The sequence below is a fragment of the Callithrix jacchus genome, chromosome 14, assembly GCF_049354715.1.
Source record: "Callithrix jacchus isolate 240 chromosome 14, calJac240_pri, whole genome shotgun sequence".
In the NCBI taxonomy this organism is placed as follows: domain Eukaryota; kingdom Metazoa; phylum Chordata; class Mammalia; order Primates; family Cebidae; genus Callithrix; species Callithrix jacchus.
The window spans coordinates 14,477,678-14,621,856 of NC_133515.1; the positions used below are offsets into that span (position 1 = coordinate 14,477,678).

At 39.1% G+C, this 144,179-nt stretch overlaps 1 long non-coding RNA gene and 1 other non-coding gene across 2 annotated transcripts; both read left to right on the forward strand.

Annotated features, from left to right (window-relative positions):
- Positions 1-14,481: 14,481 nt before the first annotated feature.
- Positions 14,482-98,888, forward strand: LOC103787791 (uncharacterized). The gene is made up of 2 exons (XR_001906987.4): positions 14,482-14,645; positions 94,822-98,888. It is a non-coding gene; the product is annotated as an uncharacterized LOC103787791 (long non-coding RNA).
- Positions 98,889-118,761: 19,873 nt separating this feature from the next.
- On the forward strand, positions 118,762-118,971 carry LOC118147658 (small nucleolar RNA U3). The gene has a single exon (XR_004734094.1). It is a non-coding gene; the product is annotated as a small nucleolar RNA U3 (small nucleolar RNA).
- The last annotated feature ends 25,208 nt before the right edge of the window (positions 118,972-144,179 follow it).

Sequence of the window (144,179 nt, forward strand, 5' to 3'; positions counted from 1 at the left end):
AACAGATGGGCTGGGCAGCCGGAGGACTGACTTTTTAAGGAAGGAGTCAGAGCAGCTCTGGTGGCCTTGGTGGCAATGCTAATCCAAGAGCCCAATTCTGATGTAGTTTGAGGCCTTGTTGGGTGCACCATAGACTACCTTTCAGATGTTGTTCAACTTTGACACAGGCTGTGGACGTCTATCTTTCTTCAATGAGTACAAGGAGGTCTTAGGAAAGGGAAAGCCAAGGCCACACAGGGGCCCTGACTATCACTCACCTGTGTGTGAACTAGAACCTGTGACCTCTGGCATCTCGGTTTCCTCCTCTGTAACATGAGGAGAATGCTGTCTTATCTGTAAGGATCCTTTCATGTCTTACATGATCCAATCCATCATAAATCAATTAAATATAGGCAAGAACTTGTTTAATCTAAAATTTCTCTTCCCCCAGCTCAATGCACAGAAGTCTCCCCAGGGTGTAGCTGGAGCATGATCCTCGATTCCCTGTGCGCTGGGCTCTGCCTTAGCTCTTCAGATCCCCCAGGAACCATTTAGGAACTTGCCACCGTGAGCATCAAGGTGTTTTGTTGGCTTAGAATACCAAGAAACCCAAGGTTTTGGTCCAAATTCCACAGAAAACTTGGAAAGAATCACATGTAGCATTTGTTGTACTCTCTGAGATTATGTTCCTGGAAGTAGGATAAAATGAGAGCAACACAGTAAAAGAAGTTCTGTTGTACTTTATTTTATTTTGCTTTTTTCCCCCTCTTCTGGCCTAATCTCTCATCCTTCAGGTGGAAAATTCCTCTTCCAAATGACCCCCTGTTCCACTCCTCTCCTCACAGCTCACAGGCACCATCAGGCCCCATCTCAGGTGCATGAGGCGATGGATCTGGCTTCCTTCATTAGCCCTGATATACCTTTGACCACTATCACCTAGAGCATTTTACTGCCTTCTAGCCACACCTTTTAAGAAAAATCCGACCTGCTGGGCATGGTGGCTCATGCCTGTAATCCCAGCACTTTGGGAGGCCAAGAAGGACGGATCACGAGATCAGGAGTTCAAGACCAGCCTGGCCAACATGGTGAAACCCTGTCTCTACTAAAAATACAAAATAAAGCCAAGTGTGGTGGCATGCACCTATAATCCCAGCTACTCGGGAGGCTGAGGCAGAAGAATTGCTTTAATTCTAAAGGTGGAGGTTGCAGAAAGCCAAGATCACGCCACTGCAGCAGTCCAGCCTGGTGGCAGAGCAAGACCCTGTGTTAAAAAAAAAAAAAAAAAAAAAACAAAACTGACCTATGTCTTTATCCAGGGAATATGATTGATATGTCCAGTTAAACTTTCAAAATAATTATGGCTGCTCACCAATAAAGCATGGAATTTTATAGTGTACAATCCCATCCACCCTTTTTTTGGTCCAAATCTGGTAGGAAAACTTGACACCAAACCATTGTACCCATCTGAGATGCTGTTCTTTATGTTACCATCAAGTAAAGGTAATAATCCCAATTAACTTTTCCAGATTCTGAGGGTGAGGTATGATAATGTGTGGATACTTCTAAATATTCTGAAATATACTACATTGATATACTACTAGTAAGAGTGCTATTAATCTATTGAGGAATATGATGATAAACAGGATGGTTTTCAAGCATTTTTGGCCATGACCCACAGGAAGAAGTGCATTTCATATAGTATGCCAAGGCACATAGGTGTAATCACAGCCCACAGAAAAGTTTCAAACAACAATACACCTTTACTATCTATGAAGCATTCTGATATTTTTCTATCCTGTAGACAGATAAACATTTTCACACCTCCATGTGTCCTAAACTGCAGTTTGAAAAGCGTGGTTGTGAAATGCCACGCTAGTCTGGCAGAGACCACCATGAGCCTATATGGAGCTCATGGTGTGAATTAGGGAAGGGCCTATAGACTTTCATCCTCAGCCAGAGCCTACAGCTTACGGAGTGGAGTAGGGCAGGATGTCAACTCCTCCCTGCCCCCTGAAGTGAAAACTTTTATAGAGCCTTCCACCCACACAGCACTGCATGGAAAACCAGTCACTACTGAAGGCTGGGGGAAGGGAGTGAGCTGAGGTTTCTAAAGGCATTATGTGAGACTCTGAAATACATGTTGGTGCAGCGCGAATTGTGTAGGATGTTTCCATATCTGCCTGTAAACAGGACAGATACAGCCCACAATGCTAGGATGGTCTGGAAAAAAAAGAGAGCAAAGATTAGCATAATTTTGGTTAATTTTAAAGCATTGTGAAAAAATAAATGAAAAACAAAAAAGAAAGCAATGGAATAGGATTTACCAAAAACCTGCTTTCATGTCCATTGCATAGTTCTGTGAGTTAACAACAATAACTTGAAGATCATATTTCTCCCCCTGCTGCAAATTCTAAAATCCATTCTGATCTATCCCCAAACAGCCACCTTAGTCATAAGTTGTAATATCTAATAAGCAGGAATGTAAGCTGGGAGAGTATCTGTGGAAATTTTTCTTCTAGGAGCATCCTATCTCAATTGTCATTATTCTTATTATCCACTAAGGTATCATCAGTAAAAGGTGAGGTCAGAGCACTTCTGAGCTCCCCAGAAGATCTCCCTCACTGGGCAATTCATTAGTCAATCCATCGGCCTACAAGGACACAGTACTCTACTAGACGAACAACATTGAAATTAAGCTTATTCTTCTTCAACTTCATACCAAAGTTCCATTCACCAATTGGAACTGCCAAGAAACAAGCAACAAAAAATGATCATTAAAGACAAGCAGGTCCTGTCCTCTGTTCCAACCTCCAGAGTTTCCATCTTTAGTTTATAGGTCCACCTTTTCCATTTAAATGCAATATTCTCCATGCTCTTGACCTTCTAGGTAACATACTGCATTGAATCATCTTCACTAATGTAACATAGGTTAACACAGCAAAATAATGAAGAAGCAAATAAGTCTCCTGTTTTTTCTAATACTTCCTCCTCCCCAACAGACACCACAATGGTGGCCATTTTTAGAATAAAGAGATGATTTTGAACATCCAGAAAAATATTTTATTCCAAAATATTATGTAAGTACATTCATTCAAAAGATCCGTTCATTTCTTTTTCTCCATGTTTTTGTTTCAATCTCTGTTTAAAAAACTTATACTAAATACTGTTCTTTAAGATATAGTAGATATTTTGATATGTCTTATGATTTAAAGAATTGACAAAATAACTGCTGAATCACTTTCTGTGTTCTTCATATGAGGCATGCCTTTCTGATGATACTATTTGGTAAGATTCACAGCTAAGGGTAATTGTCAGTAGGACAAGAGACTTATTACTCATTTGAGACACATGGACAAGGGATTTTGTTCCTTTGTTCCTTTCTGACTTACATGGGAAAACAACAGTCTCAACACCATAAAATTACCTAAAGGAAATGAAGCCATAGGGCCTTGAAGAAATCGCACTTTTTAATCTGCTTTACCTTTTCCCTTTTGTGTTATATTCTTACCTTAAAAGTCGTGACTGTCAAAAATGCCTCTTCCATCCTGTTTCCCAGTCTTTTAACACTCTTAAGACAGCTGGTGGTGTAGGAAGAAAGCAGACATCTCTCTTATGGGGATGAAGCCTGACTGTAGTGCTTGCTCAGTCACTGGATATTGAAGACCTTGATCAACTTCAGCACAGAGCAGCCAGACAGTGTGCTCCATTTGGCCTCATCAGACTTTTACCTGTTTTCCAGACTTTTATCCAGTATAGCATCTTAGGGACCAGCAGTTTTCCACATTGTCACCAGATAGGAGGTAAGGATTGCTGACGTCTTTTCTCACAAACAGCCTCCTCTACGTGACTGTCCCATTTGCCTTTATACTTCTCTTGTCCAATCCCCAAATCTCTTGATTTCGTGGGGTCTTTCTTTCCTGTTTCTTTTATAAACACTTAGGGAGAGGAAAGAAGGCATATTTGTTGGGTCCCAGGTAGATGCAGATCTATCAATAGAGATGATGATGGCTGGGTTTCCATATTTGAATGTGCCTTAAAGAACTTAGGCCTGATTGTGATGGTGGGGTATCTACCCTGAGTGACATAGCCTAGAGTCTCTGGACAATGACGCCATTTGCAGTGAGTGAGGGAGGAAATTGCAGCAGCAAACATTTCAGTTCATGAGGTTATGGTTGTATTGAAGCAAGACTCATTTCAACCAGCACATTCTGGGCTAGATTCCAGCCACCTCCCTTGAAAAGGGGATTGCCATAGGTTAAAAAAAAAAAAGTTCCACCAAATATATGCAAGCAGAGCTTCTCTAAGGAATTGTACATGGTGCTCTGAGAGTGCGTGATAGCACGACTTTCTCCCTCATTTATGAAGCTGCACTCTTCCCATTCACACCTCCACATTCACGGACTAGACTTCATATCCAGATTGTAGCTCCTTGTTGCTTTGACCCTCTTGTGTGAACCGCTTATTTTTTGATTCCCAGAACTTTCACTGGGCCAAACCTTTTGAATGTCAGTTTCTTAAGCAGGATTATGATTTGCAAACAGACATCTGGGACTCTGGATGGCTTTTTTTGCCAACCTCCCCAAGTCCTCCCTGGAGAACCTTTCCTCCTTATGCGTTCTCTGACTTTAACACTCAGGTCTCTCCCCTGGGATGCTCCAAGCTCCTCCTCTTTTCTGTTCTCACAGCCCCATAGGTGCACCTCTGCTTTTACTCTTACTACCTTATGTAGTAATGACTTGCTGAAATTCTGGTCTATCTTACAAACCATGAGCAACCTAAAAATAGGGAAAATTGGAAGTGCCACTTTTAGTTCAGGACATATACAAAAGGCTATCAATTATATGTATTCAATATATGTTTGCTGAGTGAATGAGTGAAAATTCAATTTCCTGATCTATGGACTTTATGTAACTAGTTTCCCTGAAACATTCACATAGCTCCATATCTAATTGACTAAATACCCAAAAATAAAAATTGGCTTAAATGACATCTATCATTTTGGCTAATTTTAGATAATACTCTTTAAAGTGGATATGAGTATGTCAGAGATATTAATTCCAAATTGCGTTTCTTGGCTTGCTACTGATTAGTAAGATAACCTTGGTCATTGTATTCATTTTGAATTTAACTCAATAGCTGTCTGTTAAATGACTGTGCCATATATTTCAATGAACAAATGCATGTGAAAATCCCATTTACTTGTTTACTGCCTACAAGATAGTTTTTTAGAAGAATTAATTGAAAATTAGATAATAAAATTTATATATTTTAAATTTTATATTTTTATATAAATTAGATAATAAAATTTATATATTTTAAATTTTGATATTATAAATACTTCATCTGCATAAGCTTTTTTGTTAGAAATAAAACAAATAGACTCTTTCTGATGAATGGTGTTAACTGAATTCCTAGGGAGGACTTTGAGGAAACTTGTTTTCATGGTTGCAGAAATAACATTGAGATAAAATGTTCTGCCAATTTCATAATTTTTTTTGTTTTTTATAATAGAAAACTTTCCCTATGCCCTATTTATCCCCACTGCTAGACTAATGTGTCCTTGGCCAATGCGGGTGGTATTGTAGTCTTGCAACCAGGCTGCATGTGTGATGAATTCCTTGTCTGGAAGGGTCTCAGTTTCTCACTGGGTGCCCTTCTGCCTAAAGGCAGGTATTACTACAATCATAGCTGTCAGTCATGGCCATGGTCCAAAATTTTCCAGGTGAGGTGGCTGGAAAAGGCTATAGTGTGAAATTAGCATTATTCTTCATTAGCATTGTCCCTCATGCCAAGAACCTTGAAACAGATATTTCTAAGTACTCTTTGCAGATTCTGTGAGAATCCTACCTCTTTAGTGCTTACTCTACTTTCCATATTCTTGGTTTGGGCTGCATTAATATTTTTCCTGTGGCCTTGCTAGAGTTTGTCTTTTCGTGCAATAAAAATAATAATATTCTCACCAATTACATTTTTTTAAAAGTTCCGTAGTTTCATACCTTTTATTATTTTAGGTTTTTGCTTATAATTCACACTTCATATATATTGTTTCTGGATCAGAATTTTCAGGTGGAGGATGAGGTGCCCTGAAGTGGGGGGACCTACCCAAGGGCGACACCAACTGTGTATGTCAGAGCAGAGTCTGTAGGCTTTTGATTCTCAGCCCAGGATTTTCTCCCAAATCTTTTCTAGTTCATGCCCTGTTTTATTTGTTTATTGTTTAATTCTTAGAGGACATGGACAAAGGCTAAGCAGTTCACTTCAGTTCATTTAAAGAAGAAATAAAATCGAGTTATTTTCTTTCTTCCACTTTCCCCCCCAGGTTCTTGTATTCCAAAATAGCTAGCTTTAGCAATATGCACTGTCTTTTTCCCAAGGCGCATTACTCTTTCACAAGTTTAAGTCTTAAAAATAGTTTTGCTAAGAAAGATGGATCAGATATGCCATTTGTAAATGAAGAAACTGAGGCAGAGAGTGACTAAGCAATTCGTTCAGGAACATCAATGACTAAGCACAAGCTCACTTGGACTTTGGAACTTAATTTATTCCAGAGAAGGGCCAAGTTCCAGACTATGCAACTTACACATGAAAAGGCAACCCAAACAAGACTACTTTCCTGAATTTTAAATAGAAATCTTAAATTGCTTGCAAGTAAGCACAAAATTCCAAGTTTTACTGTGCAAAATCCTACAGCATAGGCACACAGATGGACAAATAAAGGGGAAAACAATGAATAGAAGGAAAATTTAAAACTCACCTTTTTGTTTACAGTATTAAAATTACATTGTAGGATGCTTTGCACAAATTGGGAGCTAATAGATATATTTTTTTACTTGTGCACACGTTTCTGCATTACCAATATGTAATCAAGATATAATTAAACATGAATATTCTCTTTTTACATATTTTAAGCTCAATCATAATTTCTTTTAGAAGTCGGGCTCATCCATAATTCTTAGAAAAATGTTACTTAAACAACAGAGATCTGAACTAACCAATCATAACGAGAGTTGACCTTTGTGTCTTACATTAGTGTTTCAAATATGTTGCGGTATGATATATTTGATCAAGATACATACACTGGACTACATTTTACATTCCACAATTTTCCATTGCAAAGCCAAAATACAGGCAACATTCTAACAAGACAAGACACCTGGATGGGACCCCAAGAAGCGGACCCAGAGATTTAAAGCCCAGTGATTGCTAGTAGGCTAAAGCAGGCAAACACCAAGAAGCCAGTGGTAAGAAATAACAAAGGTCCACAAACCACAGGATCGCCACAGGATGAAAGAGGAAGACCCTCAACACAACACAAATCTGACCTTAGGCCAAATACTATTGCCCTGTAGCCTCCTTCTCTACTCTCTGACAGGTAGGGGTCCTGTGATCATGTTGGTGTGTCCTGGCCCAGCAGGTGGACACAGCATTCTAACTACTGCTGCAGGTGAAATCTACCCTAGAGAAGGCAGATTTTAGTAAAGCACTTATGTCCAATAGCCAGAACCAGTCACATACTGGTTTTTCTTCCTGGTTTTCTGTGGCGATGGATCATGTTGTTTCTTGATTTTTATATTTGACTCCACATGCATGTAAGGATGCTTGTTATGTCTTACAAATCCAAAGGAAAACAACTTTGACTGTTGAAGTAAACACTAAGAGGGTGGAAAGTTTCAAGGACTCCTTAAGTTGCAAACATTATCAGAAGAAAATAAATTACTCCCCAAATAACTGTGTTATTTACATGAAAAGTAACCTTTCGAGCTCCATTGCTAACCTTGTTAGGTTTGACTTCACATAATCCTAGGTCCTGAGTTGGTTTATGATTTTTATATAATCACAGAGAAAAGAAAAGATAGTAAAAAATAGAAAATAAGAAGCATGAAAAGACAAATACTCCACAAAGCATTGTATAGAAAGAAACATAACTTAAATCAGGGTGACTATTTAAAATGAATATGAATGAAAATTCTAAGTTTGTATGTTTGTGTGTTCTATTTATACATCTACTTTCCCTCAAAGTAAGGGAAGAAATCAAAGATGTTTTTAACAGCAAGCTCTCTACAAATTCAAATGTCTCAGGGTTTAACAGAACTTCATATTATATTATGTCTTGTGATGAAGTAAATATATTTATAGGTAAATTTCCCAAAACAAATTATTCAAGGCAATATTAGAAATGAAAAGATTCTCTACCACAAATTGTTTTTCCAGAATGATATGAATGAATTAACACCATAAGCTTGAAATGATAATTTTATGTTAATCATCTTCTACATTTCAGAGCACATCAATACTTTTGTGCATTGGGTATGTGCTTTTGTGTGTGTGAGAGTGTGTGTGTGCATTCCTCTGGGGGTGTGTGTGTGTGTGTATATACACATATAGATGTTAATTACGGGTCTGCTTTTCATATACAGACTGGGTTCATCTTAGCATATTCCAATCGAAGAAGTAAATGTCCTTGATATTCCATTTAATAGACAGTGGGTGGCACCATCTTAAGGAGCAGATGATGTAAGGGTGCATTTGGCACTATTTTCTTTATTTAGGCTACAAACTCTATCCAAATTGTGAAGGACTTTCCACATTAGTAATTAATAGGGCCCCATTATGCTAACTATCATCCAACTTAGGACATCTTAGAGGAAAGATAAGAGATGAATAATTTGAAGTAATTTTCTTGTAATCATGCCAATCACTTGAGCAAAGTAGTTATTAAAGGAAACAGTATTATGATGAATTATAGGACATCTAACACTGAATACCTTTTCTTATCAGCTGCTTATAGTTTCTGATTCTTTAAAAAAAGGCAAACAAGTAGAAGTCTATTCCGAATAACACTCTTCTTACTGTAAATAATAGTTTGTTTAGCAAACCCTGAATTTTAATGAGGCTTGAAAGACAGACTTTACCTTATTTCTGTTCATCTCCTTGAAAAGAGCTGAAGTTTGTCAGCTTTACTTTCCCTTAGAAGGTAGATGTAACAAGCATGAGTCACCTTTGATGACAAGGGATTCTTCCAGATCAGATTTGCTGAAGTGATTAGACATTATTTATCTAATTAAATGTTCAAAACACATCATTATTGAAAGGAATAAATTTAGTACATTTGTTGAGCAGTGTTAACTGAATTGTAACTGCACATCATTTGACTTTTTAACATTTTATTATATCTATTAAGTCTTTCTGTGCTTAATTAAATCAACTTATTTTTTACAGTTAATTTAACGTGATTTCATTTTCCTTACAGATTCTGAATCAGATGTTATAGAGAAAGCCAACTGTATACACAAATTGAGCTTTGACTCCTCAGGTGCTCTCGTGCATTTCATTCAAGTCTGGCATCTTCTGGGGATTACCATGGTTTGAAATGGATGTTATTTTTCACATAGTAGAAAGCTTACTCTTCATCTTTACTATTACTTTTTCCAAAATGCAACCATTTTTAAGGCTACAGCGTCATCCGATTTGCACTATTTGGATCCTAGATCACAGCCAGTATTTGGAAGAAACTGTGTTTTTAATGCTTGGAGAAAAAGTAAGTAAGAATGTGAAAGCAGGAGCATTCGTTGCTCTGCCCGGGAGCTGTAATTTATTAATTATCCCTATAGGAACAATGGTGTTGAAATAATAATGCTACAGTTCCCGAGAAGGAGCAAAGTATTTGAGTAGCAATAACCACAGGGTGGGCTCCACCGAAGAAGTTATTTCATTATGATTATTATATTCAAATGAATGTGTCTCAGTGATCAAGAGTTAGCAGTATTCTTTTCTTCACAAGAACCCCAAACTATAAAATGGGGCTGGGGGAGGAGCAGGGTTGAAGCCACAAATGTTTGGTGCCAATCAATTACAATGAATTGTGAGATGCCAGGATGAAGGCAGCGATTTGTACATTCAAATCTACACTGAAAAGTGTTAAAATGGAGAGCGTGGTTGGAAACAAATGGGAAAGGAAGATTCAAAGGTTGCAAGTGGTGGTGGTGGAAAATTCTAATTAGACATTTACGTCAGCTTGCAAAGCTCCTTATTTTCCCCAAATGTTGGAGTGTTTCATGTTCTGTCAGCCTTCCATTGAAAGTACTAAAAGGGAAGGTTTCTGAAAGTGTCCTCGAACTATCAGGATGGTGTTAAAAAGGTGGTGACAAAGGCATTTGCTCAAGCTTCCCATACCACACCACAGAATAAAATGAAACAAAAAAGACATAAAAAAGAAAAAGAACATGAATTTATGTGTGCCTATGCATCTCCTCCCCGCTCCTTCAGGGGCCTGTGAGGTTGATCAGAAATGCCTCCCTACTTTCATTCCAGGTGCCCATTTCTGGCTACTCTGTGGCCACTTGCACTGCCTTTGATTCCCTGGGGTAAGTGTTCATGATCGCAAATTTGGCCAAAAGATTTTTTCATTACCCTCCAACATTTCCTTTCACCTCCAACCTCCAGGCAGAGCCCTGGCTTTCCCTTTGGAGCTGGGAATATAAAGACGTGGGGCCATCGGGCTGACCCCGAGGGCCTTCTGTCAATCATGGCCTCGCCATCTCTGCTCCCTTTCACACCAGGCAGCTGGACCCATCGCTGTCAACCAGGTAACAACCCCCAGACAATAGCGGCCTGAAAGCCTGGTCTAGACACTCTTTTAGCCACTTATTTGCTGCTCTTGGCAGCTGTTGAAGCATAAATAAGCAGTTTGTAATCAGAAAGCTGACATCATCGCAGCTCGGCTGAGAGGGGAGATTGTTCCTGAGCACTGAGCGGGTTTTTTGTGTGTGTGTGTGTGACAACAGATTCTGGGGTGGGGATGCAGATTTGTGCCATGCTAAGCTGGTCTTTCTTTGATTTACAGAAGACAATTGGATCAGGTCCCCGGCTCCAAGGCGCACCAGAATTATTTTTCTCATGTTCGATTCCTGATGGGCAGTAAAATCGAATAATAAATTGGATGGGAATGTGTTGTGGGCTGTGCCTGGGTGGGAGGACAGAAGTCTGGGTGGGAAGTTTGGACGTGGAGCATTTTCCAGGCCATGGGATGCACATCTCATCAGACCCTTGAAAGTGGTTCTGTCTGTCGTGTGGTTTGGGTGGAAGACACTGAGGAAAGGTTTGGTATTGGATGTATAGGTCTGCATGCTTTGAAAAATGAATAGTTTCACAAAAGGCAGCAGAGAAGCGGGTATGTTTATTCCTGCTTTCCAATTGTGTGCATGTGTATGTGTGTCATGATCAAGTTTCCCATTCAAAATGATTGGCAGTTATCATCATGAAAGGCAGTAGACATGAGCCATTTGCCAGAAACATTGACTCCATCACCTCTACAGCTAACCAGAACCTCTCATAGGTGTTTTCTTCCCCAAGACTGACTTTGTTATTGGAAGGAGCAGAGATGGCAGACATTGTTTATTTATCATAATCGATTTCTTATGATTGTTTTGGGGATATTCCCCAAGGAGAGAGAGCTTCTCTGGTTCCCTTTAACAGTGTGGTGGTTCTGATTGCCCTGATGTCTGCCCACGACATCTGACTCAACATCTACTGGTACCTAGCAATTGTATATACGCCAGGATGCCACAGAGCTTGCTACCTGAAAAGCCCATTCATGTGGTTTTGCCCATCTCCAATTTCACTTCGAAAAAAAAAAAAGTCCAGTTCCACAAAAATATTGACTTCCTATCTCCCTGAGGGTTTCTGGTATTAGTTTGCTCTAAGTAGCTCATGATTTAGAGTACAAAGGCATTTCCAGAGTGCATGTTTAACAAAATGACATAGCAGATAATTGAAATTTATTTGCAATTTTCAAACTACAATAAACACAATTCTCCTTTTCTTTCATTAATAATCGCACGGCTAATGCATAGCAATCCCTCTGCAGCTTTTACAAGCAAACTTGAGCTGCTGTGTTGTAATAGCTGGAAAAGTTAATGTAGCTTGAACAAGGTTTCTAATTGTCCCTGTCTCTGTCATATTTGTCTACTTGAATGGTCCTAAATACCACAGCGATTAATTACTACAGAGCAGGTATTACAAGATGTTATCATCCTTCCCCAACTGTCTGGGTGAATGGAGAGAAGCGGGAGATTGTTACAGTGTTTCATCTTTGCTCTTCCTGTAAGGCACTTTAACCAGAAGATTTAACGTGTCAAAGTTAACTGCGTTCTCTAGCAGATATTCACATTCTAATTAAAGATTAAGAACGTAGTACATTACACTGTGATTTGTCATACATGGCTTGTTAAATAGGAAACCTACCGGGATTCCCTAACATTTTATAAACATTATTCAGGGCTTTTAATGTGGGCAAAGTGAAAGATTATTCAACTGTATTGCTGTATGGAAAGCAGGTTGCCCTCTACTCCCCATCCCCCACTGCCAACCGCCAATAAATAACAAAATAAGACAACTTGGGCAGTTTGGAAACTGTTTCACTGTGGAGATTTTGTTCAAGCCAGGGATCACTTCTGGTTTGTGTTTGGTGGTGGAGGCAAGATCTTAATTATTAACCCTAGGCATTTCTCTTTTTTTCTTTCTTTTCTTTTTTTTTTTTTTTTTTTTTTTTTTTTACTTTTGCTTTTGGCTGTCAGCTAAGTAGAGGAAGGTAAGAGTCTTTGTTTGAATTAGAGTGCCAAAGGATGGAATTAAGATGAAACAGTATTTCAATATGCAGCCTGAGTTTTCAGCTGATTCTCGTAGCCCTGCTTCTCCTACCATATCCAGTACTAGTGGCACAGGACCGGTTCACATTCTATGATTGCCTGAGGAATAAATTAATGAGGTTACTGAGACACTGCACATTTGCATATTCACGGATGCTTATTAGGTAGAAAGTGAATGCCAGGTGCACTGAATTTGAGGGATAGAGAATTTGTTAAGAAGTCACATCTTTCCGTCCTCCAGAAAAGGTGTGTCCTGTCACTAAAAATAATATGTAGGCAAAACTCCTGCTTAATGAATATCTGAACAATTATGCTATAATGGAAAGAGAAGGCAAAAGAGGGTCTTGCTTGAAAGCAACAGAGAAACCAAGGCAGTGCCCTTGTTATGAGGAGACCTGGATGTGGTGGTTCTGGAGCATAAAGGAAGCACACGCTATTTGCTCTCTTTGGATTTTATGCTTTAATTATGCTGGTGGTGTACACAGATGAACATGGTGCCATTATGCCTAACGCAAAATTATCAATTTAAGAAGACCTTTACATTTGTAAACATTATTATTGACAGGTCACACATCCAAATTGAAACAGGCAAAAGCTTTTCTAAGAAAATTGTGTCAAAACCTGAATCACAGAATTAGGCTTGACTGTCTCTCTAAGGGGTGTCGGTACACAGTTCTGCTGTTGGTGATTTCTGCTGGGGCTGGTGTAAGGAAGCACATTGTTTGAGCTATTTGTATCTCATCATCGTGAGAAGTTTTTCCGCTGCTCTGGGTCGTGGCTTGGAGACTGCCTCCTCAGAGCTTAAATGGGCAGATTTCATACTCTTCCCATTCTTGGGAATACTTCATAAAACAGAACGACGACAGTCCATGTTTTTTTTTCAGAGCACCGTGCAGTGGGAGAGCCTGTCTTGCCTTTTTTTTTTTTTTTTTTTTTTTTTTGGCTACCGTTTTATACAGGTATGTTTTTCTTTCTATTTCTTTTTTCTTTTAGGTTTTATTTCCTCTTTAAAGAAAATGATTCCCAGCCCTCAACCTCAAGGAACTGATCTATCAAAACCAAGCTGGGATAAGTATTTCTTTGAGAAATAATATGTATTTACCAACAGGCCCTATTCTGCCCCCTTGTTTCACAGCATCTGGAGTATCACTTCCTTTTCCTGCCCAAAACAGGAGGTAACCCCGTATTAAGACCACAGTAGGTATGCCTGTGTGTGTGTACAATTCACACATACAGCACACATATCTATTTAGAGATTCATGATAGGCATTCTAAATACCTTTTGAAGTCCCTTTTCTTAATTTTAAAAATATAATTTCCAACATCTAAAGAGTGTTTTCAAAGACTTTTGCCCTATTTTTAAAATAGCTTCTAACCATGAATAAGGGTCTTCCCAGAGAAAAGTCAAAGAGGTTCCTAGTGTTAATTTCCATATTGCTTAAAACTTAAGCTTTTAATTTATTTTATCAAGGTTCAGGGAGTATAGCAATTGTTGGAACAAACCCCGCTCCAAAAAAAAAAAAAAAAAAATAGCCAGCACTTGTTTTTAAATTCAATTTGTTTTCTCACACAGATTTTTGATACACTCTTAAAATATACTAGAAATCACAATTGTTTTAATGTGGCAGAGTTGTAACCAGGAAATTGCATATATTTTCATGAACTGGACTGTTATCGATTTATTAATATTTGTTAATAACATTATTTTAAGAAAAATTTGTTAACGTCTTTCAACCCTGAAAGGGCCTGCTTGAGACATACACGGCAGCAAAATCACTGGAGTCCATGGTTTTTGTCACACACACAGAGCACAGATTTTTTTGATTATGTAGATTTCTTTTCCTACTGCAGTTTCATATGCAAAGCATGCATCAGCCACATCCATGCTATCTCCTAAAGCAGTCATTCTGAAACCCAATCTGGGGACAGTGCAGACTAAATAAAATTTCATTTTGATTTGGCCTCCCGCTGCGAATGGGACTGCTTTGTCTCAGCCGACAGAACCAGCAAGCCAGAAAGGTATGTCCTGTTTTGCATGGCTGATGGTGTGTCTTGCGGCTCACAATCAGGCCGCCCTGCTCCCGGCTCCTCCACTTCCTGCTTCTCTTTCTCTTTCCCCTTCCATTTGCTCCCGTGCTGCCTGCCTTCTACCTGCAGGGCACAGCCGTGGCAAACCCGCACCGATTGTTTACTTTGGCATATGCTTAATAGCTCGCGTGGCTGTTTGCATTTTTTTTTTCACTGTCTTTGTTGGTGGTGGCTTTTTTTTTTTTTTTTTTTTTCTGTTTTGGTTTTCGTTTTGCTTAGCTTTCCTCGCCCACATTGGCTTTCCCTGTTTCTCAAGGTGTGGAATACTAAAATACTGACTGAAAGGAAAATCGTATAGACGCTGCTGTGATGCTCCAGAGATTTTACTGGAAGATTTGTCATGCTGATTTTGTTGTAAATTTGAAGATGCATTTAACAGCTTTGAAGGACTTTAGCTTTCATAGCCCTTTTGAGCCGCTTTGGCAGAAAAGCAATCGCCCATTTTAGAGAAGGGGGGGAAATAGAGAATAAACTCTCTCTTCCAATGGGACTGAACGGTTTTGCCATCTTGGTACGCTTTATGAAATGCATTGTGGTGTTTTCCTGAAGAGCTGCAAAATTTGGCTCTCCTTTAAACAATGGCCTTCACTGGGAGTCGTCTCGTGAGAGATTGGGTTGTGTCAAATGCTCTTCTTACACTTGTCCCACCTCTAGGAGAATGTACTAGCAATCAGGGACAACCTGCTGTGATGTTCTCAGAAGAAGCTTTAGATAAGATGGCGAAGCACCAGGGACTGGCAGTGGTGGGAACTCAGTTTTCAAGCCCAAATTTCTCCTTGGAATTGTCATTACTTTTGACCAATTCATAGGATGCTATAAAGTAAATAAGTTTTTTCCCTGGCTCACATATTGGCATATCACTAATCTAAATTAAATTGCAGCAAACTGGTAAAGATGAACATAGAGTAAATGACAAATAAATTGCTTAAGAGAAGAGCAGAGAGAAAAGTTCACTCTGATTCTGGAGTTCTGCCTAAGTAATTCCACATAGGATATAGATTAGCAGATGAAAAATACCAATTAGCTTCATAGGGACCTCACCCAACTCATCCAGGCAAAAACAAAATAAGTCACATCGTGTAACTTTGTAGAGGGTTAAAAATTAACTTTTGTTAATCCGTAATGTTGTAGCCATTCCAGAGTTTTGAGGGGAATGGTCCTCCAGAGGTACTTCCTGATGCCGTTTCTGAAATGTAAGGGCTGAGGTCTTTGCCATTACAATAAATTATTCTTTCACCACAAAATCTCTCAGTTCACTGTTTTGCACCTGTTAGCCAAGCGCTTTGGGAGTGAAGAGTCACTAAGAGCTTTAGTAATTTGTTGATAGGCTCCCTGCATATTACATATACCAGATTGAAGAACAAAATGAAAGTTAGTTAAAGAAGACGTTCAAGAAACAATAGTGTGAAAACAGCATGAAATGTCATTTGGTAAAGATGCCACAGTCTCACATAAGGAAGAGGAAAATGGCAGCGTGGGCCATGACTGGCAGGTCTGGATCCATAGACTATGATTTCCAGGATCACCCAACAGTAAGTCCTTTTGCCATAGCCTTACCATCAGAGCCATTTGTTTGTTCCATAGCTACTGATGATATTGAAAATCCCAATTTGCTTTTTGTCCGTAAGTATAAGTATCTTTTTTTTTTTTTTCTGAGACAGAGTCTTGCTCTGTCACCAGGCTGGAGTGCAGTGGCGCCATCTTGGCTTACTGCAACCTCCACCTCCCAGGTTCAAGCCATTCTCCTGCCTCAGCAGCCCAAGTAGCTGGGAATACAGGTGCCCACCACCAGACCCAGCTAATTTTTGTATTTTTTTTGTTTTTTAATAGAGAAAGCGTTTCACCATGTTGGCCAGGATGGTCTCGATCTCTTGGCCTCATGATCCACCTGCCTTGGCCTCCCTAAGTGCTGAGATTATAGGTGTGAGCCACTGCACGCAGCCATAAGTGCTCTTATAAGATCCATGTGTTGGAATTTTAGGGACTTTTTTAGGTAATTAAGTGAATGTTCTAAGAAGTAAATTCTGCTATGCTGCTATATAGGCTGTCTTTAATATAATTATTTGGCAAGAATAAAGTACTTTTTTTGAAAATTCAAATGCAAACACTAGCTTGGAAAACAAAATGCTCAAAGAGGATTTATTTATCTATAAAAAACACATATATGCTTACAATATGTGTGTGTATATATGTAAATATATACACAGAGACCTAATATATCTGACATATACATATATAGCAACTAAACCAATGATGCTATTAAAAAGAGTCACAAAGCTTATCATGAAGATTAAAATCAATAAATATAATTAGCAGACAAAATTCTAAACTATAGTTTGATTTATCATATATTAATACATGTAATGTTCACCAAAGGTTTATATTAATTGATATAATTTTATTAATTGATGGATTCCTCTTGAATTCCATCTACAGGAGGCAAATTATTATAGTATGATTTAAGCTATCATGTGATTTGGGGAGATGTACCCCTCAATGCCTTAGCGTAGGTCTGTATATCTCTGCTTTCGGTGTCTGTTATGCCTGATGCAGGTCGTCTTCCAAGTTTTAGTCCATATGTTCCAAACACACCATAGCACAATGCGTCTGCAAGCACTACACATGATAATCTGATAGAAATATTGAAGATAAAGCCTGTCATGGTGACCCTTGGCATGTGAGTTTAGTTTCTATACCTTTTGTTTGTTAATATTGTGATGGCCATAATCTGATCTTACATATTTCATTAGCTGGACCCTTCTCCAAGTAAGAGAAAGAACACTAGCTGGAGTTAAATGTAAATTGTGGCGAAAGACAGAGAATCAGTTTTCTGCTCACCCTTCTACCTTCCCCATCTTGGAAACAGTCAGGATGCTCAAGAATGTTCTCTGTGGAGGGAATGAACGAGCGTGTGAATCTTGCTGGTGGAGTGCATAGTAGAAGAGCAGGAGGTGCTTGTATCAGCAGGAGCCTGGCTCCACATCACCTAGCTCTCAGTACTCATGAGGGGAAGAAAGAGATTTGAGAGACACCAGTTCTCACTTTTAGGGCCACAGAAACTCCCCAGGCCTGTAGACCCAGTGAAAATGTATGCACATTTTTCAAAGGAAATAACTTACATGACGTATGCAAACTGGGCTGAATAGATACTCCCCGGATGTTAAGAATTCATGAGTTCTAAGCAGGTCAGATCCAGCCACAGAAGAGTCATGAGTGGCAGAGGAAGTAGAATCATAAAATTCTCTGGAAAGGTCAGTATATTTAAAAAAAAAGGAACTCTATTTACATTTATTTATTTATACATACTCTGTAACTACTTTCTGGTTACAAAGAACACATACCATATGGAGAGATTAAAGAGAAGCAGCATTTTAAAAAGTCAGTTATATGGAAAATGCATTTTTGATTTCTGTGGGCAAGGTAGTTAAAACAGAAAACAATGAAAAGATTGCTAGTCATAATCCAGCTACTGAGTTTGAGTGAGGTATTACTGACAAAACATCTTCGAGTTACTTCTCAAAGCACAATGCTAGACTTGGAATACAACTGCTTGTGTTGTTTTAATACAAATAGTTATATTTGATAAGAAGGTCATTTATTGTACCAGTTTTAGTCAGGAAAAATCTCCCTGCTATTAAGATGTATGTGGTAATAATAAATGACTTCCGAGACCCAGAAACTACATCAAGAACATCAAACACTCAGATTTTCTGTTTAGACTTAGGAAACCTTGGGAAGTCCCCATAGTTCACAGATTAAGGCAGATATTGGGGTGAGATTAGTCATTGGAAATTTTCAAATCTATTTTACTGTTGGAGAGAAGACTTCTACTTGTCCTTTCAGATCACAAGTTGTATCATCTCATCAGAGAATTTCTGTAAAGTGTGTGTTTCCACACGCAGAAACAATCTTAGACCTCAATGTTTCACCTCTTGGATGTGTCCAGCAAATCTTAAATCCTGGAATAAAGAGACCCTGGATATTAAAGGTGATAGCCTAGAGAGTCTTCAGATGTGTTTGTCCTCAAAAAATGTAAGAACTGACCCAACCTTTGTTACAAAGCCCACCTCAAAATGGCCATTGTCCTTGTCACATGTTTAGGTAGAGAGAAGCTCTCTGGCTAAGCTTCATTGGCTACTCTTGGTTAGTTGAGGCATGGGTGCTGCTGTCACAGGTAAGACAGCCTCACAGCAGCCACTGGGGATAGACCACTGGTCAGTGAGCAGGATTGAGCTCATGGCGGGAACTCAGGATTCTACAGAGACCTGACTTGAGACCATGTCCACTGGAGGAGTTGCATGCTATTTCCCTATCATCCTATACAAGCCAAAGTAAAGGACCATGAGCTCACCAGCTCCAGACTGCGACCAGGAATGCAAGCAGGCATCTAGACATCAGATAGGAGGTGGATTCAGCAACGGGAGTGCCAGAAGATAATGCAAAGGCTCCGCATGAATCCGAGAAGTCCTACTTACTCTCATAGCCAGTAGGATCCATTAATTGCACTCACCTTTCCTCACACACCAAGACATCATCTTAGGGGAAGAAGTGGGGGGGAGGTGAATACATGAGAGATTGGGCATTTTATCCAAATGGAAGAATGAACACCAACTGAGAAAGACAGCTTAAATTATCAGGCCTGGCAGCTCCAAACTTGATGGGACATTTAATTAATTTCCCTTCTCTACCTTCATTCACTACTGATTGAGGGCTGGGGAAGAAGCCTAGATAAGCTGCAACAAAAATAAAGAAAATAAAATTTATTTTTATTTTATATACAAGATGTATTGTGACTGAAATTCTGCAACCCAGCTACACTTGAAAGATCCTAGATTTTCACTTAAATGTCCACCATCAGTGACCCAAAGAAATGTTAGAAATTTCATATGCCAGTGTCATTATCAAGTAAGTATTGGTTGCAATAAGTCACATTAATCTTTTTCAGTACCTACCATGCAATGTAATGTTAATTCCAGAGGATAAGATGCCTGCAGTGTATGGATTTCTCGCAGCTATTTCTCCGTTTCTTGAAGGGATATTTGATGCACAGAAGCTGATCCCAGTTGGACTACCAATATCTCAAGTCTGAGCCCCTGGCTATTTCTTGGACCACACTCAACAGGTGCCCACCCAGGGTCAGTTTCTCTTTCTGAGAAATTTAAAATTTGAGGCACAGAAGGCCACTTGCTGGGGCTTGTTGAAACTGAGTGCATGCACATCAGCACAGCAGAAGACATATGCATTTTATTTCTTATTCCAGAAGAATAAGAAATTCTTGGCCAACTCATGTCGAGTTCCTTGAAATGCTGAAGTGTTATCTCAGTCAATTCCCTCCCTTCTGCTTAGGTTTATTAGAGTTCACTTCTGTTGTTTTCATCTTAAGAGTATTCTATACTACCTACAAATAGATGAGAAAAATTCTCATAAATCAGTGTAACATTTGAGAACTTCCATTGTGTAGCCCAAGGAAGGAAGAATAGAGATGGTGAATGCTCATTCAGTCTTGGGCTTGTGTCCACACACTAAAACTCAAGGGTTGTTAAATTTGGTAATGGTTGTAAACTTTCACTACTTCAACCAGACATTTTCTAAAAAGGCACATAAATGTCTTCAGGAATGCCAACAGTTTATAACACAAGGATGCCATCTTACAGAATTAAATGTTCTAGAGCATTGTCCATAAAGTAACTTTCCAAAAGTTATGCAATGTTTCTTCTACTCTCTTGGTATGTTTATTCATGTAAAACATGTATCAGATTGATTGCAAGCAGAAAACTAACTTAGAATTGAAGATAAGACTCGAAAGAAACAAGTAGTATCATAATATTGAAGAATAAAGGCAGAGCCAAGCCACTACCATAGGAATCTAGACACAATCGGGATCTAATTATTTCCTACATAGTGAGCAAGACAGGAGTTTTGGGATACTCAAGGAAAATGAAGAGAGACCTAAATTTTTAAGACATAAATTATTTTGAAGGTTTGCTACCAAAACGTGGTTTTTAGACTGTGCCATTAAATCAGATTTATCTCTTGGGGATTGAGGAGAAGAAAAGCCACCTAGCCTGCCCCACACAGATCAGGCTCTGCTCAAGTGATGAGAAGGCCTTAAAAGTATTTCTACTGCTTTTCATCCTGAACAGCCTTCCAGACACTTCCATGGGAACCCCAATTGGTAATTGAAAGAGAATAGGTAGTGTGATGAATAAGGCATAAAATAAGGTTTGTCCTCACTTAAAAGACCACTTGGTAATGTTTTATGTAATAATAGAGTAACACAAATTATTAGTACTATTATATATACGTGTGTGTGTGTGTGTGTGTGTGTGCAGGTAACTAGATAGGTAAAATGGAAGAATGAATATAGAAATAGACTACTGTGGGGGAAGGCTTCATCTCATTGTTTCAATGGTTTGTTCTGTGTCTGTGTAAAGGGCAAAAGAAGGTGAATGTAGCTGTACCATTATCACCTGCCCACATTAAGGATGCATTTATTTCCCTCTAGTCCATTACAGACTGCTGTGCGTTTCAATTCCAGACTCTTTTTGCTTATTAAAAAAAAAAAAACTTGAATCTTTTAATATTAAAAAAGGTTTTAAAGGGAAACCTTTATATTGCTTAATATATTTTGGAACTGACATATTTTTCCAAGAAGCGGTAACTATTTATGGGCTAGTTAAATGATGACTGTTTTTTCTTACCAGCTATCCATTAGTATTTGGAGAGCGTGAACACTAATGAAGGTGAAGAACTAGGTGGAACAAGGGGATCGAGTTTAGAGTAATGGGATGAAATTAAGAAAAGGGAAATTTAGGTTGATTACCAATTACCAATTGAAAACCTTCTTAATGTTGAGGTCTATTAGACTGTAGGGTAATCTTCCAAGGGAAGTGGTGGGACTCCCATTGTTTAGATGTTTAAAATTAGAGTGGACAGAACACTATCAAGAACACCCTGTGGTGAAAGATCCACCCCGTTGTGTGGAATGAGTGAGTTCACCTTGGGCACCTTTTCAGGCTCCAGCCTCCATGTGACCTGGGGAGAGAGGAGAAGCAAAACCACCCTGACCTGCCCCACACAGATCAGGCTTCGCCAAGCGATGAAGGGGAGGGTTTAAAAATACTTCCTCTGCTTTTCATGCGGAGCAGCCTTCCAGACACTTCAATAGGAATCCCGATGAGCCAGTGCTGTTGGCAACAAACACCTTCCCAAGATACATTTTCCACCCGAAAAACTGACATCTTCTGAGACTTAACAAAAAACAGTATTTCGTGTCATGTTGTCAGATGTCACTCTGACTTTTAGTAAAGTAAAAATGAGAGTGGCTAGCAAGCGACTTTGTAATAACATGTCTATCATGATATCTGTGGGTGTATGCATTTTCTCATTCCTGAAAGACAAAGGTATAGAGGGAGTGGGAGATGAAAAAGAGAGTTTGGAATTGAAAGGGAACAGGTCTGATTAGCAACTGATACGAATCCGGCCATGTTCCGGGGACCTACAAAGGTTAATCTCAGTGATTCCTTCAACACTGGGTGTTTCCCTTTGTTCCCCAGGGAGCCCATCTCAGTACCTGGAAGTCAACTTCAGAAGAGGGTCTTGAATTTAATGGGAACATGTCTGAAAATTATTATGTTAGAGTAGACGCAGTTATACCCTCTGATTTTAACGAAATACTATTTTGTGCTCTTTGATAGACCTTGTGTCAGTTATAGTGAAGTGGGAAAGATTATTAGATCCACATGGTATTAGATGGTGTCTTTTCAGAATACGTTGTTATTCCGGGTTAAATAGAAATATCTAGCTTCAAAAGAAAGCCAGAAGTATGATATGAGCGAATGCTTACCTGTGTATAAATTGTTGATCTCAGGGGATGGTAGGAGCCAGAGACATGAGCTATGAAAATCCGTCACACAGCACCTCTCATAACTGGAGGTGAGGCAAGAGAGTTGAAACATCAAGCTGAGGCTGGAGAGAGCGTGTGCCCTGAAAGTCTCTATTAAGTACAATGGTCTTCTCTGTGAAGCAGAATGCTACAGACCCCTTCTTCCTTCACCTTTACTCTACCTGCCTAGTAGCCAGTGGTTACTGAAGTAATCCTTGGTCTATAAAGAAGATAATTTGGGGCAAGAAGAGATAAACATAATACAGGACTTCCATTTCTCTTCTGACAAGTGTGTGTGCACGCCGTGGGAGGGTTAAGAAAAGAGAATACAATTATACCTTACATGTTCTGTGTGCTGTTCTGGTTTCCCAATTCCACCCCACAATGAATTCTTTCTGTTTTTATGAGTTTAATCTTTTTTCTTGATCATCTCTGCAAGCTAAGTCAGTCAATAAAAATATCTAACTTCTACCAATGAGTTTCACACATGAAATAGATATTTTCCACAAAAAAACTATTATCTTCTTTTCCCTTTGGGGGAAAAACTTCTTCAGAAACATGGTTTTACACAAGGAAATATAAATATATGTTTCAGAGCTCACTTACATGTAACCTATTGCTTTTTTTTTTTTTTTTGAGACGGAGTCTCATGCTTGTTGCCCAGGCTGGAGTGCAGGGTGCGATCTTGGCTCACTGCAGCCTCCGCCTCCGGGGTTCAAGCAATTCTCCTGCCTCAGCCTCCTGAGTACCGGGGATTACAGCTGCATGCCACCATGCCTGGCTAATTTTTGTAATTTTTAGTAGAGATGGGGTTTTGCCATGTTAGTCAGGCTGGTCTTGAACTCCTGATGTCAGGATGATCCACCCACCTCACCCTCCCAAGGTGCTAGGATTGCAGCCATGAGCCACCGTGCTGAGCCATGTGCAACCTATTGCTTAAACATGTTGCTTGAAACAAGCCCCACATGTTGCTTATTTATCAGGAATGATGTATTGAGATCAACTGTTACCTCTGCTCTGAGATCAAAGTACCCAACAGTTGATAACGTGTCCTGACCACTAGGCTGCGGCCAACCTCCGGGAAGCAGCGCTGTGGCTGCACTACCCTCTGAGTGAGCCACGGCTCACAGCAGTTGCTACATCATAAGCCAGAGAGAGACCAAACTGGAGAGGAAGTGCAAAAACAACACATCCATTTCTGTTCTCCATTTTCGGCCAAGCTAACAGAAGAGGTGCCTATCGACAAACTAAATTTTCAAAATAAGAAAGCAAATGTTTGGCTTTCATAAAAGGGATTGATTTTGGTCAAGATTCCAGCCTCCTAAAGAATGAGTGTGTGCTTACCTTCTGAGAAATTCCAAGGTCATTAGTTATAAAATCTTAAAATCAAAATAGGGAATCTAAGAAATGTTATTTCTCTGAAATAAAACCAAAAAGCTTTGCTGCAGAAAAAGCAACGCTCCTGGAAATATTTCAGCGACTCAAATTTACCTGCACAACTGGGTATATCCATTATTAACACTTCCAAGTGCTTACTTCTTATGTTCAATTAAGGGGATAATGTTTTTTCTAGATCTGAGCATTGTAATTTACTTTTAAGATGATAATAGTTTATACGTAAACATTTCAATTTCAAAGCATAAGGATGTTATTTTATCTTTTAAGAAATGTTCAGTTTTTATTAACAAAAATAAGTTAACTTAATTATAGCTTAGTTTTATTTGACTGGTAAAAGAAAAGATGAGTTGAAGCTATGTATCAAAACAGTTCACATTTCATAATAAACTTGTTCATAAAAATATATTTTGGGCCGGGTGCAGTGGCTCACACCGGTAATCCCAGTGCTTTGGGAGGCCGAGGCAGGCGGATCACAAGATCGAGACCATCCTGGGCAACATGGTGAAACCCGTCTCTACTGAAAATACGAAAATTAGCTGGGCATAGTGGCATGCGCCTGTAGTCCCAGCTACTCAGGAGGCAGAGGCAGGAGAATTGCTTGAACCTGGGATGCAGAGGTTGCAATGAGCCAAGATCTCACCACTGCACTCCAGCTTGGTGCCTGGAGACAGAACAAGACTGTCTCTCTCTCTACATATATGTATTATATATATATTATATATTATATTTATATATATTATATATGTGTATTATATATATCTTATATATAGGTATTATATATATTAATCATAATCACTTAACATATTTTTCATCATACTTGCTGGGGACAGAATATTCATTTCCCATAAAAATTTTGATGTCATCCTTGGGACTGGAAATTAGAGATAACCCCATACTGATTGTTTTGTTGACAGGTAGAGTGTTTAGAGTCTATTTTTCAGGTCATCATTTATGTCCCAGCAATCTCTTGGAATTCTGACTTCTCCCTGTGACTCACGTAGGCTCCACCCCCACTTAGATACTCCACAAACAGCCCTGGCTGTAGTTGACATGGGTTGTGCTTTGTCTCTATTGGACCATTTTATCAACATCTGTTAAAGCTTTAAAGGACTCCCTCACAAACCCATGTGTGGGTCTCAGTATCTGTAAAGGTTCTAGTAGCTTTGCTCCTCCTTGAAGTCTTCCAGAAATTTTTTCCATTTGCTTGTGAGGTAATTTGCAGTGTCTGAATAGCTGCTGGCCAAAGAAAGAAAGAAGTAACTAAGGCCTGCATTCACTGTGAGCATCTCCCACTGATAAGAGTTCCAAGGTATGTCTCTGTGGGCTTTGAAATGTGCTGGGATGGAGAGACCCAGCCTCTAGGCTGATCCCTGAGAAACCCTACATCAAAGGTCAGCAAAGCCTCAGCTTACTCCCCATTCCAGTGCTGTCATTCAAATTTAGAGAAGCCCCTCTGTCATAGACAGGCCAGGTGTGGCTATCTGTCCTTTACAGATGAAGAAAGGGAGGCATTCAAGCCAAGTGTCATTTCCAAAGTCACAGAACCAGTAAGTACCATGAATCAGCATTCAAACAAAGTGCTTTGACTCCATGCTGCTTGTTAACTTATCCTCTGATTAACTTAGTCAAAATATGTCCTTTTACTTTTGGTTAACAAGGGAGGATTTGAGTCAGTATCTTAAAAGTGAAGCAAGGAGAAGCTTAACAATACGAAATGTCAGAGACTACAGTTTAGTCAAGTTCTGTATTCCTGCCCCACCCTGGCACCCCAGTGAATGAAGTGCATGAAGGCAGATGCAAGGGAGGGAGCACACAGAAGTGCATAAAATTCACTAGTTAAAAACTGCTTTGCAAATACATGCAAAAAAGATGATGTAATTTTGCTAACAAGATATACATGTGACCAAAAAAATAACATTAGAGCTCCTGAAAGAGCATGAGTGATCTCCCATCTTAAATCATAGGTGGAGTCAGGATCAGCTGCAAAATTTGTGGGCCCAGCACAAAATGAGAATGTAGGGCCCCTTGTTCAATGATAAGCATTAAACCCAGCATGGGACCCTACGTGACTGCACAGGCCCCACACCCATGAAGCCAGTCATGGTCAGCATCACCTTTCCGGCATGTTAGTTCTGCATCAAGGACCAGATTTGAAGCTTAATATAAAGGAAAACTACCTACCAATTAGGATTGTTTACAAATAGAGCAGATTGCTTTGTTAAGCAAGGGTCTGCCCTTCAATGGAAAGTTCAGACAGGATCTGGAAGAACATCTGTCAAGGATGTGGAAGAAGGGATTGATCCCCACATTAGGACAGAGCCAGATTTGACCTCACGGGTCCCTTCGCATGCTAAGATTCTGTGAGTCAGACAGCTTTCATCATCGTCAGATTTTTGAAAAGAGCCACTTTATGTGATTCATTAATACCACTGAAGAAGCCTACCAAATTTCTTGATGCTTTAAAGAGGTACCATAATATCGCAGTGCCGGAAAATCTTGGCATTATGGCCATTCGATAGAGTAACAGTGGCTGTACCCACCTGAGCACTGAGAACATCTCCACAGCTCCACTCTGCATGAAAGGTGCTTGATAATGAACCTGACAGACAGTGAAGGAGGCTTGTGTATTTGATTGCTTGAAAATCGGTGTGTCTGTCGATGCTATGCAAAGCTTAAGGTCCATTTGCAGATAGTCTCACAACTGAAACTTTTTGGTCACTGTGAGTCTGTGGTGTCACTGTAATTGTGGTGCCATTACACAGAGAAGCTAAGAAGCTAGCAGGAAATATCTGAAAGTGTCAGAGCCATAATATTGACATGAAAATTAAGATGAGGGTCCACAGTAAAAAAAAAAATAGCAAATGAAGTATCCCCAATGAAACCAGCCATACATACAGTGCAGTGAAAAAACTAGTCAGTTTCCTAACTCACATTGGATCCTAGGACCAAAGCAATGAGAAAATTATGAAACTACCAACGTCTTACTGTTTTGCCCAAGTAACAGAATCATTAACAATATTAACATCTTATGCTTTTATTGAGTCCCCCCAGGCTGTTCAGTTGTTTAAAATCTACTTAACACTAGTGAAATTCACTCTGACTAGGAGCTAAATTGATGTACTCCTGTTCGCATCCAAAGCCATCATCCAATAGCATTTGCCATTGCCATTTTGTTAATAAAATAAGAATGGCATTGGTTTCTAGCATCCTGGATTTTTGTTGAGCAAAGCAGCACGGTGCATGAAAGGCATGTCAAGAGATGTGACGTAAATGGAAATGGCAGAGTAGCATAATGCAGCACAACAGGTGCACAAAATAGATGTTCAAAATGGTTTCTATTATTTGGCTTTTTTGGAATCAAATCAGAATCAAGAACAATAGTGGCCATTTCAGATAAATTACTTCTGCACATTCTTGCAGATTGAGCAGCTGTAAAGGAGGGGAGGGGGAAGTTGGGGGTGCTTGCTATTTGGAAGGTGGATGCAAATACATTTGTAATGTGTATACAGTATACTCTGTATATTAAATTTTTGCCTTTCATGTGCAATGATAAAAGTAGTTTTCTTTGCAGGATTGCATGTTTCATTAATACTACATTTTAATAATTAAAGAGCACAACTCTAGAGGCAATAGCTAAGATAAAAGTTTGCAGACAATCCATTATTTTTCTCAGACAGTCCTTCTGAAGAACCCGTGGAGATGCAGTTTAATGATTTAAGTTCTAAAATGGGTTGTTTAATAAAATATTGGGTGTTTATGTAGTTTTGTTCTAGCAGGCATTATCTTTTCTTTTGTCAGGTGTGGTGTTATTAATGATAGGAGGGGGTGATGGGCAGGTGCTCCCCTCTGCTCGTCATTACCCACTTCTGCCCACTCTCTGGCTATTACAGTTACTATTTGTAATTTTTAATGTTGGGAAAGAAGAGGTTTGTTGTCTTTTTAATCCTCTTTGTTAGCGTATTCTATTCTATTAAACAGAATTCAGAGGGAGAGAGAGAAAGGGAGGTAGACATTGGTTAAGGGGGATATATAATTGGGTGTAGTGGGATTAAACTATTATTAATGTACACTTCTAATGGATGCCCTGTAAAGAACCCATGGCCAAGGCATTAATGAGTTATGAAGGAAGAGTAGGCAAGCTGGACAGCGTTCCCATTATTACAGTCCTACTGAAACACACACTGTTCAGCAACTCCCTGAAAGGAACACTAGACTCCTGATGTATTAAAGCAGTGTAATTTTCCTTCAGAATTATCTGTTCTTTTTTTTCATCTGTAACTTCCAATTTGCAAGATCTTCCTCATATGCCAATCTCGGTATTCAGTTCTGCTCCCACCTCCAGCCTTGACTATTTTTTTAAACCCTCTAAAACATTCAAATCTAACAGAGAAATATACAAATGTATATGAAAAATGGCCTCTTCTTTGATTAAAAAAGAAAAGAAAAAGCAAGATATGTGAACACTAATGCCCCCAGGTGATGGGAGTAGGAAATGAGTTAAAGAGCACTGTTTTTAGTATTAATATTCAAAAGTTAAAAAAACAAAACAAAACATTTAGATGTGAAAACTATAAGCGCTTTGATGTCAGAGTTTAACAAATAATCAGAGCTACAATGTTTTGCTTTGGTTCTCGATGTTGCAGGTGAAAACTAAAAAAGAAAGTGAAAGTGCATAGATTTTCACAGATATATATTAGATAGCGTGCTTGAGGGTATTTGATGGCTTACTCTTGTTTAAGCATGTATCTGAGAGATTACGCTCCACTTACATTACTTAAATATGTACAATAAGTCTCTTCCACCTTGTATTTTTCCACTCTGCCTCTTCCAATAAAGTGGGGTTCTCCCCTCTTAAAGGAACATGTCACAGACTGATGACAACAGCAGAGAAGTCCTAACACATCAGTTGGATCACTTGGAGTTATGTTTGCGGGATATTTTCAACATATTTTTGATAATACTTTTGTCTAAGATGGAATTACTGCTGCACTTTACTAAAATGTATAATGATGCATGCTTGCATAATGCTTTCTCCCTGAAAGCATCATTCCACAGGATAATGACTTTGAGGCTTATTTTTAAACTTGTGCAAGAATTAGTACTTGAAGTCTTATTCCGTTGTAAAGTTTTGAATCATATTCTTTCTAAATAAATATATTTTAAAAAATTTTTTTAATTCCGTAGCTGGCTGTGTTTTCTGTAAATTCTTTCTACCTTTCTTCTGCGGATGCCTGTCCAGCAACTTGGAATGTGTTTGTAAAATACGAAGGAAGCTAGGATAGTGTTCCAATGGAAACTGAGCTCTCTCCCTAAATGGAATGTTTATGTAAGCAATTTCACACGATAAGGTTTACGGTTAAGGTAGCACACATCCAAGACCCAGGATTTAACCTTCCAAAGATGCAGTTTCATTTTTTGATGTATCTTTTCACTTTTATAAAATGGGTTTCAGGTCTCATACATAAACTACTAGGTAGAGAAATGAAAAGTTCTTTGCATGAAAAATAGTATCCTAAGGTATATGAAAACTTGCTGTTGGAAGTAATTTTCACTTTTTCCATTCGTTTTTATTGCTTTCCAAAGTGAAAACTCCATAGATTCAGAAGCCAAAGGGCCTTTTGAAAAATGCCACTTTCAGATTTCAGCCAACAGCCACAGCTGAATCGACAAGGAAGGGTTCTAACAAGACAGTTGCTTGCTGCCGGCTACAGTTCCCACTTTTGTTTCCTATGGAAACTAACAGGGGGCAAATTGAAAGAGTGATTATTTTAAGCCTCCACTGTCTTTCTGATCCAGTGTCTACAGTATTTTCATAGAAAATGGGAGCAGGAAAAGCAGAGGAGATGTCAGGCCTTGTCAGTTTCAGCTGTGGTTGTTGGCAGAGAGCGGAAAGTTTTAGCTTTTCAAGCAAGCTACAGAAATCTCTGTTCTTTTTACTTTTAAAACAAAAATGTTAGTTGAACATCCGCTTCACCTTTACCTGTCCCTTCCGTGTCTTCCCTTTTCGCATTCTGATTTTCAGGAAGGAAAAATGGCCCAATGGTTCATATGGGCACTTAGGAGGGGAAATTGCAGTGCCAAAACTTTGTTCCAATAAATTAACCCATGAATAATGGATTCTCTCTAACTGCTGGACACTGTATCTGTGAATGCAAGTAACTGGTTTATTCCATTGGTAATTTATTCTAACCCTTGGTTTTCTTGGTTGTTTCCCTCCCTATAAATATTTCTTTATTTAGACATCTCATCTTTTATGAGGTTAGGGAAAAAAGAGGCAGAAGGTACAGTAAATATCAGTTGCCCAGAAAACATGAATTAGTACCAATCAATCATAATGCTAAAACTCCCGTAAATAAAGAATTAGTTTCTGTCTTTGCATGGATAAAACTTCTCCTCCATTGTGAGTCACTTCTCTAGGTAACTTTAACAAAATCACTACATTTAAATTTTAGGAATTCAGTATATTTCCTTATTTTTGATCCTCCAATTCTGGCCAATCCTTTCTTTAATCACACAGTGGTTTAAATGAGTTTATGGTTTAATTACATTCTATTTTAAGATGCCAGGTTCTATCACTAAATAGAGAATCATTTCTTTGAATGTTTCACATAATCCTGCAAAGGGAGTTCTTATGATTATGCTCCTGATAGCATCTATTATTATTGGGTAGTTACTATGCACTGGCACTTAGCATGCATTGTTTCTATTAATTCTCCCAATAATGTTTTGAGGTTACATACTTGTTTTGCAGATGAGAAAACTAAGGGTGGGTTAAATAACTTGTGAATGTCACACACTAAGACACAGAGCAGAATGCAAGCACAGGCCTTTCTGACTCAGAATGCACAGTCTTAACAACTGTGCTTTATCCCATTTTTGACCTCCACTTGCGCACATATGAGGGAGAGAGGGTGGGAAATGACAGAAAACAATTATCTACGTCCTGTTTACACTGTAGGCAGAAAGAACGCCCCACACTGTTAACCTGACACGTTGGACGGGACGGCATATATGCTCATTATAGTGCTGCAAGGTAATTAGGAAGAATGAAAGCTGTTCACAGAAAGAGCTATAAATAGTCAGAGATCTGATTTGCCTTCTTCCTTTGTGGCTCCCCAGTGTCTCCAGCGAGCCTGGGTGTCCGCGGCTTCCCACCCTATCCCTCCCGTCCTATCTGCAGAGGAGAGGTCTTGCTGTGGGAGCATCCTCACCGGGCACTGCTCCTTCCAAGGCTGCCTGGGGACCAGAGCCTGGCCCTGATGCTGACAGGACAGGGGAACACAGGAGATATATGACCTTATAGGTATGGACACCACATCCCTAGCATCCAGGCTTCTTGGGAGAAAAAGAGAGGGATTATGTTTACAGCAGGAGAAGGGATTGGCCCAGATATGTTCTATACCTTCTAAAACATCCTCCCCACTTACACACACACACACACACACACACACACACGAACAAACCATGTTTCAGTCTTGTCTCAGAGTCAAGAGTAGATCTCTATATTTAGGCTTCATCAGCTCAAAATTGCCTAAATTTTTTTGACAATGCATAAAGAAAAAGACATTCATCCTGCAAATCACAGTTAATGCTATTACAAGTCAAATATCTACGAGCTTTAACAATTGATGTAAAGGTTGTATTTAAAGTTTGAACAAAGACCCCAAATTATTTCCCATGTTGCTGAAGATAGGGAGGGAGAGGAAGTCGGGTACCACTAAGACATCTGTGACCTGGAGATGAAGGCCAGATAGCAGACTGGACCCTTGGGATGAGGAGGGAAAGCTGAAAAGCTCCTCTACTCTGTGGCTAATCAGCTATTATGTGTACTGTCTGTATTCCTGAGCATTTTTGTGCACACAAGCTCATTTAGAAAGCTGGGAAGAAAACCCTCAAAAGTATGCTTTCTTCTTTTAATAAAAAAAAAGGGGAATTTTTTTCCCACTAAACTACTAAGGTCAATTGCCAACTTCTCTTTTTTTAGGAAAATAAAATCTGATCTTTTAGACTGAACTCTTACTGATTCTAATTTGATAACAATATTTTTTGAGACAACTGTGTATATGTTTCTTGAGAGGCACATTTTAGCCTGCAAGAGCAAAGCCCCCAAATGACTTCAAAAAACCATTTTGCACATCAAGAATACATAGCATTTTCATAGAGCAAATCTCCAAAACCTTATAATTAAAAAAATTCTAATCTACAAACCTGCACTAATCTTGATAATATATACATAGATACATAGGTTTGTGTATAGGTACACATATGTGCACACACACTCACACCTATTAACTGTGAGTATGTTAGAGGCATGCAATCCGAGGTCCCAGTCAACACTCTGGGTTTGAATTTGAGACCTGGATTTTACTAATTGTATGAACGTGTATAAATTCCTTAGACTCCTTGTGCCTTGGCTTTTCCTCTCTAGGAAACAATAGCGGCACTTAGGGCCCTAGTGCATAGTAAGAATTATGAAAGTGACTGTTAAATGAATAAAATATCATAATGATGACAATTTCCCTCGAAACCATCTGATGAAATGCTATGGTCCGCGTTTTATCTGATAAAGTCATTCAAGCTTAGAAGCTCCATTCTAACACAGTTTGGAGACACAGTTAATGTGGTGTTAAGTCCAAGTCAGCCTGACCTCAAAGCCTGTGTTCTTTCCACTAAATCACATTGTTGCCTTTTCTTAATTTAGACTCATCAATGTATTTTCTTTCATATACCTACTGATTTTTAAGGCTTATATATATATTTTCACTTGAAGATTTTTTAAAGTTATCATGGGTGCAAATTCTTTAATGCTTATACAGCCTTTTGTTTACATTTGTTTTTGAACTCGTATTTTATGTAGTTTTAAAAATGAAGACAAATGAATCAATCATTTCTTGCAGTATCTTTTGCTATCATTTAAGAGTTTATTAAACTCAATGTTAAAAATATTCTTTTTTCCTGAGATATTTAGTTTTGATTTTATATTTAAAATACATCATCTGTAATATATTTTTGCAAATAGTGTGAGGTAGGGATCTAATTCTATCTTTTCAATATAGTTTTCTCCCAGGAGTTCTGGCAACTCTTACTAACAAGTTCATTGTCCCTCTCCTTATCTGGCATCCCAGCTCAGCTGTAGCTGCGCTGTACTGAGCTCCTGTATGTATGGGTGTTGTCTCTGAGCTCCCAGTTCTATTCCAGTGGTCTTCTTGTGTAACCTTCCATGAGTACCACCATGCTTCAGTCACTGCAGTTTTATCATAAGCCTTGATACCTGTTTTGTTCTTTCCATTATTGTACTTTTATGAATGTATTGCTTTTATCTGCATTTAAAATTTTCTTTTGCATATTTCTGCTTTCTTTGGGGTTTAAATTTTTATTCCTGAGGTAACCCTTCTTCAGTGATGCCTGTGAATGATAAACAGTCAGAATCTTGATCTGAAAATGTCTGAATTTCAAACCTAGTATCAAGTGATTATCAATATTTGAAATTCTATGCTGACAATTTATTTTCATTCTACTAGCCTGCTTAATACTCTATTCCACTGTCTTTATTTCTGGCACCTGCTGAGTTTACATTTTAGAACTCATATTTTACATATATAAAAGAGTCTTCATTAAATTACATCTGGGTTTTTGTTATCTGTGCCAGGAGATCATTCGTGCTATCAAATTTACCATAAATCCAGAACCAGAAATCAAAGAATCCTCTATCATTGGATCTTAGCTAGGTGCCATGTTGCAGAAGACATAAGAAAGATAATGGTGGGACCCTCCAAGACTAAGGTAGTCTTCTTCAGCCTACCTTTGAGGCTTATCTCTGTGCTCAGTGATACATTTTAGATGTGTTTTTATTTCCAAGTGTATTATATTTCTCTTAAGAAACACTTCCTGGATATTTGGACATTTGTTTTGGTGGATTGTCCACAGCATTTGAAGTCTAGAGAGTAAAACCTTTTGGGACCAAAAACCCCACTATCCTTTTCAAGTTCTCTGGGCATTGGTGTTATTCTTGTTTCTCAATTGAAATAGATGATTTTACCTTCAGAGAACAAGATTCTGTTTGAGTCCACTTGGTATCCCTAGAATCTACAACAGTTCACTGCACATAGAAAGGATCCTTTGAATGCTTGTTGAATAAAGGAATAATATAGAGGCAGGTGGAACCAACAGGGATCAACAAACACAAATCAAGCAAGAATCCTAAAATGATGCACTTCTCTGTAGTCAACCCTAGGTCTTCACCAGGGGTTACTTTTAAGACAACCCTAACTCCACCGACACTAAAATCCATGAATGTTCACATCCCATAGTGATTTATTTGGAACTCACAGATAGGAAAAGTTGGTCCTCCACATCCATGAGTTCCAACCTTTCAACACTGTATTTCCCCTCTGGGGTTGGTTAAACCCATGGATGCAGAACCCGTGGATGCAGAAGCCTTGGATAGAAAAGGCCAAGTGTATTTATAAAAAGTGATTTCACATGGAGAAACTCAAACTGCTTGATTTTAAACGTAATTTTGTTTTGAAGAAAGATATTGAAACTATGACACTTGTTTTGCTAAGAATGAAAATGCAGAGTTGTCCATAGACAGAAAAATATATTTCTGACTTAAGCAGAGAGGAAAATTTGATTCAGAAGAAAAAAGTAGTTTCAGAAAAAAAGAGCTTGGTAGTTCGGAGAGCATTTCAAGACTGTGGAGGGTAGCAAAACATTTCTACCCAGGAATGCTGATTGTATTCATTTGGCAATTTTAATCTGAGAAATATTATCAGCAGAACAGGTCTGAGGGATGTCTTAAATGTTAGGTATGCAATATGAATACACATAGTGATTTGAGAACCATCCATATTGTTGCAAATATATCAAGAATCCATGATTTTTCATTACTAAATAGATTTCCATTGTATGAATACACTGCATTTCGTTTATCCATGAAATAGGATAGATATTTGGGTTGTTTCCAGATTTGGGCTGTTACAAAGAAACTGGGATGAACATTCATGTACAAGTTTTTAGTTGACTTAAGTCTTCATTGTCATTTTATTTCATAAACACCTAGAAAAGATGGCTGCAGCTCATGGCAAAAATTTGTTTACCTTTATTTTTAAAACCACCAAATATTTAGAATATTTGTATAACTTTACATTTGCAACAGCAGTAAGAGTTCTAGTTCCTCCACATCCTCCTCAACAATTACAAGGATAAGGGCCGGGAGCTGTGACTTAAGCCTGTAATCCCAGCACTTTAAGAGGCTGAGGCGGGTAGATCACAAGTGAAGCAATCTTGACCATCCTAGCCAACATGATGAAACCCTGTCTCTACTAAAAATACAAAAGTTAGCTGGGTGTGGTGGCGTGTGCCTTTAGTCCCAGCTACTGGGGAGGCTGAGGCAGGAGAATCTCTGGAACCCGGGAGGCAGACGTTGCAGTGAGCCGAGATCATCCCACTGCACTCCAGCCTTTGAGCAAGACTCTGTCTCAAAACAAAATAAAACAAAAACAATTATAATGATAAGTCTTGAATTTTAGCCATTCTAATATGTATGTAGTCGTATCTCATTGTGGTTTCGATTGATACGTCCTAATTCTTAGTGACGTTGAGCACCTTTCCACATGCTTATTTGCTGTCTATATACCTCTGTAGTGAAGTGTCTAGTCAAACCTTTTCCCCATTTTTAATTGATTTTTTGGTATCTTATTATTGAATTTTGAGACTTCTTTGTATTCTAGATACTTAGTCTTTTTTCATAAGTATATTTAAATGTATTTTCTCCCAATGTGTGGCTTGTCCTTTTTTTCTACAAAGAGGATCTTGTAGACAGAGAAAGTTTTTAATTGTGATAAACTCCAATTTCTCAGATTTGTTTTTTTTTTCCTCTTCTGGTTAGTGATTTTACTGTTGCATCTAAGAAATTCTTGCCTAAAATAATCACGGGAGTTTCTCTTTTTTTTTTTTTTTTTTTTTTTTTTCTAAAATTTGTATAATTTTACATATTACATTTAGGGCTGTGATACAGTTTGAGCTAATTTTTTCCAATGTTGAAATATATGGATAAAGTTTACTTTTGGAAGGTATAGATGTCTATTTTTTTCCAGTGTGATTTGTGAAATGTCTACACCATTTTAATATACATATATTTTAGAAATTTTTGGTTCAGTTAAATGTACAATCTTTCATTTTCTCCTTTGTTCTAATGCTTAGATAAGCCTCCAAACTAGAGTTTAAGTAAATTACATTTCTACAAAAACTTTTTAACTTCTTTTTCATCTTGTTTTCTCTATTCCGTTTTCTTCCAATTAGAATTTATTATGGTAGATCATGATATACACATAAATCTATTTCTATATCTGTCCATTTTTATATACATACATAGTGTTGGTCAATGTATTACTACAATTAAGAACTCTACAAGACTCCACACACCAAAATGGTTTCAAGTGACTTTAGAAGTCACATGAAAAAACTAAAACTGAAAATATAAGAACACACAAGTTTTAGAGTGGAGTGGAATTGAGACATGACCTATTATCACATAAAAAGATGATACAAAATTATTATTGAATATCAAATGTAACTTCAAACTAATACATTTGGAAATATTGAAGAATCTAAGAAAATATAAAATTACAGAATTGGATGAAAAAAGTTGAAAATTTTAATATAAAAATAAACATGTAAGAAATCAGAACTGTTTTCAAGGAATTACCTCATGAAATGCTATAGGTCCAGATATCATTATGGGTGAGTTTTTCAAAAAAGTGTCAGAGTATATATAAACTGAATCAGAGCACAAAACAGAAAGTTTCCCGGTTATTTTTGCAAAGCTAGTACAACACAAAAACAAAACACAGGTTAATCTCAATTGTGCATATGGATGCAAAAAGTCCTAAACCATATTAGAAGATCAAATCAATCAAATCTAGCAGTACAGAGAAAAACAAATGTGTCATAAGCCACTGGGCTTTATTCTAGAATGTGGTGAGTAGTTCATTATCAGAAATCTAGTAATATAAACCAGTAGAGAAAAACCTTATGATTACCACTAAAATTCTCCAAAGATCTATGTTTTAAACCTTTAAAATTTGAAATAATTTTAGATTCACACACAGTTGTATGATATAATGCAGAATAATTATACAGAAATAATATAACCAGTTTTCCTAACATCTTACATAACTGTAGTACAATATCACAAGCAGAAAATATATATTGATGAAATCTGTATACATTCTTTAGAATGACGGACATTCATTTGTGTTTTTTAGTTCCATGCAATTTTATCATCAGGTGTGGATTCACAAGGCTCCACACAGTCAAAATGCAAAACAGTTCCACAATAAGGATCACTTATGCTACCTTTCATAACCACAGCCACTTCCCATGGCAACCACTAATCTGTTCTCTATTTCTATGATTTTGTCATTTCATTTTCAAGAATCTTATGAACATAGAATCATAAAATATGTAACCTTTCTGAGACTGGCTTTTTTTACTCAGCATAATTCCTTGAGATGTATTCAAGTTGTTATGTGTATCAATAATTTGTTCATTTTTATTACCAAGTGGTATTCCATGCTATGAATGCACCACAACGTTTTTAGCCATTCACGTGTCAAAGGACTTACAGATTATTGCTAGTTTGAAGCTATTATGAATAAAGCTGCTGAATAAATTTATGTACAAATTTTTTTCGTGAACGTAAGTTTTCATTGTTCAGTTGCTAAAACTGAGTGCAATTGCTGGGTAGTATGGCTTTTTAATCAATGTCAATACTAATTTTCATTTTACATTCCCACCACCAATGTATGAGTGTTCCAGTTTCTCTGTATCCTCACTGGCATTTGGTGATATCAGTTAGCCATTCTTCTAGGTGTGTAGCAATATATCCTTGTGATTTTCATTTTCATTTCCCTAATGGCTAATGATGTTGAACTTCCTTTCATGTGCTTTATTTTCCATCTGCATATCCTTTGCAGTGAAATGTCTATTCATATCTTTTGTCCATTTTCTAATTGGATTGTTAGTTTGCAAATATTTTCAGCCAGTCTGTAGCATGTCTTTTCATCTTCTTAACAAGGTTTATTTAGAGCAAAAGTTTTATTCTTGATGAAGTCCAGTTTATCAGTCTCTCTCTTTATGGAATGTGCTTTGGATGTCATGTCTAAGAACTGTTTGTCTAGCCCTAATTCCTAAAATATTTCTTTTGTGCTTTTTAATTAAAGTTTTATATTTTATTACATTTAAACTTGTGATCCATTTTGAGTTAATTTCTGTGGGAAATTTAGGTGGAGGATCATTTTTTAAAATATGGATGCCTGTTTTTTCCAACACAGTTTATTGAAAAGGCTACCCTTTATCTACTGAATTGCTTTTGCACCTTAGTCAAAAATTAGTTGGCTATATTAGTGTAGACTATTTCTGAGTTTTCTATCCTTTTCACTGTTCTGTGTCTATCCTTCTGCCAATATTTCACTGTCTTGAATTACTGTGTAGTGAGCCTTAATATCTTCTTACTTGATTCTTCTTCAGAATTACTTTCAGCTATTTTATGAGCTGTGCTTTTCTACATAATTTAAACTTGTTTATGTCTACAAAAACCATTGCTGAAGTTTTATAGAAATTGCATTAAATTCATAGCTCTATCTATTTGGGGATAATTAACATCTTTATTATAGGACTTCTGATTCATGAACATTGGTGTATTTTCATTGAGTTAGGTCTTCCTTGATTTTATTCCTCAGCAGTTCATAATTTTCAGCATTGAAATCCTATACATATTATGTTAGATTTATAACTATTTTACTTTCTTTGTTGAAATTAAATTATACCTTATATTTTTGATGTTGAGTTTTACTCATGTGTTATTAACTCATAGAAATACAATTAATTTCTTAGCGTTGCTTTTGTATCCTGTAACTTTGCTGAACTCCTCACTTATTAAACCTTTGAGATATTTTTATTATTCCTTGAAATTTTCTATGTACACAACAATGTCAACTACAATTAGGGGCATATTTTTTTTCATGCTTTTAGACATTCCTGTCTTTTATTTCTTACTGCATTAGTAAAACTTCCAGCTTTATGTTGAATAAGACTGAGGGAGGCAAACCTCCTTCCTTGATCCTGATCTTAAGGAGAATAATTTAATTTTTCATTATTAAATATGATGATAGCTATACATTGATTGTAGATGCTGTTTATCAAACTGAAGCAGTTCCCCTCTATTAGTACTTTTCTGAGAGTTTTAATCATAAAGGAAACTGAAATTTGTCAAATGACTTCTCTGTATTAATTGATATGAGTTTTCTTTTTAGTTTGCTGATATGGTATATTACCTTAATTGATTTTTGCATGGTGAACGAGTGTTTTATACCTGAAAGAAATTCCAGTTGGCCATGCTCTATAATTCTTTTTATGTATTTCTGAATTCATTTTACAATATTTTGTTGAAGATTTTTATGACCAAGTTTATAAGAGATATGGGTCTGTAATTTTCATTTTTTGTCCTATTTTTGTCTAGTATTAATATCAGGTATGATTATTTGTCTCATAAAAAGAGTGGGAAGTGTTCCCTCTTATTTTCTGGAAAAAAATGTGTAGAGTTGGTATTAATTCTTTAAATATTTCATAAAATTTTTCAGTGAAACCATGTAGGCTTGACAGGTTTTGTGTGTGTGAGCTTTTTATCTATAAATTTAATTTCTTTAATCATTTATGACAATTCAGCTTGTCTATTTTATCTTAACTGATTTTGGTAGTTTGTGGTTTTGAGGAATTAGTTCATTTCTTCTAAGTGGTTGAAATTATGAACATAAATTATTATCTAGTATTTCCTTACTTTCTTGTGGTGCTGCAGGTTCTGCCACAATATTCCTTATTTTACTCCTGTTATTAATGATGTTTGATGTTTGCCTCCTTTCTGTTTCTGCTCATCTTCTTGAGGTTTATCCCCAAGGAACTCCTTTTCGTTTTATTGCTTTTTATCTATTTTTTTTCTGTTTTAATTTCATTGACTTCTGTTCTCATCTTTATTACTCCCTTCTTTCTCCTTGTTTTCTGTGTATTTTGCCTTTATTGTTCAGTTTTTTTGAAGCAGGAACTTAGCTATTAATTTGAGACCTTTCCTCTCCTCTAAGGTAAGCATTTAATGTTGTGAATTTTCCTCTCGACATTGTTTTGCATATATTCCACATATTTTGATATGTTGTAATTTTCTTCCATTGAGTTATATTTTTAAATTTTCTTTTACATTTTCTCTTTTACACATGGTCTGTTTAGAAGTGTATTGCTTAATTTCCAAGTGTTTTAAGATTTTCTTGTCTCTCTATTATTGATTTCTAGTTTGATTGCATAGTTATCAGCAAACATGCTGTGCATGATTTCATTTTTTTTAATTGTTAGGTTTGTTTTATGGCCCAGAATATGGTCCATCTTCTAAAATAGTCCATGGGTTCTTGATATATATTCTTTTTGTTTTACTGTGTTCTACAGTTCTTCTACATCCTAGATGACTTTCTGTCTAGTAGTTCCATCAAATATTGAGAATTCTATAGTCAAGTATTTAGAAGAAAATAGCGTCCATAGTACAAAACATAAAATTCCTAAAAATAAATTTATAAATGTGTTTATTTTTTAAAAACCTTCAAGACTTTACTGACTTAAAATAAGATCCAAAAAAGCAGTGACACATACCATGATTTTGATTAAAAGATTATTTGCAAAAAATTTAATACTACCATAACAAAATAATACACTTACTAGAATTTCAATGAAATTTTTAACTAGACACAAATTACTCTGCAGTAAGAAATAGGTAAGAAGATTATTTAGAAATAGCAAAATAGCAAATGGCCAAGAATATTTAGAAATAGCAAAACAATGAAAGAGGACTTGACCTACTTTGTACTTAAGTACCGTAAAAAGTTGTAATACTGTCTATCTTCATACTGTAAGCAGTGTGAAGTTGGACCTAGAAAAGCCAGGTTGATTAAAGGTATGGGAGAAAACTTTAAAATTAAATGTAAAACATAGAAATACTTAGTATACTATAAAAAGTTTTATGTCACATCAGTGGGGAGAGCAGACCATTTAATTATAATTTCCAGAACACTTCCCACAGAATGGTACATTATGTTTTCTCCATAATTTTTATTTCCTTTAAATCTGAAAATATTTGTCGTTTCTTTTTTTTTTTCTTGAGACTAGCTAAAGGTTGTAAATAAAATTTTCCTTAAAACACAAAAGCCCTCAGACTTCTTTATTGAATCTGCTTCTACCGTATTAATGCCTTTCTCTTTAACTCTTCATTTGTTTTACTCTTATTTTTCTAACTTTAATATGCATAATTTATGTTATTTTATTCTTTCTTGTTTAATATAGAAAGCATTTTATACTACAAGTGTATGTCTAATGAGAACTGTGGCAGCGTACCATAGATTGTAATATATGTGAGCTTTTATTGTAATTATTTATTAAATATTTCATAACCACCATTCCCCCACCCATTTGGTACACATTATTTGTCTTTTCATTTATTAGATAGATAATGTTTCAAAAATATTTGTTTACACTTTTGTTATTAGCTTCTAGTTTTGTTGCATTGTTATTAAAGAATGTGTGCAATTATTTTGTGAAATATATTGAGGTTTGCTTTGTAACTAATATAATCATATTTAAATTTTGCATAGACATATAAAAATATGTGGTATAGTTACGTTAGTATAATTATGTCTCTATTACATCACAATAGTTTTACAATTTAGACCTTATACACCCATTAATATTTTGCCTGAGATCTGTTAAGAATCCATAAAATTTGTCGAAATTTCTCACTTCTGGTAATTTTTGGTCAGTTGTCCCTGTGTTTCCAAAAACATTTGTTTGTATAAATTGATATGCAATTCTATCCATAAACTTTTATAAACATTGCCTTCTGCGGTTACTATATCTGTAATTTTTTTTTCGTTTTCTCCTCCTGTATTGTATTTTCGGTTTTGGGGTACATGCAGGATTCCTGCATAGATACACACATGGCAATGTGGTTTGCTGCCTCCATCCCCCCATCACCTACATCTGGCATTTCTCCCCATGTTATCCCTCCCTGACCTCCCCTGCACTGTCCCTCCCTTGGCCCCCTTCAACAGGCCCCAGTGTGTGATACTCCCCTCCCTGTGTCCATGAGTTCTCATTATTCATCATCCGCCTATGAGTGAGAACATGCAGTGTTTGATTTTCTGTTCTTGTGTCAGTTTGATGAGAATGATGGTTTCCAGATGCATCCATGTCCCTACAAAGGACACAAACTCATATTTTTTATGGCTGCACCGTATTCCATGGTGTATATGTGCCACATTTTCCATGTCCAGTCTATCATCGATGGGCTTTTGGGTTGGTTTCAGGTCTTTGCTATTGTAAACAGTGCTGCTATGAACATACACGTGCATGTGTCCTTATAACAGAACAATTTATAATCCTTTTGGTATATACCCAGTAGTGGGATTGTTGTGTCAAATAGAATTTCTATTTCTAGGTCCTTGAGGAGGCGCCACACTGTCTTCCACAATGGTTGAACTAGTTTACACTCCCACCAACAGTGTAAAAGTATTCCTATTTCTCCACACCCTCTCCAGCATCCGTTGTCTCCAAATTTTTTAATGATCACCATTCTAACTGGTGTGAGGTGGTATCTCAATGTGGTTTTGATTTGTATTTCTCTAATAATCAGTGATGATTAGCATTTTTTCATGTTTGTTAGCCTCATATATGTTTTCTTTTGAAAAGTGTCTGTTTGTATCCTTTGCCCACTTTTGGATGGGTTTGTTTGTTTTCTTTTTGTCTTGTAAATCTGTTTTAGTTCTTTGTAAATTCTGGATATTAGCCCTTGGTCAGATAAGTAGATTGCAAAATTTTTTTCCATTCTGTTGTTTGCCAGTTGAAGCTAATGATTGTTTCTTTTGCTGTGCAGAAGCTCTGGAGTTTAATTAGGTCCTATTCATCTATTGTGGCATTTGCTGCCAATGCTTTTTGTGTTTTAGTCATGAAGTCCTTATCTATGTCTATGTCCTGAATGGTTTTACCTAGGTTTTCTTCTAGGGTTTTTATGGTGTTAGGTCTTATGTTTAAATCTTTAATCCATCTGGAGTTAATTTTAGTGTAAAGTATCAGGAAGGGGTCCAGTCTCTGCTTTTTGCACACTGCTAGCCAGTTTTCACAACACTATTTATTAAACTTGTTTTTGTCAGGTTTTTCAAAGATCAGATGGTTGTAGATGTGTGACATTGCCTCTGAGGCCTCTGTTCTGTTCCATTGGTCTATATCTCTGTTTTGGTACCAGTACCATGCTGTTTTGATTACTGTAAACTTGTAGTATAGTTTGAAATCAGGTAGCATGATGCCTCTGGCTTTGTTCTTTTTGCTTAGGAATGTCTTGGCTATGTGGGTTCTCTTTTGGTTCCATAGAAAGTTTAAGGTGGTTTTTTTCCAGTTCTGTAAAGAAGGTCATTGGTAGCTTGATGGGGATAGTCTTGAATCTATGGCCATACTTTGGGCAGTATGGGCATTTTCATGATATTGATTCTTCCTAACCATAAGCATGGAATGTTTTTCCATCTGTTTGTGTCCTCTCTTATTTCCTTGAGCAGTGGTTTGCAGTTCTCCTTGAAGAGGTCCTTTACATCCTTTGTTAGTTGTATTCCTAGGTATTTTATTCTCTTTGTAGCAATTGTGAATGGGAGTTTGCTCATGATTTGGCTCTCTGTTAGTCTGTTATTGGTGTATAGAAATACTTCTGATTTCTGCACATTGATTTTGTATTCTGAGACTTTGCTGAAGTTGCCTATCTGTTTAAGGAGATTTTGGGCTGAGATGATAAGGTCTTCTAACTATACAATCATGTCATCTGCAAATAGAGACAATTTGACTTCCTCTTTTCCTAATTGAATACCCTTTATTTTTATTTCTTGCTTAATTGCTCTGGTTAGAACTTCCAATACTCTATTGAATAGGAGTGGTGAGAGAGGGCAACCTTGTCTAGTGCCTGATTTCAAAGGAAATGCTTCTAGTTTTTGCCCATTCAGTATAATATTGGCTGTAGGTTTGTCATAAATAGCTTTTATTGTTTTGAGATATGTTCCTTAGATACCTGGTTTATTGAGAGTTGTTAGCATAAAGGTTGTTGAATATTGTCGAAGGCCTTCTCTGCATCTATTGAAATAATCATGTGGTTTTTGCCTTTGGTTCTGTTTATGCAGTGGATTACGTTTATAGACTTGTGTATGTTGAACCAGCCTTGCATCCCTGGAATGAAGCCTACTTGATTGTAATGATTAAGCTTTTTGATGTGCTGTTGTAATTGGTTTGCCAGTATTTTATTGAGTATTTTTGCATCTATGTTCATCATGGATATTGGCCTGAAGTTTTCTTTTTTTGTTGAGTCTCTGCCAGGTTTTGGTATCAGGATGATGTTGGTCTTATAAAATGATTTGGGAAGGATTTCCTCTTTTTGTATTGTTTGGAATAGTTTCAGAAGGAATAGCAAGCACCAGCTCCTCTTTGTATGTCTGGTAGAATTCACCTGTGAACCCATCTGGACCTGGACTTTTTTTGGTTGGTAGGCTATTAATTGCAGCCTCAACTTCATCCCTTGTTATTCGTCTATTCAAGGTTTCAACTTCTTCCTGGTTTAGGCTTGGGAGGGTGCAAGTGTCCAGGAATTTATCCATTTCTTCTGGGTTTACTGGTTTTTGTGCATAGAGTTGTTTGTAGTAATCTCTGATTATAGTTTGTATTTCTGTGGAATCAGTGGTGATATCCCCTTTATCATTATTTATTGCATCTGTTTGATTCTCCTCCATCTCTTTTTTATTAATCTGGCTAGTGGTCTATTTTGTTGATCTTTTCAGAAACCCAGCTCCTGGATTTATTGATTCTTTGAAGGATTTTTGTGTCTCTGTCTCCTTCAGTTCTGCTCTGATCTTAGTTACTTCTTGTCTTCTGCTAGCTTTTGAGATTTTTGATCTTGCTCCTCTAGCTCTTTCAATTTTGACGATAGAGTGTCGATTTTAAATCTTTCCTTGCTACTCATGTGGGCATTTATTACTATAAATTTCCCTCTAGACACTGCTTTAAATGTGTCCCAGAGATTCTGGTACATTGTGTCTTCGTTCTCGTAGATTTTAAAGAACATCTTTATTTCCGCCTTCATTTCATTGTTTATCCAGCCGACATTCAGGAGCCAGTTGTTCAGTTTCCATGACGCTGTGTGCTTCTGAGTTTGTTTCTTAATTCTGAGTTCTAATTTGATTCCCTTGTGGTCTGAGAGACTTTGTTATGATTTCCGTTCTTCTGCATTTGCTGAAGAGTGATTTACTTCCAATTATGTGGTCAATTTTAGAGTAGGTGTGATGTGGTGCTGAGAAGAAGAATGTGGATTTGGGGTGGAGATTTCTGTAGATGTCTATTAGGTCTGCTTGGTCCAGATCTGAGTTCAAGTCCCAGATATCCTTGTTAATTTTCTGTCTCATTGATCTGTCCAATATTGACAGTGGAACTAAAGTCTCCCACTATTATTGTGTGGGAATCTAAGTCTCTTCATAGGTCTTTAAGAACTTGCTTTATGTACCTGGGTGCTCCTGTATTGGGTGTGTATGTGTTTAGGATCTTTAGCTCTTCTTGATGTGTTCGTCCTTTTATCATTACATAAATGCCTTTCTTTGTCTCTTTTGTTGGTTGGAAGTCCATTTTATCAGAGACTAGGATTGGGACTATTGCTTTTATTTTGCTCTCCATCTACTTGGTAAATCTTCCTCCATCCCTTTATTTTGAGCATGTGTGTCCTTGCATGTGACATGGGTTTCCTGAATACAGCACACCAATGGGTCATGACTTTTTATCCAATTTGCCAATCTTTGTCTTTTGATTGGGGCATTTAGCCCATTTACATTTAAGGTTAATATTATTATGTGTGAATTTGATCCTGCCATTTTGATGCTAGCTGGATGTTTTTCCCATTAGTTGACACGTTTTTTTTCAGTGTTTCAATGATCTTTACCATTTGTTAAGTTTTTGGAGTGGTGGGTACTGGTTGTTCCTTTCCTTGTTTAGTGCTTCTTTCAGGAGCTCTTGTAAGGCAGGCCAGGTGGTGGCGAAATCTCTCAGAAATTGCTTGTCCATAAAGGATTTTCTTTCTCCTTCACTTACGAAGCTTAGTTTGGCTGGATATGAAGTTCTAGATTGAAAGTTCTTTTCTTTAAGGATGTTGAATATTGGCCCCCACTCTCTTCTGGCTTGTAAGGTTTCTGCAGAGAGATCCACTGTGAGTCTGATGATCTTCCATTTGTGGGTAACTTGGCCTTTCTCTATGGCTGCCCTTAGCATTTTTTCCTTCATTTCAACCCTCATGAATCTGATAATTATGTGCCTTGGGTTGCTCTTCTTAAGGAATATCTTTGTGGTGTTCTCTGTATTTCCTGGACTTGAATGGTGGCCTGGCTTGCTAGGTTGGGGAAATTCTCCTGGATAATATCCTGAAGACTGTTTTCCAGCTTGGATTCATTCTCTTCATCACATTCAAGTATACCTATCAAACATAGATTAGGTCTTTTCACATAATCCCATACTTCTTGGAGGCTTGGTGCATTTCTTTTCACTCTGTTTTCTCTATTTTTGCCTTCTCATTTTATTTCAGTGAGTTGATCTTCAATCTCTAATATCCTTTCCTCTGCTTGGTTGATTCAGATATTGAAACTTGTGTATGCTTCGCAAAGTTCTGCTGTGTTTTTCAGCTCCATCAAGTCATTTATATTCCTCTCTAAGCTGTTTATTCTAGTTAGCATCTCATCTAACCTTTTTTCAGGGTTCTTAGTTTCTTTGCATTGGGTAAGCACATGTTCTTTTAGCTCTGAGAAGTTTGTTATTACCTACCTTCTGAAGCCTGTTTCTGTCAGTTCATCAGATTCATTCTCCATCCATCTTTGATCCCTAGCTGGTGAGGAGTTGTGATCCTTTGGAGGAGGAGAGGCGTTGTGGGTTTTGGTGTTTTCATCCTTTTTGCACTGGTTTCTTCCCATCTTAGTGGCTTTATCTACCTGTGGTCTTTGTAGTTGGTGACTTTTGGATGGGGTCTCTGAGTGGACATCCTTTTTGTTGATGATGAAGTTATTTCTTTCTGTTTCTTAGTTTTCCTTCTAACAGTCAGGCCCCTCTGCTGCAGGACTGCTGGAGGTCCATTCCAGACCCTGCTTGCCTGGGAATCACCCATGGGGGCTTCAGAATAGTAAGGGTTGCTACCAGTTTCTTCTTCTGTTATTTGTTCCATAAGGGTACCTGCTAGATATCAGCCTGAGCTCTTCTTTATGAGGTGTCTCTTTGGTTATACAGGGATGAGGAGCTGCTTGAGGAGGCAGTCTGTCCCTTATAGGAGCTCAAGTGCTGTGCTGGGAGCTCTGTTGTTCCATGCAGAGATGCTGGGCAGGTAATTTTAAGTCTGCTGCAGTGGAACTCATAACCACTTCTTTTCCCAGGTGCTCTGTGCTAGGAAGGTCAGCTTTATTATAAGTTCCTGTCATGCTGCTGCCTTTTTTCATAGATGCCCTGTCCCACACAGAGTAGTCTAGTCACAGTCTGTCAGCAGAGATGTTGCTGAGCTGCTACAGGCTCTGCCCAGCTGCTGTGTGAACTACTTCGGTAGTGGTGGTCACCCTTCCCCCTACTGAAGTGGACTATCCTTGGTCCAGCTGTGCTGGCTGCGAAATTCTCAATCCAGAGCATTTCAGATTGCTTGTTTTATGGGGGTGGTACCTGCCTAGCCAGATCACCTGGCTCCCTGCCTCTGCCCTCTCCCTTTCAGTCGAATGTGCTGCTCTGTCTCTCAGGCATTCCAGCCGCCAGTTGAAACAGCCTCCCAGATTTGTATGAGTTTCTGTGTGCCAACTGGGCACTGGCTGAAACCGCCATGCTGAAAACTCATGGCACTTTTCAGCCCAGGAATCTCCTGGTCTGTGGGCAGTGAAAATTTGTTTGGAAATGTGGTGGGCACTCACCCTCTGTGTTGTTCTTGCTGAGAACTGCATTCTAGAGCTGTTCCTATTCAGCCATCTTTGACCTCCCTCTATCTTTGATTTTTAAAAGAAAAAATGGTCCTCTTTTTCATTTTCTGTGTGTTTTGCCTTATATGATATGAATAGAGAACATTAACTCATTTTCTTCTATTATCATAAGTGATGTGCGTGGTCCCTTTTTGCTATTATGGTATTTTGATTTTATTTACTTTTCCCTTTTATTTTCTGTTCTTTTCCTCTTTTGGTAATGTAAACTATATTTTATGTGAGTAACTTTTCCTAATTATTTTGAAGTTACAGATCCTACTTTAACCACACAACCTGATGCCTTTAAGACACCTTTCTGGCTTCAAGGTGCTGCCCCAGGCTCCATCAATCACAAGGAGTGCTTGTCAGTTCTGCTGATTTGCTGCTTGATGCAGTCATGCCTTATCACCCAGCCCAGTGACTTTTAGATGCCGTTATTTCTAAGCTGGAGAAACAGATTTTGAGTGAATGCTCCCCGTCTCATTTGTGACCTGCACTTGCCCCTTCAAATTGAGGCTATTAGGCTACTTCCAGATTCTCTATTTATATTTTGTGGAAATGTACTTCTCCCCATCTGAGAAAAAGTATGAGCTTTCTCTTGGTTTCTTCTTCAAATTCAGCCCAGCTGTACAATATATAACTTGCATTTTTAAAAATTTCTTTAATGCAACCATAATTTCAACATTGATTTTCTCCCCACCCTGCCTCCTGTCTGTATCATCTTTTGCTCATATTAATTGGACTGTGTGGAGGAGGAGTTGATGTTTGTGCTCAAGGTGGCTTTTTATCTAGCTAAGACTGATTCTTGAGGCCATGTGTGGAATATATTATAGAGGAAAGCAAACTATGGAAGAGTTTTAAAAATGCAAATCACATTTTGAGTTTCTAAAAAATTTTAATTTCTCATACTCTGAAAAATATTTTTTGAAATATAGACAATCATGCAATGCTGAACAATGGAGATATGCTCTGAGAAATGCATCGTTAGGTGATTTTGTAGTTGTGCAATCATAGAGGGAACTCACGCAAACCTAGGTGGTATAGCTTACTACACACCTAGGCTGCATGGTATGACCTATTGCTCATAGGCTACAAACCTGTATGTACAGCATGCTACTATACTGAATACTGCAGGTAACTGTAATGCAAAGTAATCATGTATGTATCTAAGCATATCAAAACATAAAAAGGCACAACAAAAATACGGTACGATGCAACTATATCATCATGTATGCGTTTAGTCATTGACCAAAACATCTTGATGCATTGAGATCCATGAGGTACATGACTGTATTTCAGTGTTTATAAAATGAATATAAGAACAACTTTAAGAATACAGGTTTAGTATCCTAAATATGGGTATAATTTGTTCATCTTCATATTTTAAGCCTAAAATTTAAATTCATGGAGAAATTCTTATTTATCTCATAGTCCTCCATGAGAGGATTTTTTGAAAGTAAAATGAAGTACCACAAAAAATGATTAAATCTCTTTTTGAATTTTTCTAAGTGGATTTAGGGACACAAGTACAGTTGTGTTTCTTGGGTATATTATGTAGTGGTGAAACCTGGGCTTTTACTATACGCATCACCCAACTAGTGTACATTGTACCTAGTAAGTGGTATTTCTCCCTTCATCCCGCTTCTGCCCTCCTATCATTTGGAGTCGCCAAAGTCTATTATTTCACTCTGTATGTCTGTGTGTCCTCATTGTTTAGCTCCTACTTATCGGTGAGAATATGGGGGAAATCTCACTCCATTGCCCAGGCTGAAGTACAGAGGCACAATCTTGGCTCTCTGCAACCTCCGCCTCCCAGGTTCTAATGATTTTCCCACCTCAGCCTCCCAAATAGCTGGAATTACAGGCACTTGCCACCACGCCTGGCTAATTTTTCTATTTTTGGCAGATTCAGTGTTTCACCATGTTGGCCCAGCTGGTCTCAAACTCCTGACCTCAGATGACCCACCCACCTCAGCCTCCCAAAGTGCTGGGATTACAGGCGTGAGCCACCGCACCCAGCCAGGAATAATATTCTTAAGTAATCAAAATTAAAATTTAACATATGTAATTTTATATATTCTCTTTTATTTCTCTAGAATCACATAAATGATCAAATCTCATTATTCTATTTGCTATCTATGTTTAGGTTATTTTAAAGGGAATAAATATATCTTAACTTGAGAGCTTCCCTAACTTAGAATCTTTATATTTTACAAAGGCTATGTATTTTATATCTCAAGAAAGACTGCTTTATTTGTTTGCCAATGTAATAATTATTATAAAGAGCTTTATCATTCTGACAATTTCTGTCACGTAGGTCAAAACCATATAGCAGACAACATTTCTTCTGGGCTGCAAATTTTCTTTGGGAATTATTATAATCGTTTAAGTTCCTTTTAAGATAATTCTTACCTCTTCTTACACTGTTGGAGTGCGGTAGCACTTCTCACACTGTTGGAGTGTGGTAGCACAATCTTGGCTCACCGCAACCTCTGCCTCCCGGGTTCCGGCAATTGTCCCATCTCAGCCTTCCGAGTAGCTGGGATCACAGGAGTGTGCCACCATACTCCACCAATTTTTGTATTTTTTATTAGAGACAATGTATCACCATGTTGGCCAGGCTGGTCTCAAACTCCTGACCTCATGTGATCCACCTGCCTCAGCCTCCAAAAGTGCTGGGAACACAGGCATCAGCCACTGCACTTGGTCACCTATGCTGTTTTCAAAACCAAAATAACAAATAGGTCAAAACAACACTGAAACAAAATAGTTCATGTTTCTGCCTTTGTACTTCTAACTGAAGTCTAATTTTAGTGAAATATCTTTGAATTGTAAAGGTTAGAAGTTTGTAACCTTCAGTATAATTGAACGTTTATTTTCCTACGATTAATTCTGCCTAGAATGACATGTGCAAAATAATGCAGTCATAGTAAACTTTGGAAGGAAACTTGGAAATCACTTTGTCAAACCATCTTATTTATAGATGAGAAACTTGGGCCCAGAGAAGTTCTATGATTTGTATAATGAAAGAACCATAATGTTAGCAGCATTTGTGTTTTCCAAGCAAAACAGGACTAGGCAGAAAGTTGAATTGGTTCCCTGAATAATTCAGATCAAAAGAAGCTGAGGTATCTGAATTCAAAAAGCCAGATTGTATGTTTGCCCTCAAGTATCAGGACAAATTTTATTTGGAGTTCCGCATATCCACACCATTTGCATGCTTTCTGATTAAACACTTAGTCAGTGATAACTATTTAAGCATAGGAAATCCAATTCTCATTTTCACTAACATTTATTAACCATTTATTACATGCAGACACTGAGCTGAGCACTAGACATACTTCATGCCATTTAGGTCCCACAATTCCATAAGGGAGGCAATATCATTATTCCCATTTTGCAAAAGTAGAAACTTTGAGCTCTTTTATGAAGAAAATTCCCTACTTTGCTAAAGTTCACACATCTATTAAGAAAATTAGAAGCTCGGCCGGGTGCGGTGGCTCATGTCTATAATCCCAGCACTTTGGAAGGCCGAGGTGGGTGGATCACAAGGTTAAGAGACTGAGACCATCCTGGTCAACATGGGGAAAACCCATCTCTACTAAAAATACCAAAAAATTAGCTGGGCATGGTGGCGCATGCCTGTAGTACCAGCTACTTGGGAGGCTGAGGCAGGAGAATTGCTTGAACCCAGGAGGCAGAGGTTGTGGTGAGCCAAGATCACGCCATTGCACTCCAGCCTGGGTAACAGGAGTGAAACTCTATCTCTAAAGAAAGAAAGAAAGAAAGAAGGAAGGAAGGAAGGAAGGAAGGAAGGAAGGAAGGAAATTAGAAGCTCAAGGAAAAAGAAATAACAACTTGTATATCTGACCCCAAACCGTACTTCTCAGCCTGCATGCAGACCTTGGTTGGTGAAAAGCTTGTTGGAGACACTGGCTCTGCTCAGCCAAGAGTCCCTTGGGTCCCTTTACTGTGCTGTTGGTGTGTCCTCCACCCCTCCCTCTATGGCTCTGCTTCTCTGGCTTGCATCAGGGCAGGGAACTGCGCTTCAGTTCCTGATTCCCCTCACCAAATTCTGGCTGGTGTCAGGTATGAAGACCAGCTCCCACACCCCAAGTCAGTCTGTCTCTCAGGTTTGACTCACAATCCAGAGCTCCCTGGCAGATCAAATAGAGGATGCTTATTTGCCTAGCATGACTCCCTGGCCTGGCTTCCCCTTTTCTGCGGCCTGCTTACCTCATCTTTCACAGTTTCTCCTGGAAGCTCTTCCTTCGTGCGTCAGTTGCCCAGAAATCTTTATGTCACATCTTCTTCTCAAAACCCTAACCTGAGATGCTCTCGCTTTTAAACCCCAGATGATGGGAAGATGTGGACTCTGGTGGAAGACACATGATCAGATCCCTTTGTTTTCATGTTTGCATCTCATTCGTCTGTTGGATTTTAAAGAAGTGTTCCCGAATCATACAGGAATCGTCTGCGAGGAAATTATACTCTTCTTCCAAGTCTACACAAGAAGGTGTTTGAATTTTTTCCAGAAATGATTACATATTTTTCTCTTTCAGTCTTGCACAATAAAACATTCAGTCCTTTGACTCTCCATATTCTCTAAGCAAATTAAAAGTTATGTCCAACTTTACTGAAGATCTTGCAGAAGGCTTCTGAGGATGGGTGCTCTGGAGTATGGTGACCAGGTGGACAGCAGTGTGTGTCTGTGCATACCTGTCCCATGGGCTGCCAAGAGCTGCGTGAACCTGACCATGTCCTCCCTGCTCACCAGCCTTCCACAGCTCCCCAGCCTCCTGAGAAAGTACAAATTTCCTCGGCTTGATGAATGACACCCTTTAGCCCTGTCTCTGCTTGTGTCACTAGCTGTATCCCCTACACTGGCTGCCTTATATTTGATCTTTCCCACTACAAAATCATCCATAATGCCCCAAATGCAACCTGACACCACTTTTGCTTATGGTCAGACATTTTTTTTCCCTGAGAATTCATCCAGACCTCTTATCCAGAATTCTACAGGAAATCCATTTTCCCTACTTACAGAACTGAGGCAGGAGTTGTGGCGTCACATTTGACTGAGCAACATGGCTGAATATTATTTTAAATTGGTCTGTCTGCTTGGTGACAATTCATAAACTTCGTGAATGTTGTCTTTTAAAATAAACATCTTTGGTCAGGGACCTCAGGACCCTGCTACCCTGAAGCCACACTTTTCCTCTGCAAGGAGGAAATGCGCCACCCCAGTAAGAGAACTCTATTTACCCAATTATAATGTATACATGTTTAAAACCCACATAGTTGTACTAAGTAGACATAGGTGGACCTCGAGAGTCAGGAGGGAACATACAAAAACATTATTGGGTCAAGTTCTTTGCTACTGGAAGGTACGGACACGTCCAGTTATATCACCACGTACCTGCTTCCACTCTTACTTTATCTCTTTGCTTGACAGAGACTCAGAGGTGTGAAGAGAACCCCAGGCTCTGTTTTTTCTTTATATAAATTGAATAGAGAAATTGAAAAAATAAACCTATGAAATCAGAGGCAAAGAGGCTGCTGTGGCTTTTCCTCGAGCTCTCCTCGGTGGTCATTCTACACCCTGGGACAGACTAGAGATGTCAGAGGGCTAATGGTCCAATTCTGAGGCAGAGGTCACAATATTTCTCTGCATGGGTTCATGCTTGTGGGTTTCAGTGGAAATTATTTAATCATGTCTCATGTGGAAGCTCAATTTAAATGCCAAGTCTCCTTATTTCACAAAATGGAATAAAGCTACGAGTAAGAGGATTTACACCCAAGACAGCATTGCCGTTGGCACTCAGTCAGGCTTTCCTAAATAAAGTAATGAAGAATTCAAGGCAACCACTCCGAGTATTTGAATCAAAAATTTATAAGTGTATTTTCTTTTCCTCGGAGGAATTTCAGAGCCAGCTGGGGAGAGAAGAGAGCCACATGTGGACAGTGACCCTAAAGTGTAGTTTCTGAGTGGAGCCATGGAGCCAGGTGGGCAGAGGAGAGAGGAACTCATTGTGTCAGGGCATCAGAGGTCTTGCAGAGGTCAACTTTTCACTACATGGGCCAAGTCAGAGATGACATGCAGATTCTAAATCAGGGTTATGCGGCCCTGATCTCTTAATAAATAGTTATAACTATTCAGTGGCAATACTTTTTACTTTGCCTTGATAACAATCTGTTGATACCCAGGAAATGTCTGAAATTCTGAGTCTAGGCAAATATTTGTGGATTCTACAATGATTTAAGACATTTAGTCTCTGCTTGTTTAGAAAGTTCTATGTGGATGCTGTCCTGACGCTGAGACTAACTGGTCAGATCAGACCCATAGGATGCTTTTGGCTCCTGAAATCTGCAGCCTCATGAGGGAGAGAGAGCCATAAACTAGCCCCTGTGTAACCTGTGATTAAGGTCCTATGGGGAGAGCCCGAGCAAAGGTCTCTATTTCAGAGAAGATAAAGAGAAAGCAACCCACCCTGCCCCAGGGAAGGGTGGGGTTTGCTAGAATAGTCATTTTAACCATGCCGTAAGTAGCAGTGGAGAAGGGGCTCAGGCAGGATGTTAGTGCACACAGAGACCCAGACACAGGTAGCGGGAATCAGGAGCCCTGAAGCCCTGGGTGTGTGGCAATAAAACCTGCCTCTTTAGGCTAGGTGTGCATCCACGTGCATGAACAAAATAATTTAGTGTTGTGGGACACGGATTTCTCGTAATTCTCTGCCTTAGTAGATTTAAATATGTTACCCTGCGTTCTGTTCAATTCAATTATACCACCAAATAACGCAAATTGATTTACTAAAGTATAAATTGTAGGTTTCGCATTCTTTAGCTGGTAGACTTCAAGGAAGTCGTTTAAAATGTTAATACTTAGACGTTTTCCCTTTCAACTTGGTAAGGAAATATAAAAAGTATTTTACAATAACAAATAAAAGGAGTCTTATTGGTAGGCACCACTTCAACCTGTCCCAGTCCAACAGAAAGCCATACATAACTTCCCTTCTCAGGCTTGGAACTCACATGTCCTCAGATGAATACAAAAGAGGGACAAAAACCCTTTTGTGTCAAGCTTCCACAAATGTGGAATCAGTTACCAGTCGATTTAAGAACAATTGGAAGCTTTTCCTGTTTTAAGATGGAACTGAAACAATACCTCGTGATGACTAGAAGTTGTCATAATTGTTTTAATTGATGTTATTCTTGTGTTATCTCCATTTATTGTGTATTTATATGCGTTTGCTTATCGCAGGTCATGCTTAGAAATGGGCTTTCAGCTCCATTTACATACACAGTTAACAAAGCAATCACGGCATGTATGTATATTTCTCAGCCCCACTTGTTTATATCAGATGGGCCTGCCATATGTAGTCTCTATACATTTCATGCCCACATGTTTATATCACACAGATAATCCATCTGAGATTGATTTCAACTTCACTTTTAAGTCCAGGGGACTAACAGAGCAAATATGCATCTTGAAATACAGGCTGAAGTTGTTATTTTGTTACAGAAGAACAAAAAGACCTAATGTGTTGGGGTTTTTTAACTCTGTTATGGATCTATTTAAAGTGATGTTCCTGCAGCTTGTTACTAGAAATTGCTGGAGAAGAAAGTTGCCATCAGAACACTGCAGTTCTCCAATTTCGCACTAGGCATGTCTCCTCTCACCCCACCCCCACACCCCTTTACCAGCACTAAAAGCAAAAAGATGGTGTAAACAAAGCCACAGAGACAATCATTTGCAGAGCAATGCATTCTAACATTAAGCATTTATATCACGGCTGATGGAGAAATGGCATGTTCAATTTACACTCTATTTATACATGATAAACATCTGTACACACATTCCTACCTGTCTTTCATATCCCTATATCCAAAACAGGGCAAATAAACCACCAAATACTCAAGGAGAAATGAGGGAGAGAGTGTGCCATTGTTTCATCTATTCCATTTACAAACTTACAAGCCACGAATACACATCAGGGAAATGTGTTTTTCTCAGAGCTTCATCATGTTGATGTGTTAATTCATACATAATCACAGCCATGTGGCCGCTCTAGCTACAGGCAACACCTTTGTTGCGTTCACTGGGGTATGTGCCTGGTAGTGCACAGGACTGGGTGGACAAAAACACACTAAGAGATCTGACGTCTTTGTACCATAAATTATTTCATCATCCAAGTTGGAAAGTAACCTCCTGTATATGTAGCATTTGCACTTTTCTAGGAATAAACACGTGTAAAGAACAAAGTATCTCCTTTAAGGGATGGGCCCTTAGAAGTTGCCTAGCTCTTCTATTTTACTTAATAAATATCCAGATCCAAACTTCAGGCAGGGTAGTAGCATGTAAGCAAATCTTCTGGGGGACAGAGGAGGATTGCAGTGTGCAAAGAGTATGAAAAAACCTGAAAAAGCTATTAGGGTCCATTGTGTCATTCCAGCTGCTACACAGACATACTACTTAGTCCATGTGTCAAAAATGCTTACTAAGTTTTTCTCTTAGAGGAAAATAAGCAGTAAGTACACAATAGCCTTTGTCTCTTTCAAAGCTGGATAATGCAAGGGCTCTGCACATCTGTATTGAAGGTAGCCGTGGTTCTGCACCTAGAGCTCTGACTCCTGCTCCTTGTGGTTTGCTTCAGTATTGCTGGGTGCCACTCACGTAACTGACAGGGGCCATGCAAAGCTCAGTGCTGGGCACACAGGAGGATGCAGGCTGGGCAGACACAGCCTCCGGATTAAGCGCCCTGAGAGTGTTCCTTGCTCCGTTCCACAAGCTTGCACTTTTAGAACTCTCTGGAGTCACATCATATTTTCAAGTTGACAGACATGCAAGACACCAGTGACCTAAAAGTCTCCACGGTGGTTGAAATGTTTAAACCACAGTCGTATGAGCCAATGAGAACGGCTACTTTGCAAATACGTGGGATGAGAATCAAATATGCAGAAAGATGGGAGGTTATCTTAGAAAAAATAACCAGAGTCCAGAGAGGACTACAAAATCCATATAGAAAAGAGAATCATTTAATTGTAAAGATCAAGGAGACCTCAGGGACAGTATGCTTCAAAATGGAACTGGAGGGACAAAGTAATTATTAGTAGAAAATCGCCAGGTTCATGGCCCAGAGACACTGCCAGGGCCCAGGGCTCCTGACTCCCAACAAAGTGATCTTTATGCCAGGCTGTGCCTTCCTTGCCACATACACACACACAATTCCTCTCCAGAAATCTTTTTAATGAGGTTCTAGAAAGAAAACAAACCATATCAATTCAATTACATGATAACATATGTGGAGAACAATTGACTTTATATAAATAAACTCAACAACAAATTTATCAGTGGAAAGACAGTTAATGATTCCTGTGACCTGAGACTTTTTTTCATTTTAAGCTTGGCCTATAATAATATTCTAAGACAGAAACTACCAATGTCCTGGGGGAAAAAAAAGTGTTTGTGAGGATGCTCAAGTGAGCCCCGTCTTTTTTTGTACCTACTGTGATTCAACTCACATCATAATATTTGTCAAGATAAGAGTCTCATGAAATATCAAATGATTCTACTTGTAGGCCTATGATTTGTTAGCAAAATTACGTATTTCTAATCATTCACTAGCAAGAATCCTTTGAAGTTAGAGGATCAACTTTGTGAGTAGAATGTAAGCATAGCATCGCAAATGAGAAAAGCTGCCTTCAACATTTCACTGGTAAGGAAGTGAGTGAGTTTTGGCTGTGACTGGCTATTCGGTGAGTGCATGCAACCACAACCCTTTTGGTGTTTATGACAGATAATCTAATAAAACTTAGTGCAAAACAGAATGCGTGGCTTAGTAAAAATTTAAAGCATATGAGACGGTTTCATTGAATGCCAACTATCTTTAAATATACATCAGTGGCAGAGTTTTAACAAATAGTCATGGTTTTCTTTTAAACAAATGATGCAGTAACTAAATTAGTACTATAAACTCAAACGCTGTTGCAAGAACAAGAGATTGAGTCAGACAGAAGGAAGGGAATTGGCTACAGTGTGTTGCTCCTTCTTATCCAGACTTATGTACTAGATGGGTTTTCTCTGCATGACCCGAGGAGGAACAGCGAGAGGGTTGCCTGAGAGTTGGTTGGACTCTGAAGTGACTTGGAGAAAATTGCATATTTTACTCATTTATCAGAAATCTATTGGTCCCGCTCGATTCAGGCACTATGCTAATTGCCAAGGTTATAAACATGTAAGACAGGCTCGCCTTGACACCATCCTGTGGGGAAGAGTAACAAGTATTTAAGACAAATAAACTACAACACAATATCTTTTGTGTAGGAGTCAGTGGCCATAGAGAGTATTATAAAGATGTCACCCGAATCGTAAAGTATTAAAAGTAGATCTCAAGGTGGCTGGTTGAGAGGAAAGCATTCAGGACAAAAGCTAGTCCAGGGAAAGGTCAGAGGTCCAGAAAATGCAAACGCATCTGGTGAACTTAATGTTGCTTAAGTATGCGATTCTGATTGGTTTTCCCTTTAACCTTTATGCTTTGCCGATTGTCTAAATGCTATGTGATAAACTTTTATCATTTGTAAAATCAAAAATAAAAAGAGCACTGCTCCAAAAATCAAAGAAAGATTGACAAATGAGATCGTGCATTAATTTGGGTTTTTCCCAGTACCCGATGCCAAGAGTCAACAGGGCTTTTAAAAAGACAACTTGGATGGTCAGAGTTGCTATTTAGTATGTGAAGTTGGCATCAGCCAAGATGTAAATGGTGGAAATAATTTCCAGAAGGTATAAGAGATTTGGAATTGACTGGATTTACAAATCAGAAATTCAGAAACATTTTATTTAATCTTTAATGCAAAAAGCAATTTCCATAAGACTACCTATAACATTCTTTAAAAAAAATTCAAGTATCTCCTAATCTGGGTCTCAAAATTTCTAGCCAAATACAGTTAGAATGCTGCATTATTAATCATTAATGTGGAATAAAGATTATCTAGTAAAATCTGATTCAAATTTATTCTTAAGGACTTATTTTTTTAAAGACGTAAAGACTCATCATTCATTAATGTTATTGACAAACATACAAAGCCAGCAAATAAAACAATGCATTGTTTAAGGGGTACCTCGTTCATGTTCATATGCAACATACTTTTCTGCATGATAAACTCCCGCTCAGTGGTAGTGAGATGACCTTGGCCACTGACAGGGCTTGGGTGGTTATTTAGACACGACTTACCAGGAAATGCAATCATGAAATGTGTAGTATAAATAGTTATGAATGAAAGCTTGCCTTTGAACAACCTATTTGGAAATTTAGAATTATTTTGAAATATACTATTTTCACAAAGGCCCCCCGGGTAAGAGTGACATAGCATAGCATTAAAGTACTTTTATTTTTATGAATGACTCAAATTTCCTGGATTTTAATGAACAATTGGCAGTTGAAAGAGTTTGGGATACAGGTAAATATACGAAACCATAGAACCCTTTAAAATCATTTCACTGTTTTTTACAATAAACAAGCTATAGCTTATATTAAAAATCAAGATCATGGGAACTGAAAAGAACATTTTGTAGCACCAGAGATTTCAAGAGAAGTTAAGTTTGTAATGGGAACTAACCGGGGCTGCTGGTTTCTTGAATGGAGTAGGTGAAGTGTTGCAGAAGTAATATGCATCGCTTCCAGTGGAAGGAACTAAATGAGTCATTATGAAGACACTCATTACTGGCTGTTTCACTTAATGGCTCCATGAAAAGATGTATCAAGGGCTACAAACTTTGTGACCAATGAGAGAGTGGAGAAATAATGAGGTAAACTTGCCCAATCTTTAGGCAGATAAAAATTCCAATAAGCCACAGTAGGGGGTGAGTGTTTGGGGTTGTACGTTCCTTGGTTCCAGGTGCCAAGGGTTTTCTAAAGCCTGATTGAAACCAGGAAATGAGAGGGGGGCAGGGGGTGGGCGAGAGGGAGAGAGAGAAAAGAGAGAGAGAGGGAGAGAGAGAGAGAAGTTACTGGTAATACGATTTTTTTCCTTATAGAAAGCATGTTTCAATGTTCTTGTCACATACTTGTTTAGACACTATTGAGTGTTATGTTTCTGTAAAACATTTCAAAGGTTGATGGAAGTTGTACATTTCACGAATTATGAAATAGTACACTGTGCACTCCCTAATAACAGACGTAATAAATGTATTTTGACGCTTATTTAAGAACAGTGTTCCTTCTCTTGACACTATAATGTAAAGATGTAGAATGGAAAACACTCAGACATATATATTTGTTCCCATTTACATAGATCCCCAAATCAATTATTTAAGTGGAGTAAGAGGATTAAACGATACATCAAGCTACATATATCAGAGAGGACTTGATTTAAAAATTCCAAACCCATCCCAATTAATAACGCATTAAATTCAACCTCAGCCATCTCTAGGGATGAAGAGTCCACACAAACCCTCCCTTGTCTTCTCAAACTTCTGATAGTGTTAAAGCTCATCCTGATATTTAACCTAAATCTGCCCTACTGCAGCATAAGCCTATTACATCTTGTTTTGTCCCCATTGACTAATGAGAATAATTGGTCCCCATCCTCTTTATAATATCCTTTTATGTGGGAGTGAAATAGTTATTATGTCTCCCTCAGGTCTTCTTTTCTGTAGATTGAATGTGTCCAGTTCTTTTAACCTTTTCTCATGGGTCACATTTTCTAACCCTTTTATCATTTCTGATGCTCCCTTCAGAACTCCCTCTCATTTGTTCTTTCTGTGAAAGGAGGGATGCCCAAACCAAGCCTCCAAATGGAGCCTGTCCAGTTCAAGTCAAACTGAATAATTGCCTAGCGTCGTTTAAACGTGCGCACCTCTAACATACACTGCGATCGTCCAGCTTTCCTTGGCAGACAGATCTATTTGCTGGCGTTTTATTACACCCTCCATTCCAACAGTCCACCTGGAGAGGGAATTAATTGCCTTTTCTCTGATGACTCCTCAGACTCTTCTCAACAGGGAATATACTTGCTGGAATCTTTTCACTAACTGGGCCCTTGTTTTAATAGCACGTTTCTCCAAAAAAAGCTCTTGTGCTGAGTGCCAAACTTTTGTTTTCCAAATTATATATTAAAGCAAATTCACCTGATGAGCCTTAAAAAAAATAGACTTTATTTTTAGAACAGTTTTAGGCTCACACCAAAATTGAGTGAAAGGTACAGAGATATTCCATATTCCCTCTGTTCCCAAAGACCCACAGCTTCCCCCACTACCAACATCCTGCGCCAGAGCGGTACACTTGTTATAATTGGTGAAACCACATTGATATCACCCAAACACATTGTTATCACCCAAAGTCCAGAGTTGACATGTAGGGTCACTCTTGATCTTGTACATTCTATAGGTTTGCACAAATGTATAATGGCATGCATCCACCATTATATCATACAAAGTATCATAGTTTCATCACTCTAAAAATCCTCTGTGCTCTGCCTCTTCATCCCTCCCTCCCCTCAACCTCTGGTCATCACTCATCTGCTTATTGTCTTCATAGTTTTGCCTTTTCTGGAATATCACATAGTTGGAATCATACCGTATGTAGCCTTTCCAGATGATAACTTTTTTAGGTCTCAAAAAAAAACCCTGTTCTCAACAGTATTCTCAGTCTCTAGAGAGAGGGGCTATTTATATGTGGCCTGGGTGCAAATACAGAAAACTGCAGTTTTCTCTGCAATCCTACCATGGACCATTCCAGCTCTGGGTTCCTAGCTGAGAACTCTGCCTTAGTCTCTTAATGTGTGTATTCTAAAGGAACATCAGTTCATTTTAATGCATGACAATTCTGTTCTATAGTCTCAGAAAAAAATGACAAGGTTGGGTGCAGTGGCTCAGGCCTGTTAATTCCAGCACTTTGGGAGGCCAAGGTGGGTAGATCACAAGGTCAGGAGTTTGAGACCAGCCTGACCAACATGATAAAACCCTGTCTCGACTAAAAATACAAAAATTACCCTGGCATGGTGGCACACGCCTGTAATCCCAGATATTCAGGAGACTGAGGCAGGAGAATCACTTAAACCCAGGAGGTGGAGGTTGCAGTGAGTGGAGATCATGCCACTGCACCCCAGCCCAGACTACAGAGCAAGACCGTGTCTCAAAAAAAAAAATTAAAATTAAAAGAATTAAGTGGCAAATTTTCCATCATCAGTCATGGCTCTTATATTTTAAAATCTTTTGGTAACCACGCTTCTAAATTTGAAAACAAAATAACAAAACTATATCTTATCTTCCTTTTTCATGGAACAAAATGTGAAATTCCTTTTAAAATTACAAGGAATTATGATACTTTGCCAAAAAAGTCTTGAGTCCTCCCAGCTGAGGCCCCAGAATGGAGTAGAGACAAGCACCCCTTGTATCCATTCCGAATTCCTGACCCACAGAATCTGCACGCATCATAAAACGGTTATTTTTAAGGACTGAGCTTTGGAGTAATTTGTGAGAGAGCCAAAGATCACCAGAAAATTTACCTAACAGTTTTGAAGGGTGTCTGTCAGTCTAGGCCAAATGAAGAGATGTTGAAATTAGCGCATTGCAATTTGCTGCCCAGCTGGTACAATTTTCTCTGGTAATAAACACATAGCAGCAGCTCAAAGACCAAGACAGTGCCTATTAGGTGTATGAATGTTTAACTTGCCTAAATATAAGTGAAACTATTTCTTACATCGGAAATGAAGCAAACAAAAAAACCCACGCAAATTGCAGCACCCTACAATATACTTTTCAGTGAAGCTTTTAACAATCAACACTTACTCCAAGATAATTTACATACACATCTCTTTTCTAAAAGCTTTCTTCTATGAGTTTAAACCTTAGCAGTTTTTCACAGCACTTCTGGACTCTTCAAAAATACCTGGACTCGGAGTCTCATGTTAGTATGAAATATCATCATACATTTTTTTCCTAAGAGAAATCGCTTCTGTTGACACAATGCAATTAGCGTGCAAACAAAGAACAGAGTTCACATCTTAGTACAGAGAACACTGACTCTCAGTTGTCACGTTCTGTCTCTGAAAGCTGCCCTTGTTTTAGTTCTTCCTAAAACCTTGTAAGACAGAATGAAAAGTTGGCAAATTGTGTGCAGAGATGTTACTTATTAATGAGTCAACTTTCTGCAGTCTCATCGTCTTTTCTTTCCAGAGGACGCTGTTAAGCGCAGGTAGGCGCTTTCACTCCGTGGAGACTCTGGGAGACAACTCCTGTTTTGCTTTTTCTTCATATCAGATGATTCATCAGAAACTTTCCTTTTCTTTAGAGATGAAAATAGGACACGAAGCAAGGCAAAGTGTACAAAGACTTTTCCTTCTTCTGTTAGGTTTGTGTGTCGTGAGGTTTTCGTTTCTAAGCGATGGAATCCCTTTTCCCCTTTCTTTTTTTTTCTTTTCCTTTTAGACGTTTGTGTTCAGGGCATCGCGGTAACTGAGCTAAATGCCAAGCGAACTCCCCGCTGTGTGTGGTCATCCACATGCCACCCATCCCCTGGCCACAGAGATTCAAGCTATTTAATTTTGGAAATGACATTTCTCCACAGTTCTTCCAAGATAGCAATTCATGTCAATCATCCCGGAACCCCTTCCGCCAATGACAATCTCAATGGACTTGAATTTCCTATTGACTTTGGGGTGAGAGCGCTATCTCTTTGACTCTTCTGAGTGGTACCTTTCACTATCATAGAAAAGTTTACTTCCCAAGGAATTTTCCTTGTGATCTCAAACCTAATCTGACCTTCTCTTTATAGTCTCACAGAAAAGGAGAAACTTTTGCACAGTGTTTTATTGCCAGGAAGCCTGGGTTTAGTTGACTGGCTCAATAATGGACTCTTTCTATGATCTTATTCTAGGAAAACTCAGTTATCATTCACAGAGGAGATAAAAGTGACTGAGGCACCCAGATTTAGGGATGTCAGTGCATTGTTGCCTCCTTAGATATAAAAATAAACCTGCAAAATTTTACATGTGTAAATTCTAAAAAAAACCATTATGTTCTTTCAAATAAAAAGATGCGTCTCTTCTTCAGTATTATTGTGAAGCTTTGAGAAAATATGTATGCATCTTGGAAATGGAGAAGAATTAGATTTAAATTCATGTCTACCCTCCTGAATGCACAGCTGGGGTTCTTCTGTGTGTCACTCAGACAAATCAAACATCTGTATCTGAAGGACACAGGTAAGGTTAACAATAGGTATATCATTAAGAAAAAACAATTTTGACAATATTTATATTATTCCACTTCATTTAAATATATAGGTGATCTGAATATTTGCATTTTACAAATAGTTTGCAAATTCTATTTCGAAGTGTTAAGAACAATTTTCATCATCCAGAAGGAGACAGTGTTCTGGGATAAAGATAAATGAGATGAGGATCAGAAGGGAACTACTTCTGCCTGTGCCTCAATGTCCCCACTTCCCAGTGAGAGGAAAGGACTCCTGGGCCAGCTTCCTATAGCCACCCCTCCCAGGGAGCTGCTCCCAGGAGCAACACAAGGCCTTCTCACTACCCACTTTCCAGTTCCTACCTCGTGAAAGAAGCAGATGCTGGCCAGGCGTGGTGACTCATGCCTGTAATCCCAGCACTTTGGCAGGTGAGGTGGGTGGATCACCGGAGCTCAAGAGTGCAAAACCAGCCTGACCAACACGATGAAACCCTGTATCTACTTAAAATACAAAAATTAGCCAGGTGTGGTGGTGGGCACCTGTACTCCCAGCTACTCAGGAGGCTGAGGCAGGAGAATCACTTGAACCGAGGAGACGGAGGTTACAGTGACCTGAGATGGCGCTACAGCACTCCAGCCTGGGTGACAAGAGAGAAACTCCACCAAAAAAAAGAAAGGAAGAAAAGAAGGAAGGGAAGGAGGGAGCGAGGGAAGGAGGAAGGGAGGGAGGGAGGGAGGAAGGAAGGGAGGGAGGGAGGGAGGGAGGGAAGGAAAAAGGAAAAAGGTGCTGCTTGCTGCTTGTCTACTTACTGCCCTGAATGGAGTTTCCATTTTTCCTCTGCCTGGGCCAGAGCTGAACAAGTCGACTGTCCTGCTCATGGTGTCCTTACTCAGGGCTCACCAGGGCTACAGCAAAGGCCCCTGATCTCTTCTGCACACCAGTCTGTCTTTCTCTCTCAGAAAAGACTACATTTCCTTTCTCTTCCCTCTCCCTCTTCCTATAGCCACTTCTCAGCTTATAGGTCTCTGGATCTAGGAGATGGGAGTTTCAAAACTGTTAGCATCTAACTTTGATTAGCACTTCTGTGGCTGGCAAAAATAAATAGTAAGTTGGTATTTTAACTTGTGTTTGTCCTCCCTCCTCGAGGAAATAAGAGAGAAGGGATGAAGGGTAAGATCCTGTTAACGAAGTCCCATCGCTCCCCAGCATGAACAGTGTGGTATGGGAGGGAAGGATTGCTCCTGTGTGCTGTGCACGAGTGAACTGGAAGCACTCATAGGCAACATTAGGCTGTGTCCACACTCTTCAAATCAATCTCTTTTCCTCTGGCTTTTAAAGAATCTTCTGAGGACCAAATCTTCACAAATCCCATTTGTATAAGGCTGCTTGAGATCAATTATCTCCTTCAGGAGCCTGTGCTCCTTGTCCCCTTGTGGGCTAATTGAATGCATTTCTAATGCAAAGCTGATTGTCTAACGTTTGATTTTCCAGTTAAAATTTTGGTTTGGGGGGTGGAAGATGGCAAATAAAAACATTACTTTCCCCTCCTGCTTTGGTATCTATAAAGAAATCAGGGCCGGGAGCAGTGGTTCACACCTGTAATCCCAGCAGTTTGGGAGGCCGAGGTGGGTGGATCACCCGAGGTCAGAAGTTCAAGACCAGCCTGACCAACATGGTGAAACCTCATCTCTATTAAAAAAATACAAAAATTAGCCAGTCGTGGTGTCATGCACCTGTAATCCGAGCTACTCAGGAGGCTGAGGCAGGAGAATTGCTTGAACCTGGGAGGCAGGAGTTGCAGTGAGCTGAGATCATGCCACTGTACTCCAGCTTGGGTGACAGAGCGAGACTCCTTCTCAAAAAAGAAGAAAAAAAGAAAGAAATCAGACATAGGGGACAGAAATGCAAATAAAAATATCAGCTGTGTTACTACTAAGCTGACTAGAGAGTATGGTTTAGATACGAACCCCCTCCCCAATTGGGTTATCTTACGATCAGGGCCCAATAAGGGTGAAACCAGCTTCTCTAAGCTTGCAAAGAGCCAAGAATAGGCCAAAATGCACCCAGCAGGGGACAGGTGGGTCCAACAGAGACTAGGCTGTGAGGAGCCCCCCAGGCTCTGCTCATTCTTCCTCGTTCACTGCTCACAGAGGTCTCTCCTACCCAACAGGAAGGAGGGAAGAAGGGGCATGGTGAAGCTGGAAATGATTTTCCTTGGTTTTCTCTGCTCAAAAAGTGAAACAAAAATTTCCTTCTTTCTATGGTAACACTAGGATTGCAGAAGTTTCTTGTTTGCAATTGTGTGAATATTTGTGTCCCCAAAATTCCTCTGTTGAAATTCCTCATCCTCAAGGTGATGGTATGAGGAGATGAGATCCTTGAGAGGTGATTGGGTCTTGAGGGAGAAACCCTCATAAATGGGATTAGTGTCCTTATAAAAGAAGTATCAGAGAGCTCCCTCTCCCCTTCCACCATGTGAGGACACGGCCTGAAAGCCCAGACACCAAATCTGCCCGGGCCTTAAACTTGGACTTCCAGGTTCCAGAACTGTGAGAAATCCTGCTGTTTATAAGCCACTTGCTTTCTGGCATTTTGTTATAGCAGCCTAGTTGGCTTAAGGCACTCTTAGCGCCTGATGCCACCTCCAGCATCACTGGGAAATAAAATAAAAATTAGATAGCACTTGTAACAGGCTTATCACAGCATCTGCCACACAGTAAGCTCTCAATTTGTGTGACTTTTGTCATCAGTATCATGACTGTGCCATATGAAGGTCGATAGCACCTTCAGACTCCAAAGTATTCTTTTCTAAATAAAATAAAATAATCTACTTGGTATTTTGAAAATGATACTAAGTTTATTAGAAATGCCGTCTATTCCTTTAACAATAGCTGGTGAGGACAGGTTAATGAGAGGTACAGGCACAGCTTCCTGGGCTTTGAAATCTTTTCTTCTTCTGCCCTCGTCTTCTCCTCCTTGATTCATTGTTTTTATGGGCCATAAGCATAAACCATTTGTGTTTCATTTAGCCACATAACATCACATATAGACAGACCACGAAGACTCCTCTCCTGGCCAATGTACCTGGAAGTGTCCGTTATAGGGGGTTGAGTGCAAGGTATCCACGCTGCAGCCTGCTCCACTTCATCGGGGCCTCTGTGTGCCGGGCTGTCGCAGGGTGAATGTGAAGGAAGCCTGCAGCTTGTCATAGCAACTGAGCAAAGGTGTGATGTGGCCGTGTGGACATGAAGGAATGGCTCTGCCCAGCTGCAATCCAGATGAACATTCCAGGATATCCACGGAATGATGAATAATTTTATTCCTACCAACAACATCCCAAGTGCTGCACTGCTTTGTACTCCGTCTGCCAATAAGCCTTTAGAAATCACAGCTACTTTAGAAGTAAAATACCATTGCCCTTATTGTTTCGATACACAAACTGACTCACCTAGAAGGGAAGTGATTTCTTAGAGATGCAAGAGTAGTAGGTAGCAGAGCTAGCTCAAGCTCATGCCTTTGTAATACAAACCCAGGCTTCATTTTTAATTTTGCACCAAGACTGCCCTCTTTGAGAGACAACAATATGTGGTGTGCTTTTTCAGGGGGTGTGGTTCTGGGGTTTCATTTATCATTATATGTGCATTAGCCTCTGCAATAAACTAGGTGCTGGGAATAAGCCATCTCCCCTGACAACTGCAATATGGTGGCAAACACTAAGGGCTGAGAAAGGGTAAAAATAAGGAAAGCCATGGCCGAGCACTTACGGGAGATTGAGCTGAGTGCAGGGCTACTGGTGTTCAGGAAAGCAACCTTGCTGAGGGAAGAGTGAGCAGCATTCAGCCAGAAGCAGGGTCTGGGAAGTGAGGGGCGGCTGGCACCAGAACAGAGGTTACTAACGCAGAGGGACGAGGGAGGCAGAGAGCAAAAGATCATCTGAGCCATATGGTGAACTGGAAGCAGCTCAGTAGAGCCAGAGTCAGGGAGAACAGCAGGAAAGGGTGCAGTGGTGAGACCCGAGGCTGGGGAGGTAAGCAAGAGTCCAATTTCACTTGCCAACAAATGTTGGTGTTAGCCTACAGGCACTGCTTAAGTTTACATAGGTGGCAATGGTTGTGACCTAGAAGCTGGAAGCCAAGAGAACAGGTAGGACCTGTGCTGGCAGAGACTGTAGTGAGAGTTGATGGTGATGATTGTCTCTTGAATCATTTTAGGACAAAGATGTATATCCAGCTGGAATCGTTTGTCCTTAAACCTGGTTAAGTTGCTATCCTTGCCAAACGAGTATTCATGCCAGAGGTCATGTACAAGTGTGGTCAAAACTTCGAAACTTATAAATTACATATAATTTCTTTGAAATTATTTAACACCTGATAGTACCAAGTAATCAATTCTTTGGACAGTTTCACAACAACAATGCCTATAGAGAGAACTGGGGCAATAAATGGAAGACGTATTTTTGTTGAAAAGTGTTCACTTCATACTGTGGAATAACTTTTATTGATTTAGGAATACCTCATTCCAGCCTTCTGAATCTTATCTGGAAGATGGGCATTGTTTGGATATCACAGTTCTTTAGTAAAGGTGGTTTGGCCAAGCAAAATCCCAGGCAAATTCTGTTCTGAATTCCCTTGGCCTCTACGGAAGCCATCAATTTAAGCTACCTTCTGTCTGGATTTCCCCTGCCAACAATTTGCTGCTTGATCATTGTTTCCAATTGCTAAAGTGACCCTTAACTGCGGCTGCTGGAGAATTCCCTGGTTCCCTCAATTCGATGGAGAAATCCTAGAACAATGGGATGTTTTTTGTTTTTTACTAGCCATGTGCTCCATGCAAATTCTTTGATAGCTGCATTTTCTCATGTGCTAAAGAGGTACCCAGTACTCAAAATGCTGGTGATGTGACCTCAAAAGAGGAGATGGGGCTGTGAAGACAAGATGCCGTTTATAAAGGCCTGTGTACCTGCCAAAGGCTATCTATCTTTTACAGCACCAGGGAGGAGCTTTTTTTTTTAGCTTTTGTCTAATGCCCAAAACATTTCAGGAAAAATCTATACTAGAATGGCCAAAAAGAAATATAACCTATCTGTGTGTACATCAGATGTTCAGATTTTTATCTGAAAAACTAAGCATATTTGTTTATAGAATTATCACCTCTAGTGAAGCACAGCAAAGAAACTTCAACTCCTATACCAAGAATGGAAAAGAATGACTCAGAGGGACTGCTTCATTCCATCACTTTGGCACCCAGGCTGGAATGACTCTGCCCTGTTCTCTCTCCTCCATTCCTCAGGCTCCTTAGCAGCTGAGAAGGGATGCCGCAAGTGATCTCAGAAGTCCTGGACTCTGCTTCAGTGAAAAATGGGAGAGAAGCTGCTTTTTGGTTGTTGTTTGAACTTTTCACGAAGAGCGTTCAGATACAACATACACGCGTGTTAAAAATGTTTGGCAACATTTGCCCGTTCATGAATGCATTCATTCTTTCTATGTCTTTCTGCATCTATTGCACATATTCCCTATAGCAAGAACCATTAAGACTCGGGGCGGGAGGGTCACGAAGTACCTAAATCTTGGCTCTCTGCTCTGGGAGCACTGGCTAGAACAGAGGGACAGACATGCAAGTGTCTAATTGAAATACAAGGAGATCAAGTTTGTAATCGAGTTATAAAGTGACCGCTATGAGAGGACTGCTCAATGAGCCACCAACGCCCTGGGGATCAGGTCATGCCTCAGTGGAGTGTGGTATTTGAGCCTCAGGTCTGCTATGGTTTACATACAGCTCGTCTCCACCAAATCTCATGTTGACGTGTGGTCCCTGTGTGCTGAGGGTGGAAGGTGGGGGCCGGTAGGAGGTGTTTGGGTCATGGGGGATGGTTGCTTCATGAATGGCTTGGTAAGGGTCTCATGGTAGTGAGTTCTGCTTTCCTTAGACTGGATTACTTCTCGTGAAAATAAACTGATTACCCTGAGAGTGGACTATTATAAAATGAGCACCCCCTCGGATTTTGCCCTTTCCCATTCACCTCGTCTTTGTTGACCTTCATCCACGTTATGCCCCAGCGCAAAAGCTCCCACCAGAAACTCAGCAGATGCTGGTACCATGTCTGGTGAGATTCCCACCCTGTGGAACCATGAGCTAAAGAAAGCTCTCTTCTTTACAAATTACTCAGTCTCAGGTATTCTGTTGTAAGATGGGCTTACAAGAGGGACTAAGACAGAGTCAAATGTGTTTCAAACTCTTAGAATCACTTCAGTTGAATAAAAAAAGGTACTGGGAGTGTGTGCATATGTTAGGTTACATTAGCTGAAAAATTAAGCATACTGTTCATTTCAGTTGGCAAATGTATGGATATGTAACTGTGGACAATACAAAATACACTGCAGAACTGTAAGCTACAGGTGGAAACTGTCACAGCAGAAACGAACTTTCTGATTAACTTTTTTATTTAGTACAAAACGATATAGTCTAAATATTTAAAAGGCTTATTTAATTTTTCAAACCAAAGCTAGTTACTTCTTAAGAGCATGAATCATTCTCAAACATAAATTACGGATAAACAGAGATGCCTGTTTATTCAAAATTCAAATTGGGAAGATCAAAAAATAGACATAAAACAGATTTTACAAAATTTCATTCAGTTACCACTTAATGTCCAGAATGTACTAAAAAATGAAAATTCTCATGGTTTGTCACAGGATTAGGTGATACCAGATTAACATGAAAAAGTCATGAAATAGTGAAGGGCCCAAGAAAATATTAAAAGTTAACTTCAGTATGTTCATGCTAAATATGTTTGACTAAGTAGAAATCTCTTGAAAACTTATTACTTCGATATTTTTAAAATAGTAACTGAATAAACAAAATCATTCCCTTCCACCATACCTGTTTCACCTGCATCCTCCCCCATCTTAAGTGAAGGCCACCCAAACCCTCCAGTCATTCAGGTGAAAAATATGCACTCAATTTGGATTTCCTTCCTACTTCCACTCCCCACAGCCAACCCATCAGTAAATTCTACAAGCTTTATCTTCAAAACATGACGAGAGCCTGGGCAGCGTAATGAGACCCCTATCTTTACAAAAAAGTTGCCAAAAAAATTAGGCAGGTATAGGTGTGCACCCCTGTCATCTCAGTTACTTACCTGGGAAACTGAGGTGGGAGCATTGCTTGAGCCCAGAATTTTGAGGCTGCAGAGAACCGTGATTACTCCACTGCTCTCCAGCCTGTACAACATAGTGAGATCCTGTCTCTTAAATATATATATGACCAGAGTCTGACCTGTCCACCACCCATTAAGCTGTCTGATCATGCCATTCCTCCATGCAATTCGCCAATGGCTCCCTCCCACAAGTCCTTACGATGGCTTGCAAGACCTTAACAATCAGGTTCCTTATCATATTTTCACTCAAGCCTCCTAATACTGCTCCTCTGCTCTCCTCACTCACACTGTTCCGGGCATACTGGTTCATTTGCTGTGTTTGATTGTTTGTTTGTTTTTGTCTTCATAGGACCATCAACCCTGGCATGGGGGCAAATTCTGTCTGGTGTGTTCTCTCAGGGACCTGCTAACTCCTTTACTTCCTTCAAGTCTTTGTTCAAATGCCACCTTTGCAATAAAGGTTACCCCAACCATCCTACTTAAAATTGCAATCTGCCCACTTCCCAAGCTCCCTACCTGTTAATCTTTATTCAATATATTTTCCAAAGCAGGAATTACCTTTTAGTACTGTGTAATTTGCACACCTATCATTTTATTGTCTCTCTCCCCTTGTTAGAATGTCATCCTCACAAAGGTTAGGTTTGGGTCTCTTTTCTTCACTGACTTAACTCTAAACCAACTCTTGGAACATAAGAAGCAGTCAGTTAATATTTGTTGAGACTAAATAACATTGTTGTCTTGTTATCTCTACTCCTTTTCCCTTCAATTTCCCCTTGACTCCACTCCAATGACTGCATCACCCTGGGTTCTCCTAGCTTACTGGTCACATCTTCTAGGACTTCTGTGCCAATTCTTTTTCCTCTTTCAGCATAGAAGTGGACCATTGGAATGCCACAGGAACCACTCCTTGATGCCTTCCCATTCTATCCTCCTCCTTTCCTAGGTGACCTCATCCAGTCCAAGGCTAAAATCACCAACACTATGCTATTAGTGTAAGATTTATACCCCTAGCTACATGTTAAAACCTTTCTTCTCACAGCCAGAAGTGTACTGAGCTCCCCACTTGACATTTTCACTTGAATATCTACCAGGCAACTCAATCTTAGTATGCCCCAAGTTGAACCCCTACCTCTCTTTCAAGATAAGCTCCTTTTGTATTCTCCTTCGTCTTAGTTAGTGACAACTCATGAATCCAGATGCCCAGGCCTAAAACCTAAAAGTATCCCCAATTCCTCACTTTTTCTCATGCCTCAAGTTGTATCATCCAAATATGCCCAGCCTCTGACCATCCCCAGCCACGTCACTTTGAATCAAGCCTTCATCTTCTCTAGCCTGAATTATTGCCTTCTAATTGGTTTCGAATGATTCTCCAGCCCGCACCAAGGTGGCCCTCCTGAAACATACATCAGCTTTTCTGGTCTCTCTGCTCAAAATCCTCCAGTGTCTTCCAGTCTCAATCCATGCTACATCCAAAGTGTCTACCATGATCCATGAGGCCCACGTGATTTGGCTCCTCACCATGCCATTCTGTTTTCCCACTGTCACTCCTCTCTTTCCAGCGACATTGGGCTCCTGGTTGTCCCACAGACAAGGGACAGGGCTTTTGCACTCTCTGTTCTCTCTGCCTGGAATGCTTTTCCCCCAGAGATTCCCAGGTCTCACTCTCTTACCTCCTTCAAATCTCTGCTCAAATATTACCTTACCTGAGAAGTCCTCTCTGACAGCTCAGAATAAAAACAGCCTCAGCACTCTCCACCTGTTCACCATTCTGTAGTTTTTATCATTCCTACATCACTTGAATTCATTATATTTATTTATTTATTTATTTACATCTGTCAGTATACAATGTGAACTCCTTGAAAGCTAAGGATTTTTTTATTGTATTCACTGAAAACTGCCTGGTATAAGCAAAACAGTTTTTCATAAATGAACACTATCTTTCTGAAAACACTTTTACTAAAACAAAATGTATTCCCTTCCTGGAGTAATAAATACTTTATCAAAATAGGAACATAATTCCTGCCTCACATCATATGCAGAAATCCACCCAGAACGTATCAATGGCCTAAATGGAAGTGTTAAAATTCTAAAACTCCTAGACTAAAACACAGGAGTAAATCTTTGTGACCTCTGATTTGACCATGATTTCTAAGATATGGTACCAAAAGCACAAACAATCAAAGAAACATAGATCAAATTGACCTGATGAAAATTTAAAACGTTTATGTTTCAAAGGACACTTTCAAGAAAGCAAAGAGACAAGAGAATAAAAGGGAGAAAATATTTGCCTATCATGTATCCGATAAGTGACACATCTAGACTGTAGAGAGAGAGTGAAGAATCCTTACAATTCTACCACAAAAATGTTAGTAACCCAATTTAAAACTAAGCTAAGGATCTGAATAAACATTTCTCCAAAGGAGATACATCAGTGGCCAAAAAGCACATGAAAAGATGCTCAACTTCATGAGTCATTAGGGAAATGCAAGTCAAAACCAGGATGAGACACCATTTCACAACCACTAGAAATAGCTATAATAAAAAAGAAAGATAATAGCAAATGCTGTAGGATGTGGGGAAATTGAAGTATTTATAAACTGCTGGTAGAGATGTAAAATGATGCAGCAACTTTGGAAACTGGTTTGGCAGTTCCTCAACACGTTAAACAAATCACCAAGCAATTCTACTCCTAGGTATCTATTCAAAAGAAATGAAAATGTATGTCCACACAAACACTTGTTGAGGAACATTCACAGCCGCTTTGTTGTTAATAGCAAAAAAGCTGAAACAATGCAAACGCTCATCAATGGATGAATGGATAAATAAAATCCACTTTAGGGATTGTTATTCAGCAATTAAAAGGAAGTAGTGACACATGCTACAGTGCGTATAAATCTTTCAAACATTATGCTGTGTGAAGGAAAGTAGTTTCAAAAGACCACATATTGTATGGTTCCATTTTTACAAAACATCCAATATATGTAAATCTACAGAGACAGAAAATAGACTACTGATTTCCTAGTACTGTTGAGGCAGGGGGATTGGAGATGACAGCTAAAGAGTACAGAGTTTGCTCCCGAGGCTATGAAAATGTTCTGAATTGTGGTGATGGTTGCACAACTCTGAATGTACTAAGTGTCTGTTATTTATGAGTTTCTTGCTTATTGCCTTCCTCAGAATGTGAGCCTTATGAGAATAAGCACTTTATCCACTTCACTGCTGCTTCCACAGAGCTTAGAATAGTGCCTGGCACATAGTAGGCCCTCGATAAATGTATATTATTACATACACCCTAGGTTAACAGCATTGTTATAAAGACTAGAGATCAGCGATGTCAGCAGAGCATATAACTGGCATCTGGAATATGAATTCATAGTAAAAGCAGTATTTGAAAATTTGTTGAACAGAATAAATATCTTAGATTGAATCATTTTGTTCATTGGCAAAAATGGTTTTTATAAAGAGATTTATTTGATAACTGAGAGTTTGCTGCATTATTAAATGTTTTAATGAAGAGTCCTCTCATAGAAATTGTTTTATCTAAACACACTGGAGCCTCATCTTAATTTTAACTTTGCTAATTAAGTTATACAGAAAGATTTGCAGAAGGGATTTCAACAAAGACCAACAGCAGTTCCTGCTTGGTACACAATATACATTTGATTCTTCTTACACTTTTTAATGACTTGTAGATAACCAGCCAAATCATGCTGATTATATAATCCAGTGTTAATAATTATCTTCATGGAATTTATAGTCAATTTTCTAAGGAATCCAACTATCAGAGAAACATCTGTTTGTCCCTCTTCTGTGATTTGTTTCTTGCTTTTAATTTCGCTACTGAAACCAAAACACCATTTAAACTACTTTTTATTCAAAATTCCGCATTGCTCCTGCAATGGGATATTGGGCTGTCTCACCTAATGTAATGCTACAAAGCTATTTATAACTGCTGCAGTATCTGAAAGACATAAAAACGGTTATTCTGGAGTCCGCCTTGAAAAAACAAACAGTAAGATAGCTGGTAAAGTTTGAGGATTGACTACAAGGTCAAAATACAAATATATTTACCACCTGAAGTATCTCACACAATCCTTTATTGAGTTCAGAATTTTTTAAAATGAATTTCTCAGTAATCCCTAAACTCAAGTCATTTGAATCACGTTTCTTTATTTTACAGCAATTATTTGCACTGCTCCATTTTGTTCCAGGAAAAGTAAATTTCTTCCCCTTCCTCTGTAAAAGGGCACTTCAAAACAAAATATGTAGAAATATCACACAAAAGAGAATCAACAGCAAACTCCATCTAATTACTGTTAACCAGATAGATCACTAACAGTTGGAAGTAATGTATGCTTTAAAAACCTATGTTCATATTTAAAATATTTGGCAAGTGTGACCAGGCTTTCTGAAAGGTACCTATTTTTCTATATTAAATATACAGTAATTGAGAGTAACACAATCAAAAACATCTTCACGGCTCAGCAGTAATAAAAAACGGAGTATTTCCAATAAAAAGTCTGTGTTGAAAGCTGTCTGTGTTTTGGTTTTCTGCTCTCTTGCTAGGATTGCCATGCTAAAGGAAATATATTTACCTGGCTTTGGGAAGTAGTGGTCTGGCCGGTGGCCCTGGTGGTGGCTGCAGTTGCATGAATGGTGCTTACACTGTGGTGCCGGTGTCTGCATCACCTCCCGCAGACAAGCTCTACCCCCACTCAGACTCATCAACAATTGCTATGGTTCTTCAGGAAGGATCTGGAAAGGAAAACAGGGAAAAGGAGAAAGCTCAAAACAGAACTGAATATTAATCCACCTCAACAGATTTAAAATATTAATGTAAAAACCAGTGTGGGAATCTAAAGTCCTACTCAGACTTTCACCTATTTAGCTATTTTCCACTTATTCAAGCAACATTCAAACAAGAATCAGAGGCTCCAATTTAAGTCACTTCAGCTTTGTAAATACCAGGAACAGATGGAATAGAATACCTAGAACCCCTACTCTTCCTTCCCAGCTTGGCAAAAGACCACATGCTCCTGTGACCAAAATTATATTCAAAAGTTTGAGCTATTGTGAGGGATTATCCATCTCTTTAAAATATTAAGAATTATAACTTGTCTACTGCACATTTGCTGCGATGCTTTTGATTGAATTTGATGAGACTTAAATTTGAAAGTATTATTAAGTCACAGGCAAGCATCTTTTCCTTAGATTTAATATTCTGCAACCATACTCTGTGTCCTCTGCTTGAAGACCAGAGTCCTCAACACCCAAGAAGGACTTCAGTGCACATCTTTCTTGCAATGTTTGCAAGATTTCTCTGACCCTTTTCTTATTTATTTTTTTTATTTTAGTTTTTGTTGTTGTTGAGATGGAGTTTCGCTCTTGTTACCCAGGCTGGAGTGCAATGGCGCGATCTCGGCACACCACAACCTCCGCCTCATGGGTTCAGGCAATTCTCCTGCCTCAGCCTCCTGAGTAGCTGGGATTACAGGCACGAGCCACCATGCCCAGCTAATTTTTTGTATTTTTAGTAAAGACAGGGTTTCATCATGTTGACCAGGATGGTCTCGATCTCTTGACCTCATGATCCACCCGCCTCGGCCTCCCAAAGTTCTGGGACTACAGGCGTGAGCCACCACTCCCGGCCCTCTGACTCTTTTCTAACAAGATTTGCACCCATATTCCAGCTTTTAAAAAAGGCACTTTTAAACCCATGCTTCATTTTCTTCTCCAGTCTAGTGCCCCACAGCGTTTTAATCTCTAATCCGACTGTCTCAGTACTTCTAGGAGGAGGTAGACTTGGATTGGCCCACGTTCACCCACTGAGGTTCTCCACTGTCCAGTGGAAGCCCCTTACCTCAACAAAGGAAGTTTACTCCCCCAGCCATGACCCCGGCATTTCTGTGCACCGTGTGCCCCACCTAGTTAGTTGCTTTGTATTCTAATGTGAATACTCCTCTCCTCCACCTTAGAAAAAAACGTCCCCATTTTGTTCCATGTTCATTTTCATTGTACATGCTTTTTATCACCTTCTGTACTGCCCACAACAATACAACATAAAATTGAAAAAAGAATTACTTCTTCCTTCCACTCATAGAACTTGAACATCAAAATGGCAGGGATTTCAGGAGAAAAAAAAATTAATCTCATAAAATGCATTGGTGTCAAGGGTGTGCAGGGAAGTGGAGAGGATAGATTCCTCCATCCTCTGATCTTCAGGGTCACAATTATTCCAAATTCTAAAAATAGATATATACTCACCTGAACAGGTTGTGTGTTTAATCACTAAAATTATGCAATGTTCCTCTTTAACTGTAATAATAAATTTTGTCACAATTTTTATTTTGTCTGACAGTAAATGTTGCTGTACCAACATTAGGAAGTAATTAGATCTATTTCTGTTATTTTATTTCCAATATTTCTATGTGGTTTTGTTTCATATAAGCAGAAAACAGCTTTTCTTTAAAAAAAAAAAAAATCACTCTGGCCAGGCGCAGTGGCTCATGCCTATAGTCCCAGCACTTTGGGATCACCAGAGGTTAGGAGTTTGAGCCTGGACAACTTGGCAAAATCTGTCTCTACTAAAAATACAAAAAAAAAAAAATAGCTGGTGTGGCGGAGAGCACTTGTAATCCCAGCTACTTGGGAGGCTGAGGTAGAAGAGTCACTTGAACCCAGGAGGCGGAGGTTGCAGTGAGCTGAGATCATGCCACTGCTTTCCAGTCTAGATGACAGAGCAAGACGCTGTCTCAAAAAAAAAAAAATTATTCTGCTAGTCCCAATCTTGTAATAAATGGGTTTAATCTATAACATTTAGTACTAGTTTTACTGCAATTCTTTTCTTGGTACCTTTTCTCTTTACTTCCAATGCTAATTTATGTTCGTTTGATAAAGCTTTTTGTATTTCTCTCTTAAATTTACCTCAGAATATTAACTACAAGAGTTTCTAATAAGATCAATGGTTATTTGATGTCTCTATTTCTTTTCTGAAACAAGACAGGGGGCTCACATTAACTACACGCTGAACAACAATCTGTTTTACATTAAAGGGTGTTCTGACACGGAAAGTGAGTTTGTTGGTTACATTATCAGTTTTACTATTATTTTTTTCCATCCAACTCCTTTCAATTTTATTTTTCCTCTTGGAGAAGTCATTAGGAATCTTTTTTCAGTGAGGTCTGTAAGTATTAAACCCTATCTTCACACTTCTGAGTTTTTAAAAATATTTCTCTTTTTATTGATTAATAAATTAGCTGGTGATAGCAAGGTTGGTAGCACTGAAGAAATTCAACCATTGTCTTCTGGTATCATTCATTGCCAATGAGAAGCCAGCTGTCAAACTTAGGTTAAACTATCTTTCCTTTCTGGTGATCTCTTCTATGTGATTCTATTTCACTGTGATATATCTACATGAAGATTTATTTTCTCATTTAAAGTTTTTGGGGTTTTGTGGTTGTTTTTTCAAAGGGCATTTTTAATCTAAGGACATATATCTTCAATGAATACTGACAAATTCTTAGCCACCATTTTATCTAATATTACTTAACTATTTTTTCTGTTTTCTTTTTCTGAGAGTCCTGTTAGACCTACTTTAGAGCCTTTTGACCTATCCTCTATAAGTTCATAAATTTACATTTATATATTTTTTCTCCCCAATAAATTAAGAATAGGAATATAGAGAGAATATCTGTCTACCTATCTCTATATGAATGTGTATATACACATGTATGTATGTATAGGTACAGAGAAATAGATGATAGATAGATAGATAGACAGATGATACATAAATAGAAGTAATCTGAATGAAATCCTCAATGCTGTCTCTCAATTTTACATTCCGTGTTTATGTGTCCAATATAGAATTTACTTCAGATTTGTGAATTACTACTTTATTTCCAACTTATTGTAAAAGCACAAGTACATTTTCACTTCTGTCTTTTGCAATTTATCATTCTTGTTATGCATGTTGATCTTTTATTTATTTCATTATGATTCTTAAACATACTAAAATCTTTTCCAGCATCGTCCTACTATTTTGACTTTTATCTATAGTGAATTTATATTCCCATTGTGGCACCGTGGCTCTCTTTCTCAGCACTAGATTCTGTTTTTCGGGGTTGTTTGTTGTTTGAGACAAGGTCTCATTCTGTCACCCAGGCTGGAGTGCAATGATGCAAACACAGCTCACTGCAGTCTTGACCTCCCAGGCTCAAATGATCCTCCCACCTCAGCCTCCTAAGGAGCTGGGACTACAGGTGCATAACACCATGCTGGGCTAAAATTTTATTTCTTGTGGAGATGTGGTCCTGTCTTGTTGCCCAGGCTGATCTTGAACTCCTGAGCTCAAACAATCCTCAGGCCTTTGCTTCCCAAAATGCTGGGATTATAGGCATGAGCCATTGTGTCTGGCCTAGAATCCTTTAACTCAGTTTGAAATTTTGATTTGTAGCATCATCTGTAAAATATTTAATTTTATTGTGTGCAGTTCACCCCCTTTCTTGCTCTTTCTTAGTGTAAAGCATTTTTCTGGCATTTTAAGTGACATCTCTGTAGCCTTGACTCCAGAACCAGTGTTACGGCGGTCACAGGAGCTTCTTGCCTTGCAATGGTATTTGGAATACTCTCTTCAGGGAATGGCTTCTGCTGGTTTTTGAGGATAGAGTGATGCCAATGTCTTCTTTCGTTTTGGGCACACAGCCTCACATGACCATAGTCCCTGAGAGTAGCAGGAACCAGGTTTTTCCCTCTTCTTTCACCAACCTGGGAGGTCCACTCCAGACCCTTTTCAAGCAGTAATCCCAATTTCCCGCCCCTAATTTGCTTGAAGTGTCTTTGGGGCCTGTTACCTACAGTAGCAAAAATGTATTCATTCTTACACACTTTAGAAGCGAAGTCCAATAGGAACCCAATTAGCCTGAGAACTCTGCATTTGTGTTTCTCTGCTGGTCTGCTAGGAGACTTATTTTGTTATTGAGCAATTTTCTCTTTGAGTATTTTTTTTTTGTCATTGATAGACACTTGTTTGTGTGGCTTCAGTGACACAAGAGCTCAGAGCAGCAGCTCTGGAGTTAGGTTGCTTCAGTTCAAATCTCAGCTTACTCGCACACCACCTACATGAACCTGGGAAAATTGATCTCTGTTTATCTCACCTTCCTCAACTATAAAATGGAAAAAATTATTGCTGTAGGATTAAATGAGACGACACATACAAAGCTTTAAAACACAGTAAGTAGACATTGCATGCTAGTTATGATATTGAGAACACATTAGGCCGCAGTCTTCACATGGAAGTTTGATAGCACAGATATTCAGCCATAAAAAAGAAAGATATCCATCATTTGCAGTAACATGGATGAACCTGGAGGACATTATGTTAAATGAAATAAGCCAAGCACAAAAACACAAATACACGATTTCATTCATATGTGGACTCTAAAGAACTTTCTCTCATAGAAGTGGAGAGTAGGAGGTGGTTGCCAGAGGCTGGGAAAGATAAGGTGGAAGAGGGCATGGGGAGACACTGGCCCGTGGTACAAAGTTACAGTTAGAGAGGAAGAATAACTTCTGGGTGTTCTATCATTTCTATTGCACAGTAGGGTAGGGTGACAATAGTTAACAATAATGTATTATATATTTCAAAATAGCTAGAAGAGAGTATTTTGAATGTTCTTACCACAAAAAATAATAAATGTATGAGGTGATAAATAACCTGATTTGAATTTTTACACAATATATATGTATTGAAATATCACACTGCACCCCATAAATATGTATTGTGTCAATTAAAAATAAAAATAAAAGAAGAATTTGTTACAGAAAGCGCAAAAGAAAGCAAGTACCAGAGGAAAAAACAGTTACTTTTCTGATATTAATTTTTCCATTTTTTCCTAATGAATATATCCCCACATAATTTTTTTCTTCTATACTGCCAATGCTAGCAATTTTTTTTTTAGACTAAGTCTCACTCTTGTCTCCCAGGCTGGAGGGCAATGGCGTGATCTCGGCTCCCTGAAACCTCCGCCTCCCGGGTTCAAGCAATTCTCCTGCCTCAGCCTCAGCTGAGATTACAGGTGCCTGCCACCATGCCCAGCTAATTTTTGTATTTTTAGTAGAGACAGGGTTTCACCATGTTATCCAGGCCGATCTCAAACTCCTGACCTCAGGTGATCTTCCTGCCTCAGCCTCCCAAACTGCTGGGATTACAGGCATGAGCCATAGCGCCCAGCCTATGCTAGCAATTTTTATAGACTGGTATATCATTTTTTAGGTACTTTCTATGTAATCTGTTTTTCTTGTTTAGCAATATATTATGAACTTATTCTAAATAGACTAAAATAGTTGTTTTCACTATTATTAATAACACTATTTGAATACTTGGGGACATAGCATCAGGGCATTTGAAGTAGTATTCTTTTTCAAGTGACATAACAGGATATGTTTCAAGACTTATGAAACATACTGACAAAATTATCTTACAAAACATTTTCACTTTTTATTTCTGTATCTAAACTTCAAATTCTCCCATCTCAAAATATCTTGAGATGGGAGCAAATCCTGAGAGCGGTGAAATGAAAATACAAGTAAAAGGAAAAATAAAACCCTGAGGAGTTAGCACTGTTTAAAATCAATAATGCTTTTTCCCATTCCTGCCTATAGTTACCGAAATACAACAGTACTGGAGTAGTCCTTAGCAGCAATAAATCTATTTTTACATGAAGGGGAAAAATAGTTTCATAATTAATTAAGATGTGAAATTCCTCCACTCTTCAAATTAAGAATGTAGTGCAGCTCTGTCCAATAGAACTTTGTGTAATGACGGAACCATTTTACATCTATACTGCCTAGCATGGTAACCACATGTAGCTAGTGAGCATATAAGACATTGTCCAATGCTACTAAATTGTTTATTATATTTAATTTTAAAGACTTAAAATTTAATCAGCCACATGTGTCTAATGCCTACCATCCTGAACAGCTCAGTAGACTTAGAGTGTTAATGAAACAAGCAAGAGATTGACGTCAACAGGTAGAAGTCATTTTTGAATATTAGATCTCTTAATGTATCTTAATAAATCAAATACATAAGTAATACAGTGATTTATGATATAAAGCAATATTTAATCATTCTTTAATGTACCATTTCTCCCCCAAAATACTTTATTTCTTCAAAATACTACACAGCATTTAAACTGCTGCTCTTTCTGACCTATATTTTTAGGAACAAGAAGAAAGAAATGAAAAAGTAAAATGATAAAGTGGATTTATTAAGAGATTACACATTTCATCCTGTAGGTTCTGTAATAATACGACTCCCAAGTCAGGATAAAACTCACTCGTAGTATAGTTGATTTATTATGGCAAACATGTCTATAAAGTAGACTCACAGCTTACTTAGAGGTTAGGACTTTAGCTCAAGTGAAAAACAAGACAGTCTAAAGCACCCTTGAAAAAATGTTCTTTACATCCACTATAAAATAATGTATGGTACTAGCTCAATAAATTTACCACAGACCCTTTTTCCTGCCAGATTGGAATAGATGATCACTTCCGAGGCTCTAGCTGTCTTCTGTTGAAACGCTATGCTGTGGAAATAGCATATCTGGATGGAAACTCACCAGAAACCTACTCAGAGGAGAGGTGCCCATGCTCTGGAGCCACAGAAACGGTGGACATTTGAAGAGCAACTGTCTTAGGCCCTCATTCCACTCAGCCCATGGCAATGCCATCAAGTGGCAGGTGGATGGGGGCTTTGTCCTCTTTTCAGTTCTCTCTCTTTCAATTTCTCTCAGAACTCAGGAATTTGAATTCCAGCAAGTGGTGTGTTCATGCAATACTCCATTATAATGTATTTGGAGAAAAGTAACAGCAATAGAAATGGATAGAAACTAAAGCCCTCGGCCCTAATTATGTACATTTCAGTTACTCAGAAAATCCAAATCTCTTTCTTTAACCATACTGGTAATTAAGGTTTTAGACTATTCTTGAAATCACAAGAAAAATAGAGTATAAAGAATATTAGTTCATCTCTGAGCACAATAACTATCTACAGAAAGACTGACCAATTTGACATGTGTCCTAATTAAGGTGTCAACACAAATTGTCCACCATAGTCAGGTTCCAGAGTCCGTCTGCTGTGATGTATCTCCCTTCTCTTAACTGTGTCTGTTTTGGTCCCTTATAGGGGTTATCTGAATGACATAGTTACTTCTGTGCTATAGCAGAAATAAATAAAAGTACTAACTAGTAAGTAAGCATTAAAGGATCAAGGGTGCAGCATCTTAGAGCACATCCACTAACCGATGCTCTCTTTCCCATACCTCTTTTGAGACAGAGTTTTGCTCTTGTTCCCCAGGCTGAAGTGCAATGGCACGATCTCGGCTCACCGCAACCTCCACCTCCTGGGTTCAGGCAATTCTTCTGCCTCAGCCTCCTGAGTACCTGGGATTACAGGCATGCACCACCATGCCCAGCTAATTTTTGTATTTTTAGTAGAGACGGGGTTTCACCATGTTAACCAGGATGGTCTCGGTCTCTTGACCTCGTGATCCACCTGCCTCGGCCTCCCAAAGTGCTGGGACTACAGGCGTGAGCCATGGCACGCAGCCTCTCTTCCATACCTCTAAGCAATTGAGTTGATAAGGGTTCCAGCATCTTTAGAAGAAAATCAGAAAAGAATCCAAGTTCACAAATAGCATGGCAAGCTAAATGTCCTTAGACCTTAGTATCTGTACCAGAAAAAAGCAACCAAACCTTATACTAATATTATCACTGTTGGTCTTTCTGGGATTACAGCTGACCCAAACAACCTCCTATCTCTGTGACCTCTGGTAATTTACTTAACCTCTCAGAATTATACATCTACTTAGGGGATTCCTGATCTAAAATAAAATAATGCCAAATATATTAAGCAAGAGGGTAGAAAACAAACAAATCTATAATTTTATTATGTTTAACACATTCTAAATAGCACTTTATGTTTTTCTTAACTATCATATAAATATTTTTCTCATTGACCTATTCATCCTTCAATTTTTCATTACGGAACTCAGAATAATATTAATATGATCAAAATGTACTAAGTACTTAACATAACTTACAAGGTCATGATCTTAACCTTCAGAAAAATATCTATAATCTTCATGTATAAGTCCTTTTGAATCCTATGTTGAACACTCTAACAAAAATACTTTTCTACATTGACTAGAACTGGTTGGTTCTGTATTATTTGATAAGAAGACTTGTGTTTTGGTTTGATAATTTTTTCATTCTGAATTATTATTTGATTTTCTTCCTGTACAATTCCATTTTGAACCAACAAATAAGCAAATTGTCTTGTTTATTAATATTACCTAAAGACCAGGGTCCGGACAGGCGTGGTGGCTCACGCCTGTAATCCCAGAATGTTGGGAGGCCGAGGCAGGTGAATCACGAGGTCAAGAGATGGAGACCATCCTGGCCAACATGCTAAAACCCCGTCTCTACTAAACATACAAAAAAAATAGCTGGGCGTGGTGGCATGGGCCTGTGGTCCCAGCTACTCGGGAGGCTGAGGCAGAAGAATGCTTGAACCCAGGAGGTGGAGGTTGCAGTGAGCCAAGATTGCACCACTGCACTCCAGCCTGATGACAGAGCAAGACTCCATCTAAAAAAAAAAAAGGACCAGGGTCCACAGCTTGTGTGTTTCTCCATTCTGCCAATGCTGTTGACTTTGTAATTCTAACTCTTCTTTGTTTCTTCCCATTAGTCTTTATGCTTTTTCATCTCTCTAGTGTGAGATTACCATTGTACCACATTTGACACATGTTGCTTTCATTTCTCCTGTCATCATCCATAGCCTGAGAACAGAGATATTTAGAGAATTACTTGTTACTCTGTGTCTGCCTTCTTCCCACAAGTCTTCTGCAATATGACTTTCTCTTCCCTGCAGTCAGAATACAGTGAGTAGTCACAGAAGATCTTTCTGGAATCAGAACTGTTCCTTTCACTGATACTCTGGAGAGTTTCTGGCTCTGAAGGGAATGCCTGGTTACGATCCCAGTTCGTTCCAACCATCATATGGTCCATGCTTTTGTACACAGACTGGGGCTGCAGATGGGAGGACAAAGCTTCATGTTAACATGGACCCTCTAGTGGTTTTTGAATCATGTTGGACGTGTTTGCAAAGTCAAGTACACCTTTATTTCTATGTCCTTTTTCCTAAGCACTCAGAATGTGTTTTGATATATTATCATCTTTGTCTCCTACGTTGCCTACTTTTCTCCTTGAGGAGAGAGTGAGGTTGATACGTATCTATGAATAACACATACATATTTGCATATCCCACCTTGACCAAAAAACTTGCGATTGTTTCTCTTCCACATCCCTTTTCTGTTGAAGTCATCTAGTAAGATGATTTTGCTCCAGGAGGCCCCCAAAATCTGTTGGTTGATCCAATGAATATACTTTTGAATGCTCTCCATAAACCAGGCCATGGAGATTTTTTTTTTTTTTAATGTGCATGGTTACTACATGAAGTCATTCACAGACATGTCACAGGCTGAGAAGGACACCAGGAATGCTGGAGTCAAAACCCACCGTCTATGCTTTAGCGTCAGCATTAAAAGATCAAGAGTGCAAACCCATAGCCATGTCTTAGAGGGTATCCACTAACCAGTCCTCTCTCTCCCATACCACTAAGCAGTTGAGTTGATAAGGATTCTAGCATCTTTAGAAGAAAATCAATTAGAAAAAATCCAAGTCCACAAATCGCATGGCTAGCTAAGCGAGTCCATCTTCCAAGTTCACAAATAACATGCTAGCTAAGTGTCTTTAGACCTTAGTATCTGTACCAGAAAAAAGCAACCAAATCTTATATTCATATTATCGCTATTGGTCTTTCTGGGAATTACAGCTCAACCAAACAACTTTCTATCTCTGTAACCTCTGGTAATTTACTTAACCTCTCAGAACTGGTTTTCTCATAGATGTTTCAAAAATTAAATGAGACAGTGCTTATGATATGCCCAGAGGAAGAGCTCGATAAATGGGTGTTGGTCCTGCTGATGCTGCTGATAATAGTGATGGTGCTTTGCTATCTTCTACATAAGCAAAGGAACCCAGTGGCAAGGGCCAGAAGTTGAAAAGTAGACAGACAATGGATTTTTTGTGCCTTGTCACCAATAACTCAGAAGTACTTGGTGCTTTGCTTGGCAGTACAGAGAGTCAAAGGTGAAACTGCACCAGGAGCTGGAAGACGCAGGTGGAGGTAGAAGAGGATTAGAAGGCAGATCTGGGCAAAGGAGAGTAATTCCAAGCCAGGTGAGCCGCAACAGCAGACTTCCCTAGTGATGTGAGAGTCTTGGATATCTCTGCTTATATTCTGGTACCCTAGGGCTCCTCACTGAAGCCTGGATCCCAGGCTCAACCTGGGTGATCAGAGGAGTGCAGGGCCCCTCCCTTCACTGCTTGGGCCCAAGAAGAGGGGAGGAGCCTTTATCAAAGCCAAGAAGACTGGCTGTGTCTTCTACCCAGGTGTGAACTTGATAACAAATATGTTGTTTAGATTAAGTGGCTAAATGATTCTAGGTTTCCTTAGCTCCATGTTGAGAATGTGTCAGACCACTCATAGCTGGCAGGTGTCTGTGTAACCATCCTCAAGAAGGAGGAGATATTATTGTGCACATTGAGCATAAAGGGCTGTGAAGGGCAGCTATGTTAAACCATTCGCCTCTGGTCCTGCAATTAGTCCTCCACAGAGCTGGGTCTGGGCTGAGGTCATCGTAAGCCCTTCCTCTGATCTTTCCTGTGGCGACTACTATCCCTTCTTTAATTAAAGCTTGCAATAATTTTTCCTAGGCTAACAAGAAAAACAATCATTCAGGAGCCAATAAAATAAGGACGCCAAGTCAAGAGGATGGTGACTATTTAAATATAAGCCATATTTAGGTATTTTAAACCAAGTAATGTGCTAGGAAAACATTTCCTATGCATGCCTTAATTAAGCAAAGATGCTATAAAATCCTATATCTTGCAGTCCACTTTTACTTGAATAAACAAAAAGCTCTTCTTAGCCAAGTTTCCTTAGTCAAGAAGCAGAAGCGTCATGTCAATGAAGTTAAATGTTAAGAACAAAGTATTTTAACTTCACATTGTCATTCAGAAAAGAATTTTGAGTACTCTTTTTTAAAAAATTGGCAGTTGTCATTTAATATATGATGTGATCTAAAAGCATATTATTTTTTAATGTTACCTAGGAGATTTCATCAGCTTCATGACACTCTTAATCTTTGGTATAATTGTCTAAATTGATAGAACATCTTTTATTAAACTGATGGAGGCACTGCCTGTCCTTTTATAAGTCAAGTAAACAGGTCTCCGAGGTTTTACTTCCTTTGTCTCGCTTGGAAAAAAAAAAAAAACCTTCCTAAAACTCTCTGATAATGATAAAAGTGGCATCATTTTAAAAGATAAGAAACACCAAAATTATTTTCTCTCTGACCTTTGTAATTTCCAGGACAAGCAGCCTCTGTGAGCAAAATAGTTCAAGCTGTTTTTTTACAATGGATACCTGGCATTGTGCCCTAAGAAAAGCATATATTGTTCCTGATAAGGAAAGTTATTAAGTCCTCATCTTTGCTCAGAAAACAATTTAACAAAAATAAAGTTGGGGAGTATTTTGAGATTTCTGAGGAAAAATTTGAAGGAAAGGATGGAAAAAAATCATAGATTACATTATCTGCAGGTACTCACTCATGTAGTTTTATACTCTGTGCCTTATTGAAACAATCTAAGACAGGTTTCAAGGTTAATTCTTGGCAGCCTTTTGATACAAGCAGCACATTTACATAGCTAGTTTAATGTGTTAAAAGTTTTGTAAAAAGAATTATTAGGAGAGTGGAAACTGAAAAATTACACAGTTAAAATTTTATCTATAATGTGTTGATCATGCTTAAACCTCTGAAACCGGCTATTTCTTAAATTGAGGAGCTCAGTTTCCGATACCATCTCATTCTAAACTTAAATGTGTATGTTTTTGGTTAAAAAAAGTTATCAGCAGTTGTTCAAAGAGGCAGTGTACATTCAAAGGCTAATTCACTGGTGATGAATTCCCATCACCATTGTTTTTTTCTGGAGTTTCAAAACAAACAAGCATGCCGGTTGCAAAGTCTGTAACAACGATATGACACTGTTGTCATCAGTTCTTAAGAAAATATGAACTAAATAGCTGTGAAGGCAAAGCAATAATAAAACATCTTCCCTTTAACCAAAAAAGTAGGGATTGCTTTTGCAGCGTTTTTTGCCCCAGCTGGAGATACAGTATATAGCCAGGGAAAAGGCATGAAGTATATTAGAGCCACATAAAAGGAAGCATACATTTATAAATAATAAGATTCATTAAGGAAAATAATAGAACAGGCAGTAATAGTCATTAACTCTAGAATTCATAACTCTTCTGATTTCTCATTCACAACAAGCTTTGTGGTATGCCACAGTTTTTAATAGTCTAGCAGCTTTTTTTATTGTTTTTTTAAAAGATGATTGGCTTTGAATGCTAGAATATGCAAATATACATAAAAGACTGACTTTACTGACCATTTCTTTGTGTTTGGGTATATATTTCTGTATGGCATAATATTTCCACTTGCGCTGGTTTCCTGGCATGAAAATGTTTATTGCGCTCATTAGCTAAGAGGGTATCGGCACCGGTCCAATGAACACAGATCTGCCTTCTGATTTCAGCCATTAAATTGCAATGGGATTCAGAGGCTTAACATTGTGGGTGTGAGAATAATAAAATGGAACTCCATCTTTAGCCCAGTTACCATGGATGCAGTTAAAGGTCATAGTGGCAGCTGCTAACTAGTTGCCTTTTGAGCTGTGTTTCCCCTCCTGCTCTGTGTTTTAGAGCACTTTCTTTTCTATGGGTCAGCTGTGGAATACCTTCACCTACTTTGGTGACACACTAACCTCTTCTTTAAGACAACAGGCTCCCTCTTTTCGAGACAATGGTTGCCATGGACCTTCTCTTGTATTTGTGTGTCATGGATATAATATAGAATCAGAAGGCAAAAGCCTTCATAAAAATACAAATTGTGGTTGCTTCTGCATCCTGAATTACTTTCTCATTTTCTGCACACCGGTCTACATTCCCAACCAAAAAGAAAAAAAAAAAAAAAGAGTATAGTAAATTCCCATCTCCCTTTAAACTGGTAATGGGTTCAGGCACTGATGCATTCACAACGTGAAACATCAACTTCTTCTTCATTCGGCCCAAAGTCCTAGGAGTTAATTCCCTGTACTGCATGAGGTGTCAGGGTAATTACCGCTGATCAGCCCTATTTCTCCGTGCACTGCCCGCTCCCCAGGCCCCCTGTTTACTGATGCACCACCACAGCATCACGGCGCTTTCATTCAGGCAAGCTTCTTAATCGAAACCGTTTGGACAATGTCGGATTTTCAAAGAGAAGTGGGGGAAAAAAAAATTAAAAGTAGCCAAGCAAAATAAAGTGCATGGTAAGAAAACTGAAAGCAGTACAAAATATTTCCTGATGTCAACACTTCGTTTCAATAGATCTTAAAACTCCTATTCATTTCCAATGAAGGTACTGTGAGCTTTGCCATGGGCAACCTAACTGCATGATCATATTTGGAAGTATTGGGGGAAAATATAGCCTTAATACGCCACTTTGGAAAAACGTATTCTTTTTTGTTCTGTTTAGAAATAAGTCCCAACCATGTAGCTATATACGCCAGAATACCAAAAAAAAAAAAAAAGCTTACCAAAAAAATGTACTCCTCTGTTTTAAACATACATTTATATAACTTGTCATTTCATAAAAATGAATTAAGTATTATATGAGCCAAATGTTTCAATTCCACACAAGAGTGGTTTCTGGGACTCTTGGCAGGATGCCACTATATTCATTTTTATTTCAGACACAATGTGAAGTCTTTAATTTTAATATACTTTGTAACTATAATGGTTATAAGGCATATACTGTACTAATTCATCCTCATCCTTTCCTAGTCCTGGGGAGATTTTACTGAGGAACAGGAAGAGTTGTTGATTTCATGTCTCTTTCGAACTTTAAAATGTGGTGTAAGAGTGGCCTGGGGTGAAGGAAAGCAGAAAGGGAGAGAACTGGTCATTGGGCACTCTGGGCTCAGTGCCCTAAATGCCGGCTGTGGAGTTGGCTATCATCCTTCTTCGTCCCTGGTCTCCGAATTCAAGTGATGGCCAAGTAGAAAGGCAAAGAGTGGAAGACTTCGCTGCTGCCTGGGGCTCTTCCCCAGCTCCTGAGTTCCTGCTCTGGCAGCTCTTCAGCTAAAACAAGAAGAGTATTGGCAAGTCAGCTGATGGGAGCCTCTCTGTCACTGCCCCGTGTGATGGCAGCGTGGGCACGGGCCAAATTCTTCTTCACAGCCCCTTTATTCTCTGAAACCCCACTGGCCACGAGTCAGAGAACCAAGCCGGGACAAGAACACTGTAGGAGAAACTGGCCCCATTTAATCCAAGATACCCTGCCAGAAAAAAAGAGAGGCTGATACCTAGTAAGAGGGAACACAGTGGCACCAACAAATACATATGTAAATCTATTAATCCCCAGCGATCGTCCTGAAGTTTCCGGGTGACCTCGGCAGCAGAGTGGTATTTCTTCATTAAAGGGGCTGGGTGGAGGTGGCAAGAGAGAAAAGTAATTTTCATAATCTATATGACTGTATTACTGAGAACACCAGAATAACATGTTTCAAGCGATCATGGAGACTTCAGCTCTGCTCTTCCTCTGCCACTCTCCTAATCAGAGAATTTCTTCCTGTGCCTTGTTTACTGTTGATATTTTCTGGCTGATTGGAGAGGAATGACATTTTGACAATTTACTGTAGCAGTAAGCACTGTACAAACAAAAGGTGCTGATGAAAACTGGAACCCATTATTATGTAAATGATGGCTGAGTAACACAGAATCCATCTCCCAGTCACCATCATTGAGACCAGTTTTACTCAATGATAATAATTTTCATGATTGCAGACTTCAGAGTGATCAGAAATATGCTTTCGCTGTTGCATTTATCTACTGCTGGTACTTGACCCTTAATTAAATTCTGAAACTTTTTTATATAATAAAGTAAAATACAGCTGACACTTCTGTTCAAACAAAGAGGCTCACACACAGATCCACCAAATAAGATAAAGGTATTTCAGACTTACCTCGCTGTATTTATAGTAAACATGGATTGCACCGTGTATTTTGAAAGGGAACTTTAAGTTTAAAATGCAGATGTGTGTTTTCAAGTAATTTCAATTCTGCACCTCGGCTCTGCTCTCCTTAAATGATGCTGAATCTCTGCAAGCTCATCTTGGACACGTCATAATAAAAAAAAATCTGCTTTAAAGACATTTAAATGTGCTCTGAAAATAAGTTATGTGGATTCTTTAAACCTTCTGTCTTAATATCTAGACTATTCAAAGTGAGTCTTCAAAACTATGCCACTTATGAAGATCCACACAGCTTAGTAAGCTATTGCATCGAGTTTGTAAAGGAATATTTTCGTCATAAATTTGTTCTTGTCTTAAAAAGAGAAAGCCAAGGCAAATTTTAAAGCAGCATTTTGACTTTAATGAAAAATTGATTGGCTAAAACAGATGTCAGACTGAAGCTACAAAGCGCTCAGGCAATATGCAGGTATCAGCTGTTTTCTTAAGAATGGCTGACAGTGAGGAGACTTTGGCTAATGTGTTCTTATTCCCTTTAAACCCTGCCAATGCTCCAGAGCATTTATTTACCTTGGAGTTTCCTCCCTCTTTCAGGGCAGGAAGAAAGATCTTCATTTTGAATATATTAATAAATACAAGTCAGCTTAAAGGGGCAACAGTGTGAGCCCGGCTTTTAATATTTCCTTAGATATAACCCTTTCTAACCAGGCGGCTCACAGAGCCAATGAGCTAAGAAGGTAATTACTTAAGTGGGTTTCATGAAGAGTAGAAAGATGATTGTGCCACATTAAATAACAATTGTGTCCTTAATGATGTGTTGGGCTGTAATGCAAACATCCCTACCATCACGGGCAGGCGCTCCAGAGTATCTTTCTAATGACTCCGGTAGTTCCCTTCCCCCTGCCAGGATTTGGGGCTTTCAGATCCTATGTAAACACTAAGTGAGCTGGTATATTTTTTTAAACTGCAGTGCCTGCAGCTGCGTGGTCATTGATAAATTGGCTATGAATTGCTGAAATACTTCATATGAATATAAACATTGTTGTAGTTTTGTAGCTTTAAGAAAGACAGAAATGTACTTGACTTGAGAGAGAAGACTGCAGTTCCATAGCACAGCCTTCCAGAAAGTTCCTTCTTTGTTGTGTGTGAAAGCTCTATTTTCATGAAATCCAGCGAGGTGGACTCAAAAAAGTCTGAGGGGGTGGGAATGTGGTGAGAAAATTCATTATTTTAAAAAAATTAAAGATTGAATTAAATGTCAGTTGGCATTTAAGTATCTATCTTAAATAGAATCAGGAAATAATATTACAGCATATTAGATTTTATTGCTTCAGAATGTGTAGTATTCTGAATGCCCATGTCCACTCCACTTAGTGTAGAAATGTTAAAGAAAGACCACCATGATAAATATGTCCAATAACTGAGTTAGGATTCACATTAGCAGCCATCTAAGCTTAGAAGAATTTTCACCATAATATAAACTTGAGACATGAAAAGGATAATTAGTCCATGGCTATAAACTTTTCTGTCTGCCCTTGGATGCTGTCATAATGACTATTTCCCCCATAGCCCACAGTAGTATCACTTTGTGAACATGCATATTGAATCTCTAGTCATTTACTCTCTGATGTTAACATTAATAAATCTGAATTTGAATAACATGATTTAAATAAAATGTACAGTCCAAATGCTGAGAACGTACCTTACACTAAATTTTAGCAAGTTCTTTAGTGTTATACCCATTTCAGAGAACAGAGAAATAAGATGCCTAAAATTAGAAAACGCTTCCAAACTTTGAATGTAAGCTACATTGTGGGAGTTGAAATGAACAAACCTCTTACCTATTTTTTGTTTGTTTTATTTATGGAATGAAGACATTTGGATAAGAATTGATTACTGAAACGAGACTCCTGGGCTGGAGGAAAACCATGATCTACCATTTATGTTGACAGATACTGTGTGTTTGGTTCTAGATCTGAATTTTGAAATGACTTGTCACAAATTCAAATTTGGCAATCATGAGTGAAGTACCCATGATGTGCCAAGCATCTAGCTTTGCAGATACAAAAGCACTTACCATATCTGAGCATGGTAGGGTATACAAGTTCCTGGGTCCTGGCCTGACCTCATCAGGCACTGCCAAATTTGATGCCTCCTTCCTGCTCACAGCAGTCCTTTGGGATAGGATGTTAGATGCCACCGACTAGCCACATAACTCACCCACTCTGTCAGAGTCTGGGTATAAGCCAGTTCTGACAGACTCCATAGCAAGCCCTCTTTATAGCATGTCTGGGATGCAGTGGGTGAGACCAACCTGTCAATGTCCAAGTGCAGATGCAATAATAGAGCTTCAACCAATTACTGAAGGATGCCAGACCCAACCTAGTACAGATGCTAACAAAGACTACTTTTTATCTCCAATTTCCTTTCTTTTCTCCTTCATCGCCCCCAGAGTGTAATGGAGCAATCTTGGCTCACTGCAACCTCCGCCTCTCTGGTCCAAGCCATTCTCCCGCCTCAGCCTCCTGAGTATCTGGGATTACAGGCACCCACCTTCATGCCAAGCTAAGTTTGGTATTTTTGTAGAGACAGGGTTTCACCATGTTGGCCAGGCTGGTCTTGAACTACTGACTTCAGGTGATCTGCCTGCCTTGGCCTCCAAAAATGCTGAGATTACAGGAGTAAGCCACTGCACCCAGCCCCAATATTCTTTCATACTGGACACTGTGTAAGCTAGTTATTCAGCAAGTATTTTGCACTTAACTCTAAGTAGGTAAGTATTTTGCACTTAACCCTAAATAGGTAAGTATTTTGTGTCCATGTGTCCAAATGAGAAATAAAGTATGTAAAGTATTTCCCCAAAGCTTTGATAAATGAATCCCATAGCTAGAATGGCAGAAAAACCATGGACACTTCCATGGGGAGTGGGTGTCTGCCTTATCCTGGCACAATGCTTGGTCCTCCAATATCATTTCAGTAACATTGTCAAATGGGAGAAACCAGGTCTGGTGCGTGGGAAACAAACTGCCTCAAAATATCTTGAATGCTTGTTTTAGGGGTGAAAATTCATTTGAATAAGAATAGTTGGTTACAGTTTATTACGTGCCAGCCACTGTTTAAAGTGTTTGATGTACATTAACTTCTAAAACAACTCTATAAGTTAGGTACTATGATTTGCATCTCCATTTCACAGATGAGGAAACTGAGCCATCAAAACTGAGTGACTTGCTTGAGACCATGCAGCTATGGAGGGAAAGACCAGGATCTGAAGCCAACTGGGTCTCCCAAGCCTGAGTCACTGAACCATTTCACTTCTTGGAAAAACTTAATAGTCACTGCGGCTCACCTAGACCACGGACAGCATGGAGTTAATGAACTTTGATCAAAAACTTATGGTGCATTGACTGAGCATTTATTCTTTTAAGACAATATATTTGGATGTCTTTTGCATGTACAGAATTCAAATTATTAGTAATGTCCACAAAAGTTGCCCTATATTTTTATGCTGAAATACAATAAAATGTCAACTTCGTTCCAGTGGCCTTTATACTGTACACATTATGTTTAATGTCATTCTGTATTGTAGCTAAATTTATTATCTAACTTGTTTATGCCAATAAGCTGATGCATATGAAAGATACCTGAAAAAAATTATCTTCTCAAAACACTTCAGAAAAAGCCATAAAAGTATTATGATAAAATATCAGAGGAAAATATAAAATTGAGGGGAGGTGAAATTATGCTTTGTAGCCCTTGCTCACGATATTTGAGAAAGTAAACATTTCTGTCCTTTAAATGATTTCTGAATTTCTCTAACAATGCTGCTCTATTTTCTCAGTCAATCTTGCTGGATAGCTCAGTTTTCCTTTGCAGTTTGCAGAGAATGTGGAGGGAATATAGGCCTGTTTTTTCTCTTTCTCACATAACACTGCCGAAGTCATCCCTCACCTCCAGAGCTGGCCTTGTCCCTAGAGCCCACATGTGCTCTGTGGCTCAGAATGGTCTACAGGACCTTCCAGATCCAAGCACAGGGTAAAGGTTTGAAGTGTATATTTTTAATTTTTAGTACATATTTACTGAGCTCCCAGCGCTGTGCACACAATTGTTCCCTCCATGGAGCATGGTTGAAAATTCCCAGAGAGAAAATTCCCTTTCTCGGAACACAGTGTGAGACAGTTCCCTGGCTGATAGCCCCCCAAGGCAAACTTGATGACAGGCGCTTTCAAGATTCTAACAAGAGCCCTGGGCTCTCATTGCATGCATGACATCAAAAGCACTTTATTTTCTTACACAATAGTTCTACTGGGGCTCTCCAGGCTGCAGACATGGAATTGGGGCTTACGGGCCAGGAGATTGAATAAGGATACCTGTAGGGACCCACATGGAGAAAGCGAAGGAGACGAGGCAGGACTAGAAGGGAAAAGGAGGCCTCAACATAGTCCAGCTGATCTTGGGGAGTTTTGATCTTGGGGAGCTCTGGAGATAAAAGCCTTTCCATGCAGTCTCCAGTTGAGGCAAGAGGGTCAGGTCTTTATTCCCCTACACTAATCAATGGCTGATACAGGATTCCCCAAGAAGAGGCATGACCTTAAGTCAGGTTGCTCTCTCCAGCCAGGGACGCCTTCGGGAGAGGCTGGCAGCTGATCTGCTACCACCATGTCCAGCAGCTGACGAAAGGTGTGTTTTAAGTCCTAATGAGATGTGGAGAGCCCAACACAATATCCACTGAACTCTCTCTGTCTTATCTTAAATCTAGAATCATGTGCCATTTATATTATTAAATAGAAAGCAAAGAAATCCAGAGAGCTAACAACTCTCAAAAAAGACAGGATTTTAGAGGTACCCAAGGTCAGTGCCCCCTAAGGTAGAAATTACTCCTACAATGCCCTAGCAGTGAACCATCTCTTTGCACACCTCCAGAGATGGGAGTTCATCACTGGGAACCTCTAGTTGTAATGTGGTCTTTACTTATATCTCCTAGGTGGAAATTGCACTTTGATAACAGTGACTATATTGACAAATTACTGTCAGTGCGCTGAAACTAGGAAAGAGTTAGTGTGTTTGTGCAAACTAATTTGGACCTGGGCCTGAAATAACAGAGCAGGTCCTTCAACTTATTTTACAGATATTTTCCACTAGTCAGAGTTATCTTTTTAAGATAAAAGTCAGATTAAATTTCTTTAGACTCTGAGCTCTCCACAATTGGACAGTAACTCATACCAGTCACCCTGCCTATGAGCCTCCCTGGTCTGAAGCCTGAACCTGGGTCAGCCCTCATCTCACACCCTCCCCTCACCCTTCAGCCCCTTTGCCATAGCCATGTGGGCCTTGCTGGTGCTCTGCAGATGCCCCCACCTCATTCTGCTACAGGACTTTGCACTTAATGGGAAGCATAGCTTGGTGATCTCCCCTGAGACCTTTGTGAGTTTCTACTCAAATGCCAAATTCTCAGAAGAGTTTCCCTGCCACACCCCATCTCCTGAGTCTCTTAACTCCTCATGCTGCTTGCTTTCTCTTCACAGCTCTTATTAATTTCTAATAAGGAAGATATATATGTGTATGTTTGAGTGTATGTATGTTACACATATATGTATACATACACACATATACATACAGACATATGTGTACATATGCATACATACACATATATACACATTCACATATATATGTATCTGTCTCTAGTTAACCTTTGAACAACGAAAAGGTTAGGGCCACTAACCCTCCTCAGTCGAAAAGCCACCTACGACTTTTGACTCCCCTGAAATGTAACTACTCATAGCCTACTGTTGGCCAGAAGCCTTGCTAATAACATAGCCAATTAACACATATTTTGTGTGTTATATGTACTATATATTGTATCTTACAATAAATAAAGCTGGAGAAAAAAATGTTATTAAGAAAATCATAAGGAAGAGAAAATAGAATTTACCATTCATTAAGTGGAAGTGGAGCATCATAAAGGTATTCATCCGTCTCCATGTTGAATAGGCTGCTGGGGAGGAGGAAGGGGAGGAGTGGATTTTGCTGTCTTAGGGCACAGAGGTGGAAGAAATTGTATCTGTAAGTGGACCTATGCACTTCAAACCTATGTTACTCAAGAGACAACTGTGTAATAAAAATGTGCATGTGTGTATTGAACCACTACCTCTCTAAGCTTCTAGAACAGTTCCTGATACATAGCAGCATTAAATAAATATTTGTTGGGTGAAGTCATAAATAAATGACATCAATGAACAAATAGGTTGCTTAAAAGGTATGGATAATGTAGTTTGTTAGTTACTGAAATTTTTAAAAAGTGTATGAGAATAAATATCAGCTAAAATAAAATAATCTAATGAATGGAAATAAACATGTTTTCATACTGAGTTACAGTCAAAGAGAAGAGCATTTTTATCACAGTTCCTTTCTACACACTTTGACCACTGGGATCATGTTTCATTCTGGTTTTATTCTCCAAACTCCCATCACGGTACCTTAAATTATTAGGTACCCACTTGATGTTGGTTGCATTTAATGGATTTAGTCTATTTAACCTCATCATCAAGACAGAAGACCACAGTCCCTGATGCTGTTATGAATGTAGAAGGCCAGCATGTTCCAAGTGTCAGTAAGTCTTTTTCTAGATCATCTTTAATACTATTAGACTAGTGTACCAATTTTCCTCAAAATGTATAAGTAGACTTGTGAAAACAACATTCAATATTGCATTGCTATTTAAGAGGATTTGCTAACTTTCATAGGAATGAAAGGCCCATTGAGTGGAGCTCAGAAGCACTAGCCCATCACGACATTTTATGGGTGTACTCTTCTCAGCCCCATCGTGCCCAGAGGTGTTGCCTTCATGCTCTACAGGACGACTCAGGACACACTTGGCTGTGGGAGGGAGGCATGTGGGGAGTCAGGCTGGGTTCCTGTATTTTAGTTTGGTAAACCAGTCACTCAACCTCCTTAGGAGAAACTGGTATCATGTATCTTGAAGCAAATAAATGACTGACTCTGACATTCCCCTTTTAGGATAATCTGTTTCCCTAGAAATGCTCTCCAGCATTCTTGCCACCATGACTTTGGGACACACTGACCATGAGGATGAGCTGGTCAGTGATGGACAGGAGTCCAGATTATCTGAGACATAATAATAAGGACACTGATGTGTAAATATTTGAAATATCCAATAGGAAGCATTCTAACTGTGCAAACATGATCCACATCTCATGGAGTTCAGGCCAAGGCTGCTAACAGTGACTTTTTGGAAAAGAAAAACAAGGAAGAGGAAAGAACAGAGAAACAAGGAATGCAGAAGAAAGCAGGAACCACTAAAACAGGAGCAATATGCCCTGTGTATTCTGTTTCCTTGTAAAGCTATGAAGCATGTTAAGGAGACACTTCATTTTTTGAGGATTCATGCTCTTGTTTATATTATAATGAAAACAACCATGTTCTTTCTAAAAATTTAGGCAATGCACTCATGCACGTAAAAGTAAAACAAAATCACCTGTAATCCTACCACACGCAGTTCAGCACTTACTGATCTTTTCATAGGGATTCTAAAAATATCCTTTTCTCTATAGAATACAGTTAACTTCTGTTACCTAATGACTAAGTGTTAACCATTTTTAAATTCTGCAATTTTGTATTTGGCTAGAAAAAAGGAGCAGTCACTCTATGTGGTATTTCTGTATATTTATTCATTCATTCAATAAACATTTTTAAAGTACCTACTATGTTCCAAGAAGTGTGCTATTTGCTTGTGCTATAAAATGAAAGACATCATTCTTGTTCTCAAGCAGTTCAATGAGAAAGGAAAGAAATTACAGTTCAGTGAATTATAAGCATCTTGCTTAGCTAGAGACCAAGATTTTCAAAATACATAATAAATGAACTTAGTATTGATGAGTAAAAGTTGGTTAATAGGAAAAAAGTTGGAGGAAAGAAACAGGGATGGGCAAAGATACGGAAGTGAGAGTCAACATGGTGCATTTACGAACAGACAGGTGGTCCAGAGAGTTGGAGCTCAGGATATGGGAGCAGAGGATGGATCCTGTTAAAAATACACAGACTTTTCTCAGGCATGGGACTCAGAGTTCTGACAAGGCCTTATGTTAAGAGGAATCTAGGTGCAGTGTAAAGGATGGATTGGGAAGCCCAATTTGGGTCCTGGAGGACCCAGAATGGCAGGAAGCATGCCAGGAGCTCTGCAGAGGTGAGAGTGAGGACCAGGAAGAAGCAAGAGCTGGGTGGGAAAGAGAAGGGTCAGCATCAGCTGTCAAGGTATGGGGCAGGGCAGGACAGAGGACTCATCCTTCTGGGAAAAATGGCTGACAAGTTTGAGGATGCCCAAGCACCAGCTCAGTGGAGAACCAGACAACAAACTAAGGAAAGGAAGTCAGAACTCAGCCAGCAGAACTGTGATCTAGAACAGGAATCAACAACAACGTGGGATTTGGTGGTTATACGGATGTTTGAGGCAAAAACCAAGACAACCCGGACACCAGGCGTGTAGTAGCAAGCCTACTCCACTTCTCCTGACTTCCTTCCCAGAATGTCCATCTTCAGAAAATCGCAGGTGTTGGTCTACCCAGGTTTTTCTGTTTCACTGCTCACACTTCGTCTAAGTCCATCCAAAGTGTTCACTCTTTTCCTGCCCCCTTTTCTCTCTTCCCCTCCTCTCTGCTCACTTTCTCTCCCTCTCACATACACACTTAGAATGACTTTCCCCTTTCCTTCATGCTGCCAATTCCTGCCTAGATTTTGTAAAGAACAGTCTTTTTCCTATTCTCTATCTTCGTTTCACATTTATGCCACAAAGGAATCTCATCCCTCTCTCCTGCAATGAGACCTGATGTGAAACATCTGTATCACGGAGGGCTATGGTGGTGAGGACATGAGTTTGGAAGGGTCCTTGGAAATATTGCCAAAGCTACACATAGACACACACGTGTACATGTACACACAAGTCTTGGCCTATGCTGCAACTTTTAAAATTAAACCTATGTTTCTTTAAGCATAAGTATTTTAGATCAAACTTTTTAAAGGATCTCTTACTCAATTTTATCACCTTATTATTTTTCTACTTGGTTTAACTTATCAGCATGCTGACATTTGGCTTATTTTCTTAGTGTACCTAGCATTTCAGCAATGCAGTTGCTGTGGATTAAACAGACTTTTATAGGTTAAATCTAGAACGTAATGACAACTTGTAATAAATTCCTTTGGAAAAATGTAATCTGAGATCCCAAGCAATGTACTTCGAATGAGTATAGAAGTTACTTACTCATAATTGGGAGTTTCCAGATTAGAGAACATATATATAGAGAGAGAATATATATATATATATATATATATATATATATATATATATATATAGAGAGAGAGAGAGAGAGAGAGAGAGAGAGAACATATATATGATATATATATCTCATATATATGTTCTCTAGAACATATCCATATATATGATATATATGAGATATATATATAAGATATATATCATATATATGAGATATATATGAGATATATAGAACATATATATATTATATATATATATCTTATGTCAAAAGACATATTATTATGTCTTTTGAAAATCTTGGTCTCTAGCTAGGCAAGGTGTTCCTACTTTATATATATGTAAATATATCTAGATAGAACTCTAAATATCATTGTGTTGTAGCTAAAGATAATGTTCCATAGAAGGAAAAAGGAACACATTTATCAGTTATCCATGTTTAACATCAGTTACAAAAATCTAATCATTAGTTGAAGAAAACCTTATGTCTCAATCAGAAAAATGTCTATAGGAATATTGTTTACTAAATTTAGATTCTTGGAATGAATGGCAAAAATAAAAGTCAAATAAGTTTGTGAATTCCAGACCTAATTTCATTTTCTGATGGCCACTTTCAGCAGTGGAGTATCTGTAAGCTAAACAAAAGCTTGCAAACAAAAATCAGAAGAAAGTACAATTAATTAATTTGCAAATGTGTTCTTTCCTGCCACAGATCAATCTTGAGGCATAAATATCACAAGCAGGAATTTAGAAAAACATGTCCCAAAATATATTCTGTAAAAGATTAGTGCCCTACAAGATGTTAACAGTTGTTCTGTTTAAAAAAAAAAAAAAAAAAAAAAAAAACTCAGCCAAGTAGATTTGAGCATGTTAAGTTAATCACAGTTAAACAGGCTTTCTTTCTCTAGAACTTCTCAGAGGTTTTACTACATTGACATGCATTGTGAATTTCTAAAGAGTGGCATTATTTCTCAGACTTACTGAGCACCTCAACAACCAGTAGTAGTGCTTTATAACTCACATGGCAGGAAGCTAAGGCTCAGAATGGGAAGACCTTTCAACATGGGTGAAAAAAAATTGTTTTAAACTGCACTGTGAGCCAGAATTCAGTATCAGCATGCTCAGGTGTCCGGAAGGGACTCGTCAGAGATTTCTGATAAATGCAAGGTCTGAGAAACAAGGGAGTCAGCCAGCAGTCACAATACCCATGCCTTTCAAACAAATTTAAGGGGAAAAAAATTAAGAAAAGCTCTGCTCCCCAGAGCTGCTGTTCTTCAAGGCACTATGTTCAAGAAGTGGGAGCAGGGAGTGTGGGGGACAGTATAGGGAGGGATCTCTACAGCACCAAAGGTGACTAAGGGGACTGAGCAGCAAATATTAATATTCTTGTGTTCATGGGCACCTTGGAGGGATGGGTCAATCTAGCCATGATTGTGGAAATCTCCTTAGACGTTCAGTGTAAACTGCCACGGGGATTGGTCTTTCCCTCTGAAAGCTAGACCCTTATTGCTTTATAATGACAGTGCTTTCTATTTTGAATCAATATTTAATTCATTTATGCTAACCCCCAAAGCTGAAAGTACTGTCAGAGTTGGCAAGGGAGCTCTAAATTTATGTTCTAATTACCTGACCATTTCATCAAAAAGTAGACATGGTGTCTGTGGTTTAGGAGTTTGAAATAAACCCTATAGAAAGTAAAAAAAAAATGTCAGGCACATAGAGCCCATTCATGCACATGTTTATGGCTTCTCTACCTGCGAAAAGGAAAGGTTCTGTGAAGGTGTAGTGTGGAGAAAGTCGACACAGTTTTCTTGTTCATCAAATTAAGCCAGTGCATATTTTATTCCGCAAAACATGAAATTGGGGTGTGGCTCCTTGAATTTAGGAGGTGTTTTTGTTTTTTTGTTTTTTTAATGCAAAACTTTTCTGAATTGATAAGTGAAACTATCACATGGGAAAGAAAGTTTACAGAGGAAATTTAGTTGGGATTTTTTTTAATGTATGTAAACTCAAGTATTATGAATTAAACTTTAAAAAGATACTACTTTTTGGAAAAGAAATTAAAAACCACTGCTAATGATGATATTATTAGTGTACAACCAGAATAGTTTTCCAGTGTTTTACAGTCGTGATTCAGTGAAATCAATGAGATTATTTGCACTCAGTCAAAACCTTGACTTCTTACTACCAAAGTTGGAAAAATTAGAAGTTAACCATAGTTTGGGTCCTCCTGGAGCCCTTACCTTGGTCCATGTGTGGGATGCATGGCTTAGCCTAAACTGGTCACATGCCCCGCCATGATCACAACAACCCCAGGGACAGATGTGACAGGAAAGTGGAAGGGCATTAACGGTTTCATCACCATTATTGTAGGCCCAAAGCCCACCCTTATGGTGCACTCTGCTCTAAGAGGGCTAGAAACCCAGTATCTTTCATAGTAATGACTTCCAGTTTACAGCCTTCATTTGTTATATTTCCTCAATAGCTGTTGTGTTGAGATTAACTGCATAAATGGTCTGCAGCTGTCTGTTATGAATTAAGGGAGTTTAATCAAAGTATTTCTAATGTACAGCATAATGATAATACATGGGGGAAGTACTATTTAAGAGATAATGATGGCTTCAGAAGATCACTGTTGTAATGTTTAGTGCATATGCCTTCAGCATTGAATTTGTTGTTGTTCTGAATATGCTTAATGGATCACTGAAAAGCTGCCTAATGCGGGATTGTTTGATGGGGCTGACAGAGCTGGAATTAGCCCATTGCTGTTTACTGCATACAGCCATTAAGATTAATTGCTGCCAGATAATTTTGACTGTTTTTATCTTCTGGAAAAAGTGTCACTAATGGGTTTATAAATTGGTTCACTATTACTAATAGTAAGGCCAGTGTAACACAATAGAATGTCAGCTAATTCTAAAGATAAAGGTAAAAAAGTATAAAGTACTATATGGCTTGCTAGTTTTAAGGGATACTGTTATCTAATAACAGACAGACTGATATATGATGCTCATTAATGCTATTTCCTGAGCTTTGGGTTGAACCTAATAGATGCTAATAAAGTCTTATTTGATGTCCCATTAAAAAGCTCAATCTGTTTTCTGCATTAATGCCCAGTGTTGTTTATCACATCTTTGATGACTAAAACCCAAATTCCAATCTGTTTCATAACCAAGCTTTTTCTGTGCGTCTTTATCCCTATTTTGTTTTTCCTACTCATGAAATGTATACAACCAAATCAGAGAAGAATTAACAAAGCACATACATTTGTCATCATGATATACGGTATATAAGTTACCTGTAAAGTTTACAATTCAAGCATTTTTATATAATGTCTAGGCAAGCTTCTAAAAATACTGTATTGCCTTTCTAACCATTGTTTAAGGATTTTTTGCGCTTGAATACAATTTCGAACATATAGATAATTTAGCTTAGTGGTGATTAAAAACACGTCATATACTTAAATCTTAACAGATTATAGGATTGAAAAATTCTAAGCATATTTCCCTAAAGGAAATTAAATTGATATAATTATTTTTAAGTGATGCAATTCTGGTAGATTATCCATGGAGCCTAAGACATCATTGGGGCGTAACCAACCCAGTTGCTTGCATTGGTTTGTAGATGCTTAACATATCAATCTCAGTTCTGCCAGTTTGCCACAATTTATCATAAAATTCCTTGTGCTTTGAGTTTCAAATGTATTCTTTATTTCCCAGAGTGCTAAAAATAAACAGAAAAAATATGAACCAGACAGATAGACAGACAGTGAATATTTAACCACGTAGAAGAAAGCAATAATTCATGAGTGGTGAAGGTGTTCTTTCCTCAAGAATGGATACTATAAATTATGAAGTGTTTCTTTTGTGAAATCAAAAAGCATATTTATATCTTTCACTTGAAGATGTTTTATATTACATTTAAAAGTTTTACATTTAAGAATATCTGAACTCTTCAAGTATATGTCAAATAATATATGACAGATTATTCTCCTCCCTTTTGTTTGGTGGTATAGTGGAAGAGGGGAAGAAAACCTGTGTATTGTAAGTCATATTCTTCTGTGGAGTGAAGGGGTTAACATAAATTTTAAGAAAGTGGTTTTTTTTGCTTTGTTTTTATGATCTTGCTTTAAAGGGAAGTAAAGTCAGATGCTGAATTGCACACAATTTATTCTCTTTCATATTTTCAATATTGAACTTCATTTCAATATTTAACATAAAACAATAAGCACGTTGCCTCAACCTCAGTGTTTTGGGTGGTGTTCATGAGAAGCCTGTATTTCAGAAGGAAGACCTTTCGGATGACCCAACCAGTCCCCTTCTCTGGACTCTGGGTGCTGGTGAAGCAGGTCATTGACAGCCTGCCTCCCGCTGGGTGCCACAGGGCCCTTGCTCAGAGCACAGCATTGAGATATGGAAAGGCCTGGGGTTTCTCACCAGCATTTTAGCACACAAAGAGCTCCTTCATCAACTTTTAGCATTGTCTGGTCATACATCCTGGCTATATATTTTTTCCGCTCAAAAAAACCTAGTTTCATTATTTAATTCTGGTTGTCACCTCTAAATGATTCCCCCAACCCACCCAAAATGGAATATATTTCTGAGCTCCTTTACCAACGTGGGTACCCATAGACTATGGCTTTAGAGAATAGAACGATGGTCATGAGAGACCTGGAAGGCAGGGGTGAAAGGGAGCGGATGATGAGAAATGACTTATTGAATACAATATACATTATTCGGGTGATGAACACACTAAAAGTTCAGAGTTCATCACCATACAGTATACCCCTGTAACAAAATTGCTTCTGTAACCCTTAAATTTATACAAAATAACCACAGCAAAAACATTGCAATGCATCTTTGTGGATGTTGCAATGCATCTTTGTGGTTAGAGGTTTTTAAAAAGGCATGTATGTACCTCTTTCCATGACCTTCCATCTCTTTCAGAGCCAAGAATGTCTGGCTTTGGACCACCTTTTTTTTTTTTTTTTTTTTTTTTTTCGGAGGTAGGGTTCCACACTCGCCCAGGTTGATCTCAAACCCCTGGTTCCCAGAGATTATCCCACCTTGGCCTCCCAAATCGCTGGGATAAGGGCATGAGCCACTCAGTCAGGCCTTGGGCCTTTCAAATGGAACAATAGTAACAAAAACCCTAACGTAAGCCTCAATATTTCCTTAGTTCTTAGATAGTTTACATTTGTTGGTCTAACAAAATAAAAAACAATCCTCATGGTAATCTGTTAAAGAAAAGAAAAGAAAAGGAAAAGAAGGAAGGAAAGTAGAAAGGAAGGAATGAGGGAGGGAGGGAGGGAAGGAAGGGAAGAAAGGAAAGAGGAAACAGTATTTCAAGATGGCTTCTCTTCTGGTGCAATGTGTATAGTAAGAAAGAAGGAAAGAAAGAAAGAGAGAGGGAGAGAGGGAGGGAAGGAAGGAAGGAAGGAAGGAAGGAAGGAAGGAAGGAAGGAAGGAAGGAAGGAAGGAAGGAAGGAAGGAAGGAAGGAAACTAACTGAATATTTCATAATGGCTTCTTTTCTGGTGCGACATGGATGGCACCCCATCAGGGTAAATGGAGAAGCAGAGTGAGAAGATGACAGGAGAGTGAAAGTAAATAGATTCTGGAAGTATGCCCCTGGTGGGATCTGGGGTAGAGCAGGTGACTCTCCTGAATCTCATGATGGGAAATTTGCTGCTTCAATTTAGCCTCAGCAAGTCTCAAAGTTTAAAACTCCCTAAGTTTGTTCAATTCGGTGACAGGGAGGAAAGCTGCAACAGCAGGTACTTAAGGACTCTTCCCAATGTGAAGATGGAACCAGGATCCTGCGACTGTAGGTGCACAATCACAGGTTCCGGGAAATAGGTGTGTCTGCGGCATCCCCTTGACATCGGCCTCATTTCAATAATTTCCAGCCATTGAACCTCTGTCTGAATGAGCATTGGGAAACAGGCATGTTTGGATGCCTGTCTGAGCTCAAACTAATCTGAGCCTCTCTCTCTCTCCAATCTCCCTCCAGTTTAGATTTTATGCTTGTGAAAGGGCTCCGTTGGTAATTTTGATGTCTGCAGCTTTCCATCTGTATGACCAGACACATTCTCACCAGCTTCATATATCAAGAGGAAGGGAGACTTGGTAGCTTTTCCTTCTGTTAACTGCTGGCATCAGTTGAGTGATGCAGACATTTTTCTATTAAGAACTGAGCTGAGACTGAACCTTCATTTTGTATGAGACTGCACAGAGGTCGTCTGAAGTTTCTCCCAGGTGAGGTAACGCCCTTTAGTTATTATGATCCTGGATTTGAAACTGTGACCTACTGGTTTGCCAGATGCCAAGAACAAATGTTCTGAAATTGATTTGCCATAAGACATGATGAGCCGCTCTAACTTGCCTGGAAGGAGTGGAATATTTAACCTGTGGGTGAGACTCCTTCTTGCTACCTATCAGCTTTGCCACTGCTCTGATCGAGAAACATGGGAACAGAGTTGGTAAGAGTGAATCAGACGTTATCTGCCAGAATAGGACTCGTGGCACCTGCTTGTTCTGTCCCTCATTTCCACCCCCTCTATCTTTTGCCTATTGTCAGTCATTGTGGTTGGTCCATTCAGAATAATCGTGAATTTTCATAGCCACCCTAATTTACTAATACATATTCACTAATGTCAGAGATCTGTACATGTGATTCCTGAGCTTATTACAGTAACAAGTTTCTCCAGTGCTATTGGGCATATTCTTCATGTGTTTCTTCCGAGACTACTGACTCAATTTAAGATCACATCCTTTGCCCCTTTGTGTGTATTGTATTTGCCCTGTAAAACTCATTCCCTTCACATTGTAGGACATCTAAAGACATGGGGGGCATTCCAAGACTAGGCGTAAGATGTGTTTGATGCCTTTCTTTTAACATGATTCACTCTTTCTTTGATCTGTAAAACTCTCTAGCATTCTCTCATGGCTATTGGGGTCCTGGGAGAGAAAGTTGGAGGCTGCTTAAGTATCAATTGGGTTGGGTGATTTTCCTCTCCATCATAGTTAGGCTGCTACCTCTGCAGTATGGTGTGCAGCACTTCTCACTGCATCACTGAGGAAAGAAATCGTAAATTAAGTAGGTTTTAAAATTGCCCATTGAACTCACATCATTAAATAATGCTATAAGAAATTCTTAGGCAGAGACAAGTAGGAGAATTAAAATGCTATAAATTATGCCCCGGCAGGGTGGCAGAGTGTTAAACACTGGTTTTGCCCTTTGTTCTGGCCACAAAGCACCCACAGCCAGGGACAGTTCTGCCCACTGCTTAACAATAAGTACCTGGGAGGAAGCGTGACCCCTGAGTGCCCCCAAAAGGGGGATTATTGTAACAGCATTTAGCTCATCTGGGGAAACTGGTGAAAAACACCTCTGCATCATTCAGGTTGTACTTGTCCCCAGGGAGCCATTAAAGTTTCTTTCTTTCCCTCTTATTTTCTTCTGCCTTGTATTTTCCATTCTCCACATCCTTTCCTGGCCAGCAGCAAGGAAGTGGAAAAGGAAAAGGGCCCATCTTGCATATAAGGTATTTGCCTGTCTCATTCTTGACCCCCAGATGTCAAGAAAGTTGTCGGTACACCTGGTCATTGATATTTTTCTCTATTGTTATTCTTGATCATCCCATCCTGTCTCTTTGGCTAATGTTTGTCCAAATATTATCACTTTCTCTGTTTCTAACCAATCTGCAAACGTTATGAAAACAAGGACAGCTCTATTTTCAGAGCACATTACTTCAGTACATACAACGGTGCCTGGCCCTTAAATAGTGCTCTGACTACCCAAGACTATGTGGCAAATACCATAATGTAGTATTTCAAAACAACAGCAATCATCTTATTATCTTTGACAATTCCTATGAGTTAGAAACTAGGAAAGGGCTAATTTTTGACCCATAGTCTCAGTGATTCTGCCTCAGGGTCTCTCATGCAACTGCTGAAGATGTAACAGGGATCTTCTGAACATCATCTCTGTTGCATAGTCTCTGGGTCTTTCTGTTTGGTCCCTCTTCATCTGAATAGTTGAGCTTCCTTACAGCATGGCCATCTGATGATGGGAGGACTATCTGTATGTCAGCTGAAGGCTTTGAGACCAAGCATTTCATCAGCAAAGTGGATGCTATGAAGCCTTTAGATACCTGGTTTTTGGAGTCGCACATCATAATTTTCATGGCAATCCCTTAGTTACAAGTGAGTCACAAGCCTACCTAGATTCAAAGACAAGGGAATTTGACTTTGGTTCCTGATGTTAGTGTGGCAAGATTCGAGAAGCACATGGGGTACTGGAGATATTGTTGTGACTGCCTTTGGAAAATACAGTGAAAGTGCCCAGCCTTGTTTGTTTAAAAAGTAAATAAATGCCTTCTGAATGATTTCTCCATCTCTCCTACTGTAGATTTCCTCTGACCTCAGTTTTCAGATAAGTGTATTTTCACTCCATTTCTGGAAACTGCATTCTGTCCTGTTTTTGAATGGCCCTTTGCATTCTACCAATTCAGCTCTTTTATAGACTATCTTCATAACATATCGGTTCTTGAAATTTTCTTCAAGCGATGAGCTTTCTCTCTCTGATTTACCTATAGTCCTCTGTTGAGCTTAAATTTCTGTACTTTGTCTTAAGAATGAGTCTTGAAAATTCAATACACCCTCCTTGCCTCAGTGATCATATTATATCCCGTCTCCACCATAATTAAAATCACTTCCTTTACGATTTTAAACATTTTCTCTTTGTTGATAATTTTCAGGTTTCTGTTTTCAAGTCTGACCTCTCCTAAGGCAACCAATTTGGTATCTCTGTTTATGTCTTCATAAGCTACCCAAAGCCTATTAATTCAAATGTAGCATAACTGCACTAAACCATTTTCTTCATAAACTTTTCTTCTTTATTCACTTCTCGAAGAAGGCTTCTTTGAGTAAGAATTGTACAATTCCTCATGCAGCCATGTTTGGAGCAGCATTATTCACAACAGCCAAAAGGTGGAAGCAACCCAAGTGTCCATCAATGGATAAACGAATAATCAAAATATGGTGTATACGTGCAATGAAATACTATTCACCTGTAAAAAGGAGGGAAATTTTGACACATGCTACAATGTGAAAGAACCTTAAGGATATTACACTGGTGAAATAAGCCAGTCACAGAAATATAAATATTATATCATTCCATTTATATGAAGTACCTAGAATAGTGAAATTCATGGAGAAAAGTGGAGCAGTGATTGCCAGGGGCTGAGGGAGCGAGGAATGTGGGCTTATTGTTTAATGGAAATAAAGTTTCAGTTTTGCAACATGAGGAAGTTCTCAAGACGAATGGTGGTGATAGTTGTACTTAAGATGAATGTCCTTAACACTACTGAGCTGTACACTTAAAAATGGCTAAGATGCTAAATTTTATGCCATATATAATCTACTACAATTTTTTAAAGTTCTTTTTAAAAAATTGCTCACTTTGTTTTTAATTTTTCTAGCTGATATTTATAAACCAAGATCAGTTGTATTGAAGCAGCCAGCCTACTGGTAAGAAACTTATTTATTTAATAATTGGAATTGCTCAGATTTAAGATAAAGAATAACAAAAGTTTTAAATTTTACTAAGTAGAAAATGTCTTTATTAGACAGACTGTAATCATCCCCCTTACCTTGTACACACACACAAACACATACACATACACACATACACATATACACGCTTCACAGAGTAAGAAATATTTTGTTAAGGAGGTCTTTGATTCATGTATATGATTGGCTATGATTTTAGTAAGCATTTTACACATTGTATCCCATTAAATCCTCACATTAACCTTATAAGGAAAATACTACTATGATCCCATTTTATTTATTTATTTTTTTTTGAGACAGGGTCTCACTCTGTCACCCAGGCCAGAAAGCAGTGGCACAATCACAGCTCACCACAACCTTGAACCCCTGGCCTCAAGCAATCTTCTCACCTCAGCCTCCCTAAGTGCTGGGATTATAGGCATGAGTCACCGCACCCAGTCTTATGATCCCATTTTAATAAGAGAAAGTGAGACTCAGAGTAACAAAGTTTCTTAACAGAAAAACTGAGGTTAGAGGTAGAATTTGAACCCAGGTATCCAACCCCAGACCTTTCCCCTCTTGACACTCTACTTAACTGTCATCTGCTAACTATGAGATGTTCTATGTGGAAATGTGGAATTTGCCCTAAGGTTAGACACAGGACACTCAGGCTCTAGTCCAGGCTCTGTTCCAAATGGCTAAATCACTTTCTGCTTAGCATTTAATGCTCAACTGAGACTTGGTTTCTCCACCCATAAAATGATAATTCTACTTACATTAAAACCTATTTCGAAGATCAAAATCAAAATTAAATAATACAAGTACTATATATGAAAGTGCTTTGCAAGCTATGCAGTGAGCAAATATGAGGCACTGTTACTATGATGAGGGAAACAGTAGGTGATAAACAGACGAAATGGCTCTAATCCAGAAAGAAAAATAGGGCAAAGAAGATGCCAGAAGTAAGAAGTTATTCCTTTTATCCACCTGGTTTTTTTCTACTGCTGTTAATATCTGGATGGTCTCACTACCTTCACTTGGTTCTCTGCTCTTCCAGTGTTTACATAGCCAATTCCCTTTATTAAATACCTCGAATGGGACCAACTTGAACAGTACCAGCCTCTTCTCCACAGAGATGCTGACCTTGATCATCAACCCACAAAACCAATGGACAGCATCAGTCTCCCTCCAGACATTGTAGACTGTGAGAAAATTATTTACTTTATCTGCTTTATTCACTTTATCTGCTATGATTGGGGATTTATTTTATTCATAAAGAACTATGTAATCAGTTCTTTCCATGCATTGATTTATTTAGTTATTTTTAGCATTTTGCACTGGCTTCATCCAGTTCATTGACAGAGCAAGTATTTGCTTTCTAATGCATCCTAAGCTGTCCACCCATCATGGAGTCTAGACTGTAAGGGAGACAGACATCTTAAGAGTTTATTTATGCTTTTACTTTTCTTTGAAACAAACTGAGCTGTTCTGTTCCATGTAACTCCACACTGTCTTGGACCAGGTGCATATTCCTCTTATGTTTAATCACAGCGGCCCAAGAGCCAACCCAAGCCACACAAGCACATGTAAGGATTGTATCGCATTCGCTAACATTTCATTGGCTAATGTAAATTATGTGGCCATGCTCAATACAAATGGAGCTGAAAAGTATTTTGTTCACAAAGGGAGAGGAAAGAGTCCACTGAAAAGTAATTCTCAAATTTTAACATGCATTACAGTTCCCTGGAAGCCTTTCTAAACCAGATTTTGGAGCCCCATTCCCAAAGCTTCTCATTCAGTAGGTTTGGAGTGGTACCCCAAAATTTATATTTCTAACAAATTCCCTGGTGATGCTGATGCTGCTGGTCCAAGGTCTAAACTTTGAGCATCATTGGTCTAGTCTATCCCTTTAGTCTCGATGCCTATCACAGTAGGTATCTAGATGGGTCATGCAATGTCCAAGACAAAGTCACAGACAAAAGAGTATAAAATGCGACATAAATGAAAACCAAAAATGAAGAGTCTTGTGAATGGTCCTTATGAAAACAATGCAAAAGGATCTTGGTTTAATTAGTCCAAAGTAGGGCAGAAAACTCTGTAACAATCTCCAAGTATGCATTAGAATATAAGCGGCTTTTTTTTTTGAGGACAAGAATAGAGTTAAAATGCATCAAAAATATTCAAGTTAGCTGTGAGTAAGAACAGCCTATTTGCAAGGTTGTTGACATGGCAAGTACACTAAAGAGACTTAGAAAATCATAATTAAATCATTTAAGGCATGAATGGTTACTATCGCATCACTGTTTGACTTTTGTCCTACCCTGGTGCAAAATTGGAATCACCTCTGAGGGTCACTTTGACCCCATAATTTGGTAAAGACAGGTATGAGAATGGGAGAAAACAGTAAAGAAGGAGACAGAGGTAGAGACCTTGAGGGATGAATACCTTCTTCATTGGCAAGTGTATTCAAAGATGTCACCAACAGACTTTTCATAAAAGTCAACATTTCCTAATTATGCTGTCACTCTTAAAGCATGATGAATCTTCCCCTATCGGGAAGTCAACTTTCATGGGGAGATTAGAAAAAGCATAATACTGAATGTCACAAGACCTGGAGTGGGTCTAGGTTCTGCCACATTTGTGTTGATGGGTCAATTATTTTAATCTTTTGGAGTTTCAGGTTTATTGTATAAAAAGTGGGTATAAGAATAGCAACACTAATGAAAGAGAAATAGCTTTGCAAACCATAAAGTGCTATTCGAATGCTGGCTTTGGGATGGCTGAGAAGCAGTAGCCAGGAGCAGACCCATCTATCTCAGCATGCCCTGCAGAGCATTGGGAGAGTGCTTTCCAAGTCGGCATTTCAAGTGTCACTGTGAGGACGGTTTATGTTTTGGATTTCAGAGAGTAAAAGTTCAATTCAGTTAATTGTGTTCTCAGTTCAAGAGGCATTATGAAAATCAATAGGTACAAGGCCTTTCTCTTGTCTAATCTCATGCTTTTTTCTTCAACTCCATTCCCAATTTCAGCATCCCCTCCCCACTGCCACTAAGTTTGGTATACATCCTTAACATGCACACATGTTTGAAATAGAGAGAGCATGTATTTATTTATGTGTGCCAGAGATGCTGCACTTTATATCTCACTCTGGGTTTTACTCAACACTGTGTTTTGGTTTTTTCTGTCTATCCATTTAACATTATGTACCTCTAGTGACTACTATACTGGTAATTCTTTTTTAATTAGATTCTTGACATACGGTAATAAACTTTTTATTTTGCCAATTAAGGACATAAAACAAACAAATGTCTATTATGGAGTCTTCCTATCATTTCATTAAAAAGAGTATTTTAGCACCAAAAATTGGATAAGGAAAAAAATCTCAAACTAAAGGATAGTTTGTTTGTAGTGAATACATCGGGACCATCTATATTTGTGGGAAACCTCTACATTTGTGGGAAACCTCATTCATTTCTCTCATTTGTGGAAGAGTGAAGCTTTATATGTATGGGCTGGAAATAGAAAAACATCAGAGGAAAATATTTCTGTACTGTGCCATATATTCACAGTTTATACTTTGTGGGCCCAGAGTTGGCTTCAAGGCCATGAGAACTATGTAGTCGCACATAGCCCCACACTTTGGAAGGGCCATTTGCTTGGTTTAGTGTTCTACCATCACTGTTCTAAAATTATTAATAATTTATGAACTGGATGCCCTGAATTTTCATTTGTTCGTGGTCTAAGTTCTCTGCAGGTCAGATAGTCTCTGTTACAACCACTCCTCTCTGCCACAGGAGCACAGACCCAGCCATAGACAGCATGCAAACAAATGAGAGTGACTACATTCCATCAAAACTTTACTTCTAAATATAGATAGTGGGCTGAATCTGGCCTGTGAGCCACGGTTTGCTGGCCCCTGGCTTAGCACACAGGCTGCGGAGTAAGCAGGCTAGATTCAAATACTGATGCCAGTACTGCGGTTACATGACACCTGGCCATTTACTTAACCTTCTCCAATTGCTACTTGCCCCCATTTCTGACTGTGGGGTAATATTGTTAAGTTTACCTCCGGAGCTGCTGTCAGAATTAGCCAGATGATGTATGTAAACCACCTGGTAACCTACAGTACAAACTTTCTAGAACTATTCTCATTTCTGCTTATTATCCTTTAGCATCACCTCTCTGCCAGTTCTGATGCTGGGTTATTTACATTTTCCAACCCTTCTGTCTTTCCGGGAATCTTAAAAATTCATATCAGAGGAAGCTGGAAATCTGTGGATCGTTCCCCATTTCCCCCCTTTCCAAGTAGACCTTTTTGGATAAAATTAGCAACAGTTTTCAATAAACTAGATATGATCCCTCACCCAAGGTTCTGGAGTTTGGTGCCAAGTGCACACTTTCATCAGATGTCCCCACCGCCAGGTTGGTCAGAGGTACACTTGCTCACTCTCTAAATAATACAGTTGCTTCCATAATACATGTGCATTTTCAACCTCAGGCATTCAGATGTTATTATACACTTGCCATGGTATCAACCTTCTCTCTGTCCATCATTAAAATAATATAAGTAGCTGCTCAAGAAAATCAAAGAGGACGCAAATAAATGGAAAAACTTTCCATGCTCATGAACAGAAATAATTAGTATCATGAAAATGGCCATACTGCCCAAAGTAATTTAGATTCAATGCCATTCCCATTAAATTACTATTGACATTCTTCACAGAATTAGAAAAATATACTTTAAAATTCATATGGAAACAAAAAGAACCCATATAGCCAAGGCAATTCTATGCAAAAAGAACAAAGTTGGAGGCATCACACTACCTGACTTTAAACTACACTACAAGGCTACAGTAACCAAAACAGCATTGTACTGGTACCAAAACAGACACATTAACAGATGGAACAGAATAGAGAACTCAGAAGTAAGACTGCATATCTACAACCATCTCATCTTCAACAAACCTGACAAAAACAAGCAAAGGAGAAAGGATTTTCTATTTAATAAATGATGCTGCAAGAACTAACTAGTCATATGCAGAAAATTGAAACTGGACCCCTTCCTTGCACTTTATGCAAAAATTGCCTCAAGATGGTTTAAAGATTTAAATGTAAAACCCAAAACTATAAAATCCCTAGCAGAAAATCTAGGCAATACCATTCAGGACATAGGCAAGGGCAAAGATTTCACAATGAAGATGCCAAAAGCAATTGCAACAAAAAACTCATTAAAAAGTGAGCTAAGGACATGAACAGACACTTCTCAAAAGAAGAAATGTATGTAGCCAGCAAACATGAAAAATTAACTCAGCATCACTGATCATTAGAGAAATGCAAATCAAACCACAGTGAGATACCATCTCACACCAGTCAGAATGGGTGATGATTAAAGTCAAGGAACAACAGATGCCAGCAAGGCTGCAGAGAAATAGGAACATTTTTACACTGTTGGTGGGAATGTAAATTAGTTCAACCATTGTGGAAGACAGTGTGGAGATTCCTCAGAGACCTAGAACCAGAAATACCATTTGACCCAGCGATCCCACCACTGGATATATATTCAAATGAAAATAAATCATTCTATGGTAAGGATACATGCACACATATGTTCATTGCAGTACTGTTCATAATAGCAAATACATGGAATCTAAATGTCCATCAGTGATAGACTGGATAAGGAAAATATGATACATATACACCATGGAATACTATGCAGCCATAAAAAGAAATGAAATCATGTCTTTTGCAGGGACATGGTTGGCGCTAGAAGCCATTATCCTCAGCCGACTAAGACAGGACACCACATGTTCTCACTTATAAGTGGGAGCTGAACAATGTGAATACATGGACACAGGGAGAGCAACAATACACAATGAGGCCTGTTGGGGGAGGGTAGGGAGGGAGGCAGGAGAGCATCAGGAAAAATAGCTAATGCATGCTGGGCTTAATACCGAGGTGATGGATTGATAGTGCAGCAAACCACCATTGCACATGTTTACCTATGTAACAAACCTGCACATCTTGCACATGTACCTTGGTACCTAAAATAAAATAAAATTTTAAAAATAAAATAAAATTAATATAAGTTATTTCTTACCCAGAGTAGGCTTATGGTAAGTATGTTTTTTGGAAGTCTATTCTTTCTTATCTTCTTTACTGAGTTAAGGCCACAGATCTTAGGCTTTGAGTCACAGATAACTAAAATCTAAACAAAATTGAAAATATTCCCCAAAGGGGACAAAAGTGCACTTGTGCACACACACACACACACACACACTCTCTCTCTCTCTCACACATGCATACTTTTTTTAACCTAAAATTTCAGAGCCTTAAAGATTATCTGAAAGCTCAGTCATAACCATTAAAGATCTATCTATGAAAACAGATGAAGAATTCCTATTCGGGGGAATTTCAAGGTTTTACTTCTTGAAGTATCAGAATCACCGGTTGTATCTGTGCTAGCTAGAGTACCTGACAAGGAAGAAGTACATTCGTAAAAGTGTGAATTAACTAAGGTGAATTCCTAGGCATCTTGAAATCCTTTTAGGATCCAGAATGATGAATGAATGGATTGTGGAAAAGCAGCACGTCAGCCATCCATTAGGATAGCTTTGCGTTCCCTTGGTGAGCAGATCTATACCGGTGGTTCTTCCGGTTACTTTGAGGATAGTGGGTTTTGCTTTGGAAAATGTGATTGATGTGGCTATGCCTCCATGCACACATCATTAGTCTGTGGCGGGTAAGCTCAGATGGTCAGAGCACTGTGCTAATGAGGCGAAGGTTAGGGGTTCAGTGCCCATGTGGGCTACTTAGCTTTTGTCTCATTCATGTCCCCAGACTACTCCCAACACAGGCCACCTGTCTTGAAGATGTGTATCTATAGTCAGGGGAAAGAGCCATGTGCAAGAGTTTGGCTGGATCACTACAAATCTATCATGACTCTGGGAAATCAACCGCTGTGTGAGCTCCTGTCTATTGATGAGGGAACACGCCTTCATTTAAAAGGAACAGTAAGCATAATTCTCAATGCACACATGGTCTCAATGGAGTGTATTTTGTAAATAACTTGTTAAATTGTCACTTAATTTTACACAGCTAGAAAATAGGTAACCAAGTGAGATGACGTTTGACAAAACAGTGGTGAGGTGCCCTTCACTCAGGCAAGTGAAACATGAATATTTACTTATATACAGAGGAGTGCACACCAGCATTCAGGCTGCAGAAAATTCACTTCACAAAAAGCAACTACGGAAGCTCTTGAATCATTTAATAGGTGAATCTTTGATTAAGTGTTATCAAAATAATAGTTGAATTCAACAGAATTTTTCATCTTCATATTTCTTTTATAAAGCGAAGCACATGTTTGCACCCAAAACTTCCTTACCTTACCCTCATTTTGGGTAAGAGCACTATGATCTGACACAAGCCAGGGGTCAGGAAATTACCCTTAGGTCCTCCCTGACCCTCGGCTCTTCATCTCCCAAACCTAAAGGAAGCTGAGAGGTTTAGTTTTAACTCCTTCATGGCTCTCATATCTGTCCCTCCCCCTTTCTTATTATCAAGATTTCAGCTCTAACCCTGGTGCTTTCCTGACTGGACCACTGGAGCACACAGCTAACTAAGCTTTCATCCTTCCTGATCACTGAGGATAATTTCTAAGCATGAGCTTTACAAGTTGACTATCTGTGTTCAAACCCAAAATCTACCATTTACTAGCTGTGTAAAGTTACTTGCATATAGCCAGAAGGCTATACACTTCCTTAACTAAATCTAGCTAGAGTGCAACTTCTAGAAAAATGTAACTTTTAGCCTGTGCTTCCATTTATGTTTACCTGTAAATTAGGGACAAAAATAATAACAGGCTCATGGGATTTTTGTAATGATGTATATTGGTTGATTTTACAAAAGATGTTTAGAAACTTGCTTGAAATATAATATCCACTTAATAAATGTTATTTGCTATTATTATTGCTAATTAATTCATCCTTATCATTTCTGTATTTACAGCATGGATTGACTCAAGGTGTATTGTTCTGAATCTTACCGTTAAGACTTCCTCAACAAGTTACCGACCTTCTGATTGAGTCTCCTCATCAGCTGAAATGTTTACTCCTATAGAGTTAATGACAGTGTCTGTGTTAGAGGATTTGGTCAAGATGAAATTAGATATTGCAATGGAGTGCTGAGGACAACAGCTGACATACTTAAAATGCTTGCTAAATGTGTACAAGTACACAAGGTCTGTTTTATTAATAAAAACCAACATCTATGTCACTCTCTTGTTTCCAGTTATGTGATGCAAGACTGTTCTAGGGATAATTTCTGTAGTTCAGTCTCAGAGAAGATTCTCTGACAGTGTGCAGCACTGGAAACTGCAAGAAGGAGGCACAGCAATCTCTCCTGAGCGGGGAGCCTGCACTGAGTGCTGTTTTGTTGCGGCTGCTGTTTGCCACTGTCGATCGTTCTCCTCTTTCAGGAGAGTAAGAAGGGAAGGATGCAGTCTGAGTGGTTTCCATTAGGACTTTGAAAAACAATCATGTAATAGTTCCTCATTGAATATAGTCACCAGCATGTTAGAAGCTGTAAACCCTTTGTAACACAACAAATTTCAAGTAGCTGTAAATGCTCTAAATACTTATGTGAGACTTCAGCAACACCGTAGACCCATCTATCGCAGAGAACTCCACCTCTTGATGTGAAAGTATATATAAATATGTTGAAAACAGGTAACAATGCACAAACAAATTCAAAAGACAAAAGGAACCCTCCCAGTACTAGAATGTCAAAGCTCATGCAAAAATAGAGCAGACGCCACCACTGTTCACAGGAGTTTTCCTGATACAGACTCTAAGGCTGGGGGTGGTGACTTCAACACCCACACTGGAACAGGTGAGGAAATCTCTCACCGAAGTAGGTGTAGATCTGGAATAGCATTGTTTGTTTATTTTGGACAGAGTTTCCTTCTTATTGCCCAGGCTGGAGAGGAATGGTGCTATCTCAGCTCACTGCAACCTCTGCCTCCCAGATTCAAGCAATTCTCTTGCCTCAGCCCCCCAAGTAGCTAGAATCACAGACATGCACCACCATACCAAGCAAATTTTTTTTATTTAGTAGAGATGGGGTTTCACCATGTTTATCAGGCTGGTCTCAAATGCCTGACCTCAGGTGATCCACCCCACTTGGCCTCCAAAAGTGCTTGGGTTACAGGCATGCGCCACCACACATGGCCCTGGAATAGCTATTTTTATAAAGCTAAGACTGTTCATGTCATGCAAAGAGAAATTAATTCCACTCACCAACCTGTGGAGACAGCAACATAACTTTCTCCCTACTGGCAACTATGAAAGAGAAAAAAGTCTCTTGCAAGAAATCAAAACACCAACTCTGTGCCATGACTACATGGGAAGCCCAAATTTATTTTATTATCCAGGTGTAGGGAGCCTTAAACAAGATTTTATCTGAAATATGAGATGCCAAGAAATCTAAAATAAAAGAAAAGTAAAGCTGCTTTGTTGGGACAGCTGTGCAACGAGGGTGAGAGCATATGACTCCTCCTACCAAAAAGAACCCACCAGATTCAAATCATAACTAAAGAACAAGAAATGTGCAAAAAGCTGGCATTTTTAGTAACAGTCTTTAAAAACATCAAGAAAATAAAATTGTGGTAATTAATATGTTTAAAAACATTGGATAGGTTAAACAGCAGATTAGATAAAGCTGACAAAAGACTCGATAAACTGGAAAACAATTCTGAGGGAAAATCCCCTCAAAATGCAGCACAAATAAATAAGAAATATAAAGTGTCAAAAAAATTAAACAACAGAAATAATGTCCCATATTCATCTAAGAAGAAATACATCAAGTAAAAAGATATTTGAAGAAAAGATAATTGATTATTTTGCAGAACTGAAGAAAATCTGATTAGAAAAGCACCGCAATTCCCAAGCAAGTAAAAATAAGTTTGTATCTAGACCCATCAAAATAAAATTAGAAAACATAAAAACAAAGGAAATATCTTAAAGATAATTAGAAAAAACATAGAGATTACCCACAAAGGAAGCACATGCTGCTGACTGCAGGCATCGCTTCATCTATCACAAAGTCAGAAAAATGTAGAACTTGTTAACCTACAGGCAGTTAAACTGTTATTTACAAGCAAAAGTAAAATAAAGATGGATTTAGAGAGTATAGCATTCATATACTGTTATTCAAAAATACCAAAGAACACATTTAACAGAAACAGAATAGGCTGGGCATGGTGGCTCATGCCTGTAATCCCAGCACTTTGGGAGGCTGAGGCGGGTGACTCACATGAGGTCAGGATTTCCAGACCAGCCTAGCCTACATGGTGAAACCCTATCTCTACCAAAAATAGAAAAAATTAGGTGGGTGTGGTGCTGTGCACCTATAATCCAGGCCACTCAGAAGGCTGAGGCAGGAGAATCACTTGGGCCAGGGAGGCGGAGGTTGCAATGACCCTGGATGGTGCCACTGCACTCCTGCCTGGGCAATAAGAGCAAAACTCCATCTCAAAAGAAAAAGAAAGAAAGAGAAAGAGGAAGAAAGAAAGGAAGGGAGGAAAGAGAGAGAGAGAGAGAGAAAGGAAAGAAAGAAAGAAAGAAAAGAAAGAGAGAAAGAGAAAGAAAAAGGAAGGAAGGAAGGAAACAATACAGAAGAATGAAAAGTGTTAAAAGTGTACCTAAAATTGGAAAGCTTAAAAACAAAGATTCAAAATCCCAGTCAACAATAGCATAGAAAAAGATAGAGGGGCCAATAAACCCTAAAGGATTTAGTTCCTCTTAGAGTAGAAATGTTGGGGAGGGGATTCAAGAGGCGCAGTGAGAACAACCCAGGATTGAAGCTCTTGGTGAATGCGCGGAGAGGGTGAGTCAGGGCTGCATTTCCAGACGTATCTTTGTTGCCCACAGAACGGGGAAATTCCCAGGTATAAACGAGACGCGGGATGCCAGGCAGAGGCTTTGGCTGGTGCAGCCGGCAGCCGGTGTAGCCGGCGGCTGGCACTGTAGCGCAGCGGTGCTACACAGTGCTCCACACAAAGCGCACTGGTCCAGGTGCCCTCTTGAACTGGCAATCTGAGACTTCAGAGGGCTGAACTTGAGACTGAATGGGACTTGGACAGTGAGCCAAGCCAGGAAATTTCAGGGAAACAGTGTTTGGGGTAGCGCAGTGGGACAAACAAAACGGCGATTCCAAACGCTCCGGATGGAGAGGTTCCCTGAGGGCACAGCTGAACCCAGAACGGTGCAGCTCCGTGGGGGAGGGGGGTCCGCCATTACCGAGGCAATCCATCCCTACTGAGGTACACGCCCATTGCGGACACAGCCTGCCGTTGCCGAGGCAACCCGCTACAACAGAGAGACTCCGCTGCAGGGCGTAGCCCGTGGCAGCAGAGCGGAGACTGCAGCAGCAGGGCAGAACCTGCAGAAACAGGGCAAACCTCACACCAGCAGGGTGGAGCCTCGGCAGGCAAATAGTGACTAGACTGCCTCCTAGCTGTGCAGGACAGCAAAATGGACACTCACAAAGAAAGCCCCAATCCATCTGAGACAGAGCATCTGAGAAAAAAAGGGTATTTTTATGAGTTCTGCTGCAGCAGAATTAAACGTAGCAGCCTAACAGCCCTGAATGAACAACAGAGCCCACAGCTCAGCACTTGAGCTCCTATAAAGTACAGACTGTCTCCTCAAGCAGCTCCCTGACCCCTCTATATCCAAAAGACTGACATTTGGCAGGCATCATTCTGGGACAAAGATAGCAGAAAAAGAAACTGGTAGCATCCCTCACTGTTCCACAGCTGCTATAGGTGCACCCCAGACAAGCAGGGCCTGGAGTGGACCTCAGCAGTCATACAGTGGAGGGGCTAGACTGGTAGAAGGAAAACCAAGTAATAGAAATACTTCATCATCAACAATCTGGGCATCCACTCAGAGACCCAATCAAAAAGTCAGCAACTACACAGACAACAGGTGGATAAATCCACAAAGATGGAAAGAAACCAGCGCAAAAAGGAGGAAAACACCCGAAACCAGAACACCTCACCTCCTAGAAAGGACCAAAACTCCTCACCAGCAAGGGAACAAAGCGGGACGGAGAATGACTGTGACAAAATGATGGAATTAGATTTTAGAAGGTGGATAATGAGAAACTTTTGTGAGCTAAAAGAACATGTTTTGAATCAATGCAAAGAAACTAAGAACCTTGAAAAAAGATTTGAGGAAACGATAACAAGAATGGATAACTTAGAGAGGAATATGAATGAATTACAGGAGCTGAAAAACACAATATGAGAACTTCGCGAAGCATGCACAAGTTTCAACAGCCAAACTGACCAAGCAGAAGAAAGGAAATCAGAAGTCGAAGATCAACTCAATGAAATAAAACAAGAAACCAAGATCAGAGAAAAAAGCGTAAAAAGGAATGAACAAAGTCTCCAAGAAATGTGGGACTATGTGAAGAGACCTAACCTACGTATGATAGGTGTACCAGAATGTGACGAAGAGAATGAATCCAAGCTGGAAAATACTCGTCAGGACATTATCCAGGAAAATTTCCCCCACCTAGCAAGACAGCCAACACTTAAATGAAGGAAATACAGAGAATATCACAAAGATATTCCGCAAGAAGAGCAACCCCAAGGCACATAATCGTCAGATTCACAAGGTTGAAATAAAGGAGAAAATACCAAGGGCAGCCAGAGAGACAGGTCGGGTCACCCACAAACAGAAGCCCATCAGACTCACAGCAGATCTCTCGGCAGAAACACTACAAGCAAGAAGAGAGTGAGGGCCAATATTCAACATCCTTAAAGAAAAAAACTTTCAACCCAGAATTTCATATGCAGCCAAACTGAGCTTCGTAAGTGAAGGAAAAAAAAATCCTTTGCGAACAAGCAAGTACTCAGAGATTTTGTCACCACCAGGCCTGCTTTACAAGAGCTCCTGAAAGAGGCACTACACATAGAAAGGAACAACCAGTACCAGCCATTCCAAAATCACACTAAATGCTAAAGGGCATCAAGATAATGAAGAATCTACAACGACTAACGGGCAAACCAGCCAGCTAGCATAGAAATCGCAGTATCAAATTCACACATAACAATATTAACCCTAAATGTAAATGGACTAAATGCACCAATCAAAAGACACAGACTAGAAAATTGGATAAAAATCCAAAACCCAGCAGTGTGCTGTATCCAGGAAACCCATCTCACATGCAAGGATACACAAAGGCTCAAAATAAAGGGATGGAGGAAGATTTACCAAGCAAATGGAGAGCAAAAAAAAGCAGGAGTTGCAATTCTCATCTCTGATAAAATAGACTTTAAAGCAACAAAGATCAAAAGAGACAAAGAAGGCCATCACATAATGGTAAAAGGATCGATACAACAAGAAGAGCTAACAATCCTAAAAATATATGGACCCAATACAGGAGCGCCCAGATACATAAGGAAAGTTCTTAATGACTTACAAAGACACTTAGACTCCCACACAATAATAGTGGGAGATTGTAACACTCCACTGTCAATATTAGACAGATCAACCAGACAGAAAATCAACAAGGATATCCAGGGCTTGAACTCAGACCTGGAGCAAGCAAACCTGATAGACATTTACAGAACTCTTCACCCCAAATCCACAGAATATACATTCTTCTCAGCACCACATCACACCTACTCTAAAATTGACCACGTAATTGGAAGTAAAGCACTGCTCAGCAAATGCAAAACAACTGAAATCATAACAAACAGTCTCTCAGACCATAGTGCAATCAAGTTAGAACTCAGAATTCAGAAACCAACCCAGAACCACACAGCTTCATGGAAACTGAACAACTGGCTCTTGAATGTTGACTGCATAAATAATGAAATGAAGGCAGAAATAAAGAAGTTCTTCGAAACCAATGAGAACGAAGACATAACATGCCAGAATCACTGGGACACATTTAAAGCAGTCTCTAGAGGAAAATATATAGCAATAAGTGCCCATATGAGGAGAACGTAGAGATCAAAAATTGACACCCTATCGTCAAAATTGAAAGAGCTAGAGGAGCAAGATCAAAAAATCTCAAAACCTAGCAGAAGACAAGAAATAACTAAGATCAGAGCTGAGCTGAAGGAGATTGAGACACGAAAAACCCTTCAAAAAATCAATAAATCCAAGAGCTGGTTTTTTGAAAAGATCAACAAAATAGACAGACCACTAGCCAGATTGATTAAAAAGAAAAGAGAGAACAACCAAATAGATGCAATAAAAAATGATAAAGGGGAAATCACCACAGATTCCACAGAAATTCAAACCATCATCAGAGAATATTACAAACAACTCTATGCACATAAACTAGTAAACCTGGAAGAAATGGAAAAATTCCTGGACTCCTGTGCCCTCCCAAGCCTAAACCAGGAGGAAGCTGAAACTATGAATAGACAAATAACAAGGGCAGAAGTCGAGGCAGAAATTAAGAGCCTACCACACAAAAAAAGCCCAGGTCCAGATGGGTTCACAGCCGAATTCTACCAGACACACAAAGAGGAGCTGGGACAATTCCTTCTGAAACTCTTCCAAATAATCCAAAAGAGGGAATCCTTCCCAAATCATTTTATGAGACCAATATCATCCTGATACCAAAACCCGATAGAGACCCAACAAGAAAAGAAAACTTCAGGCCAATATCCAAGATGAACATAGATGCAAAAATCTTCAATAAAATATTGGCAAGCCGATTGCAACAGCAAATCAAAAAACTTATCCATCATGATCAAGTAGGATTCATCCCAGGGATGCAAGGCTGGTTCAACATACGCAAGTCTATAAATGTAATTCACCACATAAACAGAACCAAAAACAAAAACCACATGATTATCTCAATTGATGCAGAGAAGGCATTCGACAAAATTCAACAGCCCTTTATGCTAAAAACCCTCAATAAACTCGGTATCCATGGAACGTATCTCAAAGTAATAAAAGCTATTTATGACAAACCAACAGCCAATATCATACTGAATGGGCAAAAACTGGAAGCATTCCCTTTGAAATCCAGCACTAGACAAGGATGCCCTCTTTCACCACTCCTATTCAATATATTACTGGAAGTTCTAGCCAGAGCAATCAGGCAGGAAAAAGAAATAAAGAGTATTCAAATAGGAAAGGTGGAAGCCAAATTGTCTCTATTTGCAGACGACATGATAGCATACCTAGAAGACCCCATTGCCTCAGCCCAAAAACTCCTGAAACTGATAAACAACTTCAGCAAAGTCTCAGGACGTAAAATCAATGCACAAAAATCACAAGCATTCCTCTACACCAATAACAGACTTAAAGAAAGCCAAATCAAGAATGAACTGCCATTCACAGTTGCTACAAAAAGAATAAAATACCTAGGAATACAACTCACAAGGAACGTAAGGGACCTCTTCAAGGAAAACTACAAACCACTGCTCAACGAAATAAGAGAGGACACAAACAGATGGAGAAATATTCCATGTTCATGGTTAGGAAGAATTAATATCGTGAAAATGGCTATACTGCCCAAAGTAATTTACAGAATCAATACTATCCCCATCAAGCTACCATTGACTTTCTTCACAGAACTGGAAAAAAACACCATGAACTTCATATGGAAACAAAAGAGAGCCCGCATAGCCAAGTCAATTCTAAGCAAAAAGAACACAGCGGGGGGCATCACACTACCGGATTTCAAACTATACTACAAGGCTACAGTAATCAAAACAGCATGGTACTGGTACCAAAACAGAGATATAGATCAATGGAACAGAACAGAGGCATCAGAGGCAACACAACATAGCTACAACCATACAACCTTTGATAAACCTGACAAAAACAAGCAATGGGGAAAGGATTCCATGTTTAACAAATGGTGTTGGGAAAACTGGCTAGCCATGTGCAGAAAGCAGAAACTGGACCCCTTCCTGACATCTTACACTAAAATTTACTCCAGATGGATTAAAGACTTAAACATAAGACCTGGCACCATAAAAACTCTAGAAGAAAATCTTGGCAAAAGCATCCAGGACATAGGAGTAGGCAAGGACTTCATGAACAAAACACCAAAAGCATTGGCAACAAAAGCCAAAATAGACAAATGGGACCTAGTCAAACTCCACAGCTTCTGCAAGGCAAAAGAAACAGTCACTAGAAAGAATCGGCAACCAACAGAATGGGAAAAAATTTTTGCAGTTTAGCCATCTGACAAAGGGCTGATATCCAGAATTTACAAAGAACTCAAACAGATTTACAGGAAAAAAACAAGCCCATTCAAAATTGGGTAAAGGATATGAACAGACACTTTACAAAAGAAGACATATATGAGGCCAACAATCATATGAAAAAATGCTCATCATCACTGGTCATCAGAGAGATGCAAATCAAAACCACATTGAGATACCATCTCACGCCCGTTAGGATGGTGATCATTAAAAAATCTGGAGACAGCAGATGCTGGAGAGGATGTGGAGAATAAGGAACTCTTTTAACTGTTGGTGGGAGTGTAAATTAGTTCAACCATTGTGGAAGACAGTGTGGCGATTCCTCAAGGCCTTAGATATAGAAACTCCATTTGAGCCAGCAATCCCATTACTGGGTATATATCCAAAGGACTATAAATCGTTCTACTATAAGGACACATGTACACGAATGTTCATTGCAGCACTGTTTACAATAGCAAAGACCTGGAACCAACCCAAATGCCCATTGATGATAGACTGGATTGGGAAAATGTGGCACATATACACCATGGAATATTATGCAGCAATTATAAATGATGAGTTTGTGTCATTTGTAGGGACATGGATGAATCTGGAGAACATCATTCTCAGCAAACTGACACAAGAACAGAAAATTAAATACCACATATTCTCACTCATAGTCGGGTGATGAAAAATGAAAACACATGGACACAGGGAGGGGAGTACTAAACACTGGGACTATTAGGGGGGAAAGGGGAGGGCCAGCAGGAGGTGGAGCTGGGGAGGGATAGCCTGGGGAGAAATGCCAAATGTGGGCGAAGGGGAGAAAGGAAGCAAAGCACACTGCCATGTGTGTACCTATGCAACTGTCTTGCATGTTCTGCACATGTACCCCAGAACCTAAAATGCAATTAAAAATTTAAAAAAAAAAAAAGAAATGTTGGTAAGTTAGACTCTGTCACGTCAAAAGTGCTTATTAAAGTATAAGGGTATTGGCCAGGCATGGTGCCTCATGCCTGTAATCCCAGTTCCAGAACTTTAGGGGGCCAAGGCAGGATTATCTGAGACCAGAAATTCAAGATCAGTGTGGCCAACACGGCAAAACCCCACCTCTACTAAAACTACCAAAAAAATTAGCTAGGCATGGTGGCGGGTGCCTGTAATTCCAGCTACTCAGGAGTCTGAGGCAGGAGAATCAGTTGAACTCAGGAGGTGGAGGTTGCAGTGAGCTGATATCAAACCACTGCACTCTAACCTGGGCAACAGAGTGAGACTCCATCTCAAAAATACTGCTACTACTACTACTAATAAGGGTATTGCAGAACCAGGTTTTCTGGGACCTAAAGCTTATATAATCTGTGGAACTTACATTATTTTCTCTTAAGAAAAGAATAAAAAACTATTTTAAATTTTTGAAATTTTACAAAAATGTCTGAGCCACATTGCTGTGGCTTAGAGGAGGACCATGCATGTAAGGGGCCAGAAAGCTATATACTTCCTTCACTAAATCTAGCTAGAGTGCAACTTTTAGAAAAATCAAAATAAAATGCTTGTATCACGTTAAATCATGTTCCATTCCAAGAAGGGAGTGAAAGGATACACATAACGAAATGCTGTCAAACTAATAAAATTGAAAAAAGAAAAAGTAAGCAAAGTCTTTGAAAACTGAAAAATAAAATAACATAGTATAAAATATCCAAATAAACCAGTAATTACAATAAAAAATTAATGAGCTAAATGTTCAACATAATAAATTAGGAAAACCTAGAAAAGAAGTCCAAAGACATAGAAGGAACAAAATGAAAAGATAGCAGATATTAATGAACTAGAAAATCAAGAAATGATGATGAAGAGAACTGAGGTTGGCCACCATTTTTTCTAAGTAAATTCCTGACATTTAAGGATAATTGGATAATTTTCACAAACAAGGCTTCTCACCATCTGGGTTGACAAAAACATTAAAAAGAGTTTGTTAAGCTTGAAATTCATCTGATTTTTTCTTCCCTCATGTAGCTCATATCTTACAACTCTTTTGTCCCACATGCAAATTTGTGAATGAGTTAACCAACCCTAAAAATCATTTCTACTTGTTTCCATTGAGTGATACTTTCAGGCCTCACGTTAGTCCAAAATCCTGAGGTTTGGGTTACTTTTTATCTTTTGATGAGCCCTGGATAGAAACAGGTACTTTTTAGACCGGGCAATAAGAAACTGGAAATCCCAGCTGTGTAGGAGACATCCTATTTTTATTGCCTGCTCTCCAGAGCTGTGTCTTAGGGGTACCCAGAATACAGGTGTGGCACTTAAAGAATTAATTTTTGATTACAACGAACAGGAACAAGCTTCTCAGACTAGTTCACATTTCTTTTATTTCTTCTTCATTTTCTTTTATTTTCTCTTTATCACCTGTCTTGTCTTTAATCAGATGAATACACACATGAATCACAGGATACAGTTTGGCACTAAGGGCTCTAAAAGGATCATAGCTATGCCTTCCAACTGATTCATATCTTAAGTGCCCCCAAAAGGTTGCCAGCATGCTCCATCCTGAATTCTAAAATAGAGGCACTCCTTGGAAAAGGGAAGTCTCTTTCACTGCCTAGTCATTCCAGTCCCAGGAGAGACAGCCCCGAATGGACCACAAGCCAGAGGCTGTGTGCAGTATATTAAGAAAATCCTCCAAAATGCAAACCAAAAAAAATATTTTTCATCATCAGAAAAAAAAAGTGAAAAAAAAGAATTAGATGGGGAAAAAATGAATCTTCCTCTCTCAGCCTCAGAATGTCAGTTGAAGCTAGGAAGGACTATTTTATTACACAGATAATTCAAAGCAAGAAATCTCTTGTCAGGATAGGGACAGCCTCTGGGCTGAACAGGGCAACAAGTTCGACTCACCTCCACGGCCTCACTGCTCCACAGGTGAATGTGGCCTGAAATAAAGGTATAAATTATCACCATGGCGCATGAGACTTAGCCTTCCAATGCCCCTCCATTAACCTTCCACCCTCCTCCCACCTGCAATCACCATGTGGAAAAAAGGTCCCCGTGTGGCCTGGCAGAAGGTAACACAAATGTTTCACTGACTTTTGAATTAAGAAAGGTAAAAAAAAAATCCTAACTGTGACATATAAAAGACACAGCAATTTAAGGTTTGGTTGTTTCCTATGGAAGGTGTATGATTTTTTTTCACTCCCCCTCTATTTTTTGCTTTAAAAAAAATAATTGTTAAGTTTTTCAACATTGTGGCCTTAGGAGGTAATTTGCTAAATAGGACAAAATTAGCTGATTTTTGGACCATTTAAAAGAACATTTCTTTTGAAAGCATATAAAATGTATTAAAGCAATCTTCGGAGTCTTTACCCCTGCTTGAGATTTTAATTTACTCCGAGCTAATAAATTATCCCCCCTCTCAGAAGCTATTGAAAAATTTCAGTTAAATCCTTTTTAAATTTTAATGTGTTCAATTGAATCCCAGGCAATTTAGACATACACACTCACAGCTTGGGGTGGTCAGCTCACCAAGGCAAGACTGAAAAGGGGTCAGATTAACGTGAACCCCTCTGCCCCCTGGGATTACCAAGGTGATATTAACGAATGCGATTTCCCCCCACACATACAGGTCTGATGGTTGGATAATTACTTCTCCACAACAGCATTTAACAAATGCCCCCATTTGAAGGCCAAGACCATTTTCTCTGCAGCTGGGGGATGCAGCAGTGCAGGCAGGAGGAGGTGGAAGCCAGGAGGAGTGGAAGTGGGGAGGAAAGAAGAAGGGAGCAGGAAGCTGTGCGGCTCTAATCAGAGAAGGCAACGGCAGCAGCGCCGGGATCTGGGTCACTTTAGTCGAAGGGTTTGCTGAAGCACAAAGGCTCACTTCATCTCAGGCAGGGCTCTGCGTTACCTCTGCACACTTATCAGAAATATTTTTTCAGGCTATCAATTATTATATTTGAACATTGCATCCCGGCTCTGGGGAGCCCTTAGCAAGCTGTAGCAAAAATCAATCCAGTTTTACAACTTTTACCTTGGCAGAGCTCCAGCCCTTTATCTACGTTACCCGTAATTTAAAGATGCCATATCTCTTTCCATGGCACAGATATATTCCCAAGTATGACATGTCCTTGATAAACAACAATAATTTTTTGAAGTTTGCACTGGTTAGTCTGGGTACGGCTAACTTTCATGGAAGTTGCAGGCATCACTAGGTCTTTCCTTCTTGTCAATAATAATCATTACAGCGGTGGTTAGCAATACTAATTGCTTTGCTTCTCCTTTCCATACTGTCCATTATATATGACTCCAGCCCTGAGCACTGATGTGACTGATCATATTGAAGAACCCATTGTATTTTTTTAAAAAAATCACCAACTGGAAACAGAGTTTGAGTCTTACTTGGAAAAAATGTGGAGGCTTCCATATGGTTGTGAACACATGACCTTGAACTTACCTCTTTCCTTGATGCATTGGGGAGGTGGTACTGGGGACAGAGACAATATACTCTCTTGTTTACTAGGGGCATATATGTGTGAACTAAGGGGACTGGCCATGTGGCTGGCACCTTGAGAGAGGTTATATATCAAATCCATAGTGGCAAGATTGAAGAGGACATGGTGCTTCTCAGGGAAAAATTTACTACCTTTCCTAAGGTGAGACATTTGAGCTGAGGCTGCTGTTCTTACATGTGGCCAAGTTTGTGTAGGTGGCAAAAACGATAATCTAATCTGGCCTTCAGTGGATCCGTGAAGAAAAAAAGAAGAAAAGAAGAAGCCTCACCTTAGAGCCACATTTCGAAAAGATTCTTTTGATGTGAGTGTGTTTTAGATGTCATCAGTATCTCAATCTCTTTGGTAAATCTTCATGTACAGATAAGCCAGTGATCAGATAGGTTGGTTTTCAACCTCTCTGTTTTTTATACTTGTGCTAGTTTCAAATGTGTTTTATATGCTTTTTATGCATCTCATTCTGCAAGTTCCCTTAGAGCATTTAGCCAGAGGCTGATACAATCCTCTTTGTATTTTTGAGTAATTCTCCACCAAATATTTTGATAACTGTAGTTGCTGTGAAATCCAAGTAGAACATATATCAAATGAAAACTGAATGTTCCGAACCTGTAATTTTAAAAACCAGAAAATTAAGAACTAAATGCTTCTCATCAATCTATCCATCCATCCATCCATCCATCCATCCATTCATCCATCTATATACATTCACACATCCACTATTCATTCATTCAGTCATTCTGTTTCTCAGATAAGAAAAGAAAATTCATATATGAATTTTCCACTTTAAGATTCATAGGAAGTTTCAAAATATTACAGAGAGGACTCATACACCCTTCATCCAGGTTTCCCAATGGTTACATCTTATGTAATTATACCACTATATCAAAACTAGGAAATTCACCATGGCACAACATAAATGTATGATTCTATGCCATTTTTTCATAGTACTCGTGATATTCATGTAACCTCAATCAAGATATAGAACTATTCCATCACCAACAACCTGCTTCCTCTTTGTAGTCATATCAAACCCATCACTCATTCACAACCACTAATGTTGTTTTGTTTTCAATTTTTTATATTTTTATTTTTGTGTATTTCCTAAAAAGAGTTGGATTGTATTTTTATTCAGTCACCAACTTCTTTTAGTTTGTGTATTTAGAGCATTTACATCTTATGCATTTGTTGATATAGAAAAGCTTAAGTCTGCTGTTTTATGTTCTGTTTTCTGTTTGTTCCGTTTTCTTTTCTCCTGCCTTCCTGTGGACCACTTGAACCTTTTTAGAATTCCATTTTGGTTTATCTGTAGTGTTTTCGAGTATATAGCTTTGTAATTTTTTAGTAGTTGCTTTAGATATTACCACATTTATAACTCATTAAAGTCTAATAGTGTCAACTATTGTTTCTCTTCTGGGACTTCGTGACAAAAATGTTAGATTTTTTTCTTTACTATGGTTGTACATTTTTCTGAGGCTCTGGACTCCCCACCTCAACCAGTGCAGATAGTCTATTTTATCTCTATTTTTCAGCTTGGGTAATATCTAGTAATCTAGCTATCTTTAGGGCCCATAGACTCATCTGTCTTCTTCAATTGCTGTTGAGTCCATTCATTGAGTTTTTAAATTTCAGTTATTATATTTTTGAGTTTAAAAACATCCAATTTCTTCTTCTTTGTATTTATAGTTTTCCTATTGAGACCTTCTCATTTTCATTGGTTCCAAGCACGTTTGTAATTCCTCACTGAAGCATTTCTATATGGCTATTTTTAAACCTCTGTCAAATAATTCTAGAATTTGTATCATCTCTGCAGTAGTGAATGCTAATTTTCTTTTCTCTTTCAATTTATAATCTTTCTGATATTTTCATTTATTTATTTATTTTTTTATTGCATTTTAGGTTTTGGGGTACATGTGCAGAACGTGCAAGACAGGTGCATAGGTACACACATGGCAGTGTGTTTTGCTTCCTTTCTCCCCTTCACCCACATTTGTCATTTTTCCCCAGGCTATCCCTCCCCAGCTCCCCCCCAGCTGGCCCTCCCATTTTCCCCCAATAGACCCCAGTGTTTAGTACTCCCCTCCCTGTGTCCATGTGTTCTCATTGTTCATCACCCTCCTATGAGTGAGAATATGTGGTATTTAATTTTCTGTTCTTGTGTCAGTTTGCTGAGAATGATGTTCTCCAGATTCATCCACGTCCCTACAAACGACACAAACTCATCATTTATAATTGCTGCGTAATATTCCATGGTGTATATGTGCCACATTTTCCCAATCCAGTCTATCATCGATGGGCATTTGGGTTGGTTCCAGGTCTTTGCTATTGTAAAGAGTGCTGCAATGAACATTCGTGTGCATGTGTCCTTATAGTAGAACGATTTATAGTCCTTTGGATATATACCCAGTAATGGGATTGCTGGCTCAAATGGAGTTTCTATATCTAAGGCCTTGAGGAATCGCCACACTGTCTTCCACAATGGTTGGACTAATTTACACTCCCACCAACAGTGTAAAAGAGTTCCTTTTTCTCCACATCCTCTCCAGCATCTGTTGTCTCCAGATTTTTTAATGATCACCATTCTAACTGGCATGAGATGATATCTCAATGTGGTTTTGATTTGCATCTCTCTGATGACAAGTGATGATGAGTATTTTTTCATATGATTGTTGGCCTCATATATGTCTTCTTTTGTAAAGTGTCTGTTCATATCCTTTGCCTATTTTTAAATGAGCTTGTTTGTTTTTTTCCTGTAAATCTGTTTGAGTTCTTTGTAAATTCTGGATATCAGCCCTTTGTCAGATGGCTAAACTGCAAAAATTTTTTCCCATTCTGTTGGTTGCCGATTCGTTCTAGTGACTGTTTCTTTTGCCTTGCAGAAGCTGTGGAGTTTGATTAGGTCCCATTTGTCTATTTTGGCTTTTGTTGCCAATGCTTTTGGTGTTTTGTTCATGAAGTCCTTGCCTACTCCTATGTCCTGGATGGTTTTGCCTAGATTTTCTTCTAGAGTTTTTATGGTGCCCGGTCTTATGTTTAAGTCTTTAATCCATCTGGAGTTAATTTTAGTGTAAGGTGTCAGGAAGGGGTCCAGTTTCTGCTTTCTGCACATGGCTAGCCAGTTTTCCCAACACCATTTATTAAACAGGGAATCTTTTCCCCATTGCTTGTTTTTGTCAGGTTTATCAAAGCTTGTATGGTTGTAGATATGTTGTGTTGCCTCTGATGCCTCTGTTTTGTTCCATTGGTCTATATCTCTGTTTTGGTACCAGTACCATGCTGTTTGATTACTGTAGCCTTGTAGTATAGTTTGAAATCCGGTAGTGTGATGCCCCCAGCTGTGTTCTTTTTGCTTAGAATCGACTTGGCCATGCGGGCTCTCTTTTGTTTCCATATGAAGTTCATGGTGTTTTTTTCCAGTTCTGTGAAGAAAGTCAATGGTAGCTTGATGGGGATAGCATTGATTCTCTAAATTACTTTGGGCAGTATAGCCATTTTCACGATATAAATTTTTCCTAACCATGAACATGGAATGTTTCTCCATCTGTTTGTGTCCTCTCTTATTTCGTTGAGCAGTGGTTTGTAGTTTTCCTTGAAGAGGTCCCTTACGTTCCTTGTGAGTTTTATTCCTAGGTATTTTACTCTTTTTGTAGCAATTGTGAATGGCAGTTCGTTCTTGATTTGGCTTTCTTTAAGTCTGTTATTGGTGTAGAGGAATGCTTGTGATTTTTGCACATTGATTTTATATCCTGAGACTTTGCTGAAGTTGCTTATCAGTTTCAGGAGTTTTTGGGCTGAGGCGATGTGGTCTTCTAGGTATGCTATCATGTCGTCTGCAAATAGAGAAAATTTGGCTTCCACCTTTCCTATTTGAATACCCTTTATTTCTTTTTCCTGCCTGATTGCTCTGGCTACAACTTCCAGTAATATATTGAATAGGAGTGGTGAAAGAGGGCATCCTTGTCTAGTGCCGGATTTCAAAGGGAATGCTTCCAGTTTTTGCCCATTCAGTATGATATTGGCTGTTGGTTTGTCGTAAATAGCCTTTATTACTTTGAGATACGTTCCATGGATACCGAGTTTATTGAGGGGTTTTAGCATAAAGGGCTGTTGAATTTTGTCGAATGCCTTCTCTGCGTCAATTGAGATAATCATGTGGTTTTTGTTTTTGGTTCTGTTTATGTGGTGAATTACGTTTATAGACTTGCGTATGTTGAACCAGCCTTGCATCCCCGGGATGAATCCTACTTGATCATGATGGATAAGTTTTTTGATTTGCTGTTGCAATCGGCTTGCCAATATTTTATTGAAGACTTTTGCATCTATGTTCATCATGGATGTTGGCCTGAAGTTTTCTTTTATTGTTGGGTCTCTGCCGGGTTTTGGTATCAGGATGATATTGGTCTCATAAAATGATTTGGGAAGGATACCCTCTTTTTGGATTATTTGGAATAGTTTTAGAAGGAATGGTACCAGCTCCTCTTTGTGTGTCTGGTAGAATTCATTTGTGAACCCATCTGGACCTGGGCTTTTTTTGTGTGGTAGGCTCTTAATTTCTGCCTCGACTTCTGCCCTTGTTATTTGTCTATTCATAGTTTCAGCTTCCTCCTGGTTTAGGCTTGGGAGGACACAGGAGTCCAGGAATTTATCCATTTCTTCCAGGTTTACTAGTTTATGTGCATAGAGTTGTTTGTAATATTCTCTGATGATGGTTTGAATTTCTGTGGAATCTGTGGTGATTTCCCCTTTATCATTTTTTATTGCATCTATTTGGTTGTTCTCTCTTTTCTTTTTAATCAATCTGGCTAGTGGTCTGTCTGTTTTGTTGATCTTTTCAAAAAACCAGCTCTTGGATTTATTGATTTTTTGAAGGGTTTTTCGTGTCTCTATCTCCTTCAGCTCAGCTCTGATCTTAGTTATTTCTTGTCTTCTGCTAGGTTTTGAGTTTTGTTAATCTTGTTCCTCTAGCTCTTTCAATTTTGACGATAGGGTGTCAATTTTTATCTCTCTGTTCTCCTCATATGGCCACTTATTGCTATATATTTTCCTCTAGAGACTGCTTTAAATGTGTCGCAGAGATTCCGGCATGTTACATCTTCGTTCTCATTGGTTTCGAAGAACTTGTTTATTTCTGCCTTCATTTCATTGTTTATCCAGTCAACATTCAAGAGCCAGTTGTTCTGTTTCCATGAAGCTGTGTGGTTCTGGGTTGGTTTCTGAATTCTGAGTTCTAACTTGATTGCACTATGGTCTGAGAGACTGTTTGTTATGATTTCAGTTGTTTTGCATTTGCTGAGCAGTGCTTTACTTCCAATTATGTGGTCAGTTTTAGAGTAGGTGTGAGGTGGTGCTGAGAAGAATGTATATTCTGTGGATTTGGGGTGGACAGTTCTGTAAATGTCTATCAGGTTTGCTTGCTCCAGGTCTGAGTTCAAGCCCTGGATATCCTTGTTGATTTTCTGTCTGGTTGATCTGTCTAATATTGACAGTGGAGTGTTAAAATCTCTCACTATTATTGTGTGGGAATCTAAGTCTCTTTGTAAGTTGTTAAGAACTTGCCTTATGTATCTGGTTGCTCCTGTATTGGGTCCATATATGTTTAGGATTGTTAGCTCTTCTTGTTGTGTAGATCCTTTTAACATTACGTAATGTCCTTCTTTGTCTTTTTTGATCTTTGTTGCTTTAAAGTCTATTTTATCAGAGATGAGAATTGCAACTCCTGCTTTTTTTTGCTCTCCATTTGCTTGGTAAATCTTCCTCCATCCCTTTATTTTGAGCCTTTGTGTATCCTTGCATGTGAAATGGGTTTCCTGGATACAGCACACTGATGGGTTTTGTTTTTTTATCCAGTTTGCCAGTCTGTGTCTTTTGATTGGTGCATTTAGTCCATTTACATTTAGGGTTAATATTATTATGTGTGAATTTGATACTGCCATTTTGATGCTAGCTGGCTATTTTGCCCGTTAGTTGATGTAGATTCTTCATTGTGTTGATGCTCTTTAGCATTTAGTGTGATTTTGGAATGGCTGGTACTGGTTGTTCCTTTCTATGTGTAGTGCCTCTTTTAGGAGTTCTTGTAAAGCAGGCCTGGTGGTGACAAAAATCTCTGAGTACTTGCTTGTTCACAAAGGATTTTATTTTTCCTTCACTTACGAAGCTCAGTTTGGCTGGATATAAAATTCTGGGTTGAAAGTTCTTTTCTGTAAGGATGTTGAATATTGGCCCCCACTCTCTTCTGGCTTGTAGAGTTTCTGCCGAGAGATCTGCTGTGAACCTGATGGCCTTCCCTTTGTGGGTGACCCGACCTTTCTCTCTGGATGCCCTTAGTATTTTCTCCTTTATTTCAACCCTGTTGAATCTGACAATTATGCCTTTGGGTATCTCTTCTTGTGAAATATTTTTGTGGTGTTCTCTGTATTTCCTTAATTTGAGAGTTGGCCTGCCTTGCTAGGTGGGGGAAATTTTTCAGGATATTATTTCAGGATAATATCCTGAAGAGTATTTTCCAGCTTGGATTCATTCTCTTCGTAACATTCTGGTACACCTATCAAACGTAGGTTAGGTCTCTTCACATAGTCCCACATTTTTTGGAGACTTTGTTCATTCCTTTTTGCACTTTTTTCTCTGATCTTGGTTTCTCATTTTATTTCATTGAGTTGATCTTCAACTTCTGATATTCTTTCTTCTGCTTGGTCAATTCGGCTGTTGAAACTTGTGCATCCTTCGCGAGTTTCTCATATTGTTTTTTTAGCTCCTTTAATTCATTCATATTCCTCTCTAAGTTATCCATTCTTGTTATCATTTCCTCGAATCTTTTTTCAAATATTTTTTCAAGGTTCTTAGTTTCTTTGCATTGATTTAGAACATGCTCTTTTAGCTCACAGAAGTTTCTCATTACCCACCTTCTGAAGTCTAATTCCGTCATTTCGTCACAGTCATTCTCCGTCCAGCTTTGTTCCCTTGCTGGTGAGGAGTTTTGGTCTTTTCTAGGAGGTGAGGTGTTCTGGTTTCGGGTGTTTTCCTCCTTTTTGCACTGGTTTCTTCCCATCTTTGTGGATTTATCCACCTGTCGTCTGAGTAGTTGATGACTTTTCGATTGGGTCTCTGAGTGGACACCCAGATTGTTGATGATTAGGTATTTCTGTTACTTGGTTTTCCTTCTACCAGTCTAGCCCTCTGCTGTATGACTGCTGAGGTCCACTCCAGGCCCTGCTTGTCTGGGGTACATCTGTAGCCACTGCAGAACGGTGAGGGATGCTACCAGTTTCTTTTTCTGCTATCTTTGTCCCAGAATGGTGCCCACCTAATGTCAGTCTGATCAGTCCTTTTTGAGGTGACTCTGGATATACAACGGTCAGGGAGCTGCTTGAGGAGACAGTCTGTACTTTATAGGAGCTCAAGTACTGAGCTGTGAGCTCCATTCTTCATTCAGGGCTGTTAGGCAGGTGCGTTTAATTCTGCTGCAGCACAACTCTTAGAACCCCTTTTTTTCCTCAAATGCTCTGTCTCAGGGGGTTTGGGCTTTCTTTATGAGTGTCCATGGCACTATCCTTCCTAGCTAGGAGGCAGTCTGTTCACTATTTGCCTGCTGAGGCTCCACCCTGCTGATGTGGTGTGGGCCCTGATGCCACCAGCTCTGCCCTGCAGCAGAGTCTCTCTGTTATGGCATGTTGCCTCGGCAATGGCAGGCTGCATCAGTAATGGGAGTGTACCTCTGTCGGGGCGGATATCCTCAGTAATGGCAAACGCCCCTCCCCCACCGAGCTGCACTGTTCTGGGTTCAGCTGTGCTCGCGGTGAAACTCTCCACCTGGAGCGTTTCGAATTGCCATTTTGTTTGTCCCTCTGGTGGTGAAACCCGCCGAGCCTGCTCGCCTGGCTCCCTGACTCAGAGCACCTTTCTTTTTTTTTTTTTTTAAGTTGAATGGATGGCTCTCTCCAAGGTGTTTCAGTCACCCATTGTTAGAGCACCGGGATCTGTGTGATTTCCCATGCAGCTAGCCACTGCGCTAGCTCAAACGCCACTCAGTTTAGCAGGGCACCTGGGCACGTGTGTTTTGTGTGGATTGTTGGGGAGTGCCTGCGCTGCGGCGCCGGCCAAAGTGGCCGCAACAGTCGAACCGGCTGCGCTTGCATCCCGTGTCTTTCCTACACCTGGGACTTTCCCTGTTCTGTGGGCAACAAAAATCCTTCTGGAAATGCGGCTTTGACTCACCCTCTGAGCATTCGCTGAGAGCTGTGATCCCGAGTTTTTCTTACTGCACCATCTTGAAAACCCCTCTCTAATACTTTTATATGTAACCTTAGATTAAAACCTGGAAGCATTAGGTATCATGTTATATGACTTCCCCTCTTATTTAAATTTTGTGTTTTAGAGGGCCTCCTTGACATGGCTTTAGCTAGGCACAGGGGAGCACTGCCTTGTACCAAGTGGATATAAAAGTCTAGGCTCACCACTTGGCCTCCTTTGACACTTGAGAGGAGGGAACTTCGTTTTACTACTGGGAACGGTGCTAATGCTGAGCGATCTACCTGCTAGTCCACCTTGACCCTATCCTGGCTGGGAGGGACCAAGTTGCCTGTTTACTACTCCTCATATATCCTCCACTGACACCAAAGCAGGTGGAGGGATTGCCTTGCTGTTCATCAAGCAGTGAGACTCTTGATGCTCAGCCACATCTTCCCTGACACTACCCCAGGGAGGGGGAAGAGGTGTCCCCTTGCTGGGTCGGAGTGCTGGATGTCAAGGCTCACTGAGTAGTCTCCACTGACAGCACTCAGGGTGGGACACTGACAGCACTCAGGGTGGGAGTGGGTCATTAACCCTTGCGGTGGGTGGGGTTCATTACCACCAGTGGGATGAAATTTCAAGCTCCCTTTTCCTTCTCTGATGCAACCAGAGATAAGTGAGGAGTGGGCATCTTACCATGGCCTTGTGAAGGTGGAAGCCTAGACTCCCTCACTCAGACTCTGCTGGCAGGAGGGGTGGAGCACCAGTTTCCCTGAAGTCCTTTCTGGAGTGGAACATGTATTGTCTAAACATTCTCCGTTTTACTAGGTTAGGCTGCCCTTTTCTTGGTCCTTTAGCTTTCTCGGGGCTTTTTTGGTCTATGCCCACTTGTATTTCCAGATTGCTCGGTTCTCCAGTATCCAGGCTGGGATACCCGAGGCAAAAAGAAAACCCAAAAACTCACTGACATGTCATGGCTTTGTTTCCATAGTACTGAGCCAGTCTGACCTCTGTCCACCTTGCAGGGTTCTTATGTTTGTTTCTCCCATAGTGTCCTTGGCTTTTAGTGGATCTCAGTGGGAGGACAAGGGGAAAGAACATCTATCTTCATCTTCCTGGAAGTGAAAGTATTTTTTAATGTCTTCGTAAATTAATATATTGTATAAAAAATAACTTATACCCATGGCAGTTCTATGGCTAGATATATTAATAAACAAACAAATTATTTTTTCAGGTATCGAACTTTACCACATAAGTAGCATTTGTGTTCATTAAAATTTGAGAGCAAATATTAACAACAAAGTTCTGATGATAACTGCCTTATTTTAATATTTATGTAGAAGCTGCTACATCATAAATATTGAGTTACGCTATTATCTACTATAACTGTCTATCCTGACTTTTAATAAATGTAAAATCTGGCAAATATTACTACATCTATTCCTTATTTATCTTTGAACTTAAGAATAGAAAATGTATTTCCTCATTAAAACTTGAAAAATGTCTATCTTGTGAGTAGAATCTCTACAGATTCTATTTATCTATCTCTCTCCCACTACTGAAATATCTCCCTTATCTGTTGTCTTCATCATTTTTGTAAATGCAGATAAAAATAAAAGCATTCACATACCTCATAGCTATGAAAAAGCAATGAAATACAGTTGGTTTTTACCTGCTGTTAATTATATGAAAAAGAGAAGCTAAAAGAAAGAATTTCTTTTTAAGTGGGGGTAAGTCTGAGGGATAGATGGCAAGGTAAGAAAAAGAACAAGAGGAAGAAAAAGGAGACATCATCAGAGAAGTCATGGAAGATTGGCTGTGAGGCCATGTTAAAATATTTCTTGATCATGAGACCTAGAATTTCTTCTATTAAGACACTTCCAAAGCTAAGGTTTCAAAGGATGAATTCCTTTTTTGCCAATAACTCCCAGTCAAATTCAGGCTCGATGTAGGCACATCTATTTGAGATCCTCGTACTGGGACCATGTCATCACTGAACACCTGGCACACTGATGCATGCACTTGACTGAAGAATGAAATCCACTAGAGGGGATTCTGTCCGTGATGGAACCCTCAAGTAAACACTTTCTGAAGGGTATCATTCTATGGAGATTCCAGGAGAAAATACATCACTTAGACACACACACACACACACACACACACACACACACACACAGAGAGAGAGAGAGAGAGAGACAACATTGCCAACATATATGTTGAAATGTAGTTATTCTAATCAGAAGTTTAGGTATAATATTTCAAACTTTCCTCAAATACATGGGTTAAAATGGCAATACTAATATCTGAGTACTGTAGGAGTGGCAAATAAATTTTATTTTATTTATTTATTTATTTATTTTTGAGACGGAGTTTCGCTCTTGTTACCCAGGCTGGAGTGCAATGGCACGATCTCGGCTCACCGCAACCTCTGCCTCCTGGGTTCAGGCAATTCTCCTGCCTCAGCCTCCTGAGTAGCTGGGATTACAGGCACGCACCACCATGCCCAGCTAATTTTTTTGTATTTTTAGTAGAGACGGGGTTTCACCATGCTGACCAGGATGGTCTTGATCTCTTGACCTCGTGATCCACCCGCCTCGGCCTCCCAAAGTGCTGGGATTACAGGCTTGAGCCACCACGCCCAGCCTATACATTTTAATTCACAGGTGAGCTGCTACCATTTGATAGACTGGAAGGTAGGCTGGAAGTAGCTACTGGATATGCTACTTTAAGGATTCTGAGGCAAGAACAGGGAAAAGTATGCTATTACTTAAATGTTTAAACCACCTGCCCCCAAATTGGTATGTTGAAATTCTAACCCCCAAAGTGATAGTAGGCCAGGTGCAATGGCTTAAGCATGTAATCTCAGCACTTTGGGAGGCTGAGGCAGGTGGATCACAAGGTAAGAAGTTCAAGACCATACTGACCAACATGGTGAAACCCTGTCTCTATTAAAAATGCAAAAAAATCAGCCTAGTGTGGTGGCAGGCACCTGTAATCCCAGCTACCCAGGAGGCTGAGGCAGAGAATTGCTTGAACCCAGGAGGCAGAGGTTGCAGTGAGCTGAGAATGTGCCATTACACTCCAGCTTGGGCGACAGAGTGAGACTTCATCTTCAAAAAAACGAAAAAAGTTGATAGTATTAGGAGGTGGGGACTTTAAGAGGTGATTAGCTCATGGGAACGAAACCCTAATGAATGGGATTAGTAACCTTATAAAAGAGGCCCCCGAGAGCTCCCTCACCCCTGCTGCCATGCGAGGACACAGCAAGAAGGCACTATCTATGAACCAGGAAAATGAGCTTCACTAGACACCATATGGGCCAGCATCTTGATCTTGGACTTCCAGGTTCCAGAACAGAGAGAAATATTTTTTTTGTTGGTTTTGGGTGATTGGGCCAAGGGATGGAGATAAAATCTCCCTCTGTCGCCCAGGCTGGAATGCAGTGGCATGATTTCAGCTCACCACAACATCTTCCTCCCAGGCTCAAGCAATTCTCCTGCCTCAGCCTACCAAGTAGCTGGGGTTACAGGCACGCACCACTACCACCCAGCTAACTTTTGTATTTTTAGTAGCAATGGGGTTTCACCATGTTGGCCAGGCTGGCCTTGAACTCCTGACCTCAAATGATCCACCTGTCTTGGTCTTCCAAAGTGCTGGGATTACAGACATGAACCACTGTGTCTGCCATACTGTTTTTGTTATAGCAACCCAAACAAACTAAGATGGGATGTCATGGGAGGGGGAGGTAGAACCATGGATGCTATGGCATGTCATAATGTAAAGTATTTAATGAGGAGAGCTGTAACTTGCAGAGGATAAAAATGAGGCCTGAAGCCAAGTGCAGTGGCTCACACCAATAATCCCAGCACTTTGGGAGTGGAACTCTTATGAATGGGATTCATTCTTGGGAGGCCAAGGAGGGCAGATCATCTGAGGTCAGGAATTCAAAACCAGCCTGGCCAGCATGACAAAACCCCATCTCTAATAAAAACACAAAAATTAGCTGAGCGCGGTGATGGGCGCCTATAATCCCAGCTACTCAAGAGGCTGAGGCAGGAGAGTCACTGGAACCTGGGAGGCAGAGGTTGCAGTGAGCCAAGATCACACCATTGCACACCAGCCTGGGTGACAGACTCCATCTCAAAAAAAAAAAAAGGCCACACCTGGCACACTTACATTCTGATTGCTCTGTAAAGGCAGCCTCGTGTGGTGGTCAGTGGTCTGGCTGTGGAGCCAAACTACACAGGCTTTCAAGTCTGGACCTCATCATTAATCCAGCTGTGTGACCGTAGGCAAGACCTAACCTCTCCATGCTTCCTTTTTCTTAAGTGTAGCAGAGAATGATGGTAATGATCATTTCTTCCAAAAATTGTGAGAATTGAACAATTTAAGTGGATAAAGCACTGGCATATAATAAGGATGATGTAAATACACATTTTCAAAATTTCTATTATGACTTTGAGTAGTTTCATAAAATTTTCATTATGTCTTTTGGCAAGAGGAATAATGCTAGGATTGAAATTAGAATTTTTCAGAAAAGAAAAAGAATGGTGAACGAAGAGCTGTGACATGGCTCTCTCCTCCTGGAGGGGGCCTTACCCAGCCACAGTCCACCAATCCCACGAATGTTTCTTATAGAATAACAAATTGGAGGGGCTGAAAATGAGATGACCAAACAGGAGACTCAGCAGGTGCCCACTGTCAGCAATGGGGGATGGAGGGAGGTGGTGGGATGTGTAACAGCAGTGCTGCAAAGCCCCCGGCCTCCAAT